Raw genomic sequence first — 121,896 nt, forward strand, 5'->3', positions numbered from 1 at the left:
ACTGGGTAGACTAATTCGTAAGCATGGGATTCAATTCCACTGTTATGCTGATGACACACAACTGTATATATCAGCCAAACCTAATGATGTTGCTTGTCTACGTAAAATAACAGAATGTCTAACTGAAATTAAAGACTGTATGATGCAAAATTTTCTCATGTTAAATTCTGATAAAACTGAAGTCTCGTTACTAGGTACAGATACTCAGATACATTCACTCAGAAATGCTGCTATTAATCTTGATAATTCAACAGTAAATCACCATACCATCATTAAAAACTTAGGGGTAGCCTTTGATTCGACTCTCACATTTGATACCCACATATCCAATACAATCAAAACCGCCTTCTTCCACCTACGCAATATTGCCAAACTTCGGCATATTTTATCATTAAAAGATGCAGAGAAACTAGTGCATGCTTTTATAACTTCACGTCTAGACTACTGCAATGCGCTCCTGGCAGGGAGCTCGTGCAAAGCGTTACACAAGCTTCAGTTAGTTCAAAATGCAGCAGCCAGGGTGCTCACTAGAGCTAGAACCTTCGAACATATCACCCCAGTTCTCTCGTCCCTACACTGGCTACCTGTAAAATTTTGCATTGACTATAAAATACTCCTCTTAGCTTATAAATCTCTAAATGGTTTAGGCCCGCAGTATCTTACTGAACTTCTCAGACCTTATCGCCCGTCACGTACACTTCGTTCACAGGACGACCATCTACTCTTAGTTCCTCGCATTAAGAAAAACACAGCAGGAGGAAGAGCCTTTTCTCACAAAGCTCCTCAACTCTGGAATAGCCTTCCGGTTACTGTTCGGGGCTCAGACACACTCTCAATCTTTAAATCTAGATTAAAAACCTACCTTTTCAAACAAGCTTTTGGTTAATCATTCACTTTCAGGTTACTCCTTCTCTATTAGTGTTTGAGCTGGTTTTCATATTATCACTGTTCTGTATTAACCCTGTCATATCACCATAGCTACAGCATTTTTAGTTAGCTTTCTAGTAACCACCAACACGCTGTCTGTCGCTGGGTTCTCTTGCCTGACCCGTGGAAGCTTTTTTCGCAGGACAAATTTGCCCATTCTTTACCATGACCCTACTAACCTCTGTATTTTTATTTGTTCCCTTTGTCTGGTTTTCTTTCTCCCGTCTCTCTCATGCTTTGAGATGTCCTGCTGCTCTCCAGGTGTTGCCCTGATCGAGCCCGTGTCCTGTACAAGATCCTGGCCTTGTCTCATCTTCAATATCATGCTTGGCTATGCTGTTTTATCTCAGATTAACTCTGCACCTAATTTTAACTCACACAGAATCCCTGATCACCACCTCCTTCATCAGACTCATACATCACTAATATCATCATCATCATCATTTTCTTTTCCGCTTCTCCATCATCACTAATATACTACATTTATATTATTATAACCCCTTCATCTGTCATCATTTCACTTTTACTTCTGTTCTCTGTGTCTCCGGTGTCGACCCGAGGAGGATGGGTTCCCCGTATGAGTCTTGGTTCCTTCCAAGGTTTCTTCCTCGTGTGCTGAGGGAGTTTTTCCTTGCCACTGTTGCCCCTGGCTTGCTCATAGGAGGCTTGGACCCAGACTTTTTGTTGTGAAAAGCGCTATATAAATAAAATTTGATTTGATTTGATTTGAAGTCCACAATGATATCCTTTATCTTAGAGGTGTTAAGTCCCAGGACCTAGCCATTCCACCTCATTCCTGCAGGATCCTTCATCACCATCTGAAATGAGGCCCACTATTGTTGTGACCTCTGAGAAGTTTATGTTGTTTAGAGGTGAATGGGATCTACAATGTGCACTGCACAGAGAACAAACAGTGATTGGAGGTGTGGGTGACAGAGTAAATGCTGTGCCTGCTGAAAGATCAACAGTGTTTCAGTAGGAGATTAAACATGGAGTGTTTCTACACACAGCTCAGATGCCACTTAATGGAGTTTGAAGTGTTTTTGAGGACTCAACTGAACACATGCAGAAACACTGAGTTAAAAGTTCTCTTTGTGGTTCACTGCTGAGAAGTCATCCTCATGTAGAATTTACAGTAAATAACTGGCAAAAAGTTGACAATAATCTACTGTAAAACATACTGTTTATGACTGTAAATCAAATTACAGTACCCACTGTACACAAGAAAATACTGTTACAAACTTGTAAATACTTGGATACAAACTTATTTTTACCCTGTAGATCAATTACAAGTATTTCTTGTGTTTTTTTACAGTAATTATTGATTATACTGTAATCCATTTTACAGTAATTTGGTATAATATTTAAATATACAGTAGTTTACAAGCAATAAAATTTGCCAATATAATTCTATACCAACCATAAAAATGTTTAAAATTACACTGATTTCGAAATCGTTCACAAAACAAGACAACCGACGGTTGCAAAATCAAACATTTATTTATTTATATAAACATGTCCAGATGGAGGGGTGCACCAATTTTTTAGAACTTTTTGTAAGTCCGTATCTAAGTAATTCTGCAATGTAACAAATGGTTTGAAATGCTCCATGTGGTCTGAAGTGTTTTTATTTATGTCACAAATCACTGTGACATACTGGACTGACAGAGACGGACGCACTTGCTAGAACACAGTGATTTAATATATATATATATATATATATATATTATATATATATATCAAAACAAAGAAACAAAACAAACACAAACGGACTTAAGGGCAAATACGAAATGAGGAAACAACAAGAGTAGGAATTTAAACAAAACAACTTGACACAGAGAAGGAAGGAAACCACACGACATGACTGGGAAAACGAAACGACTTGACTAGACCAGGAAAGAGAAAAACAACAAATGACCGATAACAGGAAGAGAAGGAAGGGGACTTAAATACTAAACACAGACACAATACACCTGGACAGCTAACGAGGGGGCAGGTTAACAAATGACACAGACGAGGATGCGGAACAAGGGCGGAGACAAGGACAATAACAGACAAAGCCATGTGCAGATAAAGCACATGGCGGGGAAAACAGACCTGACAGGATGAGGGCATGACAATTTAAAAGTGTCTATACTTTCTTTCTAAGCATCTACACATTAACATATCAGTATAGATAGTAAAAAAATACCTATGATTTGCAGACATTCCTATCACCACCACTGCAAAGAAATCCATTGAGTTTGTCTACAATAAACCAGAATAAAAAAATACTACAGAAACATAAAAAAATATGTATCAGTATTACAATGAGGAAAACACATTCACAAACACTATCGTGACTAACTAAGCACATGTCAAAATAAGAACAATCCTCCTACCAACGTGTGTTTTTGGACTGTGGGAGGAAACCGGACTCCCTGTGTCTGTGTGGGTTTCCTCCGGGTGACTGTCTGTGAGGAGTGTGGTCTGTTCTCCCTGTGTCTGCGTGGGTTTCCTCCGGGTGACTGTCTGTGAGGAGTTTACTTTGTTTAACAGTTAACCAAGGAGAAAAACCTATCACTATCTTAACACTTTGTGGTCATATTTGGTAAAATATATATATATTAATGAGCTTTTGAGAAACTCTACACTTTTCTTTTGTGAAGTGCATTTTGAACAGTATTTCCAGTGCTTTGTTTAGTTTTTATTCTGAACTGTATCCTGTGTTTGTACAGGATGTATGCCAGTCCATATCCCAGAGTCATTGCCTGTGGGCTGTTTGATGCAGTTTCACTGTGGAATGAAGCAGTAGTGGACCTTGCACTTGTCACAGTACTCGTGTTTTCTCAGTGTACAGTGGAAATTTACACCTGGTGTCTTCTTTATAAACATTTTATTTTGGCATGCGGTCCAGCTCGTCCACACAGACCTCTTCAGTTGGCTGTTGTTCAGCAGAGATTTTCCAGTGCTAGGGCTGTGCGATATGACCTCAAATCAGTATCACGATTCAGAGAAACCTTTCCTCAATTATGATTAATGAATGATTATTTTTCTTTTTTCCATAGTTTACTAACACAGCTAAATGTATTAAAGCTGAGATATTTTCTAATGAAACGGTGCATATGTTTATGATTGTAAAATAATTGAAGGAAACACACTAACTATTTATGGTTATTTAAGTTGCATTTCTTGTAAACAAAATAAATATGAAACACTGGCTGGCAAAAATAAGAAAATACCTTTAATCTCCTTAAACAAATATTAAATAAAATTAAATAATGTCTCGTCAAATGTAGAAAATAACTTGCATCTCTGACAGTCATAGAGATTCCAGGTTGTGCAGATATAACTATACATTATATAAAATACAACATATATATATATATATATATATATATATATATATGTCACGCCTTCGTCCTGTCGAGTCTGTTGTCCCCGCCATGTGCTTTATTTGCACATGGCTATGTTTGTTTATGTTCGAGTCTCCGCCTTTGTTCATTTTGCTTCACTTCATTTGGTATTGTTAAGTTTCCTAGTCAAGTCGTGTTTTTGCTATGTTCTGAGTCCTGTCGTGTTGTCTCTTTCCTTCTTCGTGTCAAGTCGTTTCGTTTATATCCCTACTTTTGTTATTTCCGCATTTCGTGTTTGACCTTCTGTCCGTTTGTGCTTGTTATGTTTCTTTGCTTTGATATTTGTTATAATAAACCCTCCGTGTTTTAGCAAGTGCGTCCGCCTCCGTCAGTCCGCCCGTGATCCGTGACAGAATGAACGACCACAAGGACGCAGCTGACACAGACTCTCTCCCGGAGAGGAACATAAAAACGGCAGAGGATATACTAGCTGTGAGGGTTGGTGATCAGCCTCTCGTTTTGCAGTCCTTTCTGGGAGTTCCGGCGGAATATGAAGGAGGTCCAAATTGGAAAGGTTTTATATTCCAATGTCGAAATTATTTCGAATATTTAACTTGTCCTCCTCCTCCAGCGTCGGTCCAGGTTATGTTCATGAGATCTCTCCTTAGAGGAGAGGCGTTACGGTGGGCTGAGGCCGTAATCAAGGAGAGATCTCTAGACATCGATGTAGAGACATTTTTTGAACTTTTTACGGAGAGATTCTCCCATTCAACTCCCGAGGATGTCTCTGCAGTTACCTCTGCTTGCGAGGAAAACCCCCTCAGGTCCGGGGAAATTTTTGGGGGGGGTTAAGGGTAGGGGCTGTTAGCCTCAAACCACTGGACATGGGTGATGAGGCTAACAGGGGCGCATCTCCGGGGAAACTACAGTCAAAGAATTCCCTCGAGAGTGCGCCCATCAGTGTCCCTAAACCCGCTAAATCTAGAACTCGTGCTCGGCGAGCAGCATGAGCCCCTGCCTCGGTAGAAGTCCCAACTCCTGTCTCCGTAAGCACGGTGCCTACGGCCGCTACAGTCTCCGTTAAAGCGGCGCCTCCAGCCGCTCCTATCTTCATGAATGCGGCGTCTCCAGCCGCGCCTGTCTTCGTGAGCGCGGCGCGCGCTTCTACTGTCTTCGTGAGCACGACACCCGCCTCTCCTGTCTCCGTGGACGTCGTCACAGTTTCTCCTGTCCTCGTGGACGACGTCGCAGATTCCTCTGCCTCCGTGGACGTCGTCACAGTTTCTCCTGTCCTCGTGGACGACGTCGCAGATTCCTCTGCCTCCGTGGACGTCGTCGCGGTTTCTCCCGTCTCCGTGGACGACGTCGCAGATTCCTCTGCCTCCGTGGACGTCGTCGCACTTTCTCCAGTCCCCGTGGATGACGTCGCAGATTCCTCTGCCTCCGTGGACGTCGTCGCACTTTCTCCAGTCCCCGTGGACGACGTCGCAGGCTCCCCTGCCTCCGTGGACGACGTCGCAGGCTCCCCTGCCTCCGTGGACGACGTCGCAGGCTCCCCTGCCTCCGTGGACGACGTCGCAGGTTCCCCTGCCTCCGTGGAAGACGTCGCAGGTTCCCCTGCCTCCGTGGAAGATGTCGCAGGTTCCCCTGCCTCCGTGGACGTCCCTGCAGGCTCCCCTGTCTCCGTGGACGTCCCTGCAGGCTCCCCTGTCTCCGTGGACGTCCCTGCAGGCTCCCCTGTCTCCGTGGACGTCACTGCAGGCTCCCCTGTCTCCGTGGACGTCACTGCAGGGCCTCCTGTCGCCGTGGACGTCACTGCAGGGCCTCCTGTCTCCGTGAGCGCGGCTCCCTCGGCCGCTCCTGTCCCCATGACTGTGGCTACGGCCGCTCCTGTCCCCGTGACTGTGGCTACGGCCGCTCCTGTCCCCGTGACTGTCTCCGTGGACGACGTCGCAGGCTCCCCTGCCTCCGTGGACGACGTCGCAGGTTCCCCTGCCTCCGTGGAAGACGTCGCAGGTTCCCCTGCCTCCGTGGAAGATGTCGCAGGTTCCCCTGCCTCCGTGGACGTCCCTGCAGGCTCCCCTGTCTCCGTGGACGTCCCTGCAGGCTCCCCTGTCTCCGTGGACGTCCCTGCAGGCTCCCCTGTCTCCGTGGACGTCACTGCAGGCTCCCCTGTCTCCGTGGACGTCACTGCAGGCTCCCCTGTCTCCGTGGACGTCACTGCAGGCTCCCCTGTCTCCGTGGATGTCACTGCAGGGCCTCCTGTTGCCGTGGACGTCACTGCAGGGCCTCCTGTCTCCGTGAGCGCGGCTCCCTCGGCCGCTCCTGTCCCCATGACTGTGGCTACGGCCGCTCCTGTCCCCGTGACTGTGGCTACGGCCGCTCCTGTCCCCGTGACTGTGGCTACGGCCGCTCCGGTCCCCGTGACTGTGGCTACGGCCGCTCCGGTCCCCGTGACTGTGGCTACGGCCGCTCCTGTCCCCGTGACTGTGGCTACGGCCGCTCCTGCCCCCGTGACTGTGGCTAAGGCCGCTTCTGCCCCCGTGACTGTGGCCTCGGCCGTTCCGGCCCCCATGACTGTGGCCTCGGCCGTTCCGGCACCCGTGACTGTGGCCCCGGCCGCTTCAGGTCAAGTCCGTAGGTCGGCCCGAAGGACTTCGGGGCCGATTCCTAGAGTTGTGCCCAGGCTGGCTTCTCAGACTGCCCCACAAAAATTTGCCAGTCCTGGGCACTCACCTGTTATATTGGTTCCCATGTCTGTCCCTGTCCTGGTTCCTGTCTCTGTCCTTGTCCCTGTGCCCGTGTCTGCCTTTGTCTCTGTACCAGTCCCTGTCACTGTATTCGTGTCTGTCCCCTTGAATGTCTTGATCCCTGTTCCCCTGCCAAGTCCAGTCCAGTCTCCTGTGAATCCTGTCCAGTCCCCTGTCAGCCCTGTCCAGTCTCTGTTCCAACCCTCTGTCCTGTCTCATGTTCAGTCCCCTGTTACTCCTTTCCAGTCCCCGTTCCAACCCTCTGTCCTGTCTCAAGTCCCGTCACCTGTCCAGTCCCCGTTTCAACCCTCTGTCTTGTCTCAAGTCTCGTCTCCTGTCCAGTCCCCGTTTCAACCCTCTGTCCGGTCTCATGTTCAGTCCCCTGTTAGTCATGTCCAGTCACCGTATCCATCCCGCGTTCAGTCACCTGTCCTGTCTCCTGTCCAGTCCCTGTTCCCTTCCAGTGTCAAAAACCCTGTCCAGTCGCCTGTCCAGTCTCATGTGTCCACTCCCGTCCTGTCCAGTCTGCTCCAGTCTCTTGTTTCGTCTCCTGTCACCCCACTTTGTCAGTCTACTGTCCTGTCCCCGTGTCCGTCCAGTGTTCAATCACCTGTCTTGTCTCCTGTCCAGCCACCGTTTCAACCCTCGGTCTTGTCTCATGTCCAGTCCCAGTACCCAGCCTCATTCCAATCCCAAGTCCTGTCTCCTTTTCCCTTTTTTCGGTCTCCTGTCATGTCCCCAGCTTCTGTGTCTGTTCCCGTCCTGTCCTGAATCCTGTCTCTCACGGTGTTCTGTCTTAGTCTGTCTTGTTTTCCGTGCCCTCTCCTGTGACAGCTCCTGGGGGTGTAGGTGTACGCGCCCCGGGAGTTGCGCGTTCAGGGGGGGGCATCTGTCACGCCTTCGTCCTGTCGAGTCTGTTGTCCCCGCCATGTGCTTTATTTGCACATGGCTATGTTTGTTTATGTTCGAGTCTCCGCCTTTGTTCCGCCTCCTTGTCCGTGTCATGTGTTAACCCGTCCTCGTTATCTGTCCAGGTGTGTCTCGTTTGTGTGAGTATTTAAGCCCTCTTGTTTCACGTCCTGTTTGTCGTTCATTTCGCTTCACTTCATTTGGTATTGTTAAGTTTCCTAGTCAAGTCGTGTTTTTGCTATGTTCTGAGTCCTGTCGTGTTGTCTCTTTCCTTCTTCGTGTCAAGTCGTTTCGTTTATATCCCTACTTTTGTTATTTCCGCATTTCGTGTTTGACCTTCTGTCCGTTTGTGCTTGTTATGTTTCTTTGTTTTGATATTTGTTATAATAAACCCTCCGTGTTTTAGCAAGTGCGTCCGCCTCCGTCAGTCCGCCCGTGATCCGTGACAATATATATATATATATATATATATATATATATATATATATATATATATATAAATATATATATATATATATTACATTATATATTTGTATATATTTATGTGTATTTACTGTAGGAGTTAGGAGTAATAGCGTTGAAAACTCATAAGAAATGTTAGATATTAAACTCAGGGTTAAATATCATATGAATATTTATTAAATATCAGGGTTAAATCAAAGCGATACCAGACCACTGCAGTTTTGAAGAATATCTCCAGGGCTGCTTTGTTTTGGCTGCTTGATGTACATTAACACAGTGGTCATTAACAATGTGCTTGCTGTATCAAAAGTGATTCTCAGGTCATTCCAGCTTGCAGATTGAATACACAAACACAGTACTCTGTATGTTGCGGCTGTGGATGTTTAGTTTACTACATCATCTGTGAGATGTCCTTCACACTGTGTGTAAATCTCGTGACGAATGACCAATAGAAATGTTCCAGAATTCCTCTGAATTAAAATATTCTCACACTGACTTCCACTGAAAGTTAAAAAGGTCTTTTCCTTCTCCTGTAAAGTTACTATTTTGAGAGATACATGTTTTTCTTTGGACAGCAATAATATTCATGTATTTACAATGTTCAAAGAAATGATCTTAAAGTTAGTAGGTGTAATTAAATGTAATCTGCTTGTTCTCTTCTGTCTCACTTGAAGAGCTGGTGGTGTTTAAAGGTTTTGGTAGAAAACCCATTCAGACTGAAAGGTGTGAATTTATGACACCCATTTAAAACATTAGCTGCATCTATTTGACAAAAACCTTAAGAATCGTGTAAACGTGTCATTTTTGGTCACGTTATCACAACAAAATTTTATGTGTTATCATGCAAATTTTTAATAAGGTGTTAATGCGCATGTGTCCACACGTTTAGAGCCTAACGGCGTGATAATGATAATGTCAGCAGTGCATGTTTTCTTGGACCCCGTGAGTCTGTAATGTCTCCCATTCCAGTACTTATCAGAAATAGAGTACACAACAGATGGTGTAAATATTTCCAACCTAAAGTATGTCCTTAGACATCAGTCAGATCTGGAATTACTTTGTTTTAAAACTAGCTCTTATTTATATTAGGTCACTTATACATAAATCATTTATAGTAAGTGAACTTATCACCTCACACAATTCAGACTTCTTGCTTTTAACAGAAACCTGGCTAGAAAACAGCACCAATGCAGAAAAGGTGGTGGAATAGCTGCCCTGTTTAAAAATATATTTCAATGCAAGCATGCCGTATTTGGCGACTTCCTTTCTATTGAGTATCTAAGTACTGTACTAAAAGGTACACCTCAGATTGCAATACTTGTCTTTGGTCTGTCCCAGCTGTGAATGGACCTACCCACAACCACGGGCACACACTGCACTTGGTCATCATCTATATCTGTGAAAGATTTAGGGATCTCTGACCACTTCTGTGTCTTTTTTAATATTGAAACCACTCCAGCTGTTCAAACCAGGTCTGTCAGTGTGAAGAAAAGATATTTTACTGAGAACACGAAGGAGCTGTTTATGGAGGCTATGTCAAAAACACAGTGCAAAATATCTCACTCTCCTGAAAGTGCTCTTGCGAATCTTAACTCCAAAGCTCTGAGTCTTATTGACTGTTTGGCCCCTCTGAAAACAAAAGCTGTATCTGGTAAGAAGAAAGCACTGTGGCGATGCAGCATAGAGGTAAAATACAAGAAAAACGAGTGAAAAAAGGCTGAGCGTAAATGGAGGCACACTAAACTTCACATTCACTTGGAAATTTATAAAGAGTAACTCAGTAAATACAATGTGGAAGTTAGAAAGGCCAGGCATACCTACATCTCTGAGATCATTAGTAAAAGCCCTAACAATGCCCGCTCATTATTCACAATATTTCATCCGCTGAGAAACCCACCATCATAGGTAAACCTAGAACTACTGTCTGTGGGAAAATGTAATGAATTTGCAGCTTTCTTTAGCAATGTCAGGCACGAGGGGTGTGGACTGACGGAGCGGACGCACTCGCTAAAACACAGAAATCTTTATTAAAGGGAAGTTAACTAAACAAAGACAGACAGACTTGGACAGAGATAATCAAACGGAAACCTAGACTAAAGAGACAGATACTAACTAAATATAAACAGAGGGAACTAGACAGACAGAGAAAAACCTAGACACAGTAAGCAAAACAACGAGACAGGGAACTGGAATCTAATAACAATGAGAATGACACAAAACGACAGGACCTGACTGGGAACACGACAAAACAAAGGTGAAAGGAGAAATGTTCGACAAACAGGACGTGAGACAAGAGGGCTTAAATACTAGACACAAACGAGACACACCTGGACAGATAACGAGGGGGCAGGATAACAAATGACAAACGAGGAGGCGGAACAAAGGCGGGACTAGAACATAAACAAACATAGCCATGTGCTAAAAGAACACATGGCCGGGGGAAAACAGACTTGACGAGACGAGGGCGTGACAGATGCCCCCCCCGAACGCGCAACTCCCGGGGCGCGTACTCCTAAACTCCCCAGGAGCTGGCACTGGAGAAGGCACGGAAGACAAGACTCAAGACAAGACAGGAACTGGGGACACGACAGGACCGGATATTTGAGACGGGACACGGGACATAACAGGAGACTGACAAAGGGGGGCAACAAGAGACTGGAACGGACTGGACAGGACGGGAGTGGACACAAGAGACTGGACAGGAGACTGGACAGGGTTTATGACATTGGACATGACACTGGATGGGAACAGGGACTGGACAGAAGACGGGACAGGTGACAGGACTTGAGACAGGACAGAGGGTTGAAAGGGAGACTGGAGTGGAGACAAGACAGGTGACTGAACGCTGGACGGATACGGAGACTGGACATGTGTGGGGACAGAAGACTGGACATGGGCAGGTGACAGGACAGGGGACTGGAATGGAGACAAGACAGGTGACTGAACACAGGATGGGGATCGAGACTGGACATGCATAGAAAACGGAGACAAGACTGGTGATTGGACTTGAGACAGGACAGGTGATTGGATAGAGGCTGGGTACTGGGACTGGATAGAAGACGGAACTTGAGACTGGACAGGGGGTTGAAACAGAGACTGGACAGGAGACGAAACAGGTGACTGAACACTGGACGGACACGGGGACTGGACTGGACTAACAGGGGACTGAACTGGACTTGGCAGGGGAACAGGGACCAAGACGTTTAGGGGGACAGACACGAAAACAGTGACAGGGACTGGGACAGAGACAATGGCAGACATAGGTACTGGGACGAGGATAGAGACAGGGACCAGGACAGGGACAGACAGGGGAACCAAAATAACTGGGGGGTGCCCAGGACTGGCAAATGTCTGTGGGGCAGTCTGAGGAACCAGCCTGGGCACAGTTCTGGGGATCGGCCCCAAAGTCCTTGGGGCCGTCCCTCGGACACGACCAGGAGTGGCCGGGTCCACAGTCACGGGTGCCGAAACGGCCGAAGCCATAGTCACGGGAGCAGAGGCGGCCGGGGCCACAGTCACTGGGACAGGAGCGGCTGAGGGAGCCGCCTTCACGGGAACAGGAGCGGCTGGAGGTGCCACCTTCACGAGGACAGGAGCGGCGGGTGCCACCATCACGGGGACAGGAGCGGCGGGTGCTGCCATCACGGAGACAGGAGCGGCGGGTGCCGCCATCACGGAGACAGGAGCGGCGGGTGCCGCCATCATGGGGACAGGAGCGGCCGTAGGCGCCGCTTTCGCGGAGACAGGAGCAGCCATATGCGCCGCTTTCACCAGGACAGGAGCGGCTGGAGGCGCCACTTTCACCAGGACAGGAGCGGCTGGAGGCGCCGCTTTCACCAGGACAGGAGGCCCTGCGACGTCGTCCACGGAGGCAGGGGAACCTGCGACGTCGTCCACGGAGGCAGGGGGACCTGCGAAGTCGTCCACGGAGGCAGGGGAACCTGCGACATCGTCCACGGAGGCAGGGGACCCTGCGACGACGTCCACGGAGGCAGGGGACCCTGCGACGACGTCCACGGAGGCGGGACCCTGCGACGACGTCCACGGAGGCAGGGGGACCTGCGACGACGTCCACGGAGGCAGGGGGACCTGCGACGACGTCCATGGAGGCAGGGGCCCGTGCCGATCGCCGGGCACGTGCTGGAGCTGCTAAGGGTTTAGGGGGTCTGATGGGCGCACTCTTGAGGGATTTCTTTATCCATGGATCCGCCAGAGGTGCGCCCCTGTTAGCCTCACTTTTCATGTCCTGAAGTTGGAGGCTAACAGCCCCTACCCTTAACCCCCCCCCCCAAAAAAATTTTTCCCGGACCTGAGGGGGTAATCCACCATCGAGGGGGTGCCTCCAGCACGTTTCTTTCGCAGACTCTTTCGACTCCCGCTGGCGCAATTACTCGATTCACGAGTCGACTCCTCCTGTATGGGATTCGGAACAGCGCCAGGCAGGAGCTGGAGCCGGCGACTCCATTCCGAGGCCGCTCTTAAAACCACCTCCACAGGATCTTTGGGGCCTGAGCGGAATGGAGTCCGGTGAACAGCACACCTCACAAACGAATAGTCTGTGCTAGCTGCGTCCATATTTTGGTCGAACATTCTGTCAGGCATGAGGGGTGCGGACTGACGGAGCGGACGCACTCGCTAAAACACAGAAATCTTTATTAAACGGAAGTTAACTAAACAAAGACAGACAGATTTGGACAGAGATAATCAAACGGAAACCTAGACTAAAGAGACAGATACTAACTAAATATAAACAGAGGGAACTAGACAGACAGAGAAAAACCTAGACACAGTAAGCAAAACAACGAGACAGGGAACTGGAATCTAATAACAACGAGAATGACACAAAACGACAGGACCTGACTGGGAACACAACAAAACAAAGGTGAAAGGAGAAATGTTCGACAAACAGGACGTGAGACAAGAGGGCTTAAATACTAGACACAAACGAGACACACCTGGACAGATAACGAGGGGGCAGGATAACAAATGACAAACGAGGAGGCGGAACAAAGGCGGGACTAGATCATAAACAAACATAGCCATGTGCTAAAAGAACACATGGCCGGGGGAAAACAGACTTGACGAGACGAGGGCGTGACAAGCAATAAAAAATTCTAAACATCTGGCAAACGATCTTCAATACGTCTCTTGACAGCAGAGCTGTTATTATACAGCCTCAAAATCTAAAATGTGCCCTGTCTGAATTCACTGCTATTGATCTGAATACTCTAGAGAATACTGTCCAGCATCTAAAACCATCCACATGCACATTAGACGTGTTACCTGTGCACTTTATGAAGGAAGTCTTCTGTCTATTTGAGGACATACTGCAAATAGTAAATGTGTCTCTACTTTCAGGGATCTTCCCTCAAGCATTAAAAACTGCAGTAATCAAACCTCTCTTAAAATAGAACAATTTAGACAGCACTATCCTGAACAACCACAGACCAATCTCTAATCTTCCTTTCATAGGCAAAATTACTGAGAGAGTTGATTCTATTCAGCTCAGCAAATTTTTACATGAACACTGTTATTGTGATGACTTCCAGACAGGCTTCTGTCCACATCACAGCACAGAAACTGCCCTCATAAAGATCCTAAATGAAATCCGTCTGAACACAGACAGTGGTATCTGTGCTAGTGCTTCTCGTTCTTAGTGCTGCATTTAATAATGTTGATCACAGCATCCTTTTAGACAGACTAGAGAACTGGGCGGGTCTTTCAGGAACCACTCTCAGCTGGTTAAGATCGTATTTAGCGGATAGAGACTATTTTATGGCTATTGGAAATTATAAATCAAGACGAACATCGCTGACCTGCGGTGTTCCACAAGGATCAATTCTTGGACCTCTACTGTTTAACCTTTACATGTTACCACTTGGACAAATTCTTAAAAATAATAAAATTGCCTATCATAGTTATGGAGATGACACTCAGATCTATTTAGCTCTGTCACCAGGTGACTATAGTCAAAGTCAAAGTGAACTTTATTGTCATTTAGACAACACACAGCAGTGCACAGCTAAACGAGATTCCGTGTCTCTAAACTCCAATGTGCTATGCAAAATAAGACAATACGTAATTTAAATAGACAAACTCATAATCAACTATAGACAATACAACTACACAGAATAAGGCACCATATCTATGAAATTAAATAATAGTAGCAAGGAATGGCAGTGTGTATAAATAAATAAATAGTCCCATTGACACTCTCTGCAACTCCAGTAAATAATTGAATGAGGGACAGTTTCCTTCAACTAAACAAAGATAGGACAGAGATGATTGTGTTTGGCATCAAGGAGCAAAGACTTGAGGTCACTACTCAGCTTAAGAACAGAGTTCTAAAGACTAAAGGCCAGGTCAGAAATCTGCATAATCCTGGATCTCAACTTTAATGGCCAAATAAAGGTAATAACAAAATCTGCATTTTATCACCTTAAGAACATATCAAAATTCAAAGGGTATGTGTCACAACCAGACTCATTCATGCATTCATCTCTAGCAGGCTGGACTACTGCAATGGTCTTTTTACTGGACTTCCCAAGTCCACAGTCAGGCAGCTGCAGCTTATTCAAAATGCAGCAGTTAGAACTCTTACCAGAACCAAGAGAACCGAGAACATCACTCCTGTCCTCAGGTCACTGCACTGGCTACCAATTAAACACATAATTTATTTTAAAGTATTATTAATTGTTTATAAATCAAAAAATATTGCCCCGGACCAAAAAATATTTCAGATCTGCTAGAAGTGTATGAACCCAGTAGGCCCCTCAGATCACTCGGGACTGGTTACTAGTGCCCTGGGTCAGAACCACACAGGGGGAGGCAGATTTCAGTCACTATGCTGTCTGCACCTGGAACAGACTCCCGGAAGACATCAGATTTGCCCCAAATATTACTGTCTTCAAATCTCGAATAAAGACTTTCCTGTTCTCCTGTGCCTTTGAGTAGTGCTGCACTTAGATATGATTTAAAAATGTAGATTTACTTATTTTATTTCTAGTACCATTTTAATAACTGTCCTTATTCTGTTTTTATTGTTTTTACTGTATAGCTTTTAATCATTTTTTTATTATTTTATATTCTGTTTTAATTCTATATTATGCATTTACATTTACACTTATGCACTTGGCAGACACTTTTATCCCAAGCGACTTACAAAAGAGGATCTCTCATTCAAACTACAGCACAAATTATACAATTATACAATTATACCTTACATTGAGTGCAATATGCCAGGAAGTAATAAGTGCATTAAAGAAAGACTTTCAGTGCAAAAGATACTCTCGGAAGAGCTGGGTTTTCAAGGATTTCTTGAATGCGGAGAGGGTTCCTGTTGCTCTGATAGTGCTTGGAAGCTCGTTCCACCAGCGTGGTACCAGAGATGAGAATAGCCTCAACTGACCTGTACGGGGGGTTGGTCGTGTTAGTTGGCGCTCCTTTGAGGAACGGAGAGGGCGGGCGCTAACGTATTGTTTTAAGAGTCTATTGAGGTAGATGGAAGCAGAACCAGTGAGTACTCTGAAGGCCATCATTAGTGATTTAAATTTGATGCGAGCAGCTAAGGGTAGCCAATGCAGCTCAACTAATAGGGGCGTGACATGTGCTTTTTTAGGCTGGTTGAAAACCAGGCGTACTGCAGCATTCTGGATCATCTGTAGCGGTCTCACAGCACAGGCCTGAAGACCTGTCAGGAGGGCGTTGCAATAGTCTAGACAGGTGATTACTAACATCTGAACAAGGAGCTGTGTTGTGTGTTGAGTTAGGTATGGCCTAATCTTCCTTATGTTGAATAGGGAGAAGCGGCACGATCGAGCTACAGCGGTAACGTGATCTGCGAAGCTCAGCTGGTCGTCAACCTTGACACCCAGGTTTCTTACAACCTTGGTGGGAGCCACTGATAGGGACTCTAGCTTGATGTTGATGTTGTGGAGAATAGCTTGCTTGGCTGGGAGGACCAGTAGTTCAGTTTTGGATAAATTCAATTGGAGGTGATGTTCCTTCATCCATGTAGATATGTCGGAGAGACAGTCAGAGATTCAAGTTGCCACTGAAGTGTCACCTGGTGGAAAGGATAAATAGAGCTGTGAGTCATCTGCATAGCAGTGATAGGAGAAGCCGTGCGAATGTATGATTGGGCCTAGAGAGGTGGTGTACAAGGCAAAGAGGAGGGGACCCAGCACTGAGCCTGGGGGCACACCTGTGGTGAGGTGGTGTCGCGCTGATGTTTGTCCAAGCCATGACACATTGAAGGATCGTCCAGTGAGATAAGACTCAAACCAGGAGAGTGCATTGTTCTTGAAGCCCATGTCAGTAAGTTTGTTTAGTAAGATGTGGTGGTTGACCGTGTCAAATGCTGCTGATAGGTCAAGCAGAATGAGAACTGAGGACTAACCTGTTGCTTTGGCATCTTTAAGAGCTTCCATTACTGACAGAAGTGCAGTTTCCGTCGAGTGGCCGCTTTTGAAGCCGGATTGGTTCGAGTCAAGAAGGTTATGTTGGGAGAGGAATTTTGTTGCCTGCTTAAAGACAGCTCTTTCAATGATTTTAGACAGGAAGGGGAGGAGAAAGACTGGTCGGTAGTTCTCTACTATAGAAGGAGCAAGAGAAGGTTTTTTTGAGTAGAGGTCCTACTTGAGCTTACTTGAAGGTGTTTAGAAATTTTCCAGAGGTTAGTGAAGAAATGAAGGCATGAACATCATCCCCAAAATACAAACCTGATTCCAAAAAAGTTGGGACACTAAACAAATTGTGAATAAAAACTGAATGCAATGATGTGGAAATGGCAAATGTCAATATTTTATTCGTAATAGAACATAGATGACAGATCAAAAGTTTAATCTGAGTAAATGTAACATTTTAAAGGAAAAATATGTTGATTCAAAATTTCACAGTGTCAACAAATCCCAAAAATGTTGGGACAAGTAGCAAGAAGTGGCTGGAAAAAGGAAATTGAGCATATAACAAACAGCTGGAAGACCAATTAACACTAATTAGGTCAACTGACAACATGATTGGGTATAAAAAGAGCTTCTCAGAGTGTCAGTGTCTCTCTGAAGCCAAGATGGTAAGAGGGTCACCAATTCCACCATTGTTGCGCAGAAAGATAGTGCAGCAATACCAGAATGGTGTTACCCAGCGTAAAATAGCAAAGACTTTTAAGTTATCATCATCAATCGTGCATAACATCATCAAAAGATTCAGAGAATCTGGAACAATTGCTGTGTGTAAGGGTCAAGGCCGTAAAACTCTACTGGATGCTTGTGATGTCCAGGCCCTTAAACGTCACTGCACCTCAAACAGGAATGCCACTGTCAAGGAAATAACAGAATGGGCTCAGGAATACTTCCAGACAGCATTGTCAGTGAACACAGTCCACCGTGCCATCCGCCGTTGCTAGCTGAAACTCTACAGTGCAAAGAGGACAAGGATAACCCAAGTTGTTATCAACGCTCCATTCAGAAGCCTGCATCACTGATGGTATGGGGTTGCATGAGTGTTTGTGGCATGGGCAGCTTGCATGTCTGGAAAGGCACCATTAATGCAGAGAACTATGTTCAGGTTCTCTTTCTTTCAGGGAAGACTCTGCATTTTTCCACAAGATAATACCAGACCACATTCTGCAGCAATCACAACATCATGGCTACGTAGGAGAAGGATCTGGGTACTGAAATGGCAAGCCTGCAGTCCGGATCTTTCACCTATAGAGAACATTTGGCGCATCATAAAAAGGAAGATGCGACAAAGAAGGCCCAAGACGATTGAACAGTTAGAGGCCTGTATTAGACATGAATGGGAGAGCATTCCTATTTCTAAACTTGAGAAACTGGTCTCCTCTGTCCCCAGACGTCTGAGTGTTGTAAGAAGAAGGGGGGATGCCACACAGTGGTAAAAAATGGCCTTGTCCCAACTTTTTTGGGATTTGTTGACGCCATGAAATTTTGAAACAACATATTTTTCCCTTAAAATGATACATTCTCTCAGTTTAAACTTTTGATCTGTGTTTTGTGTTCTATTCTGAATAAAATATTAGATGTTGGCACCTCCACATCATTGCATTCAGTTTTTATTCACAATTTGTTTAGTGTCCCAACTTTTTTGGAATCCGGTTTGTACAGGAGTGGCTGCGGACTCAATGGAGGGAGCTATGGTTTGCAGTAGGGTGGTAGGAATGGGATCCAGTGGACAGGATGTAGGACGGCCGCCTCTAAGAAGATTTGATATCTCGTTTTCTGTGAGAGGAGTGAAAGAAGGGAAGGAAGCAGTAGGTTTAGGTTTAGGAGGATTCGAAGGGAGTGCTGGAGGTTGTGTAGAAGGGTCAGAAAACCGGCTGCTGATTGCAGCAACTTTGCTGGTGAAGAAGTCAGCAAATGCGTCAGCAGTGAGGTTGGTTGCAGGGGTGTAGGTGGAGGGTTCAGCAGAGACTTGAAGGTGGAAAACAGCTTCCGGGTGTCAGTAGCGTTATTGATTTTGTCTTGGTAAAATTTCTTTTTTGCAGTGGTGACATTTGTTGAAAAGGCTGAGAGCAGGGATTGCAGTTGTGTCAGGTGTGATGGGTCTTTTGTTTTTCGCCATCTCCTCTCAGCAGCTCTGAGGTTAGTGCGCATTGATCAAAGGGAGTCAGTAAGCCACGGGTGGGGCTGCATGGGTCTTGCGGGTCTGGTAGTCAGAGGGCACAGGCGATCCAAGCAGGAGCTCAGTGTTGTGCAGAGTGACTCTGTGGCGTCTTTGAGCTCAAGAGATGAGAAGGTGCTGGGGGGTGGGACAGAAGAAGTCACAAGGGCAGAGAAGTGGGTGGGAGATAGGTTGCAGAGATTTCGCCGGAAGGGGACAGAGGGAGCGGATGCAGTGGGTTGCTGGGTATATTCGAACTGGGTATATTTCCATGTGTTGGAAATCAACAGCCCCGTACCTCCTCGTTTACCAGGCCATGGGGTATGTGAGAATCTGTTGATGGACAGAGCAGTGGGGGTAGCGCTGTTTTCCGGTTTGATCCAAGTCTCAGTGAGGGCTAGGATGTCTAGCGAAAGATGGTTTGCATATACGGAGATAAAGTCTGCTTTGTTTACTGCAGACTGACAGTTCCATAGACCTATTGAGAAGGAATTGGTTATGGGTGTGGATGTGTGATATAGAGAGGTTATCAAGGTTGTGTTTCCATCTGTGGAAGTAAAAGCGCCTGCGAGTTCCAGAGAGAGCAGAGATGGGGTAGAGACACATTGTGGATAAAGAAAAAATATATTTTTTTTAATTGTTTTTATTTTCTTTTACATTTTAAATTCTACTGTAATTATTCTGTATTGCTCTGTAAAGCACTTTGAATTGCCATTGTGTATATTCAGATCTCATTAAAGGTAGGTTTAGTTCATCAGGAAAAAATACAGTTCTTATTACTAACTATCCCTCGTGATCCTATCATATTAGGCTTCCCCTGGCTCTCGAAACGTAACCCCCACATCTGCTGGGCTACCCGGGAACTCACCTCATGGAGTTCTTTCTGTTTTCAACACTGCATCCAGAAAAATGTGCGTTTCACAAAAATACCATAACCTTCCTGGGATACACCATAACTCCAGGACATCTAGCGCTGACATGGCATTTGGACATCTGAAGAAGGCATTCTCCTCTGCCCCTATTCTCCGCCAACACGATCCCGACCTACCATTCGTGCTGGAAGTGGATGCTTCTGAGGTGGGCACAGGGGCCATCCTCTCACAACGGTCAGGTAACCCCCCTAAGTTACATCACTGTGCTTTCTTTTCTAAAAAACTACTGCCTGCGGAGAGAAACTATGATGTTGGTGACCGAGAACTCCTAGCCATAAAATTGGCATTGGAACAATGGAGACATTGGCTAGCCATTCGTCCATTCGTTGTTTACACAGACCATAAGAATCTGGAGTATCTGAAAGCGGCAAAAAGGTTGAAACCCGAACAAGCCAGGTGGGCCCTATTTTTTGCATGCTTTAATTTCTCAGTATCTTTTTGTCCAGGCTCTAAGAATCTGAAGGCTGACGCCCTTTCCCGCATTTATGACAAGGGAGCTCCCAACCCTGAACCGGCTCCCATCCTACCAGCTAGGTGTTTCTTAGCCCCTATTAGATGGGGTTTTCAAGAGGAGATCGAGGAAGCTCTACGAGAAGACCCCAGCCCTCCAGACTGTCCTAAATGTAAACAATATCTTCCTGCCACGCTACGGGGCAACGTGATGCAATGGGCACATACAGCTTTGGACACAGGTCACCCAGGGGTTACTCGGACCACACAACTAATCACTAGGAAGTTTTGGTGGAAGTTCATGAGAGATGATATTCGGGACTACGTTTTAGCTTGCCCTGTTTGTGCCCAATCTCACACCCCCCGATCCCTACCGGTAGGAGAGCTTCATCTGTTACAAATTCCTGGTCGACCCTGGACACATTTCGCTATGGACTTCATCACAGATCTTCCCGAATCTGAAGGTAATACCACTACCATGGTAGTCACTGACCGTTTCTCAAAAATGTGCCGTCTAATCCCTTTCCCTCATCTACCCACAGCTACAGAAACAGCTGAGGCCATATTTTCCTTAGTTTTCAGAATCTTTGGTCTGCCTGAAGAAATAATATGAGACCAGGGTTCACAGTTTACAACTCGAGTCTGGCAACAGTTTTGTAAGAAAATAGGGATAACAATCTGTTTGTCCTCAAGACATCACCCACAGTCTAATGGAGAAGTCGAGCGCGTGAACCAAGAAGCCACTTTCTCTGCCAATATTGCACTTCCCAGAGTGACGGGAGTAAATACCTCCCATGGGCAGAATATGCTAGAAACTCACTCACACAGCAACTAAACTTATTCCTTTCCAGTGTGTGTATATGGTTACCAACCAGTCTTGTTCCCATGGGATAATACACCCACGGACATCCCAGCACTGGACAAGTGGTTTCCCAGTAGTGGCAGGACAGAGAGAAGGCCCATGTCCACCTAAGACGAGCATTCTGAACTCGGCAGGACTACGCCAACCGTGTCCGTAATCCCACCCTGGTATTCCACCCCGGTCAGCGGGTCTGGTTATCCACACGCCACGTCACTCTCAGACTACCTTGTAAGAAACTCAGTCCCCGGTACATTGGCCCTTTCAAGGTACTTCGACGGGAGTGGAAGGGTTATGGCCCAGAGGAGCAATGCTGGGTACTGGCTGGGGATATCCTGGACCCAGCACTCATTGACAACTTTCATGCAGATCACCCAGACCATCCAGCTCCTAGAAGGCGAGGCAGATCAAGAGGAGGGCATTCCAGGGCGTCTGGAGCCGCCCGTCGGGAGGAGGGTACTGTTAAGATTCACTCGCGCTCCAACTCTCCTGAGTATTAATTAGTTACACCTGCACCTCATCAGCCACACCCCGTTTGCAGCCTTTAAGTTTCCTCTCTCCTCTCTCTTCCTTGCGAAGTATTGCCCTATCATGAGATTAACTAACCTGTCAATTTGTCTTCTCTGCCTTCTGGTGTTTCGACCTCTGTTTTTCCCCTCAGGACCTGTCTCTTGCCTAGCCCCTCGGATAATCTTTGGACTCCACCTCCCCGGTGTGACCCACGCTTTCCCTGACTACGCTTACTGGAATAAACCCGTCTGTACCATTCACGCCTCTACGATTCACTTAATTCTAACCTTAAATAAAACTCCTGCAATTGGGTCCTTGAGTTTCTCTGTGTTTTTTGGGACATTACAGTGCTTTTGGACTGTGGGAGGACACCGGAGCACCCGGAGGAAACCCACGCGGACACAGGGAGGACACACCACATTCTTCACAGACAGTCACCCGGAGGAAACCCGCGCAGACACAGGCAGAACACACCACACTCCTCACAGACAGTCACCCGGAGGAAACCCATGTGGACACAGGGAAAACCCACCACACTCCTCACAGACAGTCACCTGGAGGAAACCCATGCGGACACAGGGAGAACCCACCACACTCCTCACAGACAGTCACCCGGAGCGGAACTCGAACCCACAACCTCCAGGTCCCTGGAGCTGTGTGACTGCGACACTAACCTGCTGCTCCACTGTGCCACCCATATATTTTTTCTTAAATTTGTCAGTTTAAGTTAATGTATACTTGTATTGTGGGATGGGCTGGGAGCTCCCCTGTGAGGATGAGCGGCTACCCTCATGGAATGATTTTGGGATGTTTCTGTTTGGGGGCACACATTGGATGTTATTTGCATAACTGGGGTTATGATGCATGGTATTTGTGTGCGTACTTGGTGTATGTTTTTTGACACATGCAGGGCAGTATCCACTGTCAAGAGGAGTTGGGTGGCTGTGGAAACACCAAGCCTGAATTATTGCCTGGTGACTTCCACCTATAGTGCCCTTGTGATATCACATAACACCTTTAAAATGTACATACTTTACATTGAATTAGTTTGATTAAGTTTCATTGAAAATATGTTAAATATGATAATGTAATAGACTAATAGAAAAGATACATGGTGAATGGTGGTAATGAACACTATTAGACCTCACTGCTAACTGGATATCCAGTTACAGTTTCATCAGAGCTGACTGAAATTATAAAACTTAATGACAACTATTGATGATGAGAATACACATAACAGGCAGCTCCTGCTGCCCAACTGGTGGTTGCCCTCGCTGATTGCTGGCTGCTTTGACCAACAGGCATCTTCAACTGATTGGCTGCCAGCTGTCACTTATTGACTGGAGGCTGCCAATGACTAGTGCTGTTTGGAGAAGTCCCGCTCCTGACCTGAAAAGACTATTCTGATTGGTTCTGCTGATGAGTTTGACTCTTCAGTTCACACGGTTTAGGGGGAGTGAGTTTCTTTTAATCAGAGCCTGCTTTTAATAAGCAGCTGAACTCAATTACATCAGTTGTTGAGAACGGTTTTGGATCCAGGTTAATAGGTTCCGGAAAACATGCACTACAGATTTGAGAGGTGCTTGATCTTGACATGGTGTCTACCATGAGACAATATGGCAACATGGGGAAAATACGCAGAGGGCAGACATGGTCCATCTACGGCCTGTCATACTCCGTTTTGAAAACACAGCCATCTTTACATCCAGCAGTACACTCTGCATCTGAGGACTGAGAAGTGAGTTTAGTGAGAGACGGGTTGGGCGTCCCAAACACAGGCTTCCTGTAAAAGAAGAAACAATGGGTCATTTTTAGCAGCAAGTTTAGCTGCTGCATCTGTGAGGGCATCACCCCTAACAACCTCTGAAGTGTCTTAAATGTGAGCCTGAGACTTTGGGCAAAATAATTGCTTTCAATAAAGCCACCAGTAAAGTGTGATCGATGTTTTTACCTGTAAATGTAAGAAACGTCCTGTATGACTACATCAGGAATAAGCATATCTGTAATCTGTCCAAATATTTACACTCTTACCCTCAGCCAGTTTACAGGCCTCTGTTAGAGCCACCAGTGCTTGAGCTGAGAGCAAACCTGGCAACCTGACAGAACACAAACACTCATGCAGAGTTACAACAGCAAAACCAGTTCTTTCCAAAAGTGTCATGGGATGCTGACCCATCAACAAATAAATTAAGATCAGCATTAGGAATTGGAATATCCCTTAAATCAGGTCTCAGGGAGCAGACCTGAGAAATGGCTGCCAAAAATTCATGAGGCTCTCCATCATAGTTCATCTGTGATCCATCATAGTCCATAATTCTGTTCATCAAGTTGAACAGAATTCAACTTTATTGTCATTGCACATGTCGCAAGTACAAAGCAACGAAATGCAGTTTGCATCCATCCAGAAGTGTTTAGTAGTAAAAAATAAAAATATAAATATGTATATTACAAATGTACAGTAAATTGTTTGGGTATGGTGTGAATAAATATAAATATGTACAGGTTATGAATGTGCAGACTATGAACAGGTTATAAATATGAATGTGAAGGTGTATAAACAGAGAGTATAATATATAAGTGTGTACTAATGAACAATGTAGGTTAGTTATACAGTATGTAAAATAGTGGGCAATATATACAACAGATGAGAGAGCCGGTAAGTGGTGTTTAAGTCCATGTGTTAGCATACAATTCGTCATTATTGTTCGGGTATCGGGAGGCAGAGTTCTGGAGTGTGACAGCTGTGGGAAAGAAGCTGTTCCGGTACCTGGTGGTCTTAGTCCGAAGGCTCCTGTAGCGCCTCCCAGAGGGCAGGAGGGTGAAGAGTCTGTGTGCTGGGTGACTGGGATATTTGATGGTTTTCCCAGTCCTTTTCAGACACTGCTTCCTATAGATGTCCTCTATGGCAGGAAGTGGTGCTCCGATGATGCGTTGGGCAGCATTCACCACCCTCTGCAGTGCCTTCCGGTCTGAGGCAGAGCAGCACCTGTGATGCAGTTGGTCAAGATGCTCTCAATAGTGCAGCGTTCCTTCTGAAGTCCACAATGAGCTCCTTAGTCTTATCAGTGTTGAGCAGAAGGTTGTTATAGTCGCACCACTCAGCCAGATAATCCACCTCCTTCCTATAAGCGGCCTCATCGTTATCTTTGCTGTCACTGTGGTGTCATCTGCAAACTTAATGATGATGTTGGAGCCATCAACAGGTTTGCAGTCATGGGTAAAGAGTGAGAGAAACTATCATAGTTTCATGTCTCATCATGTTCCTTATTTCCTTGACCATCACCCTCATCACACCTACCCCTTCTCTCACCCCTATTCTTCATCCTATCCCTCCCCTGATTTCCATTTTCTCTCACCTTTTCCCTTCTTCCTCTGTCTTACACGTTCTTCATCACCCTCATTCTACATACCCCTCCTCTCACTCCTCGTCTTCCTCCAATTCCCTTCCCCCATTACTCCAATGTATATAAGGCCCTCCTAAAATATTTGGTGTTAGACTGGATTGGGAACAGACTGGACTGGCAACAGTCACAGTCTGAATCGGGATCAGACTGAACTGGTGACAAACTGATGACCAAGCTGTGCCCGTGCTTTTCTGTATACACGTGAAGGAAAGCTCTGAACCTCCAGTTTCCAAACTTCCGATCATCCTGAGATAGACTGAGATCATCCAGCTGTACTCATACATGGTCCTGTGTATGTGTAAATAAACTCCAGTCAACGCCGAACTCCAGTCTCCTGACTCTTCAATGCCGAATTTCTAACAAGAGGGAATAGAGGAAAGGACTCATGACACAGCATTGTGGTACACCGGTGTTTATAGTAATACTAGATGAGCAGTGGTTATCGAACCGGACTCTTCAAATGATGTTTACCCCATTCTGCTGCTGCTGCCACAGCAAATCACATGCCACGTAATACAGTTTTGCTGGAGATATACTTACAACCCCATGAGAACACTACAATGCAGTAGTATCCTCATGACATGCTTCAGCATCAGACAAACACACCAACAAATCATCTACGTACTCAAGAAGTGCACTGTCCCTGGGGAAACGAAATCCTCAAATCAGCCTTAAGGGCTGCATTAAAATGGTCAGTGGTTCTGTATAGCCCTGAGACAATAGGGTCCATGTCCACATATTACACTTTCGTTTCACACGATACAATTAATGATCACGAAAATGATGGATCCAGAGCGAGTAGAATTCCGGTGCCCACGAGGCTCCATCGCGTTACAGCTCGGACTCGTACAAAACACTAAAGCCTTATGCATGAATTATTTATTAAAGACATTCACACGACATGACGCAGCCCCTGACTGAGATGCATAAGGCTTTAGTATTTTGTACGAGTCTGAGCCGTAACGCGATGGAGCCTGGTGGGCGCTGGAGTTCTACTGGATCCATCATTTTTGTGACACAGTGTCCTGGAGAAGACTCTGAGCTTCTCCAGTCTGTACTTCAATTTAGATTAGTTACTAGAGGGGTAGATAATTTAGCGTCATGGCACCCAAGATCTGGACATTTTTATGACAAAGGTGTTGCCCCTGCTTTTTAAATCTTCTTTTGAATCTCAGCTAAAAACCTACCTCTTCTCCCAGTACTCCACTCCATGGTCTTAAGTGTCATCACTTTCTCATGTGTTCCTTTCTACATGAAGAGATCTTTAGTATTAGAAAGCTGCTACGTAAACAGTTTATTACCAGTAACAGTCCCATCTGTAGCCACTTGACGTACCTTTAATGGCCCCATTGGACCTATCTGTAGCTGCCCTGTCCACAACTGTGTCTCAAAAACAGTCAGAGGTTAACCCAGTGTCAAAGGAAGGTGGAGTGAGGGAGGTCTAAAAGACTGTAGGTGTCCATATAAAACTGTTTAATGTGATTAAGAATCATTATGTCACGCCCTCGTCATGTCTGTTTTGTCCGGCCATGTGCTGAGAGCGAGCACATGGCTATGTTTGTTGTTGTTTCTTGTCTCCGCCTTTGTTCCGCCTCCTTGTTCGTCACCCTCGTTATCTGTTTCAGGGGTGTCTCATCTGTTCGTGTATTTAAGTCCCCTTCCCTCACTTCCTGGTTGCCGAACATTTCACCTTTGTTTTGTCGTGTTCCCAGTCAGGTTCTGTTGTTTTGTGTCATTCTCGTTCTCATTAGATTTCAGTTCCCAGTCTCGTTGTTTTGCTTACTTTGTCTAGGTTTATCTCTGTCTGTCTAGTTCCCTCTGTTTAGATTTAGTTAGTATCTGTCTCTTTAGTCTAGGTTTCTGTTTGATTCTCTCTGTCCAAGTCTGTCTGTCTTTGTCTAGTTAACTTCAGTTTAATAAAGAATTCTGTGTTTTAGCGAGTGCGTCCGCCTCAGTCAGTCCGCACCCCTCGTGCCTGACACATTAAAGATGAGACTGCTCCTATAAATTATGATGCAGTCACCCCTATTCTTAAGAAACCCGGTCTAGATCCTAACAACTTCAATAACCTTCGTCCCATCTCTAACCTACATTTTCTTTCAAAAATCCTAGAGAAGACAGTTGCCTCTCAGATTCATTCCCATCTCTCTAATAACCACCTCTATGAGCAGTTTCAATCTGGGTTTCGTCCTCATCACAGTACAGAAACAGCTCTCCTCAAAATAACAAATGACCTTCTGACTGCAGCAGACTCTGGTGTTTTATTTATACTCATTCTTCTTGACCTGAGTGCAGCATTTGACACCATCTCCCATTCTATCCTCCTCCATAGACTATCAGCCATCGGTTTTTCCAACACACCACTGGACTGGTTCACCTCATATCTTTCTGACCGCACTCAGTTTATTCAGTTAAAGACATTCACATCCCAGCCATCTCCTCTCACTTCCGGTGTTCCTCAAGGCTCTGTCCTTGGTCCCATTCTCTTCATAATCTATCTTCTACCCCATGGTCATATCTTTCGTAAACACAACATCCAGTTTCATTGCTATGCTGACGACACCCAGCTCTACCTTTCTAGCAAACCCACTTCCTCTCTCCCTCCCACCTCCCTATGCAATTGCTTAGAGGAAGTCAAGTCTTGGTTCTCCTCCAATTTTCTCAAACTCAACAGTGATAAAACAGAGGTTCTCCTCATCGGTTCAAAATCCACTCTTGCAAAAGTAAACAGTTTCTCCATCCCCACTGACAATACGTTTGTTTCCCCCTCCCCTCAGGTAAGGAGTCTGGGTGTCGTCCTTGATAGCACTCTGTCTTTCCAAACCCATATAAATAACATCACTCGCTCTGCATACTTCCATCTTCGTCATATCAACCGCCTCCGTCCTTCCCTCACTCGTGACAATACTGCCATCCTGGTCCACTCCCTGGTCACATCCCGTCTGGACTATTGCAATTCTCTTTTATCTGGTCTCCCCTTCAAGTCCCTTCATAAGTTGCAACTGGTTCAGAATGCTGCAGCCCATATTATCTCTTGAACTCCATCCATTGATCACATCACCCCTGTTCTTCAACAGCTCCACTGGCTCCCTGTAAAATCTTGCATTGACTTTAAACTCATATTGCTTACTTTTAAGGCCATCCATCACCTTGCCCCACCATACCTCACAGAGCTCCTCCACATAAACAGACCCTGCCGGACTCTTAGATCCTCCTCATCCATCAGTCTCACTGTCCCTCCAGCCCGTCTGACCACCATGGGGTCTAGAGCTTTTAGCCGCACCATCCCCCGTCTTTGGAATTCCCTCCCACCGGACATTCGTAATATTGACTCCCTGGACATTTTTAAATCACGCCTCAAGACCCACCTGTTCAGGACAGCATGCAGTCTTTAGCCTAGTCCTTTGATTTTTGATTTTATGTATCTCTTTAATTAGCCTGCTTTAATTAGCTTTGTTTATACCTGTTGTTTTGCTTTGATTTTCTTATGTACGGTGACCTTGAGAGTCTTGAAAGGCGCCAAAAATAAAATGTATTATTATTTTTATTACTAGTACAGCAGAATTTTAACATCTGTACCACTGTGAAAGTAGCATTACTTTCCAGAAGAGTCACTGTAATACAGTAGGGGAGTTTGGTGTTTAAGTTTAAAGTGCAATGTGTCCACTGTGGTTGATGAGTGTTACGGCTCTAGGGAAAAGCTCTTAGCGTGTCCAATTGTGCTGGTTTTGATGGCCCTGAATCTTCTGCTAGAGGGAAGTGTTTGAAAGAGGTGATGTCCAGGATGAGAGGGGTCAGCTATAATTCTGCTGACACGCTTCATCACCCTGCTGCTGTATATGTCTTGAAGCGTTGGCAGACTACATCCAGTGATTCTCTCGGCAGTAAGTCAAGCTTGTTCAGTGTGGGCATTGGACTCCGTCAGGGCTGTGCCTTGTTTCCACTCAACATGCGGCAGTGGCGATTGCTCTAAGACTGCAAGGGAAGCTCAGCTTCCCCTACAATGTCAAAAAATAAGTGATCAAATATATACTGTTGTGTGTACATGTCATTGAATAAATATGCACTACAACGTGATTAACTTTTGTTCAGAATCAGCTTCTTATCACGCGGGTTTCCTCTCAATCATTCGCGCAGATTCACAGTGACTTAAACAGTGCGGACGCTGAGCATCCACAGAGCTCAATTATGAAGCAGCGAAGCGAGACGAGTCATTGGATAAATGCTGGCTTTTGTCCCGCCCATCGGACGCTCAGCGTCTGCATGATGATTGGATGATCTGTCTGAGGCTGAATCCCTTTTTGATTGACAGCGAAATGAGCAAATCAGCGACCCTTTGGTTTAAAGATCCATGGGAGCATTATAATTTCATTCTGTTCTGAGTTGAACCAGACTTTCTTAAACCTCTTAGCGGCATTTTCTTTGTTAAAAACGACTAGTGACAAATCGAGCTTCTATTTCTGGTGGGTTTTTTTGTAGCTGCTTGTGTTTGGAGACTGACTTCTATCACTCTTTCTGACTTCTATCACAGTTTCTAGCGGGTGCTGCTGAGCCCCTCCACCGTCACAAAGCACTCACAGGCGGACACACTTCACATGGGCCAAGACCGTTTAAGCAGCCTAGCTCTGCTGGCCATTGAGAGGACACTAGTCAATTCACTGGAAAAGACGCCTTGTTGGTATGACAGGGTCACAGATCATTTTCTTGAAAAGGAACAGAGGGTAGAATTTATGTATAAATAAACTGACACATTTTATGATGTAGGCTGAAATTGAGCCTCCCCTCTTTGAAACACCAGTATCTGCCACTGACATGAGGCCATGGTTATCTCCCAGAAACAGATGGCATTCTCCCTTCAGGTAGAAGGTGAGAACCTACCCCAAGTGAAGGTGTTCAAGTATGTTGGGTTCTTGTTCACAAGTGATGGGATGAGAGATTGTGAGGTTGACCGTAGATTAGGTGCAGCGTCTGCAGTGATGTGGTCACTGAACCGGATCGTCATGGTAAAGAGAGCTGAGCCATAAAGCAAAATTCTCAATTTACCGGTCAGTCTACGTCCCCACTCTCACCTATGGTCATGAGCTCTGGGTAATGACCGAAAGAACGAGATTGTGGATATAAGTGGCCGAAATGAGCTTTCTCTAACGGGCGTACTCTCCGTGATCGGGTGAGGAGCGCAGACATCTTATAAAGATGCCTCCTGGACGCCTCTCACTGGAGGTATACCAGACACGTCCAACTGGAAGGAGGCCCTGGGGTAGACCCAGGACACCCTGGAGGGATTATATCTCATATGTTGGCCTGGGAACACCTGGGGATCCCCCAGGAGGAGCTGGTGGAAGTTGCGAGTGACAGAGACGTCTGGGCTTCTTTACTCACCCTGCTGCCACCGTGACTGACTGAACTGGATAAGAGTTACAGACAATGAATGAATGAATACTATTTTAAACAAATGGTGTTCAGGGAAGAACCAGATGGATATGAACATTTGAATGTCACACAAGAGACATGATTACAAGTCAATGAAAGATTATGGAAAATTAGAGGTCTTACAAGAACAGACATCATGTAATTAGTTTTCTTGCTTTTTTTTTTTTTTTTTGCTTTTTGTTTTTGAGAACAGTGCTGCGCCATTCTCTGTGTTTCTGGATTATACTGAGCTTCTTCTTAAACTTTACAGCATGGTGTTTTGGGTCATAGCTTTATCACGTCATCTTTAACACTGCTGTGGCAAAATGTTACTTTCTAAAGCTTGTGGATCAAATGACAAAGTCCATTATCTACAGAAGAGAACCGGGGGTTTCATAGGCAAGGCAAGTTTATTTATAGAGCAGGTTTCCTCCAGGTGACTGTCTGTGAGGAGTGTGGTGTGTTCTCCCTGTGTCTACGTGGGATTCGTCCGGGTGCTCCGGTTTCCTCCCAAGCTCCAAAAACACACATTGGTAGGTGGATTGGAGACTCAAAAGTGTCTGTAGGTGTGAATGTGTGTCGCCCTGTGAAGGACAGGTGCCCCCTCCAGGGTGAGTTCCCGCCTTGCGCCCAGTGATTCCTGAACTAGAATAATTCAACAGATATTAGGATCAGGCCAGTTGTTTACTTACTTGGTGACAAAGTTGTTTTTTTGCCTTGGTCCAGTTGATCTTTGGGGATAATAAAATAAAATAAAACATTTAAACAGAGTAATAAGAAGACATTAAAACAAGGCCTTTATGTAACGCAATTTTTTTTAAATTGTTCAATCAAATTCCATGATATCATGAATCTATAGTTCTACAGACATCAGGACTGATCTCACCATCAACAGAGAGCTCCACCCTCTGGAGTAAAATACGTTTCCGAGATCTCTTCATTCGTTTTACCATGAGAAAGCTCTCATAGACTCCAGCATCCTAAGCTCTAACGTCCTTCAACACCATTGAACAGTTCCCCTTCAGCAGTTGATCTTCAGGAATGTCCACACGGCCTTTATACCCCTCGCCCTGATACAGCTCCTTTCCTCTTCTCTCTATCACTGTCCCAGAAATGGTTCGCCACTCCACATGAGGACTCTCAATGGATGACTGTTCACAGGATACCTTCCTCCAATCACAAGGAAAAAGAGCTGAGGAGCCCACACTTGCCAACATAGAGATTACAGGTTGTGCAGACACAAAACCTATGTAAGAACAGAAAATATATAACAATTATTTGACATTTAAAAACAAATATAAAAAAGAAGAACTATGTGGAATAATTAAAAAGTACTGTTCATGAAGAAAAGTGAGGGCACAACCTGAGCAGTTTCCAGATGGTTGCTGTGCCAATTTAATGTAGAGCTGAGGCCCATAGTTTACACACACCTCTATTAAAGACTTACAGCACAACGCTTCATAACTTCACACAGTTCAAGCCACAAGTAAGTAAGTTTATTTGGACAGGAATTAGTTTTAAAATAAGGGCTAACATACTTTGTTTCGAGATGTATTTACTGTATCATACTTCCAAAGGACCAGAATCTGCATATTTTCATATTCAGTGGCTGGGCATTTTAAATTCTGAACTACAGTGTCAGCCATTCTGTTTCTGTTGGACCTTAAAGCTGCTTTTCATACTGTTGACCATAACTTGCTTATTCATAATGTTGAGCATGTTGTCAGTCCCAAGGGGTCAGTATTGGAATGGTTTAAATCATACCTCTGTGATTGAACGTTTACAACGAATGTTAGTAAATTCCGTTGGTCAAATTCCTCCTTCAACTGCAGAGTTCCCCAGGGACCTATTCTGGGTCCAGTTCTCTTTTCTCTTTACATACTTCCATTAGAAGATTATTAGGAAGTACAAACCGGATTCCAAAAAAGTTGGGACACTAAACAAATTATGAATAAATGAATGAATGCAATGATGTGGAGATGGCAAATGTCAATACTTTATTCATAATAGATATAGATGACTTAATCTGAGTAAATGCAACATTTTAAAGGAAAAATATGTTGATTCAAAATTTCATGGCGTCAACAAATCCCAAAAAAGTTGGGACAAGGCCGTTTTTTACCACTGTGTGGCATCCCCCCTTCTTCTTACAACACTCAACAGACGTCTGGGGACAGAGGAGACCAGTTTCTCAAGTTTAGAAATAGGAATGCTCTCCCATTCATGTCTAATACAGGCCTCTAACTGTTCAATCGTCTTGGGCCTTCTTTGTCGCTCCTTCCTCTTTATGATGCACCAAATGTTCTCTATAGGTGAAAGATCTGGACTGCAGGCTGGCCATTTCAGTACCCGGATCCTTCTCCTACGTAGCCATGATGTTGTGATTGCTGCAGAATGTGGTCTGGCATTATCTTGTTGAAAAATGCAGGGTCTTCCCTGAAAGAGATGATGTCTAGATGGGAGCATATGTTGTTCTAGAACCTGAACATAGTTCTCTGCATTAATGGTGCCTTTCCAGACATGCAAGCTGCCCATGCCACAAGCACTCTTGCAACCCCATACCATCAGTGATGCAGGCTTCTGAACGGAGCGTTGATAACAACTTGGGCTATCCTTGTCCTCTCTGGTCCGGATGACATGGCGTCCCAGTGTTCCATAAAGAACTTCAAATCGTGACTCATCTGACCACAGAACAGTCTTCCATTTTACCACACTCCATTTTAAAAGACCCCTGGCCCAGTGCAAACGTCTGAGCTTGTGGAGCTTGCTTAGAAATGGCTTCCTCTTTGCACTGTAGAGTTTCAGCTGGCAACGGCGGATGGCACGGTGGATTGTGTTCACTGACAATGCTTTCTGGAAGTATTGTATCTTTCTTTACACTTATATAGCGCCTTTCTAGACACCCAAGGACACTTTACAATCCACACTGCTCAGAACGCTCAATCCACACACACACTGGTGAGAAGCGGCAGCCAAACGCGCACAGCGTACTCTCGACCAGGAACGACCGTCCACCTGGAGGACTGCATCGGGCACTAGGGTTTAACCCAGGATAGAGCGCCAATCCATATCTGGGCTCACACATACAGACATTCATTTACACACCAGGATAGTTATTAGAGAAGCCAATTCACCTACCCTCCATGTTTTTGGACTGTGTGAGGAAACCGGAGACCCCGGAGGAAACCCACGCAGACACGGGGAGAACATGGAAACTCCACCCAGATGGGACTTGAACCCAAGATCCCAGCGCTGGGAGGCGAACGTGCTAACCACTAAGCCACCGTGCCGCCCGTATTCCTGAGCCCATTCTGTTATTTGTGACGTTTAAGGGCCCGGAGATCACGAGCATCCAGTAGAGTTTTAAGGCCTTGACCCTTACACACAGCAATTGTTCCAGATTCTCTGAATCTTTTGATGATGTTATGCACGGTTGATGATGATACCTTAAAAGTCTTTGCTATTTTACGCTGGGTAACACCATTCTGGTATTGCTGCACTATCTTTCTGCTCAATAATGGTGGAATTGGTGATCCTCTTACCATCTTGGCTTCACAGAGACACTGAAAATCTGAGAAGCTCTTTTTATACCCAATCATGTTGTCAATTGACCTAATTAGTGTTAATTGGTCTTCCAGCTGTTCGTTATATGCTCAATTTCCTTTTTCTTTCCTTTTTCATAACTTTTTTGGGATTTGTTGACACTGTGAAATTTTGAATCAACATATTTTTCCTTTAAAATGCTACATTTACTCAGATTAAACTTTTGATCTGTCATCTATGTTCTATTCTGAATAAAATATTAGATGTTGACACCTCCATATCATTGCATTCAGTTTTTATTCACAATTTGTTTAGTGTCCCAACTTTTTTGGAATCCGGTTTGTATGATATCCATTTTCACTGTTATGCCAATGATACCCCAACTGTACCACCCCCACCACACACACACCACCCCTGCAATTAGTCCAAAATGTGGCAGCTCGTCTTCATACAGGTATGAAAAAAGCGTCCACAGTACCCCCTATTGTAGCATCTTTACATTGTCTTCCTGTACACTATAGGATCCAGTTAAAATTTTTGCTGTTTGTTTTTAAGCCTTTAAACAGAGTGGTGCTCACTATATAGGAGATTTGCTTTGGCTCTACCCTGCCTCCAGGTCTTTGAGGTCATCAAATCAGCTGCTGCTCATTGTGCCATGGTCTTGGCTGAAACTCAAAGGTGACCGAGCCTTTGCTTGTAGAACAGTGTAATCCTGGACATTAGGTCTGCACCCTCTGTTGATGGTTTTAAGTCTAGACTATAAATCTATTTTTAATCGACAAGATTTTGGCTCACTAAACTGATTATTGTTGTAATCTTTTGTTTGTCTGTGCATTAGATGTTGTTTAATATTGTTATTTTTAAATTATTTTGCTTGTACAGCACTTTGGGTTAAAACATGCTTCATAAACACATAATTAATAACTTTATTTAAATACGTAATGTAGCTTTACACACGTTTCACAACAGTGTTTTGGGTATTTTTTAAAACTGAGGTTTTGTTTGTGTTTTCAAAAAACCCTTTGGCCACACGAGAATTCAAAACAACTCAACAATGCTAAAAATTTGCCTCTCAGAGCAGTAAAGTTGCTTCAGTTGCTGAGATTAATTACTCCTAAGGAGGAACCAAAACTGTGGAAGTTCAAGTTATTTTTTTATTTTTCTGAGACCTTGGCTGATTTGCTTGGACATTCCCATTGTATCAAGAGCAGAAAAGGCAGAGTCTGTAAATGTAGGCCCTTAAATACAGTCACAGGGGTTACAGTGAGATTCCAGTGGCTGGTGGCTGATCAGCTGTTTCTAAAAGACATTACACAGGTTTCTGAAACACTTTTTATGGTTTTCTGGTTTGTAACAATGGTGTTGGTGTAATTGTGGTCTCTAGGGTACTGCTTTCTCAGACATCTCTATGAACAGAATCAGGAACTGAAAATACTGACCTGTACAAATGCTGAGTGACAGGGTGAAAAACTGGAGGAATTCAGTCATGTTCTGCACAAGGTGAAATACCTGAAAAATAATTTTTTTAAAATGTCATTATTTTGCGGTAAAAACTGCATGTTTTCAGTCAGAGAAGGGTCATTTCACAATGAGTTTGTGTTGTTAAGACAGTAAGCATCTACAATTATCTCCAACCTTTATTAATGTGAATGTTGAGGTCAAAGGGCATGTCATACCTAGACTATGAAAGGAATTCCTACATGTGCAGTGATGTGTTTGATTTAAATTTGTGAAGCATTATATTCATTCATTCATTCATTATCTGTAACCGCTTATCCAATTCAGGGTCACGGTGGGTCCAGAGCCTACCTGGAATCATTGGGCGCAAGGTGGGAATACACCCTGGAGGGGGCGCCAGTCCTTCACAGGGCAACACACACACACACCTACACCTACGGACACTTTTTGAGTCGCCAGTCCACCTACCAACGTGTGTTTTTGGACTGTGGGAGGAAACCGGAGCACCCGGAGGAAACCCACACGGACACGGGGAGAACACACCAACTCCTCACAAACAGGTGGCAAAATACGAACACAACTTCTCACAAAAATCTGAAAGACTCACTAAAGACACAATATAACAGACTATTAATATCCTGAAGATGAAGAAATTTTACTGTGGAGATTTTTTGTAATGGCCCTGTGAACAGAGCATGTGATATGACAGAATGTGGAAACATGAACTGTGGGGATACAGTCAAGGAAATTAGGACACCACATGAAAGCCTTTGTCTTTTTAAACATATTTGTATGTAACTAAACAGACAAACCTGAAGGAATTACTCATAAACATAAGATGTAAAATAGGGACGGCACGGTAAGAAGAGGTAGTGTGTCAGTTACACAGCTCCAGGGACCTGGAGGTTGTGGGTTCAAGTCCTGCTCCGGGTGACTGTCTGAGAGGAGTGTGGTGTGTTCTCCCTGTGTCTGGGTGGGTTTCCTCCGGGTGACTGTCTGTGAGGAGTGTGGTGTGTTCTCCCTGTGTCCGAATGGGTTTCCTCCGGGTGACTGTCTGTGAGGAGTGTGGTGTGTTCTTCCTATGTCCGAATGTGTTTCCTCCGGGTGCTCCGGTTTCCTCCCACGCTCTAAAACCACACGGGGGGTAGATGAATTGGCAACTTAAAAAAAAGTGTCTCTAGGTGTGAGTGAATGTGTGTATGTGTGTCTCACCCTGTGAAGGACTGGCGCCCCCTCAAGGGTGTGTTCTAACCTTGCGCCCAGTGATTCCGGGTAGACTCCGGACTACAGACTCTGTATGTTCTATGGCATTTTTATTTTTTAATTGTCAGATTATCAAGAATCTGAAATTGAAGTTACAGAAGATTTAGTACAAATATAATATCCCAAAGTGCAGAGTTTAATGTGTGTTTGTTTAAACACTGAATGTCAGTGTGTATATTCACAATGTCTGGTTATTTCCAGTATTATTATATTCTTATTTTTATGCCATTTTATAGCAGTTAGTCAGGTTACCTGGCAACATAAAGATAAAAGAGGGCCTTAAATATGAAACATATCTGTAAAAAAGACAACAGTTATTTGTGGTTTTCACCCCAAAATACATCCCAAATAGTTAAAGTATCTCAAAAATATTTATATATTTTTACATATATTAATGAAGTTTGCTCTGAAGCAAGAATTAGCACAATGAGGCTTTAGGCAGCTTGGCCCAGTGAGGCTAAATAAAGCACTGATAAGATTAAGTTTGCCTAAGCCCTAAAGCTTAAAATGTAAGGAAGTTTATTTAAAGGGCATTATTGACCATAACCATATACAAATGTTTAAAACTGTGAAAATATCATTTAATTAGATCATTTCACAGTTTTAAACATTTCTATAAAATAATACTCTGATTCAAATGTTGGTCTTGATTGACATTAGGCGAGTCCTACAGCCAAGATGTGCTCTCAGTTATGTCCTTTATGTCAACAAGGCTTTTACTGAGGCACTGGGCATAATTGTCATGGGTATCAAAGTGTTAATTTTATGAACCAACTTTTGAAGTTTCTTACCATGTTCAAAATCTCCATCATAATCTTCATAGATCAAGACATGAGAACGTATGAACATAGTTATTTATCATGATTAAGACCAGCTCTCAATAGTCATGGCCAAAAATTTAAAATTTTAAATAAACTTCCTCTCATTTTTCTTATTCTGTAAATAGACACAAAGTCAGTCACTCCTTGTGAAGCCTCACTGGCCCAAACTCCCTCAGACTCAGTGAGTACTTACACCCACCCCCTATTAACTAATGTTACATGTGTACATTTTTACACCATGTTATTCATATTCAAGGAACTTTATGTTAAAAAGTTGCCAGGCAACCTGAATAATTAAATGGCATAATATTATGCTATAACATGGCATAATAATAAAAATATAATAATATTGGAAATAACCAGGCATCGTGAATATACACATTGACATTCAGTGTTTAAACAAACACACCTTTGTGATTTAAACTCTGCACTTTGGGATGTTGTATTTGTACTACACCTTCTGTAATATCAATTTCAGATTCTTGATAATCTGACATTTAAAAAATAAAAATGCCATAGGACATATACTCCACAGTTCATGTTTCTACATATTCATCATGTCACTTGCTATGTTCACAGGGCCATGACAAAGCAATTCCACAGTGACTTTTCTTCATCTTTAGGAATCTGATAGTGTTTTGTACTCCCAGTAAACAAGGGACGTCCCTGGACGTTCAAAATAGGTCTAAAAGTAGTCTATCCGTCAAGGACATATTTTAAACGTCAATGTACGTCCAAAATCCATCTTAATAAGTTAGTTAAGTGGTGACCAATCGATAACGTCAGTGGACGTCCAAAACGCGTTTTATACAATTAATTTATTTCGGGACCAATTAATAACATCAATGGACGTCCAAAATACGTCTAATAGTCGTCTTTTCAATGTCTGTGTTTGGACGTCTTTTCAACTTTCATTTTCAACCTTAAGAGAACGTTGATTAGACGGCAGTGGCTAATTGTTTACTGGGCTGTGTTTTCAATAAGCCTTTCAGATTTTTGATACATTTTACAAGTGTCGAATGAATTAAGCCAAATACGCAATTTCCCCACACTTTTACATCCAATGCTATGTTCACAGGGAAATTACAAAAAAAAAAAAAACAATTCTACTGTAAAATTTATTCATAATCAGGATATTAATAGTCTTTTATATTGTATCTGAGCATTTCAGATTTTTCAGACAATTTGAAAATAAAGAGATAATGTCCAAAAATTAGGCCAAATAAGCAATTTCCCCACACATTCTGTCATGTCCAGTGCTATGTTTATAGGGCAATTATATAAAGATTCCACAGTAAAATGTCTTCATAATCAGGATATCAATAGTCATTATATTATGTTATAGTGAGTCTTTCAGATTTTTGAGACACTTTGAAAATAAAGAGATAAAATGCGCTGAATGAAACTGAACGTGTAGTTTTTCCACGGTACGTAAGTTGTGTTCGTATTTTGCCACTTCGTGTCGAAGTGCCTACTAGCGGCGACAGAATGGAACTACTGCACCAGAAAATCCGAATAAGTACCTGATATCAGCGTCGTACTTCCAGTAATGTTGCTGGTTCCCACAACTTCACTGGATTAAGAACATTTACCTTGTTTTTACATTCACTGTCCATTCTCACACCTCCACTCTCCACACAGGAGCTCTGTGTAGTTCTACGATTACAGACACTGGAGATTACAGCCTTCTCCAGATCGGACACATCCCTTTGGGACATCCTCCTCCCTCCAGGAATTCATCAGTCTAAAGCTCTATCGCTATTCAAATCCAATCTTAAACCACACCTGTTTACTCTTGAGTTTCACCTCTCTGTTTTCTGAAGCCTTTGTCTGACCGACCCATGCAGTTATTCGTGTTCTCGATTTGTAGTTAGCTATGTGTTCTTTCATTTGATTTGACTGTCGGATGTGATTGTCTTCCCACTGTAAACAGCGTCTTTGGGTTATTGGAAAACGCTTAAAAATGCCATACATTATTTTTCTTCTTATTAAACATGGATTAAGTCACCGTCACCCCAGCATTCACAAGTACACTGTCCCATCTCTGGAAAATACTACAGCAGTTTTAACATCTCCACTTAAAACCCCAGATAAAAGGATAACTAACACACAATGCCACCCAGACTTATATTTGTTTGTTGTAAGCGTTGTAATCCGATCTAAAAAAAAAAAAGAGAGAGAGAGAGAGGTGTAATATCGCCAGTTTATAAAAATGGTAGACGTCTAGCATGGAACATGTGGGACTTTCAGAACGTCCACTAGCTGTGCATGCGCAGAACAACAGGCGGGAAGGGTATCTCTGCAGGCCGGAGGCAGCTCTAAATGGTAGGGATGTGTCGGTCGCGAACGAACCGGTTCAAAGAGCCGACTCTTATAAGTGAACGATGAGAGCCGGTTCCCGTCTAAGACCGAGCCATTTTTTTTCTAAGGCTGTCATTCAACCAATCAGAGAACAACAAGCAAGCTCCAACCCTCCAACCCCTCCGAGCTGAGACCCTGGGTTGTCCTGAATGCCAATCTGCCTTCCAAAAATAGTTGAAGAAAATGTTAAATCAGTTAAATGTTTGTTGACAGTTGTGGTTGTTTTAATCACTACCGTTGAATGCTGCTGTTTTGCACTTTGCAGAGTATTTGTTTAATTTATTTCCCAGAAATGGATGATTATTTAATTTAATAAGATATTTTGTAATACCCACCTTTTGGGTTCCATTGGCTGTATTTCAGAGTTTACAAGTGATGTTTTATTAAGGTGTTTAAATAAAACTCCAGTTATTTATACAATTGAATGTGTGAGTGCAATCAGTGAGTTATTACAAGACAGCCATAAAAACAACTGGCCATTACAACACTATTTATTATTTTTAATATTGAACAATAATATTTTGTCCATATAGTCATGTAAAATGTAGGTAATATTGTTCTGTACCAGTGGAAATAAGTGGTAAAGCAAAGAGCCATTTAAGAGCCGACTCTTTATGAAGAGCTGAGCCAAAAGAGCCGGCTCCCCAAAAAGAGCCGAAATTCCCATCACTAAATGGTCAGTGCAGCTCGCGGAAGAACATTTTAAGCACGACTCGAGCACGTCGCTGGCTTAGAGATATGTAGTTGTCATAAAGACTCTGCAGATGACCCAGAGGCTAAAGAACCCTTTTTATTTGTTTTTGAAAACAGGGCTGATATGCAGCTGTTTCTAAAAGCTTGTGTTGATGAGCAGGGTCTCAGGGTCAGTGCTATGTTTGTGGTTACGCCATGCCCCTCACCCCAGAATTTTTAAGGCATGTAAACTGGACTGTAGCTGCCCCCTCACCTCAATTCTTAAGGCACAGAGACTAGACTGCACATTAGGAAAATACACCTTTTTTGAGGTAGAAAAGTAGAAACCACAATACAAAAATAAAATAGAAATTCTCCCTTCACTAGACAAGACTTTCTTTCTTTTCAAATGGAATTGTTCTTAAGAAAAACAATTTAAAAATACGGGATTTTCTTCCTTTCAGTGCACTTCTGTGTTTTTTTTTTTTTTTTTTTTTTTTTGTTAAATAAACAAAGTGTAAAAAATATCACTGAGCACAATTTAAAACAAAAGGTAGAGGGCTGACAAAGCTCAGTACAACAACAAAATTAACACACCACAACAAATACTGTAAACACTTTCAAACTTATTCTGTTTTTTCAAGTCAAACAGTACAAGAAAATAATACAAAAAATAAGGAATTTCTTCCCTTCAGTGCACTTCTGGTTTTAAACAAAATACAAATGAGGTTTTTATTTAAGAACAGTGTCATGTTCACATGTTCAGGTTTCAGTGCACATCGCCTGATGCTCAGTAGCTCTCCTGCCTTTGAAAAAAGCCTCCAGTGAAAAAAATCCTCGGGTGGTGTTTCTCTTCGTACTGGGAGGTGTCGACTCGAGGAGAGCGCTGAGTGTGAGAAGCCTCTCGCTGCAGCCTGTAGGAAGGCGGAGTTGGACATCCAACCCCGCCCACACCCAACCCCGCCCTCTCACCACGTCAGAAGCCACGCCCAGTGACTTTACTGTGTCCCAAATGGTGCACTAGTCACTATATAGTACACTATTTTAAGGTAGTGTGTGAAATCGTTCCCTAACCTCGTGAATTCGAACACAGATCACGCTCGCGCCCAATAAACTCTCAAACAGAATTTTTAACGGAAAAAGTAACAGCGCACGTTATGTTGGTGAGTAAAACACATTTAGTTTGTAAGTGTAGTTACAAAGCTCGTTGTTGTCTGTGTTTTTGCTAGATACACGAACACGTTATAAATACGTTATTTCAGTATGTACCAGTAGGGTCGTAGATAAATACACGAATATTCAGCTGCGGCATGCGTGTTGTATGTGGTTGATTTCGCCAAATAATTAACAGAGTTACTTAATTACACACAGAAAAAACTTGCTGCTAATATTGCCTCTGTGTAAGTAACAAGACTTTTGACTTAAAGAAAAGCTCACAAACGTAGTTACAATGAACCTGAATATCACTGATGAACTGTAATCTCCTTTTATGTTTTATTGTTTTTCAGCATCCAGCCCACGTTCAGGCCACTTCTGACCCTTCAGTGTTCAGTGTTCTCAGCTGTATCTATGGTATGTTTCAGTATGCACTCTACATGGCCCTTGGTTGGCCTTTTGACTTCAGTCAGGTGATTACTTCAGATTATGACTTTTTTGAGGATACATTTCCTGTAAGGCTTTAAACTGCATTCTAAACTTTGTCATTTGTCCGTGAGAGTGACATCCCACAGCTCCGTAGGTGGTGGTGCCGGTTACTTTTAGGGAGCATGTGACCTGCAAGGTATATACACACCTGTTACTAAATAACAAACATATTTACACACACATGCAGCTTTCTCTTCAGACACATTGTACATTGTACTGTGATGTTTTGCATTTTGGAGAGACCACTTGTTAAAGTCGTTGTATTGAGTTATTTAAATTGGTTTTGTTTGATTGGTTTATTGCAAACAACTTAATGTTTGTAAATGTAGCTGATAAACCTAATGTTCAGTAAGCTTACATAATTTAAATTCCAGCTGTATTTTAGAACGGTGAGCTCTAATGCACAAGGAAAGGCCAGTAAACAGAAGAAGGGAAAGACTGAGGAGCGTTCGAGGTCTGATGGTTTATTTGAATTTATAAAGGCACATGTCGGTGTGTAACTAGTGTGACTTAAAAGCAGTTATTTATAGCATCTGATAAGCTCAAATTAGACATGGTCCATTGTTAAATAGTATTTATATTAATTTCAACTTAAACTCAACTCAACTGGATTTCAACTTAAAGCAGATGGAATGTTGACCATCTCCATTGAGCAGGTGTTTATTATGTGTCTGTTCTTGAAGCTGAACTGGGCATTTCAACTTTAATTTTGTTGAATGTGCAATAACTTTCACAAATGAGAAAACTGGGGTTTGTTTTAATAAATGAATTGGAATGTAGATTCTGTGGTAAATTTATATTTAGCTTTTTTGTTTCACTAAATTTAAATAAACTGTAAAACAGTATCTGCACTCTTCTATAACATCTTTAACAGATGCCCCTCACGGTCCTGGAGCAGATTCTATTAGAGGTCGTCCTGGAAGAGGGGGACCACGCTTTTTTAAAGCTCTCACTGGTGTGTCGCCTCTTCCGGGACACTGTTGGAAGACAGTCATTCCGGGCCCAAGCACATTTTCAGAGGCTTGACAGTGAGTATAAAGTGCATTATTGTGTTTCAGTAAACTTTATTTTAAGATGTTTGTATTCCTTATAAGAAGAGGTGGTAATCTGATTATTAATTCTCTAATTCGACACGTACAGCTGTTGTGAATTGGAAACTCTACAGCACAGAATACAAACAACAGTTTCACACAGTGTATGGACTGGAGCGCTGCCTGTGCTGGAGAGAGACGTATAAAGACTGTTTACTGGGTTTGTGAACTGCGTATGAAGTTTGAGAACTGTTTCTTTTGCCAGTGGTTGCAAATAAATGTTTTATGATCAGATGATTTTGTTGGAATTTTGCAGTCAAAAGCAGTGTTGCTGGCTTTGATAATAATAATAATAATAATAATAATAATAATATAATAAATAAATTTTAATTATGCAGCATTTTTCAAGGACTCAGAGCATTGTGCATGCGTTACGATACAGAGTACAGAGAACATCAAAAGACAGACAAGATAAGGAAGTAAAATAAGAGAGCATATTAAAAGTATGCTTCTGTTTATTATTTGTTGTCCACAGGCTGCTTTGGGCATGGGAGACGTGGGGAACTTGTGGGGTAGTACAGCGAGGACATGCATCCTGGGTTCTGCAGCCCATTCTGCCAACAAGTTTATGAAGATTTGGGTGTGTGAGTGAGCCAATGTTTGTGTGGGGTGTGAGTGTGTGTGTTTGTATATATATATATATATATATAGATAAATAGATAAATAGATAGATAGATAGATAGATATAAAATGTTGTAAAGGCTTGAAAACTCCTGTGCCAGTTGTTCCTTGTCTTTAATACAGACTGCACACCCGTGACTTCACCACATTTTAGAGTTCTACAGGCCAGTGCCAATAAGGATATTCTATTTCACTATGTTTCAAGCGACCGCGACTGTAGGGAGTTGTGAATGGAGTGCTAAGTTGTGTAATGTGTTTCTCTTTCTTCTTATTGAAACCAATCCTGCACAACTGGACGTCTGAACACGTGTTATATATTTTACTGCAGCATTTTCTTCACTCGGACATTTGGAATATTGTCATTAGCATCATTATCTCTTTAGTCTTTACTTTTATTTCACAGCCTGGCTAATTACCCTTAGATATCTCTAACCACTCACAGGTAGTAGTTATTAGTCATTATGAAATAAGTGGTACCTCTAATATTTGTGAATACTCATTTGTCTGAACCTCAAAACACAGACGTTTAAATACATATGAAAATTGTATAAGCTTCTAATAAACTGTATGAATACAAACAGCATCACCTGTGGAAATCTGTGTGTTCTTAAAATGAGAAGATGTTCATGACCAGGCAGGGATGCTTATTTTGTCAAGGCACTGTACACTTAATAGCACTGGATTTTATTATTGTTTTGCAGTCAGCTGTGCACGACATACACTACATAACAATCCCAGTAAACAAGGGATGTCCCTGGACGTTCATAATAGGTCTAAAAGTCCGTCAAGGACATATTTTAAACGTCAATGGACGTCCAAAATCCATCTTAATAAGTTAGTTAAGTGGTGACCAATCGATAACGTCAGTGGACGTCCAAAACGCGTTTTATACAAGTAATTTATTTCAGGACCAATTAATAACATCAATGTACGTCCAAAATACGTCTAATAGTCGTCTTTTCAGTGTCTGTGTTTGGACGTCTTCTCAACTTTCATTTTCAACCTTAAGAGAACGTTGATTAGACGGCAGTCATTACATTAATTCTACGTTGAATCAACGGCTAAATGTTTACTGGGATCCATCATGTCATAGTTGGCATAACATTACCACTCGTTGTAGCTGAGAATAACCATTATTAATAACAAAATTAACGATTTCTGGGACAAGATATTAACTGAATGGAGAACAATATTTTAATGAATCCTGAACGATATCCTCCGTTCACCCTACCATTCACAATAATAGTCTGCCAACCATTGACAACAACGACAAAAGTTAAATCAAATCAGGTATAAATCTGGTAATGTTTTTAAAAGATGCCCTCAGCGGAAAAACAAAAAAGCACCTGAACAGTATAATAATGAATAAAAGACGTTAAACGTGTATTTAATGTGCTACTCAGTGTCTCTAAACATGTCTGCGTTGAAGTGCCACACAGTGCTTCTTGAACACGTCAGTATTAGAAGGCGTGGCTGGATATGGGTGGAGTTGGATGTGGGAGGAGTTGGATGTGGGAGGAGTTGGATGTGGGAGGAGTTGGATGTGGGTGGAGTTGGATGTGGGAGGAGTTGGATGTGGGAGGAGTTGGATGTGGGTGGAGTTGGATGTGGGAGGAGTTGGATGTGGGAGGAGTTGGATGTGGGAGGAGTTGGATGTCCAACTCCGCCTTCCTACAGGCTTGGGCTTAGTGGGCGGGCCAGGCTGAGCCTCTACCTGATTGGCTGCTGATTGAATCTGCGGCTGCGGGAGAAAAACAGCTTGAGTATCGATCTTTTTACACGAGTGTCAGCGTTGGTATCGATATTATCTATGTTTGGATCGATCTGCCCATCTTCACTGCACATACTTGACCTCACCCTGGCGTAGTTGGGAGACCGTGAACGCCTTGATGCACAGCGACGGAATAAAGTCACAGATGTAGGTATTTTCTCTTTTAATAAACTCTAACAGTGCATTATCTTAGATTAATGTAGTTAATGTAGCCCGCTAGCAGTGGGCTGAAGGTTAAAGGTTCTTTGCATTCGTCGAGCTTGTTCTGGTGTTTACATCTCCAGTGCATAACTGGCCTTAGTTGACTGTTATTAGAGCTTGAGTGTTCCAGATCTGTACATGGTGAATTAAATGTAAAATAAACTGTAAGCGTTTCACCGCAATCATCTTATGGTCTTACACTGTAATTGATCGAAATACCATTTTTCCGACTTGTAAACTGCCCCCGAATGGCGGACAAAGTCGTACACCACCGGTGAACTCGGGATTACTGCAGATAGAAATATTAGGATATTAATATTATAAAGTGATACTATGGAACGCCGTTGGTGTCTAAACGTGTTGGATTCTCAGTGTTAACACGTTAAGTTTGTGTATTTGGATTTTTTTCTCTGTGGGGACTCATGATGTTCGTGAATCATGGTGCTTTGCTGCCACCTACTGGTGTATGGCGGTATTGCTGAAACAGCATATAGCCTTAACTTACAGCGGGAAAATTCCAGTGTTTAATGATAGTGGTTTCTGAACAATGTCTTTTATGAGATTTTGTATAAACATTATACATATATAAATATAATATATTATATTGTTGAACGTTCAAACACACACACACACACACATATATAAACCCCTCACTTCAAAGATGACCACAGAATTCACTGCTGGAAAAAAAATAGCCATTTTTTAATTCAGATTTCTTGTTCAATTTTGAAGGAGATTTAACCTCTCATGTTTGTATTGTATATATAGAAGTGGATATACATAAATAAAACATGAGTAAATTGATGTATCTTTAAACATATTATACATGTTTAGAGAAAGAGGAGGATCTGGAAAGTTAATTTCACTATAGGTTTGTATTGACACTGTATTGTTTAGCAGTATGCTATTAAAAGAATGCACATAATTCATCAATGTGAATGAATTACGCCTCAGTATGTGTCACACACAGTGTGAGAGAACAGTGATGTTTGTTTGATATAAAACTATGAAAAGCTTTAGAGCATGTTATGAATGAAGTTATATAATAATATGCATGTTTACACATTTTAAGGTATTATACACCAGAGTCTTTTATTGTGAAAAGTAAACTCCCAGTTGCTACGTAGCCATAGGTCAGCGCTCAGATCACTATGTTATGAATAATTCAGATGAAACGTAGGGACTACGTTCACAAAGTGTTTATGTTTCTTGTCAGCTACAGAGTGTGATGTAAATCCTATCATGAATATGTAAGTACACCCGGATTTGAGGCCTCCCATTGCCGAAAACCTTAAGAAGCATGTAAACGTGTCATTTTTGGTCACGTTATCACGAAATTATTTTACGTGTTAACATGCAAATTTTTTATAGTGTGTTAACGCGCATGTGTCAACACGTTTAGAGCCCAATGGTGTTCCATATGATACACGAATGTGACGTATATCGCGACCTTTTACCTTTAACCCACGCAGACACAAGGAAAACACACCACACTCCTCACGGACAGTCACCCGGAGAAAGCCCACGCAGACACAGAGAGAACACACCACACTCCTCACAGACAGTCACCCGGAGGAAGCCCACGCTGACACAGAGAGAACACACCAAACTCCTCACAGATAGTCACCCGGAGGAAGCCCACGCAGACACAGAGAGAACACACCACACTCCTCACAGACAGTCACCCGGAGGAAGCCCACGCTGACACAGAGAGAACACACCACACTCCTCACAGACAGTCACCCGGAGGAAGCCCACGCAGACACAGAGAGAACACACCACACTCCTCACGGACAGTCACCCGGAGGAAGCCCACGCAGACACAAGGAGAACACACCACAGTCCTCACGGACAGTCACCCGGAGGAAAACCACGCAGACATAAGAAGAACACACCACACTCCTCACGGACAGTCACCCGGAGGAAACCCACGCAGACACAGAGAGAACACACCACACTCCTCACAGACAGTCACCCGGAGGAAGCCCACGCAGACACAGAGAGAACACACCACAGTCCTCACGGACAGTCACCCGGAGGAAGCCCACGCTGACACAGAGAGAACACACCAAACTCCTCACGGACAGTCACCCGGAGGAAGCCCACGCAGACACAAGGAGAACACACCACACTCCTCACAGACAGTCACCCGGAGGAAGCCCACGCAGACACGGAGAGAACACACCACACTCCTCACAGACAGTCACCCGGGGGAAGCCCACGCAGACACAGAGAGAACACACTACACTCCTCACAAACAGTCACTCGGAGGAAGCCCACGCAGACACAGAGAGAACACACCACACTCCTCACGGACAGTCACCCGGAGGAAGCCCACGCAGACACGGAGAGAACACGCCACACTCCTCACAGACAGTCACCCGGAGGAAACCCACGCAGACACGGAGAGAACACGCCACACTCCTCACAGACAGTCACCCGGAGCGGGACTCGATCCCACAACCTCCAGGTCCCTGGAGCTGTGTGACTGCGACACTAACTGCTGCACCACCCTGAACAGATTCTTATTCTTTATAGTTTCTGTTCCTCCTCAAATGGTTGAACTCTTTGAACTGGCAGATTAATTGTGCGGTTACCATCACCCATATGCCTGCACATCACTCTACTGGGAGTCCGTCTGATAAGGATGTCTGATGTGTATGTTTGAAGGCAGTGAATTAATCACCTGGTCACCTCCACCTCGTCTTTTAAATTGGTTCAGCGTTCTGTGCTTTGTCAGAAATCCTGAACCACCCAAACGAACCGGACCTTGGTTCTGTTTGGTCCAGACAGAGGCCTCTTTTGAGATTCTGATCCTTTGGTCCGGACTGTGATCCGAGGCACATTTCACATGACATTTTGGTTCAGACCAAACTGAAAAGACTGAAAGTCTGGACCAAACATGTAATCTCTCTAGTTTTTTTTTCGCTAGAATATAGTACAGAATTGTTCGTCTGGACATAAACATATTACCTGTCTACACTTAAATAAACTACGCAGGTAGCACCTGAATTCACTTCACACATAAATAAATTACACACGTAGACTGTGTCTAGACGAGCGATTCTACAAGGTTTTGGCCCCAATCTCATGACGTATTTTTGGGACAGGAACGTGGGGAGGTGAGGTGATGTAACGTTACCACTGGCCATCAGAAATATTTTTGTAAATTGAGAGATGGTGGCCATTTATGCATGGAGTGTTTGAGTGTTTGTTTTTCACAGTGGGGATCAGACACAGCAGTACTACTGGAGATTTTGGACAGTACTGATCTTAGAACAGCTCACCAATCGACCATATCCCTCTCTCATCAACCTTACCATCTGTTACCTTCTATTACCTTCTACCCCCTTTGTAATATTCCATTATAACTGTTGTTATAAACGGTTTAACAGGGGTAAATAACACATCTGTAGTTGCTACTGTGCAAAGAACATACCTGGCTGCCAGACATTTTCCTCCTCTGAGTGATCCTTTAGACCGCCTTGTTCTAACAGTGTGAACTAAACACCTCTTCCATGGTTTTGGGATAATACCTCAGCTAATACTAAGCTAATGTATAAAGAAAGTATTAAATGTTTTATAATTTTGAGATACAAAGCCTTTTTTAAAGAGATAGAATAGAATGAACTATATATGGAGAGAGTTAATAAATATTTACTTAAGCAGCCTTTTGACAAAATAATCATGTTAAGATACAAATTCCATATTTTTAGTCCTTTCTCATTGTATTAAGTAAATGTGGCCCTTCTGATTTTTTTTTTTTACAGTGAATCATCAGCAAAAACTATGAGCATCTACCTTCTCTTTTTCTTCCTGTCACTCCCCATCTGTGCAGGTGAGTCTACTAGCCCACGTTCATGATTCCCTGGTGGTGGTTGTTTTTATATTAAACCTGACTGCTAAACCGTTTTTGGGGATTGTTAAGATATCAGAGATTGTTGCAGGTGTGTTAGTAGGTGGTTTCTATAATATTCCAGCTGCTTGGTTGTTCAGTGATTATTGACTTATACCTGGTGGTTGCTAGGGTGGTAGATAGTTGCATAGTGTATGACTAAGCAGTTCCCAGTTGGGTGTTGGAGGTGGAGAGTATGGTGCTAGATAATTGTACAACAAGTACATTTACAATACCAGCATGCTGGCCATGTATTATCCACCAATCAAGACCTTAGTGGGATAACAACCACCAGGGACACCATAACAACCATTTTAACTTTTAAAAAGTCACTTGGAAACCTTTTGAAGGCTCATGGAATATGGCAGGAACACCCTTAACATGCAACTCAAAGCCAAAGAAAAATCCACAGAAATACATTGTATATATTCCCAAGGCTCTGGATTTGCACATCAGAGTGGGCTCCTCAGCTCTTCTTCCTTGTGACTGGAGAAACACATCCAGGACACCGTTGTCCAGTGAGAGTCCTTGTGTGGAGTGGCGAACCATTTCTGGTACAGTGTTAGAGAGAAGAGGAGAGGAGCTGTATCAGGCTGAGATGTATAAAGGCCGTGTGGATGTTCCAGAAGATCAACTGCTGAAGGGGAACTGTTCTCTGGTGTTGAAGAAGGTTAGAGCTGAGGATGCAGGAGTCTATGAAGGCTTCCTGCTGGTGAAACGAAGCAAGAGAGCTCCCCCGTCTAGACGTGTCTTCCTCCAAAGAGTGAACCTCAATGTTGAAGGTGAGGAGATCAGGCTCCGATCAGATCAGAGTTTGATTTTGCTACTCAAAAATGTGGTTTAGATAATGGCCCTCTTTTAACAGCTAAAGTCTTTCTTCTTTTTCCCCACAAAGACCCACCTGACCAAGACAAAACAGCTGAGACACCAGGTGAGTCACTGACCTATTTCACTTTTGATGTACAGTTCCTAGGTTATAAGTTGATGAAAAACATTCTTGGGGGTGGCATTTACCACCAAGTCACAGCCCTGTTACTGTTGTAACTGTATAATGTTAGTGTAAAGATTATCATGGTAACAGCATCACTGACTCCACAGTGTCAATATCCATGTTATTCCAGCATCTGACTGTATACATAGGTTCAGTTTATCATTATCAGTGACTGCAGCATAAGAGCGGTAACTGCTCAGTTTTCAAACAGTACCAACCACAATTAAACAATATCACATTAAGAGCCTTAAATCTACAGATATCTCCCTCATTGTAAAGAGAGACAGAGATTTAGGCTGCGTATGAAATTGCGTACTTGAACAGTATGTAACTGTTATTTAAAGCAGAGCGCTCTTTCAGTATGTGTAGTGTGCAGTATCCACGCACCCTGAGACACACTACATCCACCAACTTACCAATGTCCTTTGACCTATGGACCTATTGAATTTATTGATTACCTTGCCTTCACTTCTTACAGCTTTAAAACATCCCAAGTTATGTTAATATCTCTTTAAACAACAGGGACAATGGGTTTGTTTTCTGCAGTTACTCATAACGTTACTTAATGTTGTCCATAAACATAATACCTTTTTTCTATTATACACTTGTAAAAAGCCGGCTTCCCCCCTTTGCACCATTTTTCTTCCTCAGTCCACAGCTCCAGTGGAATCATGGGATAGGACTGGGGTTGCATACTTCAAAATTTTTCCCAATTAAGTACATCATCTGGGGACTTTGAGTACTGCTTGACGAATGCTCTGTATTCAGACCCTAGTCATTCTCACATGCTGCTTTTGTGTACTGTTCAGTGTGGAAGTACCCTGTGGACTCGGCTATAGTGTGTACTGACTGTTCAGTGTTCTCCTACATCTGTATCAAAGAACTGAACATCACTCTTAAATCATCTGTTTCTGCAGGTAATACAGGAGTGATCCACTCTCTCTCCTCCATCATCACATTCATCCTCCTTTCACTCGGACTACTCCTGGGCCTTTGAGGAAACACAAACTAGACGTACTTTGGAAAGTAAATCCGTTAAGCTGCTGTAATAACAGAATCTATGGCTGGTGTTTACAACAAAGCATTAGGTTCAGAACATCTCCCAAACTGCAACATGACACTATGGAAATAAGCACAATTTGTTTGTAAAGGCTGCTAAAAATGTCTGTCATATAGACCAAAAGACCTAGTACCTGTGGTTATTCAGGTCTTTTCAGTCAGAAAAGGTGTCGTATTGGTGTGGAGGTTCCACTGTCTCAACGCTCTGAAAAATACTGGAAGATGTAGAAGAAATTGGTTCATTGAGTAGGAGCCATGACCAAATTTTCATTTTACCTTAAACACTGCAACCAAACAAACACTGAAATCTCCAGAACTACACGTGGAGATCAGCAGTGTTTTCGAAGATCACTGGGGCATTTTGAGGCTTCATACTGTCCGTTAATATACGGGTTTTTTTTATTTATTTTATTATTATTATTTTTTTAAATGAGTAAAAATCTGGCTGCGTGTGAAAAGGCCTTTACTTGAACTTTATTGCGCCTAAGCTCACTGTTGCCTAAAAATAACAAATGTTTGCACTTGTTTGTTTATGTTTTTGAAAATAATGCTAGTGTTAGTGTGATGGATTGGGGGATACTCTAATTATATAAGAACATATATTATAAATTTAAAGATGTTGTATTTAAGTTAATAAAATGAAAACTGAACTGCCCTCATCTTCATTTTACACTTTATTTACATTTACACTTCAGTGTGCTTTTTAAGTAAAAGCAGGATTTCTCCCTTAAACAGATAGGTCAGGAATTTTCTCTTATGTCCAAAACAATCCCTGGACATTGTCCGACACCAGCGTATTATACTCTGTCAGGTACGGGTACTGTCATTTACCGGCGTATTATACTCTGTTGGGTACGGGTACTGTCATTTACCGGCGTATTATACTCTGTCGGGTATGGATACTATCAAGTACCGGCGTACTATACTCTGTCGGGTACGGGTACTGTCATTTACCGGCGTATTATACTCTGTCGGGTATGGATACTGTCAGGTACCGGCGTATTATACTCTGTTGGGTACGGGTACTGTCATTTACCGGCGTATTATACTCTGTCGGGTATGGATACTATCAAGTACCGGCGTACTATACTCTGTCGAGTACGGGTACTGTCATTTACCGGCGTATTATACTCTGTCGGGTACGGGTTCTGTCATTTACCAGCGTACTATACTCTGTCGAGTACGGGTACTGTCATTTACCGGCGTATTATACTCTGTCGGGTACGGGTGCTGTCAGGTACCGGCGTATTATACTCTGTCGGGTACGAGTACTGTCATTTCCCGGCGTAGTATACTCTGTCGGGTACGGGTGCTGTCAGGTACCGGCGTATTATACTCTGTTGGGTACGGGTGCTGTCAGGTACCGGCGTATTATACTCTGTCGGGTACGGATGCTGTCAGGTATGGGTGCTATCAGGTACCGGTGTATTATACTCTGTCGGGTAAGTGTGCTGTCAGGTACCGGCGTATTAATTCTGTCGGGTACGGGTACTGTCAGATACCGGCGTATTATTCTCTGTGGGGTACGGGTGCTGTCAGATACTGGCGTATTATACTCTGTTGGGTATGGATGTCACCTGAGATTAACAGGATAAACATTAATAACACAATGCATAATACATGATTAGATTCAGAAGAAACATGTGTCCGAGATAATTCTCTTTTGAGAGAGAGAATGTTTCGGATGGCATATGGTTTCGCAAATGTCCACTTGGGGGCTGTGTTGGTCTATGCTGTTTGTCTGGGTGGAACTCTGTTGGAGAGTTCAATATTAGCGCATTCCTCGGGGGCCATCTGCCAATTTTGCGATAAGATAAGCGTTCGACAGTCCGACGCTGGAGGGTAATAAAACGCTGGGGGTTCTGGGATATCCACATGTGGTGTTGATTGATCTGGTAGGCTCACTGGCCATTATAAAATTGCAAGGACCACTCAGTGTCAGTATGGATCCTTCTTGTGAGCTAATCAGTAGTCACTGGAAAAGGGGGTTTTACAGCCTTTAAATCTTCAACAGACTAGGTGTGTGTGTGTGGCTGCTAGCACACACATTCTGTGGAATGTGAGGTCTTGATAAATGAAAGTCAAAGTTTGAATCCTAGCGTTTTTTCATTTTTTGATCTGGATCCATTTTCCAATACAAGAATTAAAGTCAACACTATTTCTGGCTATGCCTCATATATATTGTAAGGACTTATAGTTGTGATATATATAAAGCTCTATTGTAGTTGTGCATTGTTTTTCCGTTAGTTTCCTGGTTCACAAGATAATTAGTGAAGTTGTTGAGAAAATAGACCTGCCAGTCAGCTCACATTCCACCAGTCATTGGGGGCTCCTGGTTTTCGACTGGTCCCGTGAGTCTTCATCCATTTTCCCAGAAGGTTTCCTTCAGAAATGATGCTAAGAGGTTTTACAGACATTAAGAATGAAATATTAAATAAAAATAAAAAAATCCCTAGGTGAACAAGCCAAAGCTAGCTCGTCATCTACAGGTGCTGCTCTTAAAATTAGAATATCATGAAAAAGTTGATTAAGTAATTCAGTAATTCCATTCAAAAAGTGAAACTTGTATATTATACTCATTCATTACACATAGACTGATATATTTCAACTGTTTATTTCTTTTAATTTGATGATCATAACTGACAACTAATGAAAACCCCAAATGCAGTATCTCAAAAAATTAGAATATTATTTTTAAAAAATTATTTATAGAAATGCTGGCCAACTGAAGAATGTGTGTGTGTGTCTGTGTTGCCCTGTGAAGGACTGGCGCCCCCTCCAGGGTGTATTCCCGCCTTGCGCCCGATGATTCCAGGTAGGCTCTGGACCCCCCGCGACCCTAAATTGGATAAGCGGTTACAGATAATGGATGGATGGATGGCCAACTGAAACGTATTAACATGTAAAGTATGATCATTTACAGCACTCAATACAAGAATTACTGAAGCAATGCGGCGTGGCATGGAGTCGATCAGTCTGTGGCACTGCTCAGGTGTTATGAGAGCCCAGGTTGCTCTGATGGTGGTCTTCAGCTCTTCTGCATTGCTGGGTCTGGTGTATTACACCTTCCTCTTCACAATGCTCCATAGATTTTCTATGAGGTTAAGGTCAGGCATGTTTGCAGGCCAATTAAGAACAGGGACATCATGGTCCTTAAACCAGGTACTGGTAGTTTTATCACTGTGTACAATGAAATCTGCATCTCCATAAAGGTTGGTCAGCAGCAGGAAGCATGAAGTGCTTTTCAGTTATAATCATCAAAAGAAATAAACACTTGACATGCTACATGTGCAGATGACACCAAGATATGTGAGCAACAAATTCTTCTACTCTGCGTTCCAGGTTCCTGCTAACATGTGGGGGATCTGGCACCAGACCTTTCTGAATTTGTTTCACCCCCCAGTCCTGCAGCATCACAACACTCCTCTGAGCTTCTCCAGTCTGTACTTCAATTTAGATTAATTACTACAGGGGGTAGCTCATTCAGCGTCATGACACCCAAGATCTGGAAATCTTTGACAAAGGTGTTGCACCTGCTTTTAAAATCTTCTTTAGAATCTCAGCTAAAAACCTACCTCTTCTCCCAGTACTTCTCCACTCCATGGACCTAAGTTTCATCACTTTCTCTCGTGTTCTACATGATGAGATCTTTCGTATTAGAAAGCTGCTACGTAAAAACAATTTATTACCAGTAGCAGTCCCATCTGTAGCCACTTAGCGTTCCTTCAATTGCCCAATTGGACCTAGCTGTAGCTGCCCTGTCCACAACTGTGTCCCAAAAACAAAAAAATAAAATAAAAAAAAGAACCTGGCAAAAATGGCTCTAAACCAGTGTTTCATCTCCTTGCTCCTCACTGCTGTGCACTCAGGGTCAGGGTGAACAGTGAGTAGCTCATTATCATTTAAAGGAACAGGTGCTGAAAGTAGCCGATCTGAACAGAGCTGTTTAGACAGGGGGAGAATACTGCTGTGGTCAGACATTTCATTACCAACCAAAACTCTTCATTTTGTGAACGGGGGTTACAACAGTAATTCAGTTGATTCTCCACAATCTGCTGCCCTTGTTTTCTTCATTCTGCTTCAGGACCTACGTTTAAGAATCAATACTAACCCAGTGCCTTGTCACAGTTGGGACTTGTAAGCCCTTGAAAACCAAACAAACAAGTCAAAACACAAACAAGGTCTGGACACAGTTTATATCACAGAACATTTCAGGGTGTGTTTTAAAAAAAGAAATTCGTCTGTTACAGTTTGTCATTTTTCAGTTCATCCACAGAGCAGGACAGGAAACACCTTCAAATAAAAAACTGAAGATTACACAGCAAACAACACAGCTTTAACAGCGATGTTCTAGATAACCCATTAATAACGGTCCTGTGTCGAGTACATAGTACGTCTGTCCACAGAGGAAAAGCTTCTGCAGAGTGTTGAGGTTAAAACACAGTGAGGAAAAACGGGGTCAGACTTTTTACAATATGCACCTGCACCTCTAATCCATTCACACAACTCTCTATACACCACAGAGTGAGAGCGAGAGAGTGAGAGAGTAAAAGTATAAGAAAAGACATGAAGGGCACATGAGTGGGAGAAGAAAAGATTGCATGAGAGTGAAGGGCCAAATTACAAGAGGAACAGAAATACCGAGAAAGAAAAAGGAAGTTGTGCATAGTGAATGGAAACAAACTAATAGAGGAGGGGGGGGGGGGCAGAGAGAAAGAGAGAGAAAATGAGAGAATCTGTAGTTCCCAGCTCTAAGGCACAAGTGCTGTCTACATTGCATTAAAAAAAAACAGAAGCAAAGACAACAGACGTGAAACTCAAAGTATTTTCTGTTTAATTAAAAAAAAAAAAAAAAAAAGAAACTTCAGACAAATTAACTAGATTTTAGCCACAGCGTAAATAAACAACACCTACAACAACAAAACAAATAGCAGTTGTGTTGTTCTCAACGTAAGAGAGACATCTTCAAATTTTTAAAAACTCAGTGGCTCAATGTGTTCAGACTCAAGCTAACAGCTCTGGAGCAGAACAAACATCGGACACCTTCCAGTTCAGAGACGCAGCTGTGTCTGGGGAACGACTGAAAGAGACTAAAAACCACACCCAGAAGAACAATGCAGAGGATGAGAGAGGGGGATGGTGGGAAGGAGAGAGTAGAAGGGAGGGAAAGAGTGAAGGAGAGAGAGAGGTGTGGTTTAGGGTTTAGACGTCTCGCTCTCTGCCGTTTTGTCTTCATCTTTGTGGCCGTGGTCTCCCACGTCGTCAGGCAGCTCCCCCTCCTCCGTGGCGCCTTGGAACATGTCGTGCGTCCACTTTGGGCTCCCGCCGCTACTGCCCCGGCGAACCAGGAAGGTGCCTCTGCTCCGAGGGTAAAGGCCACGCCCACGGCCGCGCCCCTCAGCCCACTTCATCTCTCCGTCACGGTCGTCATGCTAGAGAGAGAGAGGGAAGAGAGGTTAAAGCACCTTGCATACCCACAAACCACAACACCTCCTATGGTCTGCGTCATGTTCATATACTTTTTAAAAGACATGAAATAAAGTTTCCTGATGTAAAGGACAGGTGCCCTTGCCGCAGAAATGAGAGTTGCTTTGTCACTGCAATGAGCATGTTCACACGCCTCCGCACGGAGATGATACTTCAAGAAAGTAAAGGGTCTGAGACTCATGGACAGAGTCTCTCCAAGTGTCCAGTGCCGGGTCCAGCAATAGTCACAAGACCCAAAGACTGTACTCAACCCAAACAAGCTCAGATCTGTGGTCAATGGAGAGGCGATTTATTTTAACCTTCCTCTGGTGTTAGGGTCCTGACCGACCTGTTTTTAGGTTTTAAATGTGTACAAGTGCTCCATAAATGTGTTTATTGCATCATGTCTTTGACTTGTCTTTATCAAATCATAAACACACTATACACCAACAGCCTACAGCTGGCTCCTCCTACAACCACTGGAGCTTCAGTTAGGGGCTTCTATCTTTGTCTGTTTCACAGAACAAGGAAAGACAGACATGTCCAGACACGTAAGGCCCAGTCAGTGTAGAGTTTTGTAGAGTGTACATCTCCAGTTTACAGTCTGCAACAATGAACAATTAAAACCAATTCTTTCATGGATAACGAAGAGGTAACAATGTAAACAAGAGGGAAGAAACTAATAGGTTGATAATTAATTGTTTGTAGGGGTTCTTATGGCTGAATTAAGACAAAAAATGGTCACTGCAGAAAAGTCTTACACAAGCCTCTTTCACTTATGAACTCTGGAGAAACTCTAGAGAATCTCTGGAGTATTGAGTTCAGAGATGTCCCAGAGTGGTCCTATCACACACGTAGCGTACAGAAGGGGACTGTCTGTGGTGTCAGATATGCTCTCAATGCTGAGTGCCGCAAAAACTAGCAGACGTTATAGGGCATGAGCGGCTCTGATACCACATGACTGCTTGCAACACTCAGCAACAAGAAATCACCAGGTCACTTAGTCATAGGTTGGCAGACAAGGATTACCTGAAAGTACTTTCTGCTTTTGGGGGTATACTCAGGGTCCCACTCCTCATCCTGGGGTCGGACTGGTCCGCCCATATTAGCAGGGTTACCATTATTATTGTTGCCTGGATAATTTCCTCTGTTCCACCCTCTGCCTCTCATTCTGGGCTGAAAATCAGAAGGTCCCGTTACAGCCAGGTCATATAAAGCAGTAACCTGTTTCAGCAAATGTTACATCACAGTCAGTAAAAAAATTAAAATAAATAAACGTTTGAGCAGAGGAAATACCATTCGTTTGTGTGTGTGTGTATGTATACACACACAAGACCTGGTCCTTTAACTCCAGTCTCTGGGTAACTACCAGGCTACAGAGGCTGGTGTTTCCCCCCAGGGAGGGCAGCCCCGCTTTTATTTTTTTATCTGAAACACCTAATGAAACTGGTTCGTCTCCTCACGGGTTTTAATTTTCAGTGCTGTGTGTCAGTGACTGTGGATAATTCTTTTGCAAAAGGGCTTGTCTTTTGGTGTCGCATTTAAATAACCACTAATCCCACACTTATCAAAGCTTCGAGAATTGCACTTCTGCGTTTCCTTTCCCAGGTCTCAGCACGGACTGTAGTTTCTTAATAAATTTGTGATAATGTTCACTCTGTATTTCAGGTCTTGGCGCCTCATTGTCCATTGCTCACCACTACCAAAACTGCACTAGGCTCACGAAGGAGCGTAGAAACCCCCATAACTCCCCCATTACCCTTGATTTCAGGACAGCGCTGTAAAAATTTACAGTGAAATCTGTTTAGTCCAAAAAACAAAAACCACACGCGACTACGATGGGTAAAACAGTGCGTAACTTTACTGCCGCCATTGCTGTGGTTTTCAAAGACAGGTTCTCGACGGACTCCATTTTGCATGCCGAGCCGTATAGAGCTGGACCCATGCAGTAGAAAAGCGACTTTACAATCTTCAACTGTAGGGCGAGCCCAGGAGCAAAAACACCAAAGCTTACATAGTGTTGCTTTAAATGTTTTATTTATATTCTGTCAGAAGCTTGAAATTTTGTTTCACAACACGTTTTAACTCAGTTCTGGTCTAAAACAACTGTTTAGACGCACTGATATCAGCTTAGATGGATGTAGACCACTTTGGGTAAAATTGCAACTGGGCATGAATGAAGCCACATGAAAATTGACTTTGCATGATATGTCGCCCTGACACTGACCACATGATTTGAAGCAGTTCATTCAAGAGCAGCCATCTGTGACAAGCGGGTCGTGAAAATGGGGGACGTGGGCTAGACCTGGACCAGGACCATTTTGCAATCCAGGTGACAGGTACAGTGTGCACTAATGCTAAAGTGTACCCACAAAAACCAGATACACCTCTATTTTACCACCATCAACATTTCCTACTCAGCTCAGAAGACAGTATTCGCTGATGTTTGTGCAGAGTTCATGAAAGGCTATATTTAGGTTGTAGATAGAGACACAAACTCGACTGTAGAAATCAGAGTCCACTCTGAACAACTGTCTGTGACTGAATTCAGAAGAGATTTTGAAAAACAATGAGTGGAATTAAGCTTTAATTCCCCACTATTCTCCAGCAACAGCCAGTTTTCACTCGTTACTAAAGGAAGACTACTGCTACTGATGTTTAACTGTGCTAGGCATTAGACTGTCATTAACACAGGTGGTTCCACGTTAAACCAAAGACCACTGCACTTACAAATCCCCGGTCGTATCCCCCGCGTCCTCGATCGTATCCACCTCTGTCGTATCCTCCTCGATCGTACCCCCCTCTCCCTCTCTCATAGCCTCGCTCCATGTGGCCACCCTCGTAGTCCCGTGGGCCCGGGAACTCCCGGGGTCCGAGACGGGATTTGTCAAACCCCCCTTTCTCCACATGCTCAAGCTCCTCGCCATGGTACTCTCTCGGCCTGTACGCGTGAGGAGACGGAGATGGAGACGAGGAGGAGGAGGAGGACGGAGATCGCTCACGCTTCTTCTTACTTTTCCTTGGGAAGAGAGAGAGAGAGAGAGAGAGAGAGAGAGAGAGAGAGAGAGAGAGAGAGAGAGAGAGAGAGAGAGATTGTCACAGGGGGTAAAGGCACAAAAAATAGACGGAGCAAGCAAACCCTACATTGTTTCAGATGTGATTTAAAGCAGGGATGGGCAAAGTTTTCAGCTTATGGGTCACACAGGGGCTTAAAAATCGAGAGGTATGTGAATGTTTATGTCTTTATTTGTAATGTGTTTTTATCTTTGTTTCTGCTTGGTGTATCGCAGTCTAAACAAAACAAATACAGCGTTTAAAGCAGCCCTTTGAACAAAGTTAATGTTTTATGTGTGACGTCTTAAACCAGCTGAGGGGGCCAATCACACTGCATATGTGACGAATGAGTATCTGTAGACCTAACAGACTCAGCTTTAGAGTGCCATCTAGTGGACTCAGTTGAATGTAGGACATTACAAAATTGTACTAAACTGCATTAATTTCACCTTTTTCCTGTAAATACTCAGAGGGTCAGGTAAAACAGCCGAATATGTTGAAATATAGTGACATTCATTTTAACTTCAACAGAACTGTCACAAAACCGTCTGCTGTGTCTGCCACATGTTTGGATTTTCTTGTATTACAAATATAAAAAGGGACTTCAGTAAGTTTTTAGTTTAGATGTAAAGTAAAACAAAGTATATAATATTTTATTATTCTATGAAATCACATTTAATTTCTGTGCAGTTCTATACAGTAATTTTCAATTCCCTTAAAATAATAGCTGTCCACCTCCTCCCACTGAGAACACCTCCTCCCCCTTCAGAAAAATCTCTGCGGGGGGTTAAGTCTGGAGTGTCATTTCCAATTAGAAACCATTATAAAATTACAGGATTAGTAGATTATATCCTCATCCAGAACTTATTAAAAACTTTTTAAAGTCATGACTCGCACAGAGAAAAGTGTTATGTCCTCAACGTTATTAATGTTTATTAATATGGACTCTCTATTCGTGATACACCGCTCTGCTCTTTGTCTGTCAGACTGTCCATGTGGCATGCTGCTAAAAGGCCGTTCTGTGCTCTGCATCTCTACTGAACGCCCAGTACACGACATGGAAGAGGCTACAGACCATAAAACAGATCCTTCAACTCGAGGCTGGTACATTTGTTCATGAACATATTGTACGTATGGTGTTGCAGGGGTGGGTATCCTTCTCTCCATTTACAGCCAGTCAGGCTGTGAAGAGTTTTATCTGTGTTCTTTTTTGGTGCACTGGGAGAATTTTAGTGAGGAGAAAATCGGCCTCGGTGTCACCCAGATTTCCCTGAACTGTACCTTCCCTGTATTTAGTGATCTGGTGCTCTGTAAATCTTACTTGGACTTCTTGTGTTTGGAGGGCTTGTCTGGAGACAGTTCTCGGCTGGGGGTCCGAGACCCGGCTGAGCCCTTCCCCCCCTCGCGTTTGGGGTATTTTTTACGTCGCTCAATATCCAAACGCAGGTCCATTGAGTCTCCTTCATATTTTTTACCATAGTCCTGTGGAAACACAGCAGTGGATTTCAGAGTTAATATAAGTACGCCTTTGTTCGTACACTGAACAAACACTGAGCAGTTATTAACAACTGTGGATTAGGGTCAAGTTTGACTCAGAGCCTCATGTATAGAACATAAACCCAATAAGAATACTGGTTTACTAGAAGAAGAGAAAAAATAAATAAATAAATAAAAACAAGTCTAGTCCAGGGACATCTCCACCATTGGAGAAATAGTGGAAATGGAGAAAAAAAATGAGAAATAATCCCAAAACCCCAGGTCTAAAGAGGATTTAAAAATGCAGGAATTCAGACCAAACCTTGGCTTGCTCTCTTTGGTGGATCTATGGCCTAGGGCCAGTTTTCCAGACCCAGATTTCCAAATCCAGTGGGGATTGCTCCACCTAGACTTCCAAACCAGTTTTCCCAAATACCAACTTCCAAAATCCAATGACTGTTCCGCACTGGGGCTCCAATTTAGTCCAAGACTATGTTTAAGCCCTGTGTGAGAATCCAGCCCCTACACAAGGCTAAACTTACTGGGCTGGTTTCACTGACAGGGATTAAGTTTAGTTCTGGATTATATCCTCTTTTCAGTTAAAACCAATATCATAATTCAGAATGCTGCGTGGTCCAGGACAAGGCTAAATCTCTGTCTGGGAAACTATCCCACAGTGTCCAGAAACCACTGAATGGTTTCTCCAGTGTGGGCCACCAGCTAACCACAATCCAGACACTGTGCACCATCTAGTGGTGGCTCAGGAGATTGGCAAACAAGAAACACGTTAAATGGAGACCTTCCCTTGTGCTGTGGTCACTATCAACCCCAAACCAAAACCTCCTCGAAGACCTAACGCTGAGTCATGTGTTTTAGATCAGGGCTGAAACCTGTTCTGTAATATTTTACCACCTTTAGACCCCCGTCTCTCAAGACATTATGTGATTTCACCTTGAATGACACAACACAGTGTTTCTATACAGTACCACAGCTGTAGACAGTATATTGTGACAGTGCAGGATAATGTAGATCACCCTCTGGAAATGTGTGAAGTATAACAGAGTAAGAAAACCAACATGAATCAAAACCAAAAGTGAAACTACACGACAGAAAACTGAACAGATCTCATGGGAAAGCAGCATGCTCCATGCTTTCCCCATGGTGATTATTAGTACAGAGCCTCACTTGTTCAAAATGCATTTTCAAGGAGAAATACTTACTATGGCGTTTGCTTAGAGGTCCACTGAAAGGCTTGGACAACAGCATCAATTGTCACTTCCATTTTGATTAGCCTTTTGTTTTGGGCATGTATTTGAACCCACCGATTAATCATACCACAAAAGCTGGAGGGGAGGGTGTAATGCTCAGTAATACAAATGGTACTTTCATTCTTGCGTATTAGAATTATGCGCCTCCTTTAAATGGGGGGGAGTGAGGGGGGAAAAAAAAGCACATTGCAGTTTCAGCTGGCACACATTTGGGCTGCAATTTTGGATTTGAAAACTCTCTGTCACCTTGTACTCGCTCTCTTCCATATCCTCAAACAGACGAGTGTGCTTCTTAAAAGCACTGGGAGACACATCAATTCTCCTAGAAGGACAGAGAGGAGGAACACGAGTAAGGAAATCGTTCACAGAAGCTCTGTAGATAATGCAACAATGAACAACTTAAAGCTGCACTGTGTAACCTTTTGGGGATTTGAAGACCTCTCTGGTGGAAATGTGTAACTGCATGCACAATGCGAAAGAACGCGTGTGTGTTATATTTCAGCCCCTTCCTCCAGAAGATGATTAAAGTAATTGTAGATGAAGCTGAACAAGTGTCCTTCTAAAAACAACTTGGACAAATCTTTGACATTTCTTCAAATGGTGCAAATGAAAATTAATGATCTAGTACTATCATATTTTGTGTGGGTCTACTTTATGAGCTTTGTATATAAAAATGACAGTTTAAAACTTATATCCTTGGGCTGTAAGGATTTTTTTTTTCTAGTTGTTACTGGTCTGATACCAGAATTTTAGCTGATATTATAACTGATACATTTTTTTTTGTACTTGCGCATATGCACTGACTAATAATATCCACCAAATGGCTGCCCATACCAATACCTCTAACACACTGGACATTTTATTCTTTACAGAGGGACTCTCAGCAGTGCACACCATATTCCAGAAATCCTAGCCTTAAATAATCAGACACAGTGCAGATTTAATCCCAGACGTGGGTTGTATTTACCTGTGGATCTCAGGACTCTTTCTTTGCCTCATTTCCATCTGTGCAGCTTTTCTTTGGTACATGCCGAATCGCTCGTTCAGAGTCATCCCAGACGAGCGAAAGTGTTGAGCTACAGTGAGGAAGAGAGGACACAAGAGGCTTTCGTCACTGACATCAGACAAGAGATAAATCTGATCCCACTCCTTTTCCCTGGTGAATACGCACATGAACCTGGACACGTCTGTACCATTAGAACCTCAAGGCAGCTGAGAGCGAAGTGACAGGAATAGAAACAGTTAATCTGCGTTGATTAAAAATGGGAGTTACCTTTGATGTGATGAACGATGTTGACTATGTGTTGAGCAAACAGCTCTGAGGGGCTGCGGCGGAGCTGAGCAGCCTGAATGTGCTGGAAAATGGAGCGGAACTCCTCGTGCTCTTTCTTTGCGGGGTGCACTAGATCCTGAGACAAACGCCTTTCTTTGGCCAATGCACCAGAAGAGCTAGAGGAGGGGAGAATGGAAACTGGAGATGTTTATAGGTTCAGGGAAAGCTGTACACCATATAGATCTTATGGAAGTGACATTTGCTGGACAGAGTCATGCCCGTATAAGGATCTGTGAGGGCTGACGTATTTTCTCCTGCGTTACTGAATATTCAGAAGATGAAGGAGAAAAAAAAAAAAAAAACACGGGGTGAAGCAGCTTTGTTTTTCTGCACCAAAATCTTGAAAATGTTATAAATTAATATTCATCAGGCATCATCTGTTCGCCGTTTTAAAATGCAAAGAGATTTTTCCCCCACTTAGCATTCTTTCAGAGGTGTCTCGTTTTTTAGTTTATAATTAATGTATTTCTCTGCTGTTCAGATTGAAATGTATGTATATTTTATTTAACATTATTTTTTAATAACTTATTTTACTTACTGCTCATCTTAATTTTGAATTATACTGCAATTTACATGTTTGTTTCATTTTGTTTAGTTTCATCTGTTTTATCCTGTTGCATTAATGCTGATATGTAAATAGATTTATATACATTTATTTATTTCTCTATGGGACGACATGAAGTTTCATCCAACTTGAAGCTAACAGGCTTCAAATACTTGAATAATTACCCACACAGACACAGGGAGAACACACCACACTCCTCACAGACAGTCACCCAGAGGAAACCCACGCAGACACAGGGAGAACACACCACACTCCTCACAGACAGTCACCCGGAGGAAACCCACGCAGACACAGGGAGAACACACCACACTCCTCACAGACAGTCACCCAGAGGAAACCCACGCAGACACAGGGAGAACACACCACACTCCTCACAGACAGTCACCCGGAGGAAACCCACGCAGACACAGGGAGAACACACCACACTCCTCACAGACAGTCACCCGGAGGAAACCCACGCAGACAGAGGGAGAACACACCACACTCCTCACAGACAGTCACTCGGAGCGGGAATCGAACCCACAACCTCCAGGTCCCTGGAGCAGTGTGACTGCGACACTACCTGCTGCACCACCAAATCTCAATCAATATACTATAATTATAATATTGATAAAACATAAAAGCCACAGAAAAACTGCCAAGAACAAACAAGAAACATGACATCACCATCAAACCAACCTCTTGACTTTGTCAGTATTAAAATTTTTAAACTAACTTTAAAACTGAGGGTAGTGGCCTGTAATGAACGCCAGTCAGTGACAGACGCTGTAAATAATGCATATTGAAATTTTGAAAGTGTGTTTAAAAATTATATCAGTGTTATTGAAACATTTTAAATTGCCATATATATATATATCGATATTGAATTGTTGTCCAGCCCTACCTGTAGTATTTGTTGTATATAAAAACAACCTTGTAATCCAGAGGACCCACTGCCATTCAGAAATAAAATGCAGTGGGAACAGCATTCTATCAGCTTCAACGTGTTCCTTATTTAGGCCTGATGTTGACTACAAACCAACGGAGACATCTCTGAGGTCTAAAACCAGTAGAAAAGGTTTTTCCCACTTACCTCTCAGCCTCTTCATTGAACGCTTTCAGACTAAAACTGAACTCAGGCTCTTTCTTCTTGGTCGTTCGAGCTGGAGGGGACGCCTCCTTTGCTGCAGGGAAAAGAGGTCGACCCCTTTCCGAGGTTCTTGGGGGCGAGGGAGAGGACGGACTCACGCGATTTTTCTTCTTCTCCTTCTTCTTGGAGGCCTTCTCTTCCTTGCGAGCCGCCTGCTTGCGGCTTCGGTAGAGCTCCTCCATCACATGCTCGTCCTCGTCCACTTCGTCTTCCCGCTGAGCCGAGTCTTTGTTAGGGGCGTAGTCGTCATCCCACTTCCCAAAGCGTTCCTCAAACAGATCCCGAGCAGGGAGAGTGGCTTTGGACTTGTACTTTGTTTCCTCCTCGGTTTTCCTCTCCTTCAGGCCTTTCAGGTACGCTTCTTCCTCCTCATCCAGGAACGGAAGTCCTTTATCCGTCTTCGTCTCCCCATAGACGGGCTCCGCCTCAAAAAGTCCTCTCTGCTTCCTGCTGCTCTTCTCCTTCTCAGCTTCTTCAACATCGGCCTCTTCCTCCTGACCGTTATCCCAGTCCGTCGGCTTTTTCTTCTCGGCCAAAAACCTGAAGTAAACAATCAAAAGTGCTTCCTATAATTTTTTTGTGTTAGGGCTTGAATAAGAGTCGATTAAGAAATGTGAGATACTTCATGTGAAATATTTACTGTAACTGACCTTATAGCTGTGCTAATTCAGGACTGTGTAAGAGGCAGAGACCACCCTAACGTTTAGAGCCTTTTCAGTCAAAGCAGGCATTAAAGTAGACGTCCTCCTTCCAAATCTGGGAGGGCAAGATTATTTCTAGAACTCCTGTTGACACCCCTGTCTGTAGATGTCCTAGATAAAATGGCGCAGTGTTTGCAAATAACATCCTTTACACTTAAAACCAACTCCAACCATCCCTTATAAAACGTACGCACATGTAAACGTTCAGCACAGACGCAGTGACGCAGTCTGCACGTCCAACCAGCAAATGAAGGAGACATGAGGCAAACATGCTGTTAGAGAGGCTGAGGTTGTGAAATCATGAGGCTACAGCAGGGGGCGCTGGTGTCTGGCACAGACCTGTCACAATAATTATATTATCCATTTATTCCACAAAACATAGACATTACCAATTTTTGCTGACCAGTGTTGTCCACTGGGTTGTTTACATAAGACAAAATGGTTCATTACAATTATATCTGGGACAATGAAAAAAAGGGGCTATTGTGACAGGACAAGCCAGACATGCTGCACATTCAAGCACAGAGTTTTGGACATTTCCAGAGGCAGTAAACTGATGGGTTCAACTGGGGATGCGCTGCCCTTGTACCTTGTGCCTTTGTGTCTCTTCACCCTGTCGTCATCACGCCGTCCGCCATTTGAAGTCTCACATTCAGCCTCTCAGACATATTCAATGACCAGTGTTTAGCTGAATCTGTTCTGCGTCTCATGATTTCAACCCACCACAAAATAAACCTTCAGTGATGTTGAGGTCTGGGCTGGGGGCGGCCAGTCTTTTGTTATGAGAAACTTATTTTCTCCTCCCTCTCAAAGAGGAAATGGCTGCTGTTGATCTGATCGACTGGTCCTGCACGACTGGTAAAAGATCTATCCTTTATCTATATTCCCGTTTTTTGTTTCCTCATTTTGCCTTGACTAATGTAAATGGATTCTCTCAGACCAGATCTCTTGAGGAACGAAGAGCTTGTGTGTAATGGCTGCTCTGACTGGGGGGTCTCCGACTTCTGCACAGTGCTGTACGTTCACTACAGAAGTGAAAGCTCATGACAAGCAAACAGTGAGCACTCAAAAATAAAACTGCACCACAGCAGACAGCACTGACCAGGACTCGTTTTGGGAAATATACTTACATCGTCTAAGCTTTATCTCCTAAATTATGGGATTGCAAACAACCTCATAGCACAGGGCAACAGCCAGCAAGATTTGGTTTTTATTTGCGTTTGAATAGAGTTGACTTCCATTTTACCCTCTATTCTCTTCCGAGGACCTTTGTTTGCTGCGCACAGACTAAACACATTTGAAAGAATGATTACAAATCAAATACTACGGGAGAGAAACAGAAAGAACAGAGGGATGTTGAAAAAACAATAATGGCAAGGCTTCACAGAACACAAGCCAAGAGGTCACGTACTTTTTGAAGGCGCTGGAGATTTGCGCAGATTTGTCTGTCGTCTTCATGTCTTCCTTTGAGAAGAATCCAAAGCCAGTGGAAGACGAGGTTGGCTTTGGGGGGCTGTTGGATTCGATGCTTCTCCAGAGAGAAGCACCGTTACCAGAGGCTCCAGAGAGGGACACTTTGACATCGGGTTGAGCTGTGGACGTTTTTGGCCCCTGGTTGGACTGTTTAGGGCTGGTGTCGTAATCGCTCATGCTCTCCCATTTGCTTGGTGGCTCCTCGGGGACCGCTGCCGCAACCGAAGGCTGTTTGGTTTCCTCTTCTTTAACTGGGACTTTGCCCTCCGCGGGCGACCCCTTACTCTTGGAGTCTTTGGAGTGGGCTTTTCCCGCATTTCGACGCCGTGGGGAAGAGGAACGAGATGAGGAGCTGGATCGTCGGGAGCGGGAGGAGGACCTCTCGGAAAAACGGGAGCGGCTGCGGCTGCCGGAACGCTTGCGAGGGGAACGAGAGCGAGAGCGCCCCCTCTTGGGGCTATGAGAGTGGTGAGACTCGTACGACTGCTGCTGGTCTCGGTGCCCACCGTGCCAGTTGTTGGAGCGGTAACCATAATTACCGCCTCCTCGGTGGTAGCCACGGGGGTAATAGCCACGCCCCCGGCCACGGTTGTTGTAATAGAAAGGTCTCCGGTAACCACGGAAACCACGATTGTACCCACGATTTCCTTGAAAATCTCTGGTCGGGTAGTTTCTTTCCCGGCTGTGAGAGCGGGAGCGGGATCTAGAGCTGGGGGAAACAAACAGAAGACGACAAGAGGGTGAGAAAAGACAATATACCATTCCTAAAAAGCCTCAACACAAAATGACATCCCAGATAGAAAGCAGATATTGGTTATTTCTGGGAGAGGTGCAGGACAGCTGAGCCACTCTCAGTGAGCCGAAAGTGGACCCTTTTATTAAACACAAGCTTGCCACATGTTACAAAACATAGCTTTGCTGGCTGTGGCAAATTGGATTCCAGCTGGCAAAATAATTCTGGCCCTGGTCAGGCCCACAACCCCCATTTTGTGTTGACAGCAATTGGGCAGACTGCTGCCACGAAGGCCACAACAGATCACCAGAGGGCACTTTTCTGGGCCAGTCCAATCTTTGCCAGCAGTGGTCCAGGTGTGTTTCGTGAGGTGTGGCCAGAAGTGGTCCTCTCAAGTGCTGTCAATCCATGTGGTAACGACAATGAAAATTAACTGGCGAATTCCAGACCTGGGCCAAAAGAGTTTTGATCTCTAAGTTTTATTTATTTTACTTATTATTTTTTTTTAGGTGAAAAATTTACCTCCTTTAAATATGTAATATTTTCTGCAAATTTGAACGTCCAAAAGTAAATAAACTGTATAAACTAACTTAAACATAATGTGCCATAACAGGAAAAGCAGTGTGTCAGAATGATGTTAATCCAGCAACTTACACACTGCAAAAAATTAAATCTAAGCAAGTAAAATTAGCTAAATATCTAATATTACTCATTTGGAAATTGCTGTAAGAATATAATAAGATTATTCAACTTATTTCTAATTTGTTATTACCCATTTTAAACTGGTAAAAGTAAGTAGAATAATAATATTATTATATCCTTACAACAATTTCCAAATGAGTAATACTAGATATTTAGACTAGATTTAAGCAAATTTTACTTGCTTAGATTTCATTTTTTGCAGTGCAGAAAATGGCTCTCTGTGGAATATGGGTTAATTTTTCAGAACTTTGAAAGCAGTGAACAAAGGATCACTCCAGGAAGAGGAAACCTGGACAAACACGGCATTAATATATAATGAGAACAGTTCTTTAAACTTAATAAAGCATTAAACATAAGCATGACCACTTGGGGGCGCTGTGGAACTGCCCTATTGTCCTCCATGTAACACACATCCTGACACGAGTCTCCGCCATCAAACCCTGCTCCACGGCTTCAACAAAAAAGCTTCTGACACGATCCACAAGCTCAAAAACGCAATAACCCTGGACACCGGGGCAACAACCACAAAGTCAAATCACTGCAGTTACTTTACTGTTGACCACTGTGCAGCATTCATTCACCAGAAACCAAATGCTGCAATGATTAAACAAGTTTATTTCCATCTTAACACCCTGTTTGTTTAAACCTTTTATAGCTTTACAGGATCAGGTGCAAGTTACTGTAAGAAGATTTATTTGGCTTTGTGGCTTTTTTAGTTTATTTCTGTGGGTCTGGTCACCAGGCTTTTTTTTACACAACATAAAAGTACAGCACATTTTCAAAAAAAAAAAATGTCGGAAAGAAAAACACAGCTAGTCAGTGAGGACCCAATAATATTTGTGACAGAAGAACACTTACCGGTAATGTTTTTTCATTGGAAGAAAGTCAGAAAAAAAATAATATCTATCAGAAAACTAAGCTAGTCCACAAGGGTTCATTTGACATCCTTCATCCAGCAGAGCAAACCAGCATTCGAGACAGAGCAGAAGCATTTCTACTGTAATCGAGAGGCAGCAAGCGAGCGAGTGAGCGAGCATGTGTGAGAGTGAGAGAGAGAAAGAGAGAGTGAGATAGAGTAGGAAGAGGAGGGGAGAGAGGAGGAGCCATTTTCTGAAAGCCCCCAAAACAAAGTTATCTACTTTACTACTTGACGTTAACACCATAATGAGTCTTTTTTTGCCAATGAGCAGGTGTCTGTACTCTACCAACCCCCCCAAACAACATCGAACGACAATAAACAACCTGCTGAATAACAGAAGTTAATAAAACAGAAGGGCACAACTTCCCTGAAGTCATAAGCAAAACCTGCTGTCAGAATTAAGTTTCAAGTCAGAGTCCACCCACACACTCAGCCACATGCCTCCTCGCTGATGAAGAAATTAAAGGTGCTCTATGAAATTAACCTGGTGCCAAAAAGTGCTTGTGAGAAACAGTACACAAGGAGAAAACAGCGGAGCTCTGGGCGTGCAAGAGTGTCTTTCAAAACCTGAAAACCTGTTGAGCAATGTCCTTTATTTGTTTGTGGAAAACACTTAGGTTTTCAAGAGATTTAAAAAAATAATAATAAAAATAATTCACCCTGCTCATAAACAGCTTTCAGACACCCCCCCCCCCCCCCCTCACACTTCCCAACTTGTGTTCAAACTCCAGCCAATCAGAGCCATCCCTGACATTGCGCCAATAGTAACAGTTTCTCAATCTGCCATGGTGTTAAGTTGTGGGGGGTTTGTGACTGATGAACAACTTCTGTTTGTGTTTGGGGTTATTATGTGAACGGAAATTAAAACTTTAATTGAATTTACGGATATTGTTTATCCTCCACTTGTATTTTAATTTGCAGTTTCCCTTTGTCTTATTGGTTTCTCAATAAAAACATTTTTTTTAAAAATGATGAACAGCTTGGGGTTTTAAAGTAATCAATTCAGACTCTTGAAATCAACTCATCTGATTCAAATCAACAAATTTTTAACCAATGAATCTTGTGTGTTTAAACCAGGAGAGTGTTAGAATCACAAAAAGAGTCAAAATTATACCCTTAAATCATAGCTTAGATGGTACAGATCATAGAGATCCTTGATTCAAGTCAATGAACCAATGACAAGTTCTGAGCGTGCTTCAGAACGAAACTGGAGCTTAGTGTCGACTCAGAGTTTCAACTCTCAGAATCGCTGGCCAAGCGTTGACCCCGATTCACTGACTGTTTCCCCACACAGGAGTTGCGAAAGACTCCTGCGAAAGGCAGTGCTGAGAGGTCTTTCAGGGTCTGCTCTGAGCACCACTGTCCTCTCCAAGTGCCACAAACATTTTGGCACGACACAGACTGTTCTTTCAACTCTGTCCAACGGACTGTAGCGGTACTGCTGTGTGCGCTGGGATGGATCCTACACTACACGACTCCATTTGTAGTAGGGGTGCAACGGTACACACATTTCACAATACAATTCACATTGCTGTTTTTGCTCCACGATACGATACATTTTCGATACAATATGGAGAAAGAACATGACTTCAACTTCCCTTTCATTTTTTGATGTAGAGTACAAAGAGGCCAATACAAACACAACCGTATATTTGGAAGTAGATGAATGGAACCACACTTTTTTTATAGAAAAAAAAAAAATGGGGAAATGGAGTTAACATAAGTTCTATCTAAAAGCAGAGCTTTAAGTTCCCAGTTTTGCACACTTGACCTGCTGCTCTTTTAGACTCATTCCGTATTTTACGTGATGGTTTGTGACACTAGTTCCAGCCCATTCATTCCTGCTCTCTCCGATAGCCATTTCACATCCAGCTAATCGTCCAACAGGCTAACCACAACCATAGCAAGGCGTTGTTTCCCCCAGTACCTCTAAACACTTCTCCGGCATCGTCATAGTAACACAGCATTCCTAATGTGCCACTGTGCTACAACACGCCCCAGAACTATGTCCTGCTCTGCAGATGGCTGCACCTCATTAACACGAGTTGACAAACAGCTCAGAATGTTTTTTAAAAATAAAATCTTCATGCATTCGATTCACAGCTCGTATCGTATCAAAACCCCCGTATCGAAAAAAAAATGTATTACTATGTGTATTGTGACACCCGATCATCCAATATTTCTCCCAAAATCAAGAGTATTAATAGGCAGCTTGTCCTTCTTTCCAGACTCTCCTCTTTCTGTGAGAACACGGCTCTTCAAAGCATGGACTTGTGTTGTAAATGAGCCCTGGCCATATTTGTGTAAGTGAACAGTGGCATTTTACCTGTAACGATGTTTTCTGGACCTCGAACGCGAGCGGCTGCTGGAGCGAGAGCGCGAGTACGAGCGAGACCTGGACCGGGACCTCGATCTGGAGCGAGAGTCCCTGGAGGGAGAATTCTGCGGCTTGGACATCTTTAAACCACGATTCCTTCAAACCTGAGAGGACAAGAACACACAGAGCAGATGTTTTAACTACAGACACATACAGACAGATTTTGAACACTGATGCAGTCATACCTTTCTGAATAGTTACAACTAAACTTCTACTCTAGCAGTTCCAGTGATTAAGGTTATAGTTACTACCCAATGTGTTATTTTCTGTGTTTAATACCATATTGTTTTTGCTTTGTGACTGGGACTCTCGCCTGATTTTGGTGCTTTCACTCTTCTTAGATTCTTTCAGTCTAAAATATAGGGTAATGGTAAAGAGAGCCCTACAAATGTCAACTATTTTTTTTCAGGAAGTTACACAGTACTTAAGTTGTTTCTGAAAAGGGTAACTGCATGTCATTGCTACTTCTTAAACGTGATGCATTCCCACAAGAGTTCTGGGTCGTAATGAAACGTGTATAACCTGCTTTTTACACAAAGGACCAAAACCCACAGCAGCATTCTCTCCCTGTCTAAACAGCCCTGTTCAGAATGGCCAGTTTCTGCACTTGTTAATTTAAATGACAAATAGCCACGCACAGCTTCACCCCCGAGTGAGCAGCAGCGTCAAGCAAAGCTGAGCAACTCTTGATTTAGCCGTGGTCGCTCTGTTCTCTTCCTCCTCTGCTCTAATTTTACTCCGTGCTCATATCTCCACGCTCGTCGTGTCTGTTAGAAGCAGAGCAGAATCAGACCTACTAATTTTATCGTGTTATTAAGACAGATCACAGAAAACTGACCACATTAAACCTTCCTTTGAGTGTGCATGGTCATGTGTTGTATACTGGATATTTCACTATGACTTTTAATGTGGCTTAGCCAATCATCTCCCAGAACCAGAACTATTTGTAAAATACTCAGAAATACACAGAGTTTTAATGGCCCCTCAACCAAACCATCAAGCTCTTTCAGGCTGTTTTAAGTACTAGGACAAGCAGGTTAATGGACGTGAACAATGGAGGCCAACAAGTTTCCAGAAGCAGGTTAGGCATGTTTGTGAATGTAGTAGAAACCAGGAAACTGTGTTTCTGTGGCTGAGCAATGGCAGAGGTCTTTATCTGAGGCTTATGTGCAAAACACAGTCCATCAAACAGCTCCTTACAGAACAAGTTCATAACCGAGAATTTCTGTGTAGAGGTCAGAAAGCTGTTTCATTGTCTCTGTATAAATAGCATGGGCTAGAAATAATGGCATGGATATGGCTGATTCACAGCCTATAAATACTGCTCACAATTACACTCGTACTACACATGTGAATTAGACGATTAGACACTGATTTACACCGAATTCAAAGCAACATCATGATATTTCCCAGGCCTTGAACAGTTTCAGACGATTATAAAAGTAGCCTTAGACATTACAGATGTATCATGATGTGAGGATCTTTTGGGCATCTGCAGATACTTGCTTTAAAATGGGAACTAGACATAGGGGGAAAAAAAATAATGCAAAGCAGGTCACTTTTCAACCAGCCGGAACCACAAAAGTGATTTAATCGACATTTAGATGTCATCTGCTCTTTGTCCTTGGTTTACCTTGACACAAACATGAGTCAATGTTGAGTTAATCAATAGAAAGGCAAGAAGTGAACTGTACTCCCCTGCAGTTAATCATTATCCCTTTCCTTTACAAACCCATTCTGAACATTCCTGTGAACGAAGTCAAACCTGCAGAATCAGCCTTCCATTCTTACATTCCTGCAGCAGTACAGGCTAGGACCGGTCTCATGGGAGCATGACCGATCTGCCACATGTTCTCCTACTGCAAACAGGCATGGGCAGATGTTTAAAAAAAAACGAGTGGGCTTTAAGGGCAGTCACACCAATATTCAAAATGTGGCTGCAACAACAGAAGCATTTGTAAGGTTTTGCCAACAGTAAACAAACATAACCCCCCCACGGACACATACCCAAAGTGAGCTGTGGTGAACTGGAACTGCATTTCCCAGTGATGGAGCAGGGTTTGACAATAATGACTGCCCAAACGATTGGGGAAAATAAAACCTGACTTTGGGACAGCAGCATAAAAGAAACGACTGGGTCACAAAGGTAAATTAATGATTGATTTGGTGTGAGGGGCAATGCGTTAAATGCACAATGAAAGAGGGCAAACTCGAATTTGTTTTTGAATAACAAAGACCCTTTCTCTTCAAATCAACACAATGATATTTTCTGTTGACAATCGGCGTTAGAGCGAGGTGTGCAGGAAAATGTTGCCAAAGCGTGAACATGAAGCAACGTGGACCAGCAGCTTCACTTTTCCACAGCAAACAAAGCACTCATTCACAAGTGAGAATTGTGTGCGTGAGGTAAAACTCTTGGAATTAACTAAACTAATCACAGCTGAGTGCAATCAATCTCTCACAGCAACAGTCTGACATCTAGTATAGAACCTCCCCAGAAAAAAAAAAAATAAATAAAAAAAGAGGACGTTACCAGAAGAAACAATTAATTACTCCCTACTCATACCCCTGGGGTTTATAAGAACTGGTGGAAGAGCCCATGTCTACTTCACTGTGTCTTGTATCAGGTATTGGGTTCCCGGATTTCAATATGTATTCTGGAAAAAACAAAACTATATATGGGCGTTTCATCTTGGATACAAGCTGTGCAAAGAAACAAGCACGGTACTCTGGAGGTGTTTGCAGGGAGTCCAACTCATCAGAACATATCTCTGATCAGAGAGGCTTATTAGATCTGATAGGACTTCAGTTTGTTTAGCCAAGTTAGCAGTGTCATGTGACACAAAGACCGCATCTATGAAAATAAATTATTCAAAACATGCCGTGACCAGACCCTGAGAGACCAGGCGGAGGGGGCTTTCTAATGCCTCAACATTGGCTTTCCACTGCCTCCAGGGCAAGAACAAAAAGCTGAGTAGCCCGGCGTCATATCAAATCACGTCGTTAACAGAGCCCTTCCAAACCAAAACCATATATCAGCCCTCTCCATTTTTCATCAGAACGGTTCGCCCCTCCAGTCTTAGCAGCGGAGATGAAGAGGCTTTCAGCACGACTGTGCGTATAGTTAGTAAAATACAGCCTAGTACAGACACAAGACAGCTTTAATTTAGTGGATATTGATATTTTACACCCACAAAAGGAAGAACATGAAGCACTAGAAAATGGACAACATCCTCTATACAAAAAAGCTGTTTAACCTTGTTTGCATGGCCGTGTGTATCTGTAGATCTGCAGAGAGTCAGGAGGTGTGGATGGAGATGGGGACTAATGACATATTCATGGAAGAGAGTGCATTGAACGAAGGAAATGGTGTAAAGTTACATTGTCACTTTTAAGGTGTTAGGTATGCCGTCAAAATAGGGCCAGAGGTTTTAAAGCAGAATCCACAACAGAGTAATTTCATTTTTCAAAACGAATAAGACTATTACTAATACTGAGTTAAAAACAGCTTTGTAATCAATATTTCCATATTATGTCATTTGTTTTGTATTTGCATTTACGTTACTCTTCAGTTACCCTTCTCCCACTCTCAGGTCAAACTGCTCTCACTTCTGAGCTCTGGTCCTCTCCTTTTTCAAAATTTATTTTTTCAGTTTAGGATTGTGCTTTTGGCCCTATTTTGATGCCATTAGTTATGGGTCTTTCATCTTACAAATAAACGTTGAATATTAGGGATTCACCCATTTGGAATTTTTTGGACCGATACGATAACCGAGTACCTAGGAGTGGCCAATACAGATATTAATAACAAATAGTTTTATCTTTTTGAAAGTAAAGCTAATTCACATCAGATTAAAGCAAAACAAATCCTTTTTAATCATAGGTTGTCATAGGACAAGCCTTTTCTTGAGTATTTGTACATTTCAGTACTTTTTAATAAATTAGTTGTAGCTCATTTATATTTTTTATATAAGATTTACTGCTGGTTCCGCATGAATGGTCTCTAGTGGTGCGCCAATTAGTGCAGCACCGGGTTTGATTAGGAGAGAGAGGGAGAGAGAGCAGCATAAAGCGAGTTAGGGAGAGAGTTTGTAATCGTTTATCATCGTGTATCAGCAATAAATTCAGATGCTGAATGACGCTATATCTATTTATGTGTTTCATATCAGAAGGGCTCCTGCACTGTGTTGGTTGAGAGTATCTTTCTGTCATTTAACCTGCTGTGTGTGTTTTTACACTGCTATCAATGTGTGCGTGTACTGAGTGTTGCTGATATTTTCCCAGAAACTGCTCTCTGTAGAAACTGATGACGGAGATATCTGGTTATTTACAGCCGTCAGTGCATATGCAAAAGCACAAAAAGGCACCAAGTCAAAAATAAATAAATATCCCCACATATTGGAATATAATATATCAACAAACGATATATTGTGCATCACTATTGAATATTACCAGTCTGAATTGTTTTTAGGAGTTTAATCAATGACCCAAAGGGGACTTTACAGGATTTCTCTCTTATCCAGGGACATTAAAACCCTTCTAGTCACAGCAGTGCTTATTCTGAATGAGAGACAACTGAGACAACTTCTGGACCATTCATGCTTTGGAGTTATCCATCTCACTGAGGAAACCTGAAGAACATCCGCTCAGGAGCACAAATTCCCTAACACACCACTGACGACCAAAAACGAGACCTGCGGCCAGCGGCCAGAGGTTGGTAAACAAACACTTCAACACTCATTTGTCCCTTAAGAGCTGCTTCTACAGTCCTGTTTCACCCTCACTGCTGTGTAAACACTTCCATTTGCTTCTAATAGCTGTTTCTACTCTTCTGAAGAAGAAAACAAATGAAACACAATGTGCTTAGTGTCTGGTACAGCTTCATGCAACAGAAGAGAAAATGTTTACCAGTCATGAGAGAACAGACATATATAAATATATATATAAAAAAGGGATATATATCATGTTAAACGCAGCAAAACTGACAAGCGCAGAGAAATTAGAGCACTGAGTAAAAACCATGAAACCGAGACCAGAGAAGAAAGAACTGAACTAAAACAACTAAAACCCAGGGCTTCTGCTCCTCACTACTGTGAGCTCGGGTCGGGGTGAACAGCGAATGGCTCATTATCTTTAAAAGGAAGAGATGCTAAAACCGGGGCCGTTTAGACACGGGGAGAATGCTGCTGTGGGGTTTGATCCTTGTGACTTTCTGACCAAAGCAGGTCACACATTTTAATAAGAACCAGAAGTCTCTTGTGGAAAGAATGGAGAAAATGCAAATTATCAAGTATACAAATGAGCTCTGTTTGATATTCTTGTGAACTACATTTCCTCACTGCAGGTCAGTAAAAACAAGTGTTGCTCTTCTCATGCTGCATGTACGCAAGACTGCACTGGAGTGTCCTCCTCACAGCTTTAATCTTGAATTTCCCTGTTCTTTATTTGATGCGTGTGCTCTCAAAAAGCTGTAGCAGAACTTGCTGACAAGGGTTAAATTCTGATACATATCAGACACACTGCAAACACCTCAAGAGTGCTGTGTTGTAAAGTGTGTTCCTGTTCATTTTTCATTACAGAACTTTAAAGGAAGACACTAAGTCTATTCCCAGTTTGAGGACTGTGTAGTAAATTAAATAATCCCTTAATATTTGACAAAGCATGCTGTGTCAGTTGATACTTGTGGTGTTTTCACCAAAGCAGGTCAATTTTTTTTTTTTAAAGACCCCAGAACTGTGCCTTTTGTGGAGAAAGATGTATTGTGTGTCACCTTTTAGTGCTACGGCAGATGGTATCACTTCTACCCTGAAACAGAGAGTGGACAAACACACTTCATTCATAAAAAGGCAACTCCTCAGAAACGGCTCTTATAAAACAACGTAAGAAAGACGTGACATCTTTTCAAGTGGTTTTTAATTTATAAACCTGAGACACTGTGAAAATGGTTTTCTGTCGTTAAGGCTGAGCTACTCCATAAATAAATAAATAAAATAAACAGCAGAGGATCTGCATACAAGAAGCTGATTTTATCCAGTTAGAAGCACTACTTATCTTCATTTCATAAAAGTTTTTTTTTAGCATGCACAGTGAGTGTAAACCTGCAGTGCTTATGTGCAGCTACTGAATTATAAAACAAACAGAGGTCACAAAACAAATATTTGCAACTTCCACTGTTCTCCTGTTGAGGCTTTCCCACTTTGAGTTTCTCATTAACTTGAATGCACTCATCTCTTAAATGTGAAGTTTCCAACATGACGGAAGGCACCCTAATGAAGAGTCCTATCTCTATTTACTGAAATAATCGCTTGAGGTCTTCCACTCACTAATAGCCAGCGTTACGAGCAAGAAAACACAGAACACTGACCTATTCAACAGAGGCATTCAGACATTTCCATCCAGAGCCCTCCATTGCCAGATTTTTGAGAACTTCCCCTTCACCTTGACTTAAACTTGTCACTATATTACTACAATGTCAGTCAAAACTGCACCGCCAGACCATGCCTTACACTGTTTTATTAACCAGCTACAACAAATAAAACCAGCACATGTCGATAAGAGTTTCACACTCTTGTTCTGGGGGGCCTTCTCTCCCCTTTGAGGGGTCCACAACGTGGCAGCTGTGGCCTATTGGTTAGATATGGGACCAAAGGGTCATTGGGTTGAACCCCATGACCAGCAGGAATTTGGGGGCAGGGGGAGTGAAGGAACTATACTCTCTCTTCCCTCAACATTCACAACCAAAGTGCCCTTGGGCAAGACACATGACCCCTAACTGCTCCTCAGGTGCTAAGGGAGGATCTGTGTGTGTGTGTGTGTGTGTGTGCTCACGGCCCCTCATACATTTGTTTGTGTTCACTGCCCCAGATTGGTTAAATGCAGAGGAAAAGTTGTTATACATTGTACAAAGACAATAAAAGCACTTTTATCAAGCTCCTAAATTACATTTGTAATCTGATGCCAATGTTGGCTCTGTATTACAGCTAAAAATAACGTTTTTTTAATCACATTAGATGAATAAGGAAGTGACAGAATATGAAAATAACCGTTATGTGGGAGTCCTGCTAAATGTTTATTTATCTCCCCTCACACACATGCTAACTAGGCTTAGGCTAACACCAAAAAAGAGGGGTTCTTCAAAAAATGGTGAGGGACACGAAGGGCATTGTGGGGAAAAACAGACCCCAAAGAAAACATATTTAATTGGCTTCCCAAGATTTACCGCTATTTTACCCCTAGAAGGTTCCACAGATCCCTTAATGCGCAGTGGAGCTTCACTGGAAGCTGTGGGAGCTATCGCTACACAAAATGGCTGCGTGTGTGTTGACGCCTGGTTCCATTCACAAACACTAACGAAATCCGAGCCTATAAATAGCTAAAATATAAAGTATTTTATGGCAGACGGCGCTGAAAGCCCCTGTCATCTCCTTAAAGACGAAATTATTTAGAGAAAACAACAGAACTGTAGAATTTCCTTTTAAAAACGGTTGAAACCATGACACAACGTGTTGTAAAGGTTAGCGTCTTCTGGCGCTTTTCTGCTAAAGAAGAGCATCGTGGATTAATGCAGGGAAATGCTTTAAATAAAACCACACATATGCCCTTATTTAGGTTAATATATCTGTAATGGGTATTATTTTGCTAGATTTACTGTTACATAGCAATTTCCCATGTGCTAAAAGATTATCCACCTTCTTGCGGTATCTTCCCGTTACAGCTATAAAATCATTTATCGTTTAGAAATGGTTACCAGGTGAAAAAACAACGCCAAACCGACCATTTAAACCCGCACGAGGAGATAAACTCACGTTTTAAGGCAGATTAATATATCAGGTTCCCTTTTAATTCCCTCATGTCTCGGCGGAATTCACAGTTCCACCTTAAACGTGCGTTAACCGTTGTAGCATTTAAGGTGGACTGAAGAATTCGAAGAAAAACAAAGCCAGAACACGACATACCTCCCACTGTTTTCGAGCAGAACCAGTCACAGCTATCGATGAGGATTACAGCTGAAGGGTTTATATTAACTAAAAAAATAAAGAAAAGATTAAAATGGACACAGGGTTTTGGTTTTATCCGTCACTCAGGAGCTGGATGAAGTCAGGCTCACTGCTGCAGGAGCAGACATTTCTGTGTGCGTGTCCTGATCATTTCAGTCTTCGGAAGAGGGGAGAGATAAAGGTCAGATTTCCTTCCTCGTTCTTGCCCGAGCTCTGAGTCCTTGGGCGCGTCACACTATGCGCACTTGCTCACTACCGAGGGCGCACTGCTGAGCACAGCACGCGCCACAGCCTTAAAGACGACGTTCACGATTAAAAAATAAATAAATAAATTATATATATATATATATATATATATTATCCATTTCGGTTTGCGCTCAAAATCTGTCTGGTGTGTTTATGAAGCCTCAGTGCCAGTAAATGTCTAAGAAAAAGTGTCTCCCTCTGCTCAGAGAATGGGGGTTTTCAACAACAGAGAGAACTCCTGACCTTGAAAAGCACAAACCGAGATGAGGATCTTGCTCTGTTCCTGCTCCGTACGTGGGTAATATTAGGTGGGTTTTCATCCAAAATGTTTGAAGATGTTTTTGCAAAATGAAAAATGAGTCATCCACTGCACTTTTGCAAAAAAAAAAAAAAAAAAAAAAAAAAAAAAGCTTTAGATGACGTAGGCGGGATGCACGGTGGCGCAGCAGGGAGTGTCGCAGTCACACAGCTCCAGGGACCTGGAGGTTGTGGGTTCGATTCCCGCTCCGGGTGACTGTCTGTGAGGAGTTGGTGTGTTCTCCCCGTGTCTGCGTGGGTTTCCTCCGGGTGACTGTCTGTGAGGAGTGTGGTGTGTTCTTCCTGTGTCTGCGTGGGTTTCCTCCGGGTGACTGTCTGTGAGGAGTGTTGTGTGTTCTCCCTGTGTCTGCGTGGGTTTCTTCCGGGTGACTGTCTGTGAGGAGTGTGGTGTGTTCTCCCTGTGTCTGCGTGGGTTTCCTCCGGGTGACTGTCTGTGAGGAGTGTTGTGTGTTCTCCCTGTGTCTGCGTGGGTTTCCTCCGGGTGCTCCGGTTTCCTCCCACAGTCCAAAAACACATGTTAGTAGGTTGATTGGCGACTCAAAAGCGTCTGTATGTGTGTGTTTCCCTGTGAAGGACTGGCGCCCCCTCCAGGGTGTATTCCCGCCTTGTGCCCAATGATTCCAGGTAGGCTCTGGACCCACCGTGACCCTGAATTGGATAAGCGGTTACAGGTAATGGATGGATAGATAAATGACGTAGGCCCTGTGATCGGGGAAGGAAAACGAGGGAGAGATGTGAGTGGGTCGTTTATATCAAAACTTGGAAACAACACACCTGGGTCCAAACTGCTGCTCAACTTTTCAGACCTTCTGCGGAGACCAACACCAAATCTATTGACGTTCTGTACAAATCTTTGATACTTCTTATAGTAGACATTTGCCAGTAGCACAACTCATTACAACACGTGGACTGACCGTGAGCGGGAGACACGGCTCCCTCTGCAGCTGCATTGCTCCCAGAAACCAAGCAGCAGGAGACACAGCTCTTCCTAAGTGAGTCCTCGGCTCCCAGATACTGAGCAGTGGGAGACACAGCTGTCCCTAAGTTTGTCCTCTGCTTCCAGATACTGAGCAGTGGGAGTCACAGCTCTCCGTATGTGGGGCCTCAGCTCCCAGTGACAGAGCTGCCTGAGACACGGCTCTCCCTACGTGGGCTCTCTGCTCCCAGAGACTGAGCAGTGGGAGAAACAGCTCTCCCTACATGGGGCCTCAGCTTCCAGAGACAGAGCTGCAAGAGGTCTCTCTCCGTAGCTCCTGTGCTAACAGAGATGGAGCAGCCCAGTCAGTCGGCACGGCAGCTCACACACATCAGAATGAGCTGTGAATGTACAAATTGTGCAGCCAAAGACTAACATTTGCTTCTGTTTATGTTTAATTTAAATAATCATTTTTCTGAATCACAGAATTGATTGAGACATTCAGCTTTATTCAAACAGCAAACATACTTCTTATGAATGTATGGTGATTAGGTAGCTGGCTATAGTGATAGAATCACCCTTAAATCCTTTTAGCTTCTAAAAGCCAGCCCAATGTTTATCCCTGTTTTAGCGAGGAGTCTGCCATGTTCTCGTTTGGCCTTTAAGCTCTCTTCAGACCCAACACTGTGTTTCTTTGGATTAACAGCAGGTGAAAGAGCAGAAGAAGACTGCTCAGATAGCTCCATGTCTGCCGTAGGTCTCTGTCTGGTTTGTGTATTTCAGCGCTCTTAGCAACCAAAAGCTATTGGATCTTCTTTAAAGGTGGAGCATATGATCTGTATGGTCTCAGACTGTAGTGTTGTATATAGTCTACAATATTTCACACATTCACTAAACTAAAAAGCTCGGGTGATGGTGTGAAAACAGCAGGGATGTTCACAAGTTATTTTTTTGAGAGTTCAAGTCAAGTCTCAATTCTCTGAGCCCAAGTCCAAGTCGAGTCTCAAGACTTTCTTATGTTTGAAAAACATGAATGCCATCTGGTCCGACCCACATCATTCCCCTGATGTTTCTAATGTCCTTCACAGGGCAACACAGACACACATTCACTCACACACTTTTTTTTGAGTCGCCAATCCACTTACCAACATGTGTTTTTGGACTGTGGGAGGAAACCGGAGCACCCGGAGGAAACCCACGCGGACACAGGGAGAAGACACCAACTCCTCACAGACAGTCACCCGGAGTGGAACTTGAACCCACAACCTCCAGGTCCCTGGAGCTGTGTGACTGCGACACTACCTGCTGCGCCACCGTGCCGCCCTATTTTTTTTACCACAAAAATAATAATTAATAAAGAAGTATTTTATAACCAAATTTAAAGACAAAAGGCTCAGCTGCAGCAGGGGAACTTGTCGCTGCTGTGGTCAGTGCTGATATTTGTGGCTGCACACATCTGCTGCGTCACATATGGCAGGGAGGGAACTGAATGCAGTTCACTAAATTAATATAAAAGATATACATTAACAAAATAACAGTAATAATTACATTACACTAATATTGTTCACTGGCCCCAAATCTTCAAGTTGAGTCTGAGTCATTTGAAGGTGAGTATCAAATTGAGTCTGAAGTATTTGTTTGAGCAACATAAGTGAAACCCGAGTCTGAGTCCCAGACTGGAGTCCTCATCTCTGGAAAACAGAGTGGTAAAGTGTGGAGAGGAGAGAAGAGGAAGGAGAGTCGATGTCCATTAAAAGCCTGTGTATCAGTCCGTGGTTTCAGCCAACAGTACAAACAACAGTCATTTTTCCCCTCAAACACACGGTTACACCTTAAAAGACGGGGAGCTTCTGAACGTGAACAAACCAGAGAGAACAGCGTCTCCCCACAAATCCTCAAAAAAAACGAAACATGTAAACATGTAAACGTATATATGGAAGTAATGATTGTACATGCTGCCTACCAAGTACATCTAACATAAGACAAAGAATCAGAGCGCTTTGTCCCCTCATTCAGTGAAGGGAGCAGTTTATGCTCTGTATAGCGGGTCTTCCACATGGGGTCAGATATGTTAAAATAGGTTTTGCACACAATCTCAAAACATCTAGGCCACTAGTGTCAGGATAATGGCTGTTTCATAACATGAACAAGAAAATACAAACAACAAAAATTTTACAAAGCTAGTATTCCAAGCAGCTGCTATGCTATTGATATGTGGTCACTAGAGTTTAATTCTCTTTGCTAAATATTTACTATGGTATTTTATCTTTTACTAATGCCTTCCAGGTGGTTTCTAATGCAGTTGCTATGTTTTTTCAGGTTTGTTGCTAAGCTGTTGCTAATTGGGTGCTATGGTGTTGCTAAGGTGCTTCTTTGAAGTAGGAAATTGCATCCAGGGTGGTTGCTAGGAGGGTTGATATGATATTCTAAGTGTCCCAGGCAGTTGCTAGACTGTTGCTACGTGGCCACTAGGGCAAAAGTTTTTGCTATGGCATCTGCTGCGGTTTTGCAAGTAGTGACTAAATGTGTCCCAGGTGGCTCCTAATGTGTTCCAGGTGGCTCCTAATGTGTTCCAGGTGGCAGTTATGGCAGCTGATGTGATATTTCAGGATTGTTGAAAAGTAGGTGCAGTGGTGTTGAGAATGAGCTACCTAGTGGTTTCTATGGCATCTTAGGTAGTTGCTAGGATGGTTCATATGGTATTTTAGGAATTACAAGTGGATTCTAAGGTGTCCCAAACAGTCGCTAGGCTGTTGCTACATGGTCATTAGGTCTAAATGTCTTACTAAAAGATTCTTTGGCATTTTAAGCGCATTGCTAAGGTTTTTCAGGTGGTTGCTATGGCAGTTTCTGTGGTATATCAAGTTGTAACTAAAGGTGCTCTGGCTGCTAAGGTGTTTCTGTTGGCTGCTATGATAGTTGCTATGGCATTTCAGGTTGTAGCCAAAGTTGGCTGCTAAGGTGGTGCTAGGTGAAGGTATGCCTTAATGGTTGCTATACTATCCAAGCTGGTTCCTAGTGTTTTTACTATGATATTTCAGGTTGCTGCTAAAGTGTCCCAGGTGGAAGATTTGCAGTTGCTTTCGAATTTCAGGTGGTTGCTAGGCAGTTGCTATGGTTGCTAGGGTGTTGATGAGGTACTTCACAGTTGAAATGATGTAGTCCTCATTGGTTTGTGGTGCACTCCTATGCATTTAAATTAGCTCTGGATTACAAACACGGCTCCAGCTCATCCCAGAGGAACTGGAGGGAGCTCCATGACTCCGGGGAACACAGTTCCACTGTTCCACAGCCCAGTGCTGGAGGATTATACTGCTACTGGCCCTTCTATTGATCCGTGCTTTTACCTGGAGCTCATGCCAGAGCTGAGTGTTCTCCCCCTCCTCCAGACTGCATCTCCCCAAGCACTAATCTCCTTCAAGGATACATACCAGAGAGAGATAGTAAAGACCAGGGAGAGTCCCAGGCCCCTGGAAACAAAGTAGACATTGAGCATGGAGCTCATGTGCAGCTGCTCCAGAGTGTCCCATTTCATTGTAAGTCGTTCTGAGAAGATTATACAAGCTGTGTGCTCCTGAGGGGTACAGAGGTCTAACATATTATCGTAAGGCAGCAAGAATTATTGTGATATTTATTTATGTTATTGGACAGTGACATTGCATCATAATGTCAGTTTATAAAATCAGATTATGATTTCAGATTAGGATATCGGTTTATAATACTGGATATCGGTTTAAGATACCTGTTCATGATATAGGATTATGATATCAGATTATGATATCGATTTATAATGTTGGATTATATTGATTTATGATACTGGTTTATGATGTGATATTATAATACTAGATTATGATGTCAGTTCATGATATCAGTTTAAAACACTGGATTATTCTATCGGTTTATGCCAGTGCATTATAATACAGGTTTATGTAGTGTGTGTTTCTGTGTAAAGAGTGGAGTTTGTTCTGCACGGTTTCTGTGTTGTGACGAGAGATTGAGGAGAGAGAGTGGGAGAGAGGGAGAGAATCAGTGAATAAGAGGCATGAGAGCATGTAAGTGAGAGGGACAGAGAGAGCGAGAGAGAAAGAATTATTGAGAGTGTAAGAGCAAGGGACAGAGAGAGAGAGAATGAAAGTGGGTGTTTGAGAGCGAGTGAGAAAGAGAGTGTGTGATAGTTTGAGACGGAGTGAGAGTTACAAACAGAGAGAGAGAGTGAGAGAGAGAGAGAGAGAGGGGTAGAAAGAGAAGTGCCTGAGTTCTAAGTGCAGAAATGCATTAGAGGAACAAAGAGAGTGGGAGAGAGAGAGAGCACGGGTGAGAGAGTAGGAGACTTATAGCGAAAGAGATCAGAAGCCACAGGCCTCCGCAGTGTTTTTCTGATCACCCTTTTTTCCTGTCAGACTCTCAGTTGCTCAGTGTGTGAGTGTGTGTGTGTGTGTGTGTGTGTTACTGTGTGTGTGTGGTGAAACTGATACCCACACTCTGTTTAAAACACCTGTTTGCAGACGTCTGTCGTGGCAGTGGCTAATCTCTGTCTCCTTGCGGCTGTATAAGGAGAGAGCAGCTGAATTATTATCACCACCATGGTTCCCCAAAAACTCTGCATATTTCACTTTAAAAAGAAATGAGTAGGACCCAATGGGACTCTCTGGAGCAGCATAAGTCACCGTGCCCAACATCAACAGTCGGCTAGAGGGGTATAAAACCCCCAGCCCTGGGCTGTAGAGCAGTGGAACTGTGTTCCCTGGAGGAATGAGGCTCTTTCCACTATGTTTGTGATGAGATTGAATGGAACTTGTGATCTGGAACTAAACAAAGTCTTTAATTTGGCTGCAAGCCATCAAATCATCACAGCAGAGAGGGGTTGGGGGTGGGGGGAGGGTAAGAGTGAGAGGGGGATGGTGGGGAGTGATTAAAAGGAAGGGTGAGAGGTTGTGTAAGTGAGAGGTCCTCATGACCTAATGCAATCAAATTATTACAGCAATGTTCCAGTCTCTAATGTGAAGGCCCTCCTAGAGAAGTAGACACTCTTACTGCAGCAAAATAATGGAAAATTGAAAAACTGATATCCCTCATCTCCACAGAGATTTCATGGAGTTTGTGTCCACAAGTCACAGGACACAGTGGACACAGGAGACACCAGAAGTGAGCAGACGCTGTCTTTCTGGGTCTCAGAGGGTACTTTATCTTTACTGCACTCAGCAGGAGGTTATTTATAGTGTGGTGGTGCTGTTACACTGTTTATTCTGAAGGAAGTGGTTGATGCAGGTGTAGTTTCTCAGCTTCATAAACAGGGTGAGTGTTATTATAGACTGTGTAGTCAGTTATACAGGTTTTCTGAGATGAGCTGGGAAATGAGCCCACACTGATCAGGCTGAGATATGCTGGAGTGACTCAACAAATTACCATACAACGTAGAGTGATACAATAAAATATGATGTATGTAATGATAAGATGTATTATGATACTAAAAGATATGATACAATATAAAATATGCTGTATATGATATGAACATTAAGCACTTTTACATTACGAAACGAAATTATTCAATATGATACAAAATGATTCAATACGATACGAAATGATAAATTGAATCTAATCTAATCTATTCATTCATTCATTATCTGTAACCCTTAGGAAACCCACGCAGACACAGGGAGAACACACCACACTCCTCACAGACAGTCACCCGGAGGAAACCCACGCAGACACAGGGAGAACACACCACACTCCTCACAGACAGTCACCCGGAGGAAACCCACGCAGACACAGGGAGAACACACCACACTCCTCACAGACAGTCACCCAGAGGAAACCCACACGAAAAAAGGGAGAACACACCACACTCCTCACAGACAGTCACCTGGAGCGGGAATCGAACCCACAACCCCTGAAGCTGTGTGACACTACCTGCTGCACCACCGTGCCGCCTATGACATGAATTGATATTTCATATTTCTGTTTCACCAGTCAAACAGAGCAAAGCCGTCACATGACCACACACAAAATCCCGTGGCAAACGGGGATTCTGTGGAAAAATAGAACAGAAGCACAGTTCAATGGTAGAGATGACGTAATCTCTGCCTGTTCAGCCCATTGTTTTGTTAGTGAATATGTAAACACACAGAACCACACACACACACACACACAGTTTAGGGTTTGCATAAACTTATGTACAGACTGTATTTTTCTTCTTGTTCTTATTCTTTGTAACCTCTACCTCTTGAACCCATTGTTCTGTTATTAAATTATTGTGACTGAATTTAATTTGTTACATTGTAAAGATTTAACTTATTTAACTTATTCAGGTGTATTATTTGAGGTCCTGAGGTTACTCGGTACTTGAGTAGGTTTTTCACTAAGAATTTTTAACTCTTACTCAAGTAATTAATTGGGTGACTACTTTTTTCTTTTACTTGAGTTGTATTACTCTAACAATACTCTTACTTGAATACAATTTTTGGCTACTCTACCCACCTCTGATGATATGAAATGATTAGGGAGACCAGACGTCCTCTTTTACCCGGACATGTCCTCTTTTTTAGACATAAAAAAATGTCCGGGCGGAATTTCACAAACGTCGGGGATTTTGTTTTTCTAGAGCTTACAAAGAACTTCGAGAAGCGTTTCGTTCACAAACTAGTCCCGCCCTCCCCTACTCCGATTGGTTCGCTTGAGTGAGAAGGGGACATGGTGAAGTAGCCTAAAATCTTCTGATTGGACTGTCTGACTGTAGAGCTACCGTTATTGGTCGATAACCTTCTCTATAAACATTTAATTGGTCAGTCTGCACGTCAGTAGTCCTTGTTTACATCAGGCAAAGCTCATGTACCCACCCTCATCTCGAGCAGCTATGCCAAAACGTAAATGTAAGTTCTCGGATGAATTAAAAAAGAAATTCCCATGTTTTCCCATGTGTAGCAGATAAAGGTGTAAAGGACCTAAAAGCACACATAGGTTCAGGTAAACATACAACGGCAGTGAGGGGCGAGAGCTCATGTGTCCTCTTTTTCACCATTTCTAGGTCACCCTAGAAATGATATGATACAGTACAAAGTGATACGATATGATAGTAAATTATATGATACAATATGATACGACAAGCAGTGTAATGACATGATGTGATACGGTATGATTCATTATGATATGATACAATAGTATACGGTAAGATACAGTGTAATATGACACCGTATTATGTGACACAATTGAAAATATATTGTCAGTTTTTCCTTAAATGTGTCTTACAAGAAAACAAAATGACTCTGGCCCAGGTCCGGCCCACACCCCACATTGTCATAGCCCACCTGCCACAAGGATTCACAGTGCTTGAGTGGACCACCCTGCCCTGGCCAACGCAGCCAGATGTGGGCCTGATATGTTACGTGAGGAGAGGCCGAAAAAGCATTTATAACGAGAGTCCATCCTGGTTCTCGTGCAGTTTGCCAACAGTGCTGCGTTTTGACCAGGAGCTCCTACATCAGTGTGTACTTAGTGACTAAAGCACACTAAACCCTGTGTACTTTCTGGTGTGGCTGAGCTGGGTGTGGTGTGTGAGAATGAGAGCCACAAACACTACACGGCTTTAAGCTGGGGTACACATATTCATCTATTGCTTCTTCACACATGAAGGATACTTAACAGGAGTTTGTCTCCACTCCACTCCAGCTTCTACTGACCCTCTACTCTTCTGAGAAGGCTTTGGACTAGATGCTGGGACATTGCTGTGAGGATTTAAACAGAACAGAACTCCATGGAGTTCCACTGCTCCATGACTAAATGCTAGTAGTATAAGACTCCTCTAGCTTTTGGCCTTGAACTTGGTGACTTCAGACTCATTTCAGTTAACTCATTATAAGAGGATCCAATATACAGTATGATCCCCACCCACTTTAGTTTTAGTCCAGAAGTGAGGCCGTGGTGTTGTTTTTGAACCAAGGTTAATCTCAGAAACGTTAAAAAAAAGTTGATGATTAAAACTTGGGTAAATTCCCCTTCTGCTTCTGACCGGGTGAAGGACGGTACTTAATCACAGTGACACACTGGCCAAACATCTGGATCAATACCAACATCCCCTTCATTAAAAAAAACTTTCCCTCAACATCCTCAATCATGCTCTTATCTCCTGACTGGGCTCCACACCTCTCTGTCCCAAACCTGCAGCCCCTTAATGTAACACTAAATACAACCTGACTACAATTAAACAACAGTAGGTAGTATTTTTACCTTAAAATTACAGCTTCAAAATCATTCTAAGGCTCTACTGAGCTAGAACAGTGAGAACAGAGCCTCTGTCTCTTGCTGCTACTCCAGTCTCCAAACGTGGGCCCCTATACTTTAAACACACTGCTGATCATACATCACTTTGGGCAAAGGTGTAGCTGTGCTGATTGTGGCAAAAGTGGATGTGAACCAAAAGTGGCCCAAACATTGACCTCTGGCCACACCTGGCCCAGATCTTTATTTATGTGAATGGACCATTCCAGGGGCATCAATCTGTTTGGCAAAGGGGCCATGACAATGGGGGATGTGGGGCAGACCTGGGCTAGAACCAGTTTGCTTTATCAGTGGTTCTCAAACTGTGTTATGTGTACCATGGCATGGGAAAAATCCAGAGCTTTTACATCAGACAACATCTGAACATTTACTACATTCACTGGAAAAGGGAATTAGTGGATAATTGGAAATCTAGATGTAACTGACAGACTCTGTTTCATTCATTGTCTGTAACCTTTATCCAGCTCAGGGTCACAGTGACTCCAGAGCCTACCTGGAATCACTGGGCGCAAGGCAGGAGTACACCCTGGAGGGGGCACCAGTCCTTAACAGGGCAACACACACACACACAGTCACTCACACACTCACACCTACGGAAACTTTTGAGTCACCAATCCGCCTATTAATGTGTGTTTTTGGACTGTGGGAGGAAACCCATGCAGACACAGAGAGAACACACCACACTCCTCACAGTCACCCAGAGGAAACCCACGCAGACACAGGGAGAACACACCACACTCCTCACAGACAGTCACCCGGAGGAAACCCACGCAGACACAGGGAGAACACACCACACTCCTCACAGTCACCCGGTGGAAACCCACGCAGACACATGGAGAACACACCACACTCCTCACAGACAGTTACCTGGAGGAAACCCACACAGACACAGGGAGAACACACCACACTCCTCACAGACAGTCACCCGGAAGAAACCCACTCAGACACAGGGAGAACACACCACACTCTTCACAGACAGTCACCCGGAGGAAACCCACACAGACACAGGGAGAACACACCACACTCCTCACAGACAGTCACCCGGAGGAAACCCACACAGACACAGGGAGAACACACCACACTCCTCACAGACAGTCACCTGGAGTGGGACTTGAAGCCACAACCTCCAGGTCCTGGGAGCTGTGTGACTGCGACACTACCTGCTGCACCACCATGCCACCCAGACTCTGTTTCAGAGATAAATAAAACAGATTTGTGTATTGCATAAAAAAACAAACAAACAAAAAACCACGTGGACAAATATCAGCTTAAAGGTCGAAAGCAGTGCACATCTACAATAACAAATATTGTCACCCCAGTTTCCAAATCCCAAGAAATATCACTTTTGTAAAACTTTGTTTTCTGGCCAAAAATATCAAGATCATGTACCATAACAAAATGGATGCTGAGCCAGATCTGCAAGTCTCTCACAGCGTGGCTAGGCCCAGCCCTTTCATTAAAATGGTAAGTGGTAAATGCATGTGGAAGTCTACAGCGTACAAGCTTTGAGTGTGATGTGTGTGTTTCTGTGAAATGACTTACAGACGACCAATGTACTTTACGGTTGGACATGGATCGATGGCACTTGAGTGGACTTCTGCAAATGAGGGCTGCGTATAAACACCAAATCCAAGCCACCAGAGGTCACAGTTTGGACCACTTTTGGCCAAAGCAGCCACACCTTTACAAGAATTGGACCAGATCTTTCCAGGGCAAACCACTTCTCACCAAGTGAGGGCCACATATATCACACATCCAGAAGTGGGCAAGGTCTGCTTCATGAGTGTTATGTGCGTCACGTCTGGTTCACGTGGTTTGCAGCATGGACCAGAAATGTCCTACATTCACATGCTCCCTGAGCGGCCACTTAGTGAACTCGAGAGGTAGTGAATAAAACCCTCAGGAACTTAGAAATGCACCAAACACAGAGAAGTGAGACACTGCTGCGCTCTCACTGTGTAATATGAGCTCCGGCCTGAACACTCAGAGACTCACAGTGCTCTACAGTCGGTTACTATCCACATACGTCAGTGATAAACCTCACTCGTGCTTAAGAAGCTGCTTTTCCACGGACGCTAGTTCTTCACGAGTCAGTTTAAAGTGAGCCCCCAGGTTTCTCTGAGGTGAGGAGGGTTAAGAAAGAGAAGCAGCCTCTTACCTCAGTGAAGAGTGAGGGAGAAAATGAAAACGAAAGCTCAGAGAAGAGGCCCTGCTACAATTTCAAAGCCCTTTCGCCCTTCCTGTTTTGAGAGAATGTGGGGGCTGGGGTGGCGTATATGGTCTGATATGAATCTTTGTCTCTCCTCACGTCAGTAACAGCTTCCGCTCTGTCTGGGAAGGCTTTACTGTTAGAGCAGTGGTGTGAGGATTTGATGGCATTCAGACATGAGAGCGTAAGCAAGGTCAGGTGATGATGTTGGGGGATTAGTTCTGGATCCCAAACAGAACACTGGATGCACTGGATGGAGCGCCAGTGTACTGTGAGAACACTGTTACACTACTCCACAAATGAGTGCCTTGTACTCGTCCAGAGAGTCCTGTTATATTCGGTCACTTCTTTACTGTGGTGATTATACAGTACATGAAATGTATACAGGTGTATAGGGTGCACTGGATACTTCAAACATGAAGTGCCCTGAGGAGAACTGCATATTTCCATGTGTACATCATGCACATTTGAATAAAGTACATACATAAACACCCAACTTCAACCAGGAGGAACACTAACGGAGGGACTGCTTCTCACCCTGCTGTCTGCATTGTGGTGTTTGACTGGTTTCCATGACAAAAAGTTGGGTGGGGGTGGGATATAGAGAGCAGTTCCTATGAAGCTTTGTGCCCCCCCCCCCCCCCCCCCCAATAAAAACCCTATGTGTGTCTATTAGCGCCACTGTGGCCACCATCTTTAAATTATTAAAAGTGTAACGTCTGTCTGGATATCAGCGTCTACCAAATGCCATAAATGTAAATAATAGTACAGCCACACCTCTGTCCAGGGACAGCAGCCTTGTTCTCCAGGAACAACACACCCCAGTGAATCCAGTTCCCATGAGCTGCCAATGCAAATACAGAGGGGAAGAACAAACCACAGGATACAGATAAAGAAGAATACTCAACTACAAAGGACTGGCCCTCAATGCCAACAGCTGGAGAGAGTGGTCTAGGGGAAATGGCCTCATAGCAGCAAATGTTTTTGATGAGGTCCAGATGAAGTAAAGCAGGCCCCACTTACACTCAAATACTGTGAATATAGACAGGTAAAATCAAGGTGCATTTGTTCTACAGTTGTAGTTCTCTGTTGTGTCTCCGGTGTTGACCTGAAGAAGATGGGTTCCCCCTTTGAGTCTTGGTTCCTTCCCAGGGTTCTTCCTCATGTTGCTGAGGGAGTTTTTCATTGCCACTGCTGCCCTTGGTTCGCTCAGAGGAGGCTTGGACTCGGATCACTGTAAAGCAGCTTTGGTACGACTTTCTATTGTGAAAAGCGGTATATAAATAAAATTTGATGGATATATTTTGACAGTTGTGTTTTATAACCTGGATGTCTGAAATCATATTACAAATCATTAAAAAAGTATTTATTATTTAATCAAAAGCAAGTTCAATCTAATGTGAATGTTTTCACCCGACGGCCAGAAAAAGCCAGAATAAAAATCATAAAAGTCCAATAAAACAATTAGAATCATAAAAGGCATTTACTTAACGCTATTTAACGTTGTGAACAGTAGATCCAGGTGTTTTAGGGGTTTATTTTACTTCAGTTACAGAAAAAGATGCCTCCTGTGTTTTAATTGTAAATGGAAAAAGAGAATCTAACTGACAGAACACACAGGGCTCATGATCAAATATCATAATCTGATGTAATAAACGATACGGTAATCCAGTATAAAGTTAGATTTCATAATCCGATATCATACCAACGGCTACTGCTGCTGAATCGGGATCCACAGCAGCCCTGAACAGGATGAAGAGGTTAGGAGAAACTACTGAATCAATCAAACAATCAATCAATCAGTCAGTAATCTAATTGGAAACGTATGTGGTGTTATAAATCTATGCCCTGTGTATATGTCGTATGTGTAGATTTAACATTATCATGTCATGTTCTTCTTCTTTTACTGCAAATTTGTTTAGAAAAAGTATAAAAACAAGTACTCGGACACACACACACACACACACACACACACACACACAGTCTGAGGGAGAGGGAGGGCTATTCTGTTAATAACCGCAACCATGGTGATATCACAACAAATAAAGGAGTGTAAGAGTGGCCTTCAGTGATCACCGGTAAACAGCCCTCGTTAAAGTCAGTGGTCAGTGTGTGAACTCACGCAGTCGTCTGCTTCACTGCGCAGTCACCACTGTAGTTTGTAGTTCTGATGTTGTGGGACACCCACAGGTATGATTTGAGTGGTGGGTCATTGTCAGCGCTGATATATGTTGCACTGGTGCGAGTGGATCAGACACAGCAGTGGCTGCTGGAGTTTAAACCCTGTGTCCACTCTCTGTCCACTCTGTGAGACACTCCTCCCTCGTTGGTCCACCTTGTAGATGTAAAGTCAGTAGCTCATCTGTCGCTGCACAGTGTGTGTCGCTCGTCCTCTAGTCCTTCATCGGTGACACAGGACGCTGTCGGCTGGGTGTTTTTGGTCGGTGGACTGTTCTCAGTCCAGACTCTGAGGGGTTTAAAAACTCCAGCAGCACTGCTGTGTCTGATCCACTCTACACCAGCACAACACACACTAACACACCACCGCCACGTCAGTGTCACTGCAGCACTGAGAATGATCCACCACCACATCACACCTGCTCTGTGGGGGTCCTGAGCGCTGAAGAACAGGGGGAAATGGGGATAAGAAAGTATGCAGAGCAACAGATGGACAGTGAGTGGAGAAACAAGGAAGTGGTTGTAATGTTGTGACAGAATACTTTTGAGGAAAGCTCCTACCAACAGGACTATAAATAACCTCCAGTGTTTAGACTCACTCTCTCTGTCCAGGAATGCAGGGGCTAGGGGTCAGTGTTGGTCACCGAGACCCTGACCCAGGGGACACAGTCCATTCTGTCCCTGGCCTTTCATTAATGAATAAAAGCTGTGAGGATGTGATGATCACCATCTAAACATAGGGTCCTTGTTCTGGCCAGTGCTCCAGGCGTAAGCACAGGTCTGATCTGAGAAGAGCCAGTGCTCTGGAGGATCTGCTGCCTGCATCTTTAACACTGCAACCCTATGGGACTGCTGCCACCTTCTGGCGGCAAAGGGATATCTGTGATGCATTCTGATAGAACAGCTGCAGCCCGTAATAAAACCTGCTGGGTGCCACACCTGCATTTGTTCTGGGACCAAAATTGTGGATCTACAGGTTTTTAACAAAGCCACTCAACTCTCTGCTGCCCCTTGGCTGTCACTAAATTCCATTCTTATATAATGCATGGCCTGAAAAAGAGCTGAATTTGACGTTTGTTCAGTTTTGTATTTATTTTTATTAAAAAATAAATACTGTTAAACAGTAATCCTTAAAAAAACATGTTACTCAAGGCATAATAAACCTGTAATGTTTGCTGTAATATGCAAATGTCACAGATTTCTTTCTTGTTGCCCAGAGTTATCATGAAAACAGCTAATAACTTTAATTGACTAACCATTAAATGAACAGGGTAAGAACCAATATGAATGACAAATTGGTTTCAGCATACATCAGGGTTTTCTGCAACCTGGTCATGTATATCTTTTTCATTTTCCTACACTATAATGAGTTAACACATCTACTGTGCAAATAATCTGACAAAATTACACATTACTTTTCTCTTAAATGAGATATAGAGCGGTTTTGTTACGAAATTATAAAAACAAGGGCAAACCTGTTGAAATTGCTGTAAATGTTTTTTCTTTGACAAATGCTATATTCATAAAGAACATTTCTTTAAAAATGTACCTCATTTGATAAGTAACTCTTAAGTGATTTAACACTAATTTCTAAATATTTAACATGGAATGAATTATGGAATTGGTATGGAATGAAAAAGCTTACTGTCACTGTAATGTACATGTATAATTAAGGTTTTATATATATATATATATATATGGATTGTAAAGCATCCTTGGGTGTCTAGAAAGGCGCTATATAAGTGTAACAATAGATAGAGAGATAGAACTTTTTTAAGTTATTAGCTTTTACAATTAAGAGAGTGCATTATGACGTGAAGGGAAAGTCCGTTTTATTTAACCATAACATGCTACTGCCAGTCAAACACCTGAAACCAAAATTTTATTGAAGCCATAACTTTAAAGATCAAAGCACAGGAAGCACTGCAAAGAAAGTAGGGAGCCATCAGCCAAAAGTGTTGTCTTGAAAGTACCGTATCAACTGTGCTTGCTGCCCCTGTGAGGGTATCATGCATGAGTTGTAAGGCAAAAGAAAAACAGGTTTATAAAAAAATTATAAAAATAAATAAATGTATAAATAAAGGAGGCTTTCAATAACATGAATGTTCAAAGTTATAAAGTAGGCCATTTAATCTGATGTTCATTGCCAAGTTGTAAAATGATATAAAACAAGAAATGAGAGTGTGTCGATATGCACATTGAAATAAAACAACATTAATAAACATAAGCTTGTTTCAGCTAGTTTGAATGTTAGATCCTCTTTTGTAAGTCGCTTTGGATAAAAGCGTCTGCCAAATGCATAAATGTAAATGTAAATGTAAATGTAAATAAGCACATTGTTGGATTGAGGTTATCTGGGAGGAAAACAGAGTCATGCACATGTCAGGAGAGAAAGTATGATTTATTTGAAAAGTCTTATGGAAATGTCTTACAGAGATGTGAATAGGTCGCCCTTTTGGTCACTCTCTGAGTTGTCTGAGACAGACAACTCTGAAATAATTGAGAGCGACCCAAAACAAAGCATAACAATCAAAATTAAATATAAAATGAATATGGAATTAATCACCTTCCAACAGCATTAAAAAGAAATCACATTACAAAAAGTCAGCCCTCTGCACAGATGTGGTGCTGTTGCTAAATCTAGCATGCAAAGCATTATCAGTTTTTGGCAACAGCAAACAAGGCTGTCATAAGAAATTGTCCTAATATAGAATTTACTTCTGCAATTACATTACGCTAACTACATGCTTGTGTACTGTTTAAAATATAGTGACGTAGACAAGAAGCTGTTTAAATATTTTTAAATCTTCTTTAAGCTTTTTAAATCTTTACTTCCACCTTAAGTAATGCAGCAGTAACTATTATTTCCTATAATATGAGACCTGTTTGAAAAAAAAAATATATATATATATATATTTACATATATACATTTTTTTGATTTGCTATAATTATTTTTTATGGAGCTTTTCTTTTTAAATGGTTGTGAAATTCTTTGTAAAATGTGTCATTGATATATACATTTTACATAGTTTGTTATTACCTTATGTCATTTGGACAGGTTAAATTTATAAGTAAAAAAGGCTTCCTTACGCAGCTGTTCTGAGAGATCACATGTGTGGAATAACATATTATTTTGGTTTTAATTCAATAGTCGTACATTTTAGAGTATGGCTTACATTATCATATTCCCGAGAGTCTGTCCATTCACCTGATGGTGTTTTGTTTTAAACTTCCATTGTTTTTTTGGTTGGTTTACATTGCTGTGTAGGTTAATTTAACAGGAAATGCTTTTAAATTGATAAATGCATCATGGGGTGGTTTCCCCATCAGTGATTAAGCCTAGTCCTGGACTGTATCTTTCTTTCAATGAATAATGACGATTACAGTGTGTAGTCCAGGACTAGGCTTAATCTGTATTTGCAGGAGGCCTTTATGACATTTTTCCATTGCATGGTACCTACTCAAATCTCTTTTTGTTGTTTTACATTTTTTTCAAAAGAGCCTTTTAACCTTTTCATGGTGTAAATTTATGAGCTGCAATTGTGAATTGGATAAAATGAATTAATGTATAAATTTACAGATGCCAATCAGCACACTGCAAGGTTTACACATCATAGTTAGAGCAGGGATTAAAAAGGTACTGATTCCACATACAGGGGGGCGGATGTGTCTAGTTGAAAAGCAAAAAGAGCAGAGCAAGTACCATGCTGTGGAAAAGCACTATTACATTGAAGACTGAAATCCACTACGTCTAAATGCACCCATTACAGACGAGGCCTACATATTCATATCTACAAGATTCTCAGTATCTTCTTTAACTTTCTTCTTTCTTCTCAACACACATATGGCTATACACACTATGATACATGGCAATATAATTACCCCAAGTACTAAGAATACTATAGCAATCAAGTTCAGGCCAGGTTTTGAAATTTCTGGTGGTTTGGGGCTTGGAACAAATTTTGTCCCTTGAGCAATATTTGATACCTCCGAACTTCATTGCTTCCTTATCCTCGGACCGAACAGCAAAGAACAGTATGGTGCCATTCGGGATTGTGGTCTCAAACAGGAAGGAATAATGTTCAGCCGAACCAGCCTCTTGTGGCTTGAGTGCAGAGGTGTTTACTAGATATGCATTGCTGAAATTCCTCTTAAGCATCTCCAAATGGTAGCTCCATCTAATTTCGTAGAATTTTGCTTAAAATGTGAGAAATAAACTTAATAAGAACATGCTACTAACTATATACACAAAATATATAAATATATAAAGTAAATATATACATACAGTATTTACTTTCATGATGCTGATAAAATATATTCCATTTAATAAAACAAAAACTTTGCTTTAGCTTGAAGAACTGAAATATAGTCTTCTGTAATCTTCTGTATGCCTTCGAGATACTGCCCTTTATTCACAGATTAGCCACTCATTTCAGGGTAAACCTCATGAATTATGACATGTCTGATTATTGACTCATCTGAATTGATAGAATAGTATTATAAGAATACAGTGGTTTGATGGTGAGTCAAAGAGTGTGTTAACCTCTGTCACCTTTCCCTCCAAAATCACTTCAGAAATGTAGGCACAGTGCTCTTTTGCTTTGTGTTTGGTGCATTGATGCTAACTATACAGCATTTAAGTTCAAGAAAGATTCACATTCAAAAAGATGCCTTCGGTAAAATTAATTTTTCATTAATTGGATCACCATCCTGGTGTTTCTGTATCCATAATTTTGGGACATGCTGAATGCTACAAATCTCATTAACATAGGTCAGAAGCTCCTGTTATAAAACATGCTACTCAGTGTTGTAAATGTATACATTTTAAAAACATTTTTCTTTGTGCAAAAGACAAAAAATATTCAATATTTACCTGTTCCTTGATCATAGTCCTCGCCTGGAGCCGTCCAGTTGAGAAGCACACTGTCCCCCTGGATTTCAGCGCTCAGATCTGTGATTTTGTTGGGAGGGAAGTTAGGTGGGGGTACACCTGGGGGTACTTTCACCACAAAGCTTTCTCCAGTGGCTGTTCTACTGAAGTTGCCCACATCTGCTGACTGCACACTGACTGAGGGCTTCTGAGGGTTCAGCTGTACTTTACCTGAAAACAAGTGTGGAATGGGAGTTTTAATGTTGCACATACAGACTGACTATGGATCAAATATAAAATCTAAACCCAGCACTTCCTAGACTTTAGTCCCACTGATGCCAAAAGAATGTAACAAACCACACACATTTTGGATGTAATAAATGCAGGATGAAGACTCAGAATTGAATGAATACAAATACTTCCGCCCTAAACAATATTAGTTACATTATTCATTCATTCATTCATTATCTGTAACCCTTATCCAATTCAGGGTCGCGGTGGGTCCAGAGCCTACCTGGAATCATTGGGCGCAAGGCGGGAATACACCCTGGAGGGGGCGCCAGTCCTTCACAGGGCAACACAGACACACACACACTCAGACCTATGGACACTTTTGAGTCGCCAATCCACCTACTAATGTGTGTTTTTGGACTGTGGGAGGAAACCAGAGCACCCGGAGGAAACCCACGCGGAAATGGGGAGAACACTAGTTACATTATTTATATTACTAAATATAATTAACTGCATGTTGGTCATTTTAGATTTAAATATTGCATTTCATTGTGTACAGGGCGGCATGGTGGAGCAACACGTTGTGTCTCAGTCACACAGCTCCAGGGACCTGGAGCTTGTGGGTTCGAGTCCTGCTCCGAGTGACTGTCTGTGAGGAGTGTGGTGTGTTCTCTATGTGACTGCGTGGGTTTCCTCCGGGTGACTGTCTGTGAGGAGTGTGGTGTGTTCTCCCTGTGTCTGCGTGGGTTTCCTCTGGATGCTCCGATTTCCTCTCATGGTCAAAAAACACACGGTGGTAGGTGGATTGGCGACTCAAAAGTGTCAGTAGATGTGAGTGTGTGTCTATATATATATATATATATCCCCTCCCTGGATCACCACCTTATTGTGGTGGAGGAGTTTTGCGTGCCTGCATGAGCCTAGGAGCTATGTTGTCGGGGGCAATAGCCCCTGGTAGGGTCTCCCAAGCCAAATTGATCCTAGGTGATGGGCCAGACAAAGAGTTGCTCGGAGTAGGGTTACCGGGGCCTCACCCTGGAGACAGGCCTGGGGGAGGGGCTCCTTGGCGAGCGCCTGGTGGCCGGACTTTCACTCATGGGGTCCAGCCAGGCTCAGCCCGAAGGAGTAACATGGGTCCACTCTCCCATGGGCCCACCACCTGTGGGAGAGGTAGTAATATGGGTATACTGTATATGGTGGGGGTGGGGAACTGTTGACCTCGACTGGGGACGTCATTAGGTGGTGGAAGGAATACTTAGAGGATCTTCTCAATCCCACCAACATGTCTTCCGCAGAGTAAGCAGAGTTTGGGGACCCCGGGTGTGGGGCTCATCTATGGGAATTTGCTCAACCAGTCTACATGTGTTTTGTGGATCTGGAGAAGGCATTCGACCGTTTCCCTCGGGGTATTCTGTGGGGGGTGCTTGGGGAGTATAGGGTACTGGGCTCTTTGATATGAGCCATCCAGTCCCTGTATAAACAGAGCAGGAGTCTGGTTCGTATGGCTTGCAGTAAGTCTGACTGGTTTCCAGTCGAAGTTGGACTCCGTCAGGGCTGCCCGTTGTCACCGGTTCTGTTCATAACTTTTATGGACAGAATTTCTCGGCGTAGCCAAGTGGCGGAAGGTGTCCGGTTTGGTGGTCTCAGGATTCCATGTCTGCTTTTTGTGGATGATGTGGTCTTGTTGGCTTCATCGAGCCGGGACCTCCAGCTCTTGCTGGACCAGTTTGCAGCCGAGTGTGAAGCGGTAGAGATGAGGATCAGCACCTCCAAGTCCGAGTCCATGGTACTCAGTCGGAAAAGGGTGGAGTGAGGGAGGCACTGGGGCAGACCAAGAACATGCTAGAGAGACTACATGTCTCGACTGGCCTGGGAATGCCTCGTTTTTGGGACAATCACATTTTAATGAATGTTTACTGAATGGATATCCAAGTTAGTTTCATGAATGATCTAACTCCGATAAGTAAACTTGTCAATCTGTTTAGGATTGTAATCCAGCAATCTTTTAGACTATGTCCAGTATATGGCCGCCATCTTGAAAGCCGCCATATTGGATCAAGGGCTATTTTTTCTCAATGGTAAGCTGGTCATGTAGCATAGCAAAGAAATACATGGGTGTTCTGCAAATTTTGACTTACTCTGTACAGCGATTCACAGTCATTCATAATTTAGTCTGCTGTCTGTGTTTTTCTGTCAGCTTTGTGCAGGATAAACAAGTAACTGGTGATTAGCTCAGCTTTTTTTTTTGGCACTTTACAGTTCTACAATTACCCATTGTAGTCCATCTTTTTCTCTGCATACCTATTTATCCCCCTTTTACTTTGTTCTTCAATGGTCAGGACCTCTACAGTACCACCACAGAACATGCATGATTAAAATCTATAGACTTCATCTGGATCCACATAGAATAGATTTAAAAGCACAGAAAAACCAGATCTAGAAATCCTTATTCTGTGATATCTGAATAAATTTTATCCATATTTTTGAAAAGCTGGGACAGAATCTGAGAGATCATTTTACTTTGATTTAACATTAACAATATGTTTGATGTTCCCCAAAGATGCTTTACATAGTCCAAAAATATAATAAATAATAATAATAAATAAATAATAACAATGAATAAAAGAGGGTTATGATGAAGAGGTAAAAAAGTTATAAGCAAAGATTTGAAAGACGACAGGGAAGAGCAGTTAAATGAAGAGAAAATGGAAGAGATTTCTAAAGTTTGGGGGCAGCAGCAGCACTGAAACATCTGCCACCCAAAGTAAAAAGTCTGTTTGAAGGAAGAGTAAGAAGACCACAGTTAGAGGATCTGAGGATATGCAAGGGACGATACAGAGAAATGAGATCAGAGAGATACACAAGTGCCAGAAGATTCAAAACTAGCTAAGCTACTTAGTTTACTGAGCCATTTTAATATGTTTTAAATGTTATTTTCTGTTTTCATATCATTCATCTCATGGTCTTTCAAAGCAAAAGGGTTGATTTTTTAACTTTTATGACTGTACTTTACCAGGGTGCCCCCACACTGTTTCCCTGATGAAGGTCCTAGAAATCGAAACAATGCAACAGTAATAAAATAAGGGAGATGTTTTTAGCTATTTTTCTTCTGGTTATATTACATTTTTATTTGTTGTATTTAAATCAGTGCTATATTAAATCTGAAACTTTTTTAGAAAGTTCTTTAATCTTCTGACTACACAATAACAAAACCTAATACCTACATAAAGAAAAAAAAAAACTCCTGAAAATTAAAATGATTAGATCTAGGCCTTGGTGAAACTCTCCATGTTCATTTACTAACTTCACCATAAACAAATGAACAACAAAAGAAGTGGAAAACTTGCCATCTTCAATATACCCAGGAACATACACAGCACAACTGTGTTTGTTGGGTGAATGCTTGGGGGCTCTATCTTGGCTTATGACCTGAACTTTCAGGCTGTACCTTCCTGTCTTTAGGTCTATGAAATATCTAGAATAGATGCCATCATCTTTCAAATGATCAGGAGGGACCATTTTAGTGGTTTCCCCACTTATTAACTTCTATATTAACTGATGAGTTGAATTAGGTGTGTTGGGAGAAAGGTTGCCTCCAGGACCGGGTTTGAGAAACACCGTTTTAGATAATTTATGGATGTATTGAGACCCAAAGATCTGTACCTGCTCCGTTATCCAGGAGGTATAAGTCTACTGAATGTCCAGTATCTGACCGCAGAGTGGCTATGACCTTAGCTTCCAGCACAGGAAGGTAATTCTGACTGACTTCAGCAAACACTACCATGGGTTTACTACCATCACTGCTTAACTGGTTCATTTGGGCCTTAACTACAACTGGACGGACATCATTATTTGCTGTCTGGCTGGTTACCGTTAAAGTCATTGTTTGACTAGAAGGTTCCTTGCTGAGGAAGCTGTATTCCCAGTCACCAGGCTGTCAAGCACAAAATCAGGAGAAAGATTTTTCTCATTGTGTCCTAGAAGCTATTGTTTACATCCTGTACAGTGCAAAAGTCCTATCTAAATTTTGTTTGCAATTTTGTTTTTTGATTTTTAAATTCATCTGAAAGAAAATTGACTGGAACTTGCCTTCTGGGGATGAAACTCTAAACTATAAAGTTGAAAAATAATCCTTAGAGACTTAAATCATTCTGTTAGTTTAGTAATCCATTCCCTCAATTTAACAGTCCTCAGTGTATTCCCTCTATTTAACAGTCCATTTCCTCAGTTTTATAACACATTCCCTCAATTAAAAAATGAGTTGCTACAATTTAACAATCTGATCCCTCAGTTTAATAAATTGTCATCAATTTAAAAATCTTTACACTCAATGTCTACATACACTGAAATATTAAAAAATATTATATTGTGCTGCCAACCAATTCTTTTTCGGGACATAATACGTAGTACACAGCAGTACTTAGGCCACTTAGATTTTAATCAGTGTTATTTTGAACTGTACATTAGGTTTAGTCACTAAATATTACATTGTTTTATCTCTGGGATCACTTCAACATTTTATTAAAACAGGTTCTTAAGACTGTGACACTGGGCAGGTCATTCTTTATAGCAAGGGGACGGCGGACCACTGTTGTCCTGCTGAAATCAAAGTTGGAGGTCCACTAGTGTTTTACACAGTGTTTTCTGGGCGGACCACTGGTGATTAAACAGAATTTTAGACAAAATGCCACATTTTAGCACTTTTCCATTCACAGTCCAATTTACTATTTTTCCTTCATTAGGTTCTTTTTGTTATTCTTTGTAAATAAGATTAGTAAATAATTTGAATCCAGTACAGTGTCAGTATTTTTATCATTTAATCATTTTATATCGGGCTTATACTCATTATTATATCTCTCACAGTTGTTGGTGATATTTGTATTAGTGTGTTTTCCAGAATAAAAGTCTCTGTGAATTTGAAATCTGTTTTTAAACTGAGGAGATTTTAAATTATTCATATGAACTAATTTATAATAACGAACAAATTGTTCATTTAAATTAAGGGAATGGATTGTAAAGTTAATTATTTAATTGTGGGAATTGTTAAATTGAAGTTTCAAAATATTATATTTTCTGCTTTTTCTATTTATAGTTAATAGAACTGGGCAGTTAGGATTCTCTGTTTAAGAATGTTGAGCTGTCATGTTAGCAAAAGGGGAGATGGCTGCCTTCACATTTTAACAGGCAGAATTGCCAGTAAATAAATTGCAGGGGAAAAAAAGGGTAAACACAATGCAACAAACAAACAACAGTCTTTCTGAAGATAAATGGCTTAAAAATAATGACCATGGCTGGGCTTTGCACAAAACTGTAAAGTAAAATGTTGTCTTACCTCTGCGGTTCCAGGAATATTTAAAGTGACTGTCTTAGTAGCTGTATTATTTGTGACATGGATCTGACTATAAACTGAACCACTTGGTGTCTGGATGTACACAGTGGGGGGACTTTTTTCATAGATTATTGTAAAGGTGGTACTGTTTCCCACAGTCCGGTCAACTGGCACTGTTCCGTTGAACCAATCAGCTGTGATCATTCCAGTGCTGACGAGCTGTTTAGAGAAAAGTATCTGTGAAGTATGTGGTGGCTCACAATGAATATACTCTCAGTTTATATACTGTATGAATTGCTCACCTGGAATGTCTGTTTGGTGAGATCCCCATCTGACGTTGTAAATGAAGAAAAGACATCCACAAGTTGGTTGGACAGCAAATTCTGAACAGCTATGATGAACTTCCCATCTAACAATAGGAATTAAAATTTTAAGTAGTTTACTTGCAGTTCTAGAGGCACATTTTTAACCTGTGCAATACACTGAATGATCCCTGGATTAGGAACACCTACCTTGTATCTAAACACATTGTCCATTTTATCAGCTCCACCCACCATACAGGAGCACTTTGTAGTTTTACAATGACTGTAGTCTACCTGCCTTTCTGCATACTTTATCCCCATTTCACACTGCTCTTCAGTGGTCAGGACCAACCCTGAATGATCATTCAAGAACAGGGTGAAATGAGGATACAGTATCCAGAGAAACAGATGGACTACAGTCTATAATTGTAGAACTACAAAGTCCTCCTTTATGGTCAGTTGAGCTGATGAAATGGACAATGAGTGTAGATACAAGGTAGGTGTTATTAATCCAGTGATTGTACATCATGTCACTGACCTGTTCGATTCGCCATGGTGATCAGCACATTAGAGGCACTCTGACCCAAGGCTATAGTGTTAATAATAGCACCACTGTCCACAGCTAACTGTAAACAATCCTGAATGTTATCTGTGGCTTCCCCATCTGTGAGAAAAATCACATAATCTCCTACTGCACTTTTATCGTCTTGCTGAAGTACCTGAAATAAACAGTAAACAGAATTTTATGGTAGGATTATCCATCCATCCATTATCTGTAACCGCTTATCCAATTTAGGGTCGCGGGGGGGTCCAGAGCCTACCTGGAATAATTGGGCGCAAGGCGGGAATACGTCTATTATAAATGTTAACATTTATTCTAATTCTAATGGAAGATGCCAAATTACAGAGCAATGTTTAAAAATAAATGTGCTACCAATGAGTGATGCCATAAAAGAACCACATTTGGTTCCATAAAGAACCCTGTTATTTGAGATGTGTGAGGGTGAAGAAACTTTAAAATGGTTTATAAATGGTCTTAAGAGTGCAATATAAAAGTAAGTAAAATAAATCAAGTCTTGCCTCAAAACCAAGTCTTAGTCCTTTACACATATATGTTGATCCAGCTGCAGTTGTTGGAAGCTGCTTAATTAAACTGTCTCTTGAGGCTTTACCCTGTATTTTGTTTAATGGGCTTATAATGAGTGCATCAGTACTGAACTTGACCATGCCCACATACGCTCCCTCCTCCACAATGTCACTCAGGAAAAGTGTAGCAGCTTGCTGTAGGTGAAGTATTCTCTCCCCCTATAAAAATTATAATGATTATTTGTTTGACAAATTGTTCTCTAATTAACAATATCAAATATATTTAATTGTATTTTCTTTTCATTGGCCCATTTTATACAGTTGTTATAGAATGTTACAGTTATGTACAGAATGTTACAGGACCTATTTTCAAGGTCAAGGTCTGTATGGGCCTGTGTTTACATGCAAAGATCTAAACCAGTCCAAATTAATGAATTCTGTTTATATTTCTGAATATAAAGACTGAGATAAAGCAGTTATATGTGGACACTGTTGAGCAATCTGAAAAAACTTCCAGTTACATGAATACTACAGCTAATCAGACTCAGAACTACGCTAATGTGTAGAACACAAGTAAATATGACAGTGAACACCACAAGTCCAGTCAAAGTGAGGTGAGCTGTAGTTTTCAGTTGATGCACTTGTGTATTCCATTACTTGTGTATGACAGTTTCCTCCCACAGTCCAAAAACACACAGTAGTAGGTGGATTGGCGACTCAAAATTGTCCATAGGTGTGAGTGTGAGTGAATGTGTGTGTGTGTCTGTGTTGCCCTATGAAGGACTGGCGCCCCCTCCAGGGTGTATTCCTGCCTTGCGCCCAATGATTCCAGGTAGGCTCTGGACCCACCGTGACCCTGAATTGGATAAGGGTTACAGATAATGAATGAATGAATGATTTATATTTTAAATACTTTTAAATTGTATTATTTAAATAAGTGCTAAAATGCTTGTGAGACCAAGTGGAATGCGCGAGAAAATATATACATTTTGAGTACAAAACCTCATAGACGAACAGTGCAATGAAGGAAAAGAAAAACACAAAAAGATCGTGGGTCTTTAAATCATACACAAACAGCAATGTAAGACATTAAAGAAAATGGAGCAAGTATTTAAAATAAAGGGAATTTGGAAACATTTGAAGTTATTTTTGGCACATTCAGATTGAAGATGTCTCAGTGAGCAGTAATAGAGGTCTGAATTAATATTAAAGATATATCAAATTCTAATTTGACTAGTCAAAAGGACATTTTCAGGTATCTAAATTATAGTGCATTAGTCCCACAGTTGCCAAGGTGTGTTCATTTTAAGATTTAGGGCTTATTTTTCTGAAAAGTCACTTACAAATATTAGTTGCAGGTTGCATTTTCCTCCTACCCTTCCCCACATACATCAAAACTAATCGTAATTACACCAGCTTTATTAATTCACTGGGGGAAATACAGAAAAATACAACATAGGGAAAGTGACTGGAAGATTTAACCCTAAAAAATATAAATAAATAAATAAAAACCCAAAAAAGCCCAAAAATAGGCAACTACACTTTAGAAACAAGGTCAAAAAAGCAACCCACAACTACCAATATTTGCTTAAGTCACCTATAATACGCAGACCTGGCAACTTTTACATGGCGAGAAAATGTGCTATGCAAATCAGCTATGTTTTGAATAGTCAGAATAATAAATTAAGATATCTACAATCACGTTCTGAGTCAGATATATCATTTAAGGTATCAGAAATACAGAAGATGATATGACAAGCCGTTTTAACACTAAATTGTGTGGATTTACATTACAGATAACTGCAATTCATTTACGAATAGACATAATTCTAAATTCTAAAAGATATCTCTAATTATATTTTTACTAGTGTAAATAATTTCAGATTTACCACTGAGTTCAATGGAAGCTCCAATTCAAGATATCTGAAAGGTTGGTGATATTAACTTCCTGTTTGTGGCACATTAGTATATGGGAGGGGGAAAACTTTATTATTATACGTAATTTTATTCTTTCATGAGTTATTTACAGGTTTGACCACTTATAAAATGTGTTCAAAGTGCTGCCCATTGTGTTGGATTATCAATGCAACCCTCTTCTCCCACTCTTCACACACTGATAGCAACTATATCTATATAGTTTTAAAATGACAAATGTAGGTATAATCTGTGTGTAATTAATTACACAGACTTAAAGGTCTTGTTATTGTTTATAAGATTATTTAAGCCATATTATGCATTTCCCTCCTCCAAATGTTTCTGCAGTGCTCAGCCCAGAGTAGCCGAGGCTTTGTTTTCCCCCTTTACGCGTCAGTGAACCATCACAAATATTTTGAAGCAGTTATTTTACTGTACAAATATTACAAACCGGATTCCAAAAAAGTTGGGACACTAAACAAATTGTGAATAAAAACTGAATGCAATGATGTGGAGGTGCCAACATCTAATATTTTATTCAGAATAGAACACACATCACAGATCAAAAGTTTAATCTGAGTAAATGTAACATTTTGAAGAAAAAATGTTGTTTCAAAATTTCACAGTGTCAACAAATCCCAAAAAAGTTGGGACAAGGCCATTTTTTACCACTGTGTGGCATCCCCCCTTCTTCTTACAACACTCAACAGACGTCTGGGGACAGAGGAGACCAGTTTCTCAAGTTTAGAAATAGGAATGCTCTCCCATTCATGTCTAATACAGACCTCTAACTGTTCAATCGTCTTGGGCCTTCTTTTGTCGCACCTTCCTCTTTATGATGCTCCAGATGTTCTCTATAGGTGAAAGATCTGGAATGCCTTGTCCTCTCTGGTCCGGATGACATGGGGTCCCAGTGTTCCATAAAGAACTTCAAATTGTGACTCATCTGACCACAGAACAGTCTTCCATTTTGCCACACTCCATTTTGAAAGACCCCTGACCCAGTGCAAACGTCTGAGCTTGTGGAGCTTGCTTAGAAATGGCTTCCTCTTTGCACTGTAGAGTTTCAGCTGGCAACGACGGATGGCACGGTGGATTGTGTTCACTGACAATGCTTTCTGGAGGTATTCCTGAGCCCATTCTGTTAATTCTTTGACAGTGGCGTTCCTGTTTGAGGTGCAGTGACGTTTAAGAGCCCGGAGATCACGAGCATCCAGTAGAGTTTTATGACCTTGACCCTTACGCAGAGCAATTGTTCCCGATTCTCTGAATCTTTTGATGATGTTATGCACGGTTGATGATGATATCTTAAAAGTCTTTGCTATTTTACGCTGGGTAACACCATTCTGGTATCGCTGTACTATCTTTCTGTGCAACAATGGTGGAATTGGTGATCCTCTTACCATCTTGGCTTCAGAGAGACACTGACACTCTGAGAAGCTCTTTTATTCCTAATAATGTTGTCAATTGACCTAATTAGTGTTAATTGGTCTCCAGCTGTTCGTTATATGCTCAATTTCTTATTCAAATGCTCAAATGCTTTTTGCTACTTTTCCCAACTTTTCTGGGATTTGTTGACACTGTGAAATTTTGAATCAACATATTTTTCCTTTAAAATGTTACATTTACTCAGATTAAACTTTTGATCTGTCATCTATGTTCTATTACGAATAAAATATTGACATTTGCCACTTCTACATGATTGCATTCAGGTTTTATTCACAATTTGTTTAGTGTCCCAACTTTTTTGGAATCCGGTTTGTACATAGTGTTCCATTACGGAAAAGAATCTTCTTTTTCAGGAAGGCTTCATCCTAGGTGTAGGAACATTTGCTGTCAGGATTTGATTGTGATCAGCCACAAGTGTATAAGTGAGGTTTGATGATTCTGGGATTATAGGCCCATGTAAGACAGCATGGACATTCATTATTTGGCCAAAGAGTGTCATTCTGTCACTGGAAAAAAATAGCTATAGTGTCAGATTTATTGCAAACGTTTGAGTCTAGACCACATTTTAAAAGGGACATGGGCAGATTCATCAGTGTAAAATACAAAATAGAAATAATGTTCATATTATTCAAAAGTATCTCTGGGTATGCTTCACACAGATCTTTTTAAATTTACTCCTGATTTTTGGTTTTAAAGTCTAATGTAGTGCTGTCTACCTGCATGCTTCCAGAGACATCAAGGATGAGACAGACAACTCGACCACTTCTCTGGATGATCTTGAACAATGGGGGTGGTGGTGGGGATTGTAGAGGGCTTAAAGTTTTAAGGGCATCCCTGTCTACGGAATCTTGAAAAATCACTGTACGTGTAGCTTTACCATCACATTTCTGGTTCTGCATGTTTGGAGCTTCAGTATTGTGATCATTTTCATGACAAAACGCTTTTACCTACAGCAAAAACAAAGGGTGTAAATATAAAAATAATAAATAAATAAATCAATAAATTCACACACGCAATGGGAAATAAAATACATATAATATAATCAACTGATCAACCATAACATTATGACCACCTCCTTGTGTCTACACTCACTGCCCATTCTCTCAGCTCCACTGTCCACACAGTAGAACCTTGTAGTTCTACAATTATAAACTGTTGTCCATCTTTTGCACCCTTTCATCCTGCTCTTCAATGGTCAAAAGAGGACCCAGAGGACCACCAGCAGAGCAGGTATGATATTCATGGTGATCATTCTCAGTGCTGCAGTGATACTGGCATGATGATAATGATGTGTGATAGCGTATGGTGGGCTGGTGCAAATTCATCAGACACAGCAGTGCTGCTAAAGTTTTCCTGTGTCCACTGATGAAGGACTAGAGGATGACCGACACACACTGTGCAGTGACAGATGAGCTACTGTCTCTGACTTTACATCTATAAGGTGGACCATCGAGGGAGGAATGTCTCACAAAGTGGACAGTGAGTGAACCCAGGGTTTAAAAACTCCAGCAGCGCTGCTGTGTCTGATCCACTCGCACCAGCACAACACACACCACCACTACATCAGTGTCACTCCATCACTCCACCACACACACAGGTGCATCTCTGTTTAGAATAGCATCAAAATTGTTCTTTATTTCAGTAATTCAAAACAAACGGAGTGATCTATTTCAAGTGTTTATTTCTTTTAATGTTGATATTTATGGCTTACAGCCAGTGAAAACCCAACAGTCATTATATCAGAAAATTAGAATATTATATAAGACCAATAAAAAAAATATAGAAATGTTGGCCTAGTGAAAAGTATGTACAGTACATGGTCAGGGCATGAATTACTGCATCAGTGCGGCTTAGCATGAAGGTGATCAGCCTGTGGCACTGCTGAGGTGTTATGGAAGCCCAGGTTGCTTTGAGAGTGGCCTTCAGTTTGTCTGCACTATTGGGTCTGGTGTATCTCATCTTCCTCTTGACAATAGACCTCAGATTCACTATGGGGTTCGGGTCAGGTGAGATAGCTGTCCAATCAAGCACAATGATACTGTGGTTATTAAACAGGTATAGGTACTTTTGGCAGTGTCGACAGTTGCCAAGTCCTGCTGGAAAGCTGCATCTCCATAAGGCTTGTCAGCAGAGGGAAGCATGAAGTGCTCTAAAATTTCCTGGTCAACGTCTGTGCACACTTTGGACTTGATTTAACAAAGTGGACCAACACCAGCAGATGACACGGCTCCACAAATAATCACTGATTGTAGAAACTTCCCACGAGACTCAAGCAGCTTGGATTGTGCCCCTCTCCACTCTTCCTCTAGTCTCTGGGACTTTGGATTCCAAATGATGTGCAAAATTTACCTTCATCTGGAAACAAGATTTTGGACCTTAAGCAACTGAACACCTTTTTCTCCTTGGCCCTGGTAAGATGCTTCTGGCATTGTCATGAGTGGCTTGACACAAGGAACGCGACAGTTGTGGCTCATGTCCTGGGTATGTCTGTGTGTGGTGGCTCTTGAAGCACTGACCCCAAAAGCAGTCCACTCCGTGTGAATCTCCCCCAAATTTCTGAATGGCCTTTTCTTGACAATGCTTTCAAGGCTGTGATTATACTTGTTGCTTGTGCACCTTTTTCTACCACACTTTTTCTTTCCACTTAACCTTTCATTTGCTAGTACGGACCATGCCCGCAGAGGCTGAAATGGGGAGGTGAACTCAGAAGTCTTTGAGGAGGAGTCCCCCCCCCATTGGATAAATGAACATGAGAAAAGGGTGGAGACGGGGTGGAGGTGGGAACAGGTTTTTTAAAACAGGAGGCTCTGTGGATTTGATAATGGCTGAACACGGCTCAGAATAGGTGGATCAGCAGGAATGACCCAGTGCGGAGGAGCAAGCTGACGTAGTGAAGCAGTCGAGTCGAGATCTGTCTCCTGAACTAAATGAAGCGCGTTTGTGTATATATAGGGCTGAGAGGAGGAGTTTGAGTGTGGTCCTACTTCCAAAATTGTTATTACAAAATTGTTAGAAGACGATGAGCTGGAAAGTCAGAGACCGGGAGTAGTGCCGCAGCAATAATTGGGGGGGAAAGTCCACTGAAGCACATGAAAACAGAGCAGAAGCTAGAAGCTGTAGACTGTGAGCAACAAGACAGCACAGAGGAGGGTCCGATAGTCCACAGCAGCATCTGAAAAGAGTACAAACAGGAAGCCAGAGGGTGGGAGGAGCACAACAGCAGAGGAGTCAGGAGTCAGAATGAGGGTCCGCAGCAACACCTGAATAGAAAAGTGAGAATTGTAAAGTTAGAGGTAAGGTATGGCATGGCCACAAATTGAATGGGTTGGGATGAGCATCCACGGAGTACACAAGCTGCTGATGTAGAGGCTGGGAGAATGAGATGATAGGATGAGAGCAAATATATGATGAGGATGCACAGCTTCCAAGGAGACTGCATAGTCTCCAGAGGGCCGGGCAGGAGGCAGGCCTGCAACAGCAACCTGTAGAAGGGGTGTGAGCTGGAAAGTATGATGCATATAGCAGCAGCTGCCGTGGGGTAGAGGGTGGGATGAAGAAAGGGGTAGTGGGTGGGTGAAATGAAAATTAATTAGCAATGAGGAAGCCATGCAATGAAGAGACCACGTTGAGTGCCCAGAGCGCTGGACAGGAGACAGGCACGCCGCAGCACCTATAGAGGGGTGCGGGCTAGAAGGTCTGAGGCATGCAGCTGTGGCTGCGACGGGGGAAGGGGTGGGATAATAAAGGGAGGGATGGGATGATAAAGGGAGGAGTGGGATGATGTGTAGAGTAGACCGTAGAGTATACCGGGTCAAGTGCCCAGAGCGCTGGACAGGAGACAGGCCTGCCGCAGCATCTATAGAGGAGTGCGGGCTAGAAGGTCTGAGGCATGCAGCTGCGGCTGCAAAGGGGGAAGAGGTGGGATGATAAAGGGAGGGGTGGGGATGATAAAGGGAGGGGTGGCATTATGCATAGAGACAGATGTAGAGGAAGAGAAAGGGAGGGGTGGGAAGATAAAGGGAGGGGTGGGATGATAATGGGAAGGGGTGGGATGATGCATAGAGACAGATGTAGAGGAAGAGAAAGGGAGGTGTTGGGATGATAAAGGGAGGCATTGGGATGATAAAGAGAGGGGTGGGATGATGACGGGAGGGGTGGGATGATGCGTAGAATAGACCTATGAAGAGTAGACCACGTCGAGTGCCCAGAGTGCTGGACAGGAGACAGGCCCACCGCAGCACCTATAGAGGGGTGCAGGCTAGAAGGTCTGAGGCATGCAGCTGCAGCTGCAATGGAGGAAGAGGTGGGATGATGAAGGGAGTGGTGAGATGATAAAGGGAGAGGTGGGGATGATAAATGGAGGGATGGGATGATGCGTAGAGACAGATGTAGAGGAAGAGAAAGGGAGGGGTGGGATGATAAAGGGAGTGGTGGGATGAAGAAGGGAGGGTTGGGATGATGCATAGAGACAGATGTAGAGGAAGAGAAAGGGAGGTGTTGGGATGATAAAGGGAAGGGTGGGATGATGTGTAGAGACAGATGTAGAGAGGAGGAGCAAGGGAGGAGTTGGGATGATGTGTAGAGAGGATAAGAGAGAATGAAATGAGCAAGGAGACTCTGTCTAAATGGATGCAATGCTGTCAATCAAGGCAGTATTCAGAGGGAAAAAGGAGCAAATTCGGAATAAAGGCTTAAACATGTTGCCTGTATTCTTCTCTAACATTTCAAATAGGACCATCTTGGCAAGCGGTGTAGGTAAACTAGTGCCCTGGGGATGTGCATGAATATTGCAGATTCCAAGCCATTATCCAATACAGCTCAGGTAATTATATTATTATCAAAACCACCCTCTAAGGAACCGACATTGAGGCTAATGTCTTCAGCTTAGACACAACAAGGAAGGGTAACAGGAAGACGAAGAATGCTCCAGCAGGGGGTGTTGAGTCGGGAGAGAGAGATGAGGTTGTGATGTCATTGCATTGCTACGCAGGGGCTCCATACACTGCAGACGGGTTTCTCTCTTTAGCTGAGTGAGCAAAGGGAACGCCATTGTTTCAGAGCACGTTACTGGAATGCGGAGGCTATTCTGCTGGAGAGGAGGGAGTTTGGGAAATTTGGGAAATGGGAGTTTCAAGGCGCTGTAGAGCTCATAGCTGTGGAGCAGCAGCCATACCGAAGGTAGATTCGTGTTCCCCACACACAAGGCAGACCCGTAGCAGCGTAGCCCGGAGATGAAGGTAAGGGGAGGCTCCAAGCCGTGCACCAGCATCTGAGGCAGATGTGGGGGGCCACTCAGGAGGCTGGTTGCAGTGGGAGGAGAAGCAGAGAGCAGAGTATCGATCCAGAGTGGGTAAGACCACAGAGCATAGAACAGTCGAAGCGATTGCAGACACAACAACGGCCATACACAACTTCAGATACCGGCAGTCCCATAGCAAGTTTTATAACAGGAGGCTTGGTGGGTTTGATAATGGCTGAACACGGCTCCAAATATGGGGATCAGCAAGAATGACCCAGCGCGGAGGAGTGAGCTGACGTAGTGAAGCAGTCGAGTCGAGATCTGCCTCCTGAACTAAATTAAGTGAGTTTGTCTGACATGGAAATGACGTGAATTTGCAGGGTATATATAGGGCTGAGAGGAGGAGTTTGGGTGTGGTCCTACTTCCAAAATTATGTTATTACATAACTTCAATTAATATGCTTGAATACAGCAGGAGGGGATCAGTGAATGCCTTCTGGACATCTGTCCAATCAGCAGTCTTACACTTGATTGTGTAGCTTACTGAACCAGAGCAAGGGACCATTTAAAGGCTTAGGAAACTTTTGCAGTTTTATGTTGTTTATTCAAATTTTCTGAGATAACGACTTATGGGTTTTCATTGGCTTTAAGCTGTAATCATCAACACAAAAATAAATAAACACTTGAAATATATATATATATAAACACTTACAGAGTCCAAGCTTTGCATAAACATTATTGATGCATTTGTTTTTTGATTTTTGTCTGGAAAGAATTGGCATTCCTTAGTGGGTAAACCATTTTCATCTTCACGGCAAGACAAAGTATCTCCATTCATCAGTTCATACCACTGGCCAGTTATCTCTCCTGTACATCTGAAGTAAAAAGTAACACAAGAATTTATTCCTAAATATGTTTAAATATATCCATGTTATAAAACATCTGATAACTGCTTTTTTCATGAGAAATTCTAATGTAAGATGCTGATATGACCTTGTAGGTTGTATCTCCTTGGTAGATGAAAAGTAGAATGGCTCATTCTCATTATATTCATCAAATACTCCCCATCTGAGGTGAGCCCATTGATGCACAAAAACCCTTCCTGAGAACAGAATACATATAAAGACAGAAGAGATCATGAGTCTGTGACTTCATTCTTGTATATATTTGGAATTTCCTTTCCATTTTGACCATGCTGAACTTGCATTTTGGATATCTTTTAGGCACTTTTAAACTTTTGGTTAAGCTTGTGTGCAATATCACTACTCAAAATGGTTCTGAAGGCAGTGCTGCTTTTATTGGTTACCAGCCAACAGGTAGGGATGAATGTGATTGGTTAGCACACATTAGACACCCAGAATACTATTAATGGTATTAATTGTCAGCTTCCACAACCAAGTATATAAATACAAAAACAAAAAACAGACAAACTTTCTTCTGTACTTACGATGCGTCCGCCTGATAAAGTAATCCATGGCATATCAAGCTAGAAGTAAAAATTCTAATTTCTACTTTAAGCATTGTATTCCATTCTAGCTTGTGAATCGCTGTCCGTCGCTATGCACAGCTCATTCATTAAGCCACAGAAAACTATTCAAAAGGGGGGTGACACAGTCAGCACAAAGTACTGTTTTAATGTTTTTTTCTTCTGGAAAACTTATTTTTCTTTGTTTCTACAGTAATCTAAGGTGACAACGCTCATATTCAATGCTTAGTAGGTAGCTTAACTATAGAGGAACACCCTGCTTATCCAGTATTTTTTTTTAAGTATTTGCATACCCCATTTGCAACTACCCCAGAAATTTTCTTTTGATAAAAATAATATTTCCTAGTTAACAGACATTTTAAAAGTAAGTTGAACACTCATACCAGCATATTGGATCAAGTCCAATAAAGGTTTATTTCCATATTAAATGATCCCAGAAAGGTATCAACCCTGAGTGTATGAATGAATGTCTCCACTGACCTTACCATCACCGTTCATCTCCATATTGTGGTCCGATGTTTTCTGAGGGAAAATATCAAACCAAAAAAAAAGGGGGGGGTGGGGATATGTAGTGTGATATGACGAATGTGTATTAATTTCTAATAAGAAATTTGACTTTCTGAGATTTGATTTTAAATACCCAAACTGCTTGTGAGTACTTGTGGCATGGGCAGCTTGCATGTCTGGAAAGGCACCATTAATGCAGAGAACTATGTTCAGGTTCTAGAACAACATATGCTCCCATCTAGACGTCATCTCTTTCAGGGAAGACCCTGCATTTTTCAACAATATAATGCCAGACCACATTCTGCAGCAATCACAACATCATGGCTACGTAGGAGAAGGATCCGGGGACTGAAATGGCAGCCTGCAGTTCAGATCTTTCACCTATAGAGAACATTTGGCGCATCATAAAGAGGAAGGTGCGACAAAGAAGGCCCAAGACGATTGAACAGTTAGAGGCCTGTATTAGACATGAATGGGAGAGCATTCCTATTTCTAAACTTGAGAAACTGGTCTCCTCTGTCCCCAGACGTCTGTTGAGTGTTGTAAGAAGAAGGGGGGATGCCACACAGTGGTAAAAAATGGCCTTGTCCTAACTTTTTTGGGATTTGTTGACGCCATGAAATTTTGAAACAACATATTTTTCCCTTAAAATGATACATTCTCTCAGATTAAACTTTTGATCTGTGATTTGTGTTCTATTCTGAATAAAATATTAGATGTTGGCGCCTCCACATCATTGCATTCAATTTTTATTCACAATGTGTTTAGTGTCCCAACTTTTTTGGAATCTGGTTTGTAGAATCTAGGGTAATTATCATAGAGAAATTTCCTCATATATTAACTTCCCTGTTCCCTCATGTATCGCTGTAATCCATTTCATTATATGAATGTATAATCAATATTCATTATTTGCTATTATTATTAATAAACCAGTTGTGTGATAAAACCAATCCTTGGTTATTTGTTTGTGTGTGCAATTTTCTTATACGGAATTATTCCTTCTATTTCAGATTTAATTTCAGAGCCAAGAACGTACGGCGGGTCAATGAGCATAATTCATTAATAATGATTAATTTTAGCTAATTCTAGATTGATTCTCTGATTCTTTAAGCTCTTACCTCTAGGCCCATATACTTTAACAAGAGTGTCATTCAAGAGTAATTCTTCCGTCAAGTGAATGTAGTCACTTTCTTCTCCGCAGCCTTGTAGCTGTTTAGTGTAAGGGGCATTACCAAATGCTGGGTTTGGGTAATCGATGATTATGTTGGCCTATAATGGAAACACATAAAGCACACAATATTATTATATTTTAAAAAATCACTAAGAGTTTTATGTGCTTAGCTTATTAGGTTGCTTATTCAATAGCAAATTCCTGAAGACCTTAATGCCTTAAATGTTGTTGTTAGTTATAATGCAGTACTGTTTGTGCGATGGGTATGTATTGGAGGGCGTTGACTTCACTACATCTTCGACTACTACGACTTCAATACTAAATATCATAATTTTTACTCCATTATATTATGAGAAATCTGTTACTTTTTTCTAATGCTTGCCTACATAGAGTTCTCCAGTTCAGTGTCAGTGCAGCAGCATTGTGTGCCAGCGAGAGAGCATAAGCCAAAAAGAAGGATGAAAATACGAAACTGCTGCAACACCCCTGAACATATACAAACTCTTTCCATGTTTGTTAGAATTTATGAACAAAGGCCTTTGTAAAATAATAATAAACAAAATATCAGTCCTGAAAGTGAAATGGGCCATATGAATTCAACACAATTTAAAAATCTTAAATTATAATAGAATATATTCCCTAATGAATAGTACACAATATGTACTCTTGAGGGTACCACCACATTGATAGTTTTCAAAAAAAAAAAAAAAAGCATTTGTTTATTTGTTGAGCATTCTCATTTGAATGCTGCTTTTGAACTGTTTATTTTTATACTTTCGGTTATTTCAACATGTTTAGCCACATTTAACGTGTAAGGAGTTACTTGAGAATGTTTGTGGTAGACTGGCATTCTTGCCGTACTGTTCTATTCTGTGTTCCAAAATGTTCAATGTTTCACTGTGGTCTAACTACAAACCCCCATTCCCCTATCTCTCCAGTGCATTAACTGGTTAATTGATGTTGCATTATCAGCCGTTTGAAAAGAAACAATGGGTTGGCTTCGCATGTTTGAAGGAAGTGCAAACTCTCTCTCACTCTCCCTCGGTTGATGAACCTGTGATCAGCAAGACTCACTGGTGTGTGAGGATTTTAGGCAGAGACTGTGTCCCACTGCACCCTGTGCTATGTGTATATGTCAAGAAAAATGGAACACCTTTTATACCGTATCATAAGTTTCTCTCCTTGCTCTTTCATACGTCCCTCTCCAATTAGGTGGCACTAGTATTTTCACTTCCTTGATGTACACTTTCTTGTCCAAGGCTTCAAGCAGATATTCTGATCCATTAGTAATCATTCCCTGGGTAAAAAAATAACCAATAATAAGAAATCATTGTAGTCAGTAAGTGTAATCACTATCATTTTTGGCAAAAAATCCCAACAAATATTATTAAATATTAATTGTTTTACAGAGTCTGTAGTTGATGTTTTATAATAAACAGATCATCCAGTACTCCATCAAACAGAGCTAAAAACACTGTAATAATAAAGGCTAGGATTTTGTTCCTCCAAGTCACATGATATGCTACTAACATGGTGCTTTATGGAACCAAACGTGTTTCTTCTATGGCATTGTGTATATAAAACATTGATGCCCTGCAAAATTTGGGCTGATTTCTGCACAGTATTCTAATTATTTTAAATCCCGTTTTATGAGTTGGAAGCCCAAATTATGTGAAAATAAACAACTAAATACTTGATATCATTTAAATTGTGGGCCCTGAATCTATAATCTATTAAAGTTTAACTTTTTGAATGGAATTATGAAAATTAATCAACTTCTCCATGATATTCAAATTTTTTTGGAATGAGTCTGTAGCCCATACCTAACACTAAGCATGCTATTTTTAGGCTCATGTGTTTCTGCTGAACTTGTGCACTGTAATTTTTTTTTAACAAATATTAAGATTCTTGACACTAATCCTATTGTTGTTTGGTAATGCTTTATCATCTCAGCTTCATTAGGAGTCACATTAGATTAACTACCCACTTTACATATTACATTTATGGCATTTAGCCTAATTTGGCAGAGGGCAGTAGTGTTATTAACTACATCTGTTGACTGCTTTGTAATCTACCTGAAAACCAGCTGAAAAATGTCTAAATTATATTATGATTTTCTTTTTAATCAATACCACTTCGGAATTAAAACTATTAATATTAAGATGCATGAGCTTGTATCAGGAAGGGCATCCGGCATAAAAACTGTGCCTGATCAATGTTGCAGATCACGGTTGATCCGCTGTGGTGACCCTTGACGGGAGGGAGTAGCCGAAAGAAGAAGAAGAATATTTTAAGATGCTTGAGCTTGTTAGAGAAAAAAAATCCCAACATTTTGAAGATCACATTATGGGTTTATACAAACTTTTGACTAGCGGGCTATGTCTCTATGTATTTAACTAAGCTCTGCCATAATTTTAAAACAACTATTTAAAAGAGTAGTTTAAATTATTTAAATTGACACTTTGCCTAATATTTTTTAAATGAACATAGATTTAATGAACCACAGACATTTTTCAAACATATTAAAAGTAGTTAAATATTATATTGAAATAATTTATCTTTAGTACGATATGTATAATGTTACTGGTATGTATGTTAATAATTACCTTAATTTGATCGATAAGGGCTCCATTTTCAGGCACAGCTGGATTGATGGCTATAACGATGTCAGTGTATCCATTTCCGTCCAGTCTGATTCCTGAAATCATCCCTAGTGTATTGAGGAGCAGCAACACCAATGTAAATATTTTGGCCATGGCTACAAAACTGAAATAAGCCCAGACAGTAACTCTTTTATATAAAGCACACAACTCCTCCTCTAAAGTATCATAAGGAGGAAATCTCTTGCATTCAGTATCGGTTGTTGAAATCTAAGGCATTTTCTCATCTGCAAATTATCCAACATTATTCAAATCATGATTTCAGTCCATCATTGAACTACACTGGATAGACAGTCACGTGGGAATTTTCATAGATATTGCCATTTAAGTGTGTTTGCTGGATACATTTTACATACCCTTTGG

General features: G+C 42.3%; 1 protein-coding gene and 1 pseudogene across 4 annotated transcripts; both read right to left on the bottom strand.

Moving 5' to 3' along the window:
• Positions 1-55,765: 55,765 nt before the first annotated feature.
• On the bottom strand, positions 55,766-93,080 carry thrap3b (thyroid hormone receptor associated protein 3b). Of its 4 annotated transcripts, XM_066667212.1 has the most exons (12): positions 81,107-81,378; positions 78,922-78,956; positions 73,101-73,255; positions 68,359-69,129; positions 66,190-66,786; positions 64,493-64,668; positions 64,187-64,295; positions 63,466-63,541; positions 61,797-61,957; positions 60,152-60,440; positions 58,451-58,597; positions 55,767-57,387 (listed from the first exon to the last, which is right to left on the bottom strand). In XM_066667212.1, exons 3-12 carry the CDS (start codon positions 73,229-73,231, stop codon positions 57,151-57,153), a joined length of 2,694 nt encoding a protein of 897 aa, XP_066523309.1. In that variant the 5' UTR covers positions 73,232-73,255; positions 78,922-78,956; positions 81,107-81,378; the 3' UTR covers positions 55,767-57,150. The 4 variants fall into 4 exon arrangements, with proteins under 4 accessions (XP_066523311.1, XP_066523309.1, XP_066523310.1 ...); XM_066667214.1 differs by lacking the exons at positions 78,922-78,956; positions 81,107-81,378 and adding an exon at positions 93,061-93,080 and having other exon boundaries at positions 55,766-57,387; XM_066667213.1 differs by lacking the exon at positions 78,922-78,956.
• A 5,917-nt stretch (positions 93,081-98,997) lies between these two features.
• LOC136695432 (calcium-activated chloride channel regulator 4A-like) lies at positions 98,998-121,629 on the bottom strand (annotated as a pseudogene).
• Positions 121,630-121,896: the final 267 nt, after the last annotated feature.

The sequence above is a fragment of the Hoplias malabaricus genome, chromosome 4 (genome assembly GCF_029633855.1).
Source record: "Hoplias malabaricus isolate fHopMal1 chromosome 4, fHopMal1.hap1, whole genome shotgun sequence".
NCBI lineage: Eukaryota > Metazoa > Chordata > Actinopteri > Characiformes > Erythrinidae > Hoplias > Hoplias malabaricus.

Coding starts and splice junctions, on each gene's coding strand:
- thrap3b (XM_066667214.1), bottom strand. CDS start 73,231: ATGTCCAAGCCGCAGAATTCTCCCTCCAGGGACTCTCGCTCCAGATCG. Junction 69,130..73,100: donor TCCAGAAAACATCGTTACAG/GTAAAATGCCAC, acceptor TGTTTCCCCCAG/CTCTAGATCCCGCTCCCGCT. Junction 66,787..68,358: donor ATCTCCAGCGCCTTCAAAAA/GTACGTGACCTC, acceptor TGTTTACTTCAG/GTTTTTGGCCGAGAAGAAAA.